This window comes from Pieris rapae, chromosome 4 (genome assembly GCF_905147795.1).
Source record: "Pieris rapae chromosome 4, ilPieRapa1.1, whole genome shotgun sequence".
NCBI lineage: Eukaryota > Metazoa > Arthropoda > Insecta > Lepidoptera > Pieridae > Pieris > Pieris rapae.
The window spans coordinates 2,759,062-2,880,816 of record NC_059512.1 but is presented as its reverse complement, the minus strand read 5'-3'; the positions used below and the strand labels follow the sequence as shown (position 1 = coordinate 2,880,816).

Sequence of the window (121,755 nt, the reverse complement as noted above, 5' to 3'; positions counted from 1 at the left end):
AGGTACGAATACGGTAGCGAATGATTGGAAGAGGCATATTGTTGAAAAGATAGATTTACATGGTCTCTTAAAAAGTTCTTATATTTCACCGTATTTTATTGTAAATACTATATATATATATATATATCGTGTAACATGATTAGCTACATAATTTACTGTTATTCGAGTGGCTTAATGATTTTATAGATTTACTAATAATTTATTCAGATTTGGATAGACATTCACTCTACGTAATAACATTTTCGTTGGGAGCAATTTGGCACTCATGAGTAATTTTTCAGAAAGTTTATTTGATTCAAGTGACGTGACATACGCAATAAAATTAAAAAGTAAATAAAACGAGATGTAATAAATAAAATATATTTTATTAAAACAAAACAATTGATTTCGTATATTCTAAGACAAATTATATAATAAATATTTACCCTTACAGAAAATTATTTAATATAATACGTATTGTCTGTCCATCCAAACACAGCATCACTGACAAGTACCGTGTCAAACATGGCGGGAAAGAAAATGGAGGTCAAACGATGCGGCGTTTCGTTTTCGATCATTGACACATAACACGATCTTTCGGTTTGACAAATTTTTGACAAATTCTTCCCGCGAATATTGACGTTTGAGCGGTCACCAGAAAAATACGTAATGCACTAGAGAATAATATATTACATTTTGTCTGTGGCACCCTGAATGTCTATAAATGTAAACTTACCTTAATAATCAGCAAAATATACAAAAACGTAAAATAATTCAATAACCACTAATAAATCAGTAATGATGCCCACAAATCACAATTGCCTATTCGTCTTTGTAGAAATAGTTCATTATCCCTTGTATTTTTAAACTATAACAAGACGCAACCTATTACATCGAAAAGGGTCCTACACTGTACTCCTTTAACACCTACTGATTTCGACCTTTATCTTATCTTATCTTTCTGTTGTGTGCGATCCCAAAGTTGAGGTCATCTTGTGTATGGAAATTGTAAAAAAATTATCACTGGATAGTGCATCTACGCTATCATAGTAAATAGGCCTGTATGTAACTGCCAGAGGCGCTTTTTGTGGCGCCAATTTTCTAACCATACTTATGCACCAGTGCCTTTCTCAGTAACTCTCCATAAAGAAAAATTGGCTTAATTCAACATCGCTCGAAAGAATCTTGGTTTATTACAAAAATTGGAAACAACGTAGATACAAATGTTTCAAGTTAGCTTATTCTAAGTATAGATGGCGCAATTAAAAGTTATATTTACAAAATATATCAAAATAATAAGAATTAGTTGTTACATAATTTAGTTGAATGAGTTTAAAAGATTTCGAACTTTCTGATATTTCTTATCTGTTCTTATCTATCTTTGGCATTAGCTAACTTAACACAAATTGGCGTCATCCATTCCCAATTATTTTAATAACGGCAATCTAATATAATATTGGTGATATGGTCCTATCGTAAAAACATTTTCAACCTGCGATTGATTTGACCTGCAATTTGCCAAAATGGCTGCAGTTATACAAAAAAAAAATATGCTGCAACATTTGCCTATAGGTAGGCATATACATTAAAATAATCTAAATCATAATCGCAAGACCCAACTATAGTAAAAATATAAAAATTACGCCCAGTAAATGGGAATCAAAATATCAAACATCACAGATATTTCTGCAATGCGTCCCACGCTTTATCGATCTGTTGCTGAGTGAATTCATAACTCCAGTTCGGACTGAACACAACATTTGCTTCGGACACCTGTTCATAGTTTGTTGGTTGTGCTTCAACCCGTTTCTTCGCCTCCTCCTCGGACAAATTATTCCTTTCTTGAAGTCTACGAATTGCCTGTAATCGACGTTGTTATAAACTATACAATATAAATTGAAAACAAAAAAAAAATACAAGGCAGTTTTGCCGCTCATCACCACTAAATGGAACCAGCTACCCACTGAAGTATTTCCAAGAAATGAGCGTAGCAATTTTTAATAGGTCGAAAACGCACTTGCGAGCCTTCTAGCAAAGTACATAAGGGGTATCACTAAACATCAGATGTCATCCGGTACGTTTGATCTGTTTTAAAAATCCCAACGTACTATGACCGTTGAATGGGATTATATCTGCGTTTAACATAAGACAAATTACTTAGAAATAATTCTATCTACCTCTTTCGGTGGTACAATAACGGCCCATAGTTGATGGCAGTACTGAAACCATTTCGCTTGTATCATAACAGCAGCTTCCATAACAACTACTTTATATCCCTGCTCTCCTAGTAATTTGATTCTGTTTTGAGCCTCCTCAATAATAAACGGCCAAACTGTTTGGTTCAATTGGTTTAGCTTTTTCTGTAATATATTCAAATTTTAACGCAATTTGAAATTGGTACACTTGCAATTTTGATTTTTGAAAATGGAATGCTTGTCAACTTGGCATTTGACATCTGTCAGATTTAGCTTCAGTGACGCAATACCGTAACGACCTTCTATTGAGAATAGATTTATAATGAAGATAATCGTAAACTTGTGCCGTTCTATATAATAATCTAATATGATATATAAAGTCTGCTGTTATTTGGATAAGGTGTCAAATAGGATCTATTAAATTGAACTTACTTCAGTGATTTTTGTTGTCAAATGCAAAATTACATTTTTATTTGTGTCGACAACACTTTACGTTCGACAGTTATCATTTTGATAGTTAATAAGAAACAAATAAAAATTTAATTCTGATAAGTTAAAATGACACGTAAGGAATAAGAATATTATCTTACCGTATCGCTAAAAACAATTTCGCCCAACTTCTTCCTATCTATCTCGCCTGCCGCTGTTATAATATCATTACCGAAAGTTTCGGCAAGGGTTCTATTTAGTGGCAATCCTGGCTTATATAACTCATGTGCTATTAAATCACAATTGACAATGGCGGCACCTTTTGACCTAAAAATTTGAGAAATGCGTACTAAAACAAATGATATCATCTTAGTTTTAATCATTGTAACCTTGTATGTATATGTGAGAGAAGAAAATAAAGATTATTATTATTATTATTATAAAGCAAAATTTTAATCTATTACTTTGCATCCTGAATAAAAGACAAACTTAAATGTATAAAGTATGATTTGGTCGCATTCTATCATATTTGGCGCCGTTTTTACATCGACAATAAATCTTGATTATAGTCTGTGAAAAATAGAGTAAATTGTAATTAAACTTACTTAAGCTTTTCTGTAATATTACTTTTTCCACTTGCAATACCTCCTGCCAAACCAATCACATACGGAGTAAGTGGGATATTTGGATTAGGCTAAAAATAATTTTAATATATATATATTTGTTGATTGTATGTATTATTCTAGGTTTATATGAAGCACGGAAGAGTATCTGACCCACAACACAGGGTATAGTATGTCGACTAGCGTGTGATTAGTACTATACAATTTTAAATAAAAAAACAAATATTAATTTATTAATAAAAACTATGTTTATGGTTTATACCCCCTAAATTACCTTTGGAGGTTTCAGCATTGTTCCCAAAAGGCGCATTCTTTGATTGCTAGAACTTAACTTGGAGTCTTCCTCTGAAGAATGCTGGTCATCATGTGCCAATTCAATCACATGCATGTCAAGCTCTTTAAGTCCATTCTCTTTTCTCTTCTCATTAATTTTAACACCACCTCTGTATGTTTCTTCACTAAGTACAATCATCTACAAATTAAATATACAGCAATACTTAATACAGCGAGTGTCAAAGACCTATATGTCAACATAAATACACACGGTTTTTTCTTTCATAGCGATGCCTTAGTCGATACGAAATGTCACTCTTTGAGATGAGACTTAGCGCTTGTCAAAACGGATTTCTATTTGAGATAACCATTTTTATCTCATATCATCATCATCTCGCATAATTAGAGAACCTACTTCATTACATAATACAACCATAATAAAAAGCTCTCAAAACTAGTTTTGTAAATTATGTAGAAAAAAATGATTATTACGTTTTTGTGATTGTACCATTAATTATTATTAATACAGATTATAGCCAGCAGTGGCGAAGGGTGAAATTTTGGCAAAGGGAAGCCGGTCCAAAAAAATGTTGAACAGCACTCTATATGAATTAAAGCCATAATAACAAACAAAATCCACAGTTTTTAACCAAATCTGCGATTAAATTACCTTACAGAATCAGTCACAGTTTAAATAACACAAATATTAAAATATAACAAACGAAATTATCACGCACCAGTGGTATAGGAACACATGTCACATACTAAAAATAATCTATTTTCAACCAAACGAAATGGAACGCGAAAATATGCCAAAATAAAAAGAATATGACTTGCGAAGGATTTCATTATAACGCTAATTCTTTTTAATTTTGTCGTGTTTTCTTTCTCCCGTGCCGTGGTTCAATAACAATAATTTCTTTGTCTCTTTCTAATAGAGGAGAGGAGAGAACTGCAAGCCGGTCGCGATCAGCCTTATCTTTCTTTAAATTTTACGTACAGTTAGCGAGCATTAGAAAGAGATGGTTTGACACGATCTGTCTCTTTTCGCCTCATAGTAAAACGTTGGCCGAGATAAGCTGTAATTCGTCGAGTTACCTTTAATGTAATTTAGGTACGAAAAATTGACGCGCTGATTAATTTACGACTATAAAATGAAATGTGATACTTAGGGTATTGCTAAGAATTACTATTGCTATTGTAAATCGCGCAGGCATTTAATTAATAATACTTTGTTAATGAAATAGAATGTAAATACTTTTGTATGAATATGGAACTGATTTTTGAAAGGTAACCCGGTGGGAATCGGCTTGTATGGACTCTTCGCCACTGATAGCCAGTCGCCACTACCCTATATGGCCATAGATTGCATACATTACTATAATTTATTTTTTTATAGACAAGTAGAAGGCTTGTATGTTTGATTTTTGGGTTTGGGACTTGCCAGTTTCCTTTATCTTTACCTATTCTGTACGAGCTGATCTTGATTACATACACGACATAGAAAGAAAATTCCACTGGTGCAGCGCCAACACCCGACCTTTGTGATGAAGGCTACGCTTAGCCACTAGGCCATCACGGTTGCTTTAACACCTTAAACTTACCTTAACTTACTTACTTACTTACCTTAACTTACGTACCTTAATCAAGAAAAAATTTTAACAGATTAAAAGTTTTTCTTGATTGAGATTAAAAGTTTAAATAATAGGTTAATTTAAAAAAAAACTTACTTCAAATCTAGGATCATCTTTTGTTGGTCCATACAAGTCCTGTATAGCAAGCACATTGTATTCCAAATCTGGATTTATATCAGTGAGGAAATCTTTTACAGCTTTGATTCTTAGTTCAACTGGTTGTATTAGTTCCCATAATATCTTTGCTGAAATATATAATTTTTTAAATCACTTTAAGTATGTAATAAGTCCTAATTGGCAGATTAGTAACATCCTCCGAGTATCTATGCCCAAACATACATACAATCTGCATAGAAAACTTTTGGGAAATAGTCTAAGGTCTTTGATTCAATTCCCTGCGATAGTCTAATGTCTAAACCATTTACGACAACATAATTTAGAACAACATACTGGTTATATTGACCAAAATTACAGGTCCCAACTGAATTCTATTGTATTAAGTTCTAAATAAATTCTAGTTCCAACTATCGGTTTTTACGACATACAGACTTGACTGTAATCGTTTTGGATCCGCCTATAAAATGTGTAATAAAAAAAAGTTTTAGTAGATTGGATTGGGGGGCTCTGTCTAATTGTATTTTACTTTCTATTTGGCATACATACACATTTAAGGTATTTAGTAAGCATTTCTATAGCCTTACATTGAATCATATTAATATCCGTGACACCAACTGTTACATGTTTTGTTGCTCTCAAGGCAGCCTGTGATAGAAGTATCTTATGGCCATGGTGAAGTCGATCAAATGTCCCGCCAAGAGCTACATATTCATAAGTCTTCACTGGCTCACCTTTAATACTTTCAATTTCATTTTCAGTCCCTACAATTAAATTATACATTAATACAGTATAAAATCGTAAATCGTAAACCTTCTGGGGTATAGAACTTCTGTGAAGATTATGCCTAAAAAGAAATGTAAATATTCATTCTTCATTGTCATAAAGAAATGTCCCAGGAATCGGGACTGCACACACTACATTTGTTATTTGTGCCTTTTAAAGTTTGGTTAATTTAATTAATAAATTATTAAGAAGCTTATATGTCTGCAAATTGCAAATTTATTACATTTTTATTTTATTCATGTGGTAAGTTTACATATATAATAGTAATTTATAAAAATAGTAAATTAAGTACATATATAACAGTATAAAGCCTATGCAAGTAATAAATAATTGCTAAGGCTGTTAAGGCTGTACTGTTAATAAACAGATATATTAAATTTACCAATAGTTTGCAGTTGGCATCCAGGTCTTATATTTGACACAAGTTCTTTAAGATTTTCATTTTCTATTCTACTATCAGTCAATATCATATCAATAGGATGATTTATTTGGAGTTTTTTTAAGCCCTCCAAAGGTTTTAATATCAATCTTATATCTATGTTTGCATTCTGTGTGGCAGTCTGAAACAATAAGTTTGATAGAATAAGATAGTTTAAAAGATTAAATACTTTGGTAAAACAATAAATAAGAATTTGACATTAATATCAATTTACATTTATATCTGTTACAGAGACTTTATTTATATGAGCTTGTAGAACTAGAATACAATTTTATTAAATAATCAATGATCAATTAATTAACAAACTACCTTTTTAATTCTTAAAGTGTTTGTTGATCATAATCAATACTTTCCATAGCTAACATAGAAAATAGATGGATAGACAACCCAGCAACAATTGTCATCAATTCATTCATTGCCTCACTAGAATGTTAATAATCTCCATGTCATACTCAATAAAACTTTAAAATAACTAAAGCTACTACTAAGCTGCTACTTTAAAAGTAAAAAATTGCACTAAATAGATCCAAATCACCAGAATATTTGCAGTTCCTTCAGCAATGCTGTATATAGCGTTTACATTGTTTATTTTCATTTGTAATCGGTATAATTATAACTATATATAATAATTTAGACTTATATTTTTTTGCAGATTTATAACATCACAAGTGTTACATAAACTCATAAATACCTTTGAATATATATCAATAATTTGTTTGTTGATTACTGATAAATTATTATCCACCCCAATATATTTGATGTAAAGTATATTGCTTACAAGTCTTGATGATTTCAAACATAGTTTCAGAGTTTTTGCAGTGTTTGAGACAAATAATAGAGCATTTGAAGCCATTAGATCTATAAAGATGAGTTAAGTTATACAACAATTTAAAGCAACAATTATTTTTCAACACTTTTTACCTACCTGTATTTGAATTCATTTTTGTAAAATAGTACGATAATGAAATAGATAGTAACACTACCGCTATGGCAACGCTAAGTAAACTGTTACACATATTTATACATACTTTATCATTATGATAACCAAAACTGACTCAAAGTTCAAACTAGTGATATGTGCAAATAGTATTGCAAAATGTACTCACTTCGTACCTTTTAACTCACTTTATTAGGGAATATTAAATATAAAAGGAGGAACAAAAATCACTTGGATGAGACTACTGATAATGAACGTTTTAAGTTTTGTACGACTATCAACGCTATACACATTATTTTATTGCTTTTAAATGATTGTTCGTGATTGGTAGCTTTTTTTAATCAACTAAGACATTCCACGTACAACTTATTTTTACCAGGGCCTAAATATATTACCTGTTTATAAAATATTACTCATTCGCTCAACAAAAAAAAATATTTAATAAAATCTTATCTCGACAATAAAGGTTATAAATATAATGTGTCGAAAGTCTTAACTGTAATTGTAACAATATTGAATAATATTGTATAATGTATTATTTGGTATTATTAAATTCATTTGAGTTTTATTGTTTAATCTAGATATTGATAGTTCATAGAATTTGTTATTAGTCTCATCACAGATTACTTTTAAATTTCAATTAATTAATTCTGGAATGTCAAAACAAAAATAAGACAAATATTAAGTATTACACTGCTCTATCACTGCTGTACTGTCTCATTAATAATTCGTTACCCTGTTATGTGCGTTACACTGAGGTGAAATACATGTAATTTACAATGATTTAAGAGGAGAAGAAAATATTTTCATGATTCATGAAGGGTAATAACTTAAATTTTAAGAAATTTATTGTCAGTATCTCCGCTCAATAAATCAAAAAAATCTAATACTCTTCCCCGATTATTTATCATTATCCATTGCCCGCATCTTAAGAAATCGATAAAATTATGAAGAGATATTATCAAATATTTTGACTACATGGAATTAGTATTTATAGAGTTTATAGATTGTGATAAATGTATAAATGCACGAATTTTATCTGTTATACATAATGTAATGTAAAATATTTTTAACTGGCAACACTGAGTTATAAAAAAGTGGAAACAAAATTTTACTTGGAATGTTTGAAAATAAATAATTTTCTTCCTTCATAAATAATTTCCAATTGGAGAACTGTAAAGATATATGTAACTCTCATTATTACACACTTTTTTTTAAGTTTAATGGGAAACCTGCATACTAAAACAGAGGAAAGAAACAAGCTATCTCTTCACACATCCCGCGACGGCCAAGCATTTACAAGTCAGGTAATCTGCGATCAAAACGAAAACTTGCTAATGTCATTCTCAGCTGTACATTCAACATACGTAATCTACAAAATGCTTTGTTGTTGATGACTATGGGGTTGCTTACTTGCAAATAATTTAATAACAAACGTTTGGGTCGATACTGACGTTTGCGTGTTGATTGTTTTGGAAAGTGTTAGCAGTTTGTTTGTTTGTGTTTAGTTCAGCTTGTCGCATTTTGTGGGCAACCTCAGCGGGCGTTCCTTCCTAAGCGTAACCAGCAACCATTCAGTGAACAGTACTTCTCGGCCTTGGTCACGAGTATCTAGACGAAGGTTAGTGTTTTATATCATTAATATTCTATTGCAAGTACATATAATCACAAATTTAGGATATGTGTTGTGAATGGTATTTTCAATACTTTTAAAGTACATTTTGTATAAATAAATAAACTTATATATCATACATTTCAAATAAATGTATTATTGAATTCATTAGCATATCCATTTAGTTAAGTTAAATTATGAAATTCCGTTTTTTATTACTGATTTTTCTTTCAAGAGAATAGACCAAACTTGGAAGTATTTTTATTTAAAATTTAAGAGATACAAGCTTTTTTTTTAATGTATTATGTATATAAAATGCTACTACTATTTTTGCGCATGCAATGACCATACTCAAATTTGCTAAATAGCAGAAGTTGAAAAATGAAATATAGGATTAGGCTAAATATTTAATCTGCACACTAAACTGTCAAAAAGTTTGATTATAATGAGACCTTCGAATTCATTGCTAGAGCATTGTTTCATGCTCGCTATTTATTGCTTCTATTTATTTATAGCATAAATTTTCAGGTGGCATGATTCTACATTAAATAATCCTCTTGAAGCTTGTAAAACTGCTTGGCCGGTTGCCCATAAAGAGTCAATATTTCTCCCAGAATTCCCCATTACAACTGATCTCTTGAAAAAAGACTTTAAAGTAGTTCAAACAATAGCTAAAGGTGCATTTGGAGAGGTATTTAAAGTGAGAAAGGTCTCTGAAAATAAGGAATATGCTTTAAAAGTTCTGAGCAAGTCACAGGTTCGTATAGTTTAAATAATTTACATAATTCATATTATACATAAAATTACTGAGAGCCATTAAACATTATTACCCACACCCTATGGTTTCATCCACATTAAGTTGGTTGTAGTGTGATGTTATATGGCATGATACTAAAGAACAAAAATACATTCCTATTTGAACCAGTAGTTCCCAGGGTTAGTACATTCTACAGTCAGTTAAGCTTTTGAAATAATTGGCATGTTAGAATTAAGAATTAACATTTTATACATTAACGAAAATCTTGTATTATGTTATGTAATATTTATATTATTAAAATCAACAATATATACAAAACTTGTTATTTAGAGTTGCTTAAACTCATTGTAACATCATTTTTATTATTATTAGTTTAAAACTTGTTAGATCAAGATTGAAAATTATCTATTTAATTTCATTATTATTTCACCATATCATTATTTATTTCATCATCATCATAATTCTATTTAAATTATTTATTATCATAATTTTGTTTCATATTATAACTATCAAATAAAGCCTTATAACAAAAGCTGCTAAAAATTTGGTTTAGTTCAATGGCACTCTAAAAAAGCCAGTTAATCTATGTTTGATAAACAAAGGTACTCCCTTGACCTATTTTTATTCATGCCCAATATTTGGCACAATGCCAGCTGTTTCCTCATTCCTACAGTTAAAACTCCTGAAATTGGTTATTTTTAACCACTCACATTAAAAAGAGAAGTGAGTATTTTCAGTATTTAAATGTTTCATAGTAAATAACAAAATTGAATGCGGAAGATATTTTTCTTTAAGAGCTACTGATTGATATTCTTGTTATTGTTATGTAAATTAAGCTTAAAGCTTGTTATCGCTACAGTGTATTCAATAATGAATTAAAATTTATTCAACAAGGTCTTACAGTGTTATCTTGATGCTATATTTAGACAAAATTAAATTAATTGTACAATGCTATTCCTTCATTGACTTTTTTAATGTCTACTATTATGATACAAAATAAGAATAAACAAGGAGTTGGAGCTCCATCTAAACATTGTGTAAAAGAAAAAACTTGGCAATTAAAAAGAGTGGCGGAGAGTTTATTGCCAGTTCTTCACTGCCAATCTACGCCCTTGATTTGAGAACTGGCAGTATATGTAAAATTAGAAGCATTTAATGTATATTTCTTTTTTGACGTTCATAAGTGTACATTATGTTACCTACGTGAATCAATGATTTTTGAATAAACATAATTTGTTGAGCTTAAAATAGTAATATATGTAGCTACACTTAAAATAATTATGTAATAAATATTAATCATATTCTATTGTAATAATTTATTGTTAATTTTAATGTAAGTTTTTAAACATTTTACATTAGTGTAGTTCTAAATGTTATTCTTTTAAAATATTTTCTTTGTTATAGTTTTATATAACCATTATTATATTAATAAAAACTGATATATTACAAATGCACATGTTACAGGTTATTAAAAAAATGTGGTATTTGTATTAATTTAATACACAAAATTAAGTAGGACACTAGGTCATGGTCAAATGACATTAAGATAATTTGACTGTATAATACATTCATTAACATTATGAGTGTTTGTATAATATCAATATACCTGTCTGTTTTAAAAACACCTTAATACATTTTGGTTCTAGAAAATTGTGAATAAAATTTTATGTAACAAAAAATGAATAACTTGACTTTAATGGAGACTTTGTACTATATGTTACATCATTTTATAATAATATTTATTTCAAGAATATGATACAAAAATGTGTAAGGTCGAATAATTGTTAGTTTGCCACACAATGGCGCGCAAATTTGTCAATAAATGAATTTTACATTTTGCATTATTAGTCTTATGAATTGGTCAATTCTTATATTGTTTGTATCATACATATCATATCATACATTATTAAATTTATATCAATTACAGTGTCGCGCAAATAATCATTTATTAATAATAATACATTTTTTCTAAAAGTAATACAATCATATAATCACCCTTTAGTTTCCAAGACAACCTGTGTCAATGTTTCAGAAATAGAAGTGAAACGTCATTCTTTAAATGCAATATTTCGGTTCAAACTATAAAAAGCTTGATCGAGATACTAGTGTTTTCCATTGTCTTATATGGCGCTAAAACTTGCATTGTGCACATTCGAATGCAGGTGGATGCAATGTGGCGTTGTATGGAGGATTCCCTGGACAGCGACAAGGACTAATTAGTGAATTCTTTGCCAACTACGAGTATCATCTTTTCTTTCTTCAGTGTGTTCAATACATCCTGTCCTTCTTTGGCTTTAGTTTCATAAGGGAGAATGGAGAAAGATATGCAAAAAAACAACAAATATAATGTGCGATCCAACACATTGTAGGCTTTAAATAATTATCAGACCACACAGTTTGTGACATTCGTGTTTATATATTATTATTATTTTCTAGAAGAAGAAGCAAGATAATGTTTGGCCCGTTCATTAAATAAAGCATCATATAAAGCATCCATTGAAAGATATATAAAGAATATTTTCTATTCCAGTTGGTTCATGACAGAGCAGTGTGCCAAGTCAAGGAAGAGGCGAAGATCCAGTCTGTTGTTGGCCATCACCAATTTATAGCTGGAGCAGTATCACGGTGGCAGACAAAGAAGAGACTCTATATTGGTAAGTGAATGCAATTCATTAGTATGTTAAAATCTCTGGTCTGCTAGAGTCTTTCACCAGTACTTTGACAGCCTTTTCACAGTTCAAGCGTCTATTTCGGAAAACAAGGTTCCATAGCAATGTTAGTAAGTACAAGTCTATGGGCGGCGGCACAACTTAACTATAACTATAACTTGAGCATACTAGGGGTCCAAAATTTTTTAACGAATATTTTACGCATCTTATTTTGTCTATGACACAAAACAGATACAACATAATAAGAGTCGCCTTTTGTCAAATTAATAATGTCACTTCTATTAATTGGCTAATTAGCCGTCCACATGAGTTAATAATCTGGTATCTTTAAAATATGGGTAGTAAATAGAATAGTTGAAAGTTCATTCTGAACACACAGGAGTACCGTGATATGCATAATTTAAATTGTTTATCGTGTCGAGATACCAAGTTTCCTTGCAATGCGATAAAAGTTATTTTAGAGTTTACTTAAATATTCTAAGATATATCTCTGCTTGAGCAACATCTTTGTCGCATTAATGAAATCAGTACAGATAACATAAAACCAAACGATTATTTAAATTGTACTGTTTTTTTTTTATTTCCACGTTTTTGCACAATTAAATAATAACATTTACAATAAACATCGTGCAAATTTTATAGTTAATCAATGATGACTCACGTGGCGCGTAAATTTTTAATACATTTAGTAATAAAAATAAATTAATATTAAATGTTGGAAATACACCGTTTATTTATACAGTTTAAATGTTTTATACATTTTTTTCTTTATTACTCGATATATTGATTCACGTGTAACGGTTTTTTTAACTTTTTCCACGTTTCCTATCCATCCATGGCTTTCTTTCAATACGAAAATTAATCCACCAAAACTATTTATTAGAATAACGTACAATCAAACAACGTACAATAACGTATTGTATAACCGTGAAAGTACTTTATTAGATATTTAGAATTTTTCCTTCGAGGGCGTCCATAAATTAAGTGAGGTGTTTTTTTTTTAATTTTCTGTACCTTCCTCCCCCCCTGGTGAGATGTCGTGAGATTTTTTTCAACTCCCTCCCCATCTCCCAATCTCACGTGAGATTTTTTCAAAATGTGGGTTTCTTACACGTGTTGGAATTTTATTGTAAAAGAAAAAACAATTGCTTCGTGATTTTCTTTACGATTAGTAATCAATATTGCTGAGAGTTTAATTATAAGTGTAGTAAATAAAAATTTAGGGCCTTTAGGCTTAACCGTTTTCCTAATTTTTTTTCAATGAGAAAAAAAATTGCGTGATATTTGCCGAGACCCCCCCTGCCCCCCTTAAACACGTAATTTATGGACGCCCTCTTATGAACACTATAGTCAGGTGATTCTTCATAATAACCTATCCAATTATTTATGATTGCAAGTTACATTGATTATAGAAATAAGCTATTTCATCATCATGAGATTGGTATTTAACCATTTAATATCAGCGTAATTATAATAGACACGATAAAATTCGTAGCGATAAATCTAACACGTTTTCTAACGAAAATAAGTTATATAACATCGAGAGTCATGTTTTCATTTCATGTTTTAATTTATAATTGAATGATAAAATATGTATTGCCTTTGTAAAAACAAAATCAATAGTAGCGCAGTTTTTAGTACGTATTTGTAGTCCCTATCAAGTTATATGTACTTTAATAATAACACATCAGTGGTAACCATAAGTTTGCCTAAGGCCTATATGCATAACACTGAGATTGTTATTTAAGAAAATACTGTAAGAGTTTAAAAAAACAAAATTGTAATTAAACAAAAACCAATAGCGTGTATTTTTTCTCGATCTCCCTGACGCACTGTGCGTGATGCGACAATCGCTCTATCTCACTTTCTCTCTCGATCTTTCTCACTTGCTTGCTCCCTAGTCTCGTTCCATGTCTATTTGCTTCATGCTACGTTTGCCCTATCTCACTCTTTTTCAATCGGTCTCAATCGCTCGCTTCCTTTTCTTCGACAAAAACGCTGCCGACATTCGTGACGCTAATATTATTATTATAATTAAGCCTAAAGTTTCACTCCAAAAAATAAACAAAGTAATTGTTATATGTAGTCACAAATATTATTATTAATTATAACTGTGACACTGACAAAGGGATTTTTTATTTAAAGGTTTTCCCAAAGCTTTGCATTGTTATAATGTTGTATTGGTGTATATTGGTGGCCAACAAACCATATAGATATTACGGTACTGATACTAATCAAACAATATAAGATCAAAATCTGTTATAACGACATCGAAAGGTCTAATAATATTTGGTCGTAAAATACGATAGTCGTAACAGCCGATGACGTCGTTAAGTACCTAATACAATAGAATTCAGTCGGGACCTTTGATTTTGGTAACCGATATATTGTTCTAAACAATGTCGTAAATGGCTGTATATAATATTTTATGTTTATGACTGTATATAATATTTTATATAAATTCTATAGTATTTATATATATATGTATAATATTTTATGTATATTGTTCGATGTAGTTGATTACTCATCGCTAAAACTATTTGATGAATTATTATCATCATTATATGAATGTTCATTGCACTGGCTAAATACACTTTAATAAGATATATATATATAAAGTGCGCATATAAAAAGGGTTTTCAGTTAAATAGTTCGCATTTATGCTAATTCGCGGCGGGCACCAGTAATACATCCGACCTACTATTAGGTAATTGCTTTATCAGTACGATTGCGACTAGACATTAATGGCAAAATGAGGTCGATTCAACATTTGTCATTAGGTCATCTGTGTATTTGTCGTCTAGAAGGCCGTTGGTTAAACGTGTTTTAAAACTAAACCAAAAGAAATATATAAGCGACTATTATATGAAGCGATATAGAACGCGGTTAAAAATTAAACATGTATGTAGTATATGTTATTTTGAATGGTTGCAGGTGCTTACAAACATTTTGTAAAAAATACTTGGCGATTTAAAAGCGCTTTGGGCAAATTTTGCCAGTTCTTCTTGTCTCTACGTCCTTGATTTGAGAAATGGCAGTTTAATTTAGAAATATTTCTTTACTGACGGTCAAAGGTTAAGTAGCTATGGTATTTATTTTTTATTTTTTTTCTGCGAAGAGGCACGTTGTGTCACACAGGAAATTGTGTCTCAAATATATTTAATTGATAAAGCTGTATTAATACCTCTTGGAACCACGAGAGAACTTATTAATTATATTAGAGGTTATATTGGAGAAATATTAACCATGTATTTTTCGTAGTTTGATAAAAAAATTCATCTTAAGAGAACCTTCTACGAATTTATATTACTATTTTTCAATTAAAACACATAATTTACATTTTCAACCTTTACTAAATAAATTCTTAGAAACGCTTTATACGTGTTAACGTTCTCAATGAAGTTTATTCAATAGGAAAAATTACTGGTAAAAACAAAAAAAATGTACTTAGAAGTATAATATTTCAATTGTATTGTTATAACGTTTTTATTTTTGTGAAATTATTAGACTGTTTTAATGCGATCATTCGAAAAAGGGTTGCATCGTGTTAGGCATAGCAGCAATGGTATCCTGAATGTGTTGATTACAAAGAACACGCATATCTTAAAGCGTTGCTTTGCTGTCTATGCAAAAACGAAATTTATTCTAACTCTACCAAAAATTAAACATGGATATAATCTGAAATAAAGAAGTTATTATAAATGCAGTTTAATCATGATTGACCAATATTATCGATTATTTGAAGTTTATCAATAATCACCTCATTTGCTAATGTTCACAAACAGTTTCAGAGTACATTCCGGGCGGTGAGTTGCTAGTGTTGTTAGACCAGTGGAGAAAGTTACCTGAGGATATCGTCAAAGTGTTTGTGGCTGAAATTGCGTTCGCTATAGGTACGTAAAAATTCTAAAACAAAACTTCCCGATAATGGACTATGATTACAAGTCTTAAGGCGCTACCTAACTGGGAGCATTAACGTGTAATGTAACATTATACCTTATATATAGCCTTTACGATACCTTCCATTTGTATTCTTATAAAAATGTTTTGATTTTTATATGTATTAAATATTACAATTTTATTTTGGGGATATTCTATTTTTATTAACCATGAAAGTTTTCGGTCTGAGAGTCTGCAGACCTCTGTTGAGTTTTTATACTTTGTGCTAATCAAAGAATTAAATATGTTTATATTTCCTTATAAAATAATCCCTTTTAATGTAGTAATAAGTAATACATTTTTTAGATTAGTAAAGCTGACAGATATTAATTTTAAGTGATTTCTTAGATGTCACTGTGTCAGTTTAATAGTAAAACAGGCGATTAGAAATTATAGTTCGTCATATGTCTTAATTTTTTAAAGTTATCCTGTGTAATTTTCAATTTCTTTGTCTCTGTAGTTTTGTTTCATTTTATAAGCACAAAATTCTATATAACTGTCTAATATATTATTTTAAGTATGTTATACTAAAAAGCTAATAATTTTGCATTTTTCGTATATAAATTAAATATTATGTTTAATTATTGCATTCCACGTATCGATCATTTAAAGCCTAGTTAATAAAAATATGTTGAAAAATATTCCAGATTTCCTACACAACGCGGGTATAATATATCGCGATCTGAAGCCAGAGAATATTCTACTCGATTCGGACTATCACATACGGTTGATTGATTTCGGCCTTTCCAAGTGGCTGTGTATTGGGTCCAGGACTACGACGCTCTGTGGGACTCTTAAATATATGGGTGAGTTATAATCTATTTGCGGGGTCCCTAAAAGATGTTTGTACTATGATACAACTCAGGAACTTAGCGATTATCACAATAAAACGCATTAAAATATTCAATGCGTTTTATAATTTTTACAATTATAGTATAGGTCCCGGCAGGAATATTTTCAAAAATATTTAAATATCAAAAAAAAAAAATTTGCTTCTTCTCGCTAGCGTGAAAAATTAAAACGGTCATTTTCCGTTTCAGTGTGGGATTTGACACGTTATACCAAAATGGCGTACACGGCTTTCGCACCTCGCACTTTATCACAAACCGTTTAGTTCGTACGCGATTCTTAACCATGACATGCCAGTGACGCCGTCACGATGAACGCGCGCGATTTCAACTTCGAAATCGCCATGGACGGTAGCCAAGTAGACGAGGTGGTTGCCAGTATCTTTCATACAGTGCTATTCCATCGATCGAGCGGCAAATTCACCTACAACAACGAGGAGAGTTACTCCATACGAACCGTTAATTACGTAGACGTTGACTGCGATTTCATTGACTTCACGTACGTCTGTTGCGCGTCTGAATCGCTCGCTCGGAAGCTCAAAAGGGAGATATCGGCCTTTTCGAAACTCCTGCGCACGATTGACGGCAAACCGTCCCCCGCTAAGGGCGAAATAAGTCTCGAGTTCTTCCAAAAACACCGGACCAGATGGTTCCTACCGACGTACGTGCCCGTTCCTTGGGAAATATGGCGCGTGAGTTGTGAATTGACCGAATCGGGCCAGGATATGCATAGACACGAGAGCGTAGTGGAAATGCTTCAGGACCAAATAGTGTTTATCACAGAGATAATAAACCGACACGAGTACGTACCCAAGATGCCTAACCGGTCGGACGCGGATCTCATATTCGACACCTCGTACCCGGATATTCAACCTTATCTCTTCGCGATAAAGTATAAGCTACCGGAAACAGAGTCGAGTACGGTCAGCAACACAGTTCGTAAACTCATCAGGGACACCCTGTATTTGTGATTATACGCTTGGTGATTTTGTATATTGACAATAATTTTGTTTCGTAGTTTGACTTGAAATGGCTAATTATTTGTCATCGATTAAATTTGTAATTGTGATATATTTTAATGATTTAGATAATCGAATTTCGGCTATAAGTGTGAGTCGAGAAATTTATTTAATGTACTTAGTTAATAGACATTGAAATAGTTATATTTTTATTTCTTTATCCGCCCCTAAGTTAATAGTGAATTAGTTAAACAATAGTCATTGAAAGCTGGTTGTTGTGTCCATTTTACGTTTATTTGATCCTAACATTTTAGGGTTATCAAATATTTTTAAGTTATATCGGCACGTATTTTGGGTAGGTTTTTTTGCGTCTTTAAGTAGTAAACATCGCGATTAATACGCGACTACTGAGGCCTATACGAACGTTTGGTTGTGATAAATTGATTATGTGGATGATGTTCATACAATTTGTATGAACGTTTAGCTCAGGTTTAGCTCCAAATTCGGCCAGGGACGCTACTCAAAATGTTCTATTTCTATATAACCTATCTTTATTATCTATGAATTGCATCTATTACAATTAGATGGACTGTATTTAACTGAGTCTTATAAACCATAACATTTTTTTCTAAACAAAAAATAGACCATAGACAAAAAAAACTTACGTATACTCCAAAAAGTGTTTCGTCCGTACTAAGGCGTATTCTTACCAAGCTACGTGCTGAACTGTAAAAGTAGAAATAAAAAAAACAAATGATATTTTATAAGTTTTATCCGTTGACATAAATAAAGATTTTCAAACCATTCAGACATTAAAATATTGTAAGCAGTTTTTGACCATTTTTTTTGACGATTACGTGGATCAATAATAAATCTTTCGGTTTCGGCAATAATTCTATAAAAAAAACTTAACAAAATCCCGAAAAAAGTTGCGGCAAATTCTCCATAACTAATGACTAACAAAATTAGGTTATAATAAGCCTCGAAGAACCACCGATTTCTAGGTGGAGATTTAACCGCAATTTTTAGCTGACCCTAGTAGGTGAAATAGAATTAATGCAGCTACATATAAAATATAGTGTATATAGAAGTGTAAATATATTTTTCTCATTCAAATTAATGGTTTAATATGAGAGCTTTATAATGCTTATATGTATATTGTAGACTTTTCTCGGTAGGCTATTTTAAAGTGTGATAATTTTAATATAAGATGGTGCATGGATAGAAAGTGTAGGAGAAAAGAGAAAATATAAAAAAAATCGTGTGTTCTACAGTGAAACTTTATTAGATTTATTACTAATTTTAAATGTATAAATAGTTATTTTCTTATGTAACGCCATGGGTTGGCCCGTATTTCAAACGTCAATGTCAATGTCAAATGACTGTGAAATTCCGATTATTTTTTAAAAATTATTTTTAAAAATTGCCTTCATTCGGATACTAGATATATTAGATAGTATTTAGTTACATTAAGTCCAAAATAAATACACGACGTCTTTCTCATATTCGCTAGTCTTCTCCACTCTCTTTTATTTCAAAATTAATCGATTAACAAAATGGCGGGTGTCTATTGGGTTAGGATGGTTCTACTAATTGTTCAGTTTGTCTAATTATGGAAAACGAATACGTACGTGAAACGAAACGTTTTGCACGACTGTGATTGGTTTAGAGCCACACTCGATCAATGATTTGTCTTTTTAAGTTAATTAATAATAAATATATTTACGTTTGAATTACAGGCTGTACCTTTTTTAATATAGAAAGTACATATATTTAATTTAACTAATTATCCGCCCTTGAGCTATATGCTATTATTTTCATCTTTAAATTTATGAGTTCTAATGGCGTCAACTAAGTGCTAAAATTGCGCTTATGGTAGTTTAAGTTAACGAACTTATAGTAGAACTACATTAAAAACGAAGATGAGATTTGTTTATAATTTTCTATAGTATTGTTCTATTGCAAAACTTTCGAATTGTTAACACTTAACTTAAAAAAAAGTTTTAAAGTATCTGTAAATACACATGTTTAATGATTTTTTTATTGAAACTTCAAATTTATCAATGAAAAAAAAAGATCATTGTAGGATTCGATATATCTTCGTCTTAAAAAAATTGGCATTTTATTGTCGCCATTTTGATTAAGGATTCAGTTGACTTACCTTGACAAAAAGTCTTTTATGCCTTCAATTTGTCTTTGTACTGACTCCATCCATGAACTGTTTTACGTATAAACGCCTCTCAGCTTAGATTTCTTATAAAGCTAAGAAGTGCTTAGCTGAGCGGCTTTATAAGTAGGCGGTTAGTTATTTACTTTCCTACCTCATTTGTAGCTCTAAATACCCTTGATTGTATCTTTTTATTAACTTTTGTCACCAAAGAAATGGCTGTATCTTGACAATCTTATGATTGGCCCCATTCACGCTATTAGTACCTAAATGTGACTTTTAATATCGTAGAGGGATAAACCAATTGAAACTATTACGAGTAGATCGATTCTCTATTACTATTTTACTTAAGTATAGAACTTTATACAATCTTTTTTTGACTCTTTCGGTCAAATCGTCAAAAAACAAATGCTATTGCTTCAGCAAGTTGTGTACTATAGTGAAGTGGTGTTGATGAAGCTTAATTAAAAAGCTTAAAAGCGTTCATCCACGTATACGTATGGTATACGCCATACGTATAAGTAGATGAACGAAGTGCCCATTCTCTGGCTTTAAAAAAAAGAATCCTCGACTAGTTTTACTACCGACTGGTTGGCTATAAATCTTATATATGAACATCAAGTCATGGGTATTGTCTTGTAATTTATAATGTACGTACCAGTGAAGCGACGTATACATTTTTAGACGTATACGATTTTGATACAATACTCCAACTCTAAGGGCCCCCCAGGTATTTTAACTAGGGTTTGAAAATATGCGAAAAAAAAAATAATTAAACTTTTATTATTATACGTAAATTTATCATTTACCTGGATTTAGACAATTTCTAATGTTTTTTTGGATGTACGTTTCGAAGTGTTTGTGGCTTACGTAGTAGTAAAGCTTGAAATTTGGATCAGCAATACTACAGAAATATATTATTTTGCATATTTATTAATTCATTTTGTGGCCCTTTGGAGACGACGAAAGAATATTTAAAAAATAAATCGGTAGCTAAAAAGCTTATCCGAAGTTCCGAACATATTATAACTTACTTAAAAAAATAAATAAAAAATTTGAATCAATTCCCTATTAGGTGTCAGCGAGCTTTGTACTTAGGTACCGCCACTTAAGTTCTATTGGTTTATGCCTTTACGATCGCATGTTTCCTTTGTAGATTATAGCGAGCCGCTTACGTCTTATAAGTTATGACCCAAAATCAAGTATTTGGTGATGAGACAATATTTTAATACAGATAAATACAAAACTTTATGGCTGCGTACATCTATACCTGTATACTTAGCGTTAGTTTAAGATAGCTATATAATTTTTTGTCTTTATCACTTGCACTTGAAAAACTTATAAAGATCACAAAACATTATGTAATTTGAGACTTATAATACTTCTTATTTGCTATTTTTGTAATGCCAAACCGTACCAATCGTTTTAGGTGTGGGAAAAATATCTGTATCGGAGGAGTCTAAAGAGGAAAATATTTGCACAGACTACTGTAGAATACTAGTAGTCTGTGCAAACGTCCCGATCCAATAATATATTTCGTTATTTAGTCTGCTTATAGAACGCTATTAATCTTAACTCAGGCTTAACGTCAAATTAAAGAGAGTTTCGTATCCAGTGAAATTAAAATTTGAATGTATTATACTTCCCAAAAGGTTATAAAGACAATTTCTTGCGTTTCTATTATAATTTATTCATCCTAAAATTAAGCTGAGCCTTAATACGCTTTGTACAAAAAACCCTTAGAGTAGTGACTCACTGTGACCTGTGTGTCAAAAACACATGGATGTGCTCATGCTCATGGGCACTCCGAATAGAAATAATTTGCTTTGTCTCGATTTTCACCAGCCATAGAGTTTGACACGTCTGTAGTGAGTAAAAATTGTGTGCCTCGTTTAAGATATCGTCGCACGTTGTATATAAGCACCTTTGCCTTACTTAAAAATGTTATGTATGGCTGTTACTTGTATGTAAAGTATATGTTGTGATGTATCAGTTCAAAAGCAGGATTTCTCTTGTGATAATTTATATAAATATGTGAATAAATGATAATGTATTAATTGTCTTTTGATTTTTCAAATACCTCTTTTTATAGAAATAAATACACCAGAATAAACATTTCAACTATTTTACTAAAGTACCTACTATTTCGCCACTTTCGTGTTTGTGATAACGCTGTGGCGCATAAAACAAATGAATACTTGTTGTTATTTTGTTCTAATTACATTTTATGACATTCTGTTCCAAAAAAGATTATTATCCTTTTTTAATTGGTATTATTTTCGTTTTTGTTAATTTAATTCTTTAATAATTATGAATATAAAAAGAAGGCTACGTTTATTAGCCAAAATATTAATTTAATTATAACATTGTTTATAATAATTTTATAGGCTTCTCTGCTTAATACCGTCATCAAGCATTGGTGACTAACGCATTTACTTGAAATCCTATCGAATCCAAAAGAAAATATGAGAAAATTACCCTAAGAATTTCTATACTTACCACTGACTTATCGATAAACCCAAGTGTTGACATGGGTATTAACATGTTTTTTTTGTTGGGTGTGAGACAATTATCGGTATATGTATTAAGTGTTTCAATTTTAAAATATAGTGAAAGTGTTGTGATATCAAGACATCAAGAAGACTTCGTGTGCTCAACGACAACAACTCCCATGTAATTATAAAACTTTATTTTATTATAATTAATAATTGTATGAATGGTGGAATGATGCGTAGAGCACAGGAAGTGTGAATGCTGTTTTGTATTGATTAAGTCGTACACAAAACACGGACATCACGAAAAATACATAAAATAGAATAGGTTTGGTAATATAATAGATACGAGACAAACTCTATGGTTTTATAGAGAATAATTTTAATAGATTTTCGAATAATAGTAATATGTATTTAGAAAAATTAAAAGCGGTCTGTGATCGTATTTAGAACTACACGGAATCATGACTACAAATCAAACGAATATAATTTTTATACAAAAGCAATTGAATGGAAAATCTGAGTATCAGACACGGAAATTATCTTATTGACGTATATGAATGTTATATTGTATTAATTTCGTGCTTTTGTCACGTGTATTTGTGTTAGATTTTCTTATAGAAGTCCAGACATCTAAATTTCAATCAAATGTCTATTAATACTAGAAGCACACAGTAAAAAAGGCATAATATTTAGTTATTTTGGCACACACACTGTCATTCATTATGCTTTTACTTGTACTGGGTTATATGTGTAAATAATCTATACGATATTATAAATCATTGATTTCAGCACCAGAGATCTTACAACGAGACGCGTATGGACATGCAGTTGATTGGTGGTCGCTGGGCGTGATCACTTGTAGAATGCTTACTGGAGAGGTATTTATATATTTACTATTTACTATGTGTATATATTCTTTCTCTGGCCATCCACCATGAAAAGCTCTTCAAGCTTTTAGATTTTTCTGAACCAGAACATTTAATCTATCAGAATGTTGAATTTCTGTGCGTCGGCGATTCACATGTAAGCTATATAAAGCGTCCATGGTATTAACGTAATATCCGATATGTTTTTTTTTAAATAAAAAATACTTATCTAATATATATTGTTTAAATTTGTTGATATTAGAATAAAGATAAAAGTAACTGGTACATGTAATGAGTACGATAATATAGTTTTATTAATTTTCACATTGTACTTTTACGATATAATGACTTTGAATATTTAGAATGTGGGATATAAATCAGAGACTATAATTTTGAATAAAAAATACAAGCTATTCTTTAAAAATCTATTATATACAAATCTATACAACAGAAATGTTGGCCTAGTGGCTTCAGCGTGCGACTCTCATACCTGAGGTCGTAGGTTCGATCCCCGGCTGTGCACCAATGGACTTTCTTTCTATGTGTGCATTTAACATTTGCTCAAACGGTGAAGGAAAACATCGTGAGAAAACCGACATGTCTTAGACCCAAAAAGTCGACGATGTGTGTCAGGCAATTGAGGCTGATCACCTACTTGCCTATTAGATTTAAAAATGATCATGAAACAGTTTCAGAAATCTGAGGCCAAGACCTAAAGAGGTTGTAGTGCCACTGATTATTATTATTTATACAACAGCAGATAGAATGTTTTAACATATATGGTCATTGTTTTTATATATTCTATAACCAAAGTGTTTTTCGGCCCATATGTCTATTGTCTATATTCCTGATAAGGACTAGTTTTTTACTGCAAATAATGTTTTGGGCAATGATTTTAATCATTTTCAAAGATAATTTATGAGTTAATTTATTAAATTATTAAGAAATATAACAGTAGAAATAAAACATGTAGTAAAAAACGTATTTATTTATTACTTAGAGTACCGGAAATTCGATAATTTATTTGCAAATAATTACAACGTAGGTAATTCTTTAGTTTCCTATTTAAATAAGTCTCTAACTAGTCTGACATTCACGCGAATACGGCTTTTGGCCGGCTTATGCGGGGGACCATCGCAAACGCACAGCGTTGAGCTCTGGGCTCCTACTCGCTTGTTGGCAAAGGGCGCGTGTCGAGAACCATTGGCTGTCGACACACGCCCACCGCCTGCACAGTTTTGTTTATCTAAGAAGAGGTAGGGCTAGATTTCTCAGCTTTCTCGCCGCTATCCTCTGATGAGTCCTTGCTCTCCCCACTTTCTCCGCTCTCCTCAGAGCTGCTCTTAGCTGGAGCGTCTCCCAACGCTAAGTCACCTTCCTTGACTTCAGCCTTGGCGTCGCCTGATTCCTTTGCGGGCTCTGCAGGTGCTTCGCCTGTCTTCTCCTCTTTAATTTCAACCTTCTCTACTTTCTCTTCGACTTTCTCGCTCTTTTCTTTTGGCTCTTCACTGGAAGCAGATTTGGCCGCGATCTCAGGAACTTCGGGTTTCTTTTCTTCTGGTTTGTCTACTTCTTCAGATTTAGTTTCTGGCTTTGGAACATCTTCTTTCTTTTCTTCGACAGCATCACGAACCACTCGTTGTGCCTCGTCAGCAACTATACCAGCAGCGCTAGATTTTGGTTCTACTGGGGTAGAAGGAGCAGATGGCTCTTCTTTTTTTTCTTCTGGTTTCGACTCAGCCGGTATGTTTTCCGCAACATCTCCACTCTTTGAAGCTGGTTCTTCAGGAGCTGGCGTCTCATCCTTTTTCTCCTCGGGTTCAGCTGTTTTGGGTAATGGGGCAATGGCTGCCTGAGATGCGGTAATAGGACTTATTGCAGCTGCATCAATAGGGTCATCGGCGACTGCAGCAGGGTTCTTTACTGCACTGACTACGTCAAAACCTTCGGCGATCGCAGATTTGAGTGCTGGCTCTTTGACTTCTTCAACCTTTGCTTGAGATTCTTCAGATTTTGATTCTAGTTCAGGTTTGGGTTCAGGGTTCTCAATTTTTTGTTCGGGCTTTCCTTCAGCGGGTTGTGCTTCTTCTACTTTCTTTTCGTCTTCTTTAGCTGGTTCCTCAGACTTGACTTCCGGTATTTCTGCCTTCTTATCTTCTTCCTTGGCATCTTCTTTCACATCGGGTTTCGATTCGATAGCAGCTTCAATAGGTGATTCTGCGTTTTTAGCTTCAGGTTCTACTGGTTTGTTTTCCTCCTTTTTGGCTGGTTCAGGATCAGCTTTTTTCTCATCTACTTTGTCTGGTTGTGCATCATTTTGTACCTTTTCTTCTACTGCCTTAGCCTCCGCCACAGCAACTGGTGTGACGGGTGTATCTTGTTTCTCCTCCGCAACGGGCATAGCGAGGCTCACAGCCGCAAAGGCTAAACAAATTATCAGCACCTTCATCCTGAAAAATAAAATAAATATAATAAGATTAATAAAAATACAAAACTAAAATAGAAACAATTGTAACGCACGTCTACAAATCGTGAATGCGGTAAGGCCAATGTTACGCGCCGCCTCCAAGCTTAACGTTCATCGCAATTTTCCAATTAAGGTTGGATAATGTAAGGGCCCGACATGCTGGGGGCGAGTGCCTAGTTCAATTGCATTAAAAGTTGACTTTGAGCCGGACGCAGGTTATTTGTGAAAGTGGGTAATAAATAGGGAAATATACCTAAATAAAAACTGTTCTAAATAAAAAGAGTTAATGCCTCTACCCATGTGAATAAGATATTAAAATGTATTGCATGTCTTATAAACTCGTTATAGGTCATAGACACGAGGTATTTATACACTGTAAGTCATTAAGTCGTATCCCAGGTCCTGTTGGAATGTGGTCCGGCGCCACGCCACAAATAGAACTTACATCCTTCGTAATTACATCGCCCTGAGGATATTGGAAAATAGCGCGGAATGTTAACGGATTCTTGAGGCAAGCCAATGAAACAAAGAAATATCTGCAAACGCTAGGGGATTTTCAAAGCATTGTGGACATTACCTAGCGTTGTCTAGTACACCGGATGGGAATTGTGCGTTTGTCATAAGGATCGGGCGAGACGTCCACACTACGGCGTATGAATTTTAAAACGCACAATGAATAGAATCAGTAATTCAGAGATGCTATCGTGAATGATTCACTAGTGGGCTAATCTGGACATAGCTAATTCGAATGGCCAATGATTTAACGCAAGTTCATTGATCGTTAAAGCGCAATTTATATAATTCATAACAATGAATCTATTATTTTGTGTGACGCAAATCCTATTTTATATGCGGGCTGCAATTTTGAATAAAGATTCGGTTGCTGAAATCTTTTATTGCGATAATATTTCGGTACTCTTGTGGTACCCAGTATGGACAGTTCAAGTATACAAATATTGTGATTAAAAGGAAGGAATGTCTAATAATCCCTACATAATATATGCCTTTCCGCTGTTTCTACGCTTGACAAGTTTTCCGCGTTGCGCGGGTAATAGTAAGCAATATTTAAGCAGATGTACTAAGTATACTACAAAACACATTTCTAGCATTTACACCGAGGACATAATTATGACATCCAACAAAGCTTAGTTTGTAACTAAAATATTCAATTTAAACATAAGCGAAGTTCAGTAGTGATTTTTTTCAGTTTTTTTGCGCAATTTTCTACCTCTAGCAATCTCGTTTTTAGAATTAAATATCTAGAATATCGTTCACTGGTGAAATTTTTTTTATTTGGACCAAAAAGTTAGGACAAACACGTGTCAACATTAACATACATACGAAAATACAAAAAAGCGGTGTCGTCCCTAAAACATGTGGACACGACCAGCGAAATCAGGTAAATACAATAGTGTTAATACAAAAACAACCATACATTTAAAAATAAAAACTATTAACTAGTGACATCAAAAATATTTGCTTATTATATTAAGATTTTAAGGCGTACCATTCAAGTTCTGGTAATGATTTCATACCTGTGCAACTTGTACCTGAGTCTTATTCGTTTCCGTGCATAATAATTATTTAACTTTCATTGAGAAGAGAAGGGTTGTTCACTTTTCAATACAGGTTCTTTATTATTTGAATTAACTTATTACATTAAATGATATGATAAATCCCGTTTATCGAATGTTTTAATAGGTATTTTATAACAATAATTAATTAACAAGTTTCGTTGTTTTAATTTTGTTTACTTTTTATTATCACTACATTGAAATTCCAATAAAAAATAGAGTTATGTTTTCCCTAGTAAGGTCAACAAAAGCATAAATATTTACTTGTTATTTAAAAAGGTACAAAAGGTGCCCTTAATATTCAAATATAAATTCCGATGGTAGTTTAAGAAAATCATGTGTTTGCTTATTAAACGATGCACGCTTTTCATGTTATTTTTGTGTGTTCCTCGATTTAAGTTATCACTGTAATGCCCGCTAGCAAACCAATAAGCGAGAAATCCTTTATGCGTATTATCTGAATCTTAGCCAAAACAACTAAATACGGTAACATTCCACTCGTAGCGGAAAACGTTTGATTTGTTTGATTGTTTCTGAGTAATTCTGGAAGGATATCCTTAGCTCGAGTCTTCCCACACATTCGAGCAATCTTTCAATTGAAGCTCAGCGCATGCTCCTCATTGCGCCAATCAAAAATATGCCGGCGATGCGGCGAATACATGCCTCGAAACGTGACAATGTATTACTACCCTTATGTGAATTGATAATGTATTTATTTATGAGTTTTAAAACAACGTGTATCCATAAAATTATATAATAAAATATGACATCACAAATTTTACACACGTCAATTGTATTAGAATATAACAAGCTAGTAAGGGAAAAAATTAAATAGGCTACGACAAAATAAAAAAACCTTTGAAGTAAAACTTAAATATCATTAGGAGTATGATAAACAAAGTAACGGTAAGGTGGTAGATTGTTGTAAAATATATCTATATTTGTTCATGCATACTGTTACCACGATACAGATCATCAATATACCCAAAAATATACAAAGATATAAGTCTCCCCTCTGCTTAATTGGTTTATGAATGTAAATATGACGTTACATTATAAACGCTAAGATTTTTATAGAAAAAACACGCCTAATACATAAAATTACCTTTGAACCTATTTTAACAACTTCGAGCATCTGTTGCTTTTCATTATTTTGACATTGATAAGTCTGACATTTGTCTATGGTAAGTAGAATTACCATCACCTGTATTGCTAAACATGTTTGAATACTGAATAGGCTTTCAAATTTGATAACCTGATTGTAGGCCTTGTTTATTTGTCCTTGCATTATTGCGACAATCAACATATTTTACTGTTCAAAGCCGTGAAATGTTTAGTAAGGGATAAAATTCTGTAGGTATTAATAGTCTGTCAAAAACTGGGAAAACTACGTACGACGAAATTTCCGTAATAAAAAAAAACTATCAACTAATGCGGGTAATAATGATTAAAAGTTAAATTAACTGTTGAAAATAATAAGGGTATATCAAATTATGAGAATCTAATTACACAAGGAAATTATATTTTTTATAATATTAGTAACCCCAAATTAAAACCAAAAAGATGATCTATGTCTACACTGTGGAAAGAGCGAACAACTTAGTCCTAAATTATTTTTATTTACTATCTAGTCTATGGCTATTTCAAGATTCACTAGTTCAAAACATATGATTTTAGAATTATTTGTTGAGTAACAAAGTAAGTGCATTGTTACTTACTCGTATTTAGCACTTATGTACTTAAGAAGTTACAACATGCATCACACACAACTTATAAGGTTTCGTAAACGACAAGGCCTCTCCTAATATAATTATAATATTAACTATCAATAGAATTGCAATAATCTTTGCGAAAGAAGCTGTAATGCCATTAATTAATGTCGTATTAACATATTTTTGGCGTTAGAACACTGGTCAATCAATCACACAAACTATAAGAATAATCTAGTATCGGGGTTAAATTGGAAATAAGGCAAGCGGGTGATCGGACCTGAGAGAGACCTGAGACTCTATATATTATATAATATATTTCTGTTTGCTCTGTTTTCCCTAACCATACGAAGAAGCGTTAATTACAAGGGAACATGCATTACTGCACAGGTTTCGGAAGCACGATCGCGATATCTCTTAATATATATATAAATTAGTCTATAAATTATATTACTTTTTCGATATATTTAAAGTCATAACTATCTAACAATACATTTTATAATGTAAAAATAACATCGCGCTTTTATCTATTCCTTATTATATCGTTATTAATTTTCTTTCCCGACAAACTCGATTCTTAACATAATTACCTCTATCATTCGCTATTTATCATGTCTAGGTAATCTTGTGTATGTCATATCTAGTCATCGTTCACGCGGGACACGTAATATGAGCCCATTTTATTATTATACGCTTTTTATTTACACGTTTATGTCAGGTACGACGCAAAAAGTACAGGATACATTGTTAAGTTATTTCTCCGCTATTGTTTATATTTTTTCTAGAGATACGCGATGCTACATACAAGTAATGATCAAATTAGTGATAACTTGTAAACTGAAGAATTGAGTACGCAAACATAAGAATAATATTTAAATAATAAATATATAATTTAAATAAATAAATAATATTTACGACCCGTTTTTAAATAAAGGGCGTAGAACAGATGAGATGAGTATTCTAAAATAAAACCAACTTATTGCCAGATGTAATATATGTGATATAATCTATAAGAGACATGATTTGATAATTACGTATGGTGATTGAGATTATACAATATAATAGGTAATTCAATACTAAACAATAAAGATTTCGAATGAGAAGTTAATAAATATGTTTTATTTGGCAAATAAAAGAGTATTTTAAAGCGAACTATAATGCAACATTATAATCAGTTCATACATATTCTTTAGTTCCGTGCATTATTATTCCAATGTACACAAGTAAAACATTAAATTGCGGTATGTCATTTAAATTTGCACGTTTACAGTACGCTCGAAGAATTTCAAAGCATTTAAGAGTAAAGCGTGACCGGCTAGATTGACCCAGACATTTTTTATCGCTATACCTACATTACAATTGAATATTACAAATCACGTCATTTTTCTCGATCTTGCGCAAGTTCAATGCAGGCCAATGTTTATTGAATGTATCGCTTTTTAATATTGATTTTACACTGTTAGATTTACATCAATACAAATTGTAATAATGTGTATTGATAGGTTACATTAATAGACGCCATTACGTCACAGTGAGATAACGTGGAAGAAAACATCTTGAGGAATATATCAAGCAGCAGCTTGACTTTTAGCTTCTTTACCCTTTACGGCTTACATTATAAATGAAACAAATTATATCTTGATATTCAAAGTTATGAAGATTTCTTCTCTAAAAAAAAGTTTATTGTTAAAAACATTGACGCGATTTTTTACGGCATTTGAATCAATAACAGAAACGCCGGACAATAAAAATCACCACTGTTTTATTTAGTTGAAAAATGGCAGTCAGTTCTCGGCCCTGGCACAAAAATAGCAGGGGAGGGAATTAGCTATGTAAGAAACATAACAGCCGCCTCTGTGTAATGCATGTTGTGCGTTTGTTGAACCTGAAGTCTTTGTTTTCGGTACATAGAATGAGACCTTTAACAAAAATTACGGGACATTACGAGAAACAAGTTTGGACATCGAATTCACGGTTAAAATCAAGTCTGTAATTATTTTAAAGCAAGATTTCATTGCCCATACAGAGCCTGTTATGTGAAACCAGTTTAAAGTGTCGATTGTGCAACGGACGAATCACGGTTCATTGTCGCTGCATTGGGGCCGATCGATGCCATTATATCATTTGGATAATAACGGGATTTTCCTACGCTCAATCAGATAAGCAGTAGCTGCGGGATTTATATATAAGGTTCGATGAATATCTGAGTAGAGATCTATTTACAATCTTTTATAACAGTGATTCTTGGACAGAAATACGAAACGGCACAGCTAGTAAATAAGCATACATATAATATATTTCAGTGTATGACTTAAATTTAAATACTTGTTGTAGATTTATCTTTAGTATGTCTCATATAGAAAGATTTACTTGTAATTTGAGTGATATTATAGAAATAGAAATTGAAACTGAAAAAATATAGAGTTTTAAACAGGCGATAAATGAAACTTAATAATATATATATATATATATATATATATATATATATATATATATATATATATATATATATATATGTATATTAGTTTCTTGTTATTTCTTTATAAGAGTTGGTAGTGATCACAGACCTCTGTGTGAGACAAGGTGCTCACGATTCGATATTTAGGTGGAATCTCAGAATGGAAATTTATAAGTGCTACTGACTGCTGTCAAAATCTTTTTGTCACAACGGGGTAGTCGAGCTAAACCTAATTTTTGAAACTAGTTCCATACTAATTCCAGGCGTAGTTTCCTGTAATATTTAGTATTCGATTCAGTTCTTGTTTTCAAACATTAATTAAACCGAGGAACGTGTAAGTGTTATTCGTAGCGAATTGATTTTCCTAGTCGCTTTGTGATATGTCCAATTTCTGTTCTCCATCTTGGATTCAATTTCATACGATTAATATACTCTTTTAAATCTAGGAGAGAGATAAACATGGATAACATGTTCTTCGTAATAAAACCTTATTTTCGCTTTTAGTTGGAACTGTACTGTGGTACTTAAATTGTAAATACCACAAAGTTGAAAGTCACGACTGGCTTTAAAAGCTTCCGCCTTTGCCAACTTTAAACCCACTGGTATTTTGAAATATCAAGTAGTCTACTGTATACAGGAGAGGATATGTGGGCGTTAAGAAAGCACTAGGACGCATCTACAAATCACGCTACATCAACTCTCTTCAATACTGAACTCGTGCTGAAATTCTAGCGACAACTTACAATTCAAATGAACACAACTAGCATGAAACCACACGAAACTTACCACCAGTGCGGATTGTGGCCCGAAGCTGGCCTATAATTAAAATGAAATCTTATATGCAACTCTAGAAAGTATAATAGTCAAACTACTGTTGAAAACTCAAGTCAGACTATTTGAAATTCGAACAAATTGTTCATGGATTAGTCGAACAACGAATATTTGAATTTTGAATATTGATCGGAAGTGTTAACGGTACCATAGAGTAAATGTTTGACTAGAAGTCTTAGGTCAATGCCAGCGGAAGAGCATTAGGCAAATAACGGGGTGACAGGTGCTTCAAAATATCAACTAAAGTGCCCATTGCGTTGTGAAATTTACTATGATTCGATAGTTTTATTATTTCACTGTCCGATATTAAAGTATATTTGTACGTTGATTTATCTTTTACGCATTAATTTTATTTTTGTATTGCTTGTTAAGAAACAATTTGCTATTGAAACGAGTCGTTTTGGAAGATATGCATGTCTAAAATTTTAAATGACCTTGTTGATTCTAGATATTGTTTTAACTACTTATGATGCGTGAAAAATATCATTATGTTAGATAATTGCATTGCCTTGAAGAGATTTGTCGGTTACTGACTTAGTCTGGGACGGACATATTGATTTTTTGAATACTATTGTATACAGTCGACCTATAAATTCAGTATTTCTTGCAATAGTTTTCACTGGTATTAAAAGGTATTATTATATGCAGCTTGATTTTGGTTATGAGATACTAACAACAATTGATTTTCGCTTAAAAATAGGTAAATATGTTGTATACAACATATTAGAAATAAATGTTTTACCTAAAATAAAATCTTGTCTTTTTCTTGTTAGAAATATGGATATGTTTATCATATAGAATTAAAAAAAACAGAACAGAGTCATTAAATTAATTATTCCTTCTGTTAAATAAAAGCTGGGTTTTATTGTGTTTTATTACCTATACTTTGCGAGACAGTTACATGAAACGGTATTAATTTTATTTATGGCATTAAGGAACTTAACGTTGTAATATGATTCCTTTAAAATTAAGTACGTAAAAGTTTATCTGCGTACCTGTATAATTCATCAATTTTATCTTACAATTTTAACTTGAGAATCTGCGAAGTAATTGATATGGAAATTGTGGATAACTACGCATTTGGCGCATAAACAGCATATGCATCAATTATTTGACTTGTGTGATTGAAAATAAAAATCAAGAACCATAGGCGAACGAAATGTAGTCTGTGGCTATTTTACGTGTTTTTTATTGCTGCTAATTATATATGTTCAAACTTACTAACTAATAATATTTTTTATATCGTCTTTAATGATGCGAGCGAGTGAGTCATGAAAATGATTCGTTTCGGTTCCCATCAAGAAGCAACGCAAACTTGATTACCGAGGTGATTGCAATGTTTTTATCGTAGTTTTGTTATGCTTCAGTCAGATTGCGGGGTCATTACTTGAAAAATTTCTTATTGCCGAGTTCATTAAAAGTTCGTATTAGTAATCTTTGTAAGTATAATAATAAGTTTCCCAAGCATTATTGAATTTTTTTAATGCATCGACATCTTGAAGAATTCATGTTTTTCTAGACTTTATCTTCTATACATAAATGATATAACAATAGAAACTTCAAGTCTTTGGCCTTAATTTGAACATAAATTATACACCATAGAGGTAATAGTACCTTTGAAGGGTAGATAGATACTTAAGATATCACTGGCCATGACCAATCATTATTCTAGACATGCTGGCTTTAAAAATAGCCCTTTAGACGTAAATTAATAATCTTGTAGGAACCATAAAGCTTTCATAATTTTTGACAAGCCGATTGGTAAGAACAAATAAATTTTTTACAAATGTATAATTTGACAGTTTAAATATTAAAATTTAAGGCTAGCCCGCGACATGTCAAAACGCGTTGAGGCTAATGAAAGTATACTATCCGACCAAAACTAACAAAGACGTAATTGACAGAAATAATAATTGTATTTTTTTGTAATTTATGGTCAGCTGTAATAGGAATTTGTATTGTGAGGCGGCCATGACCGAACAAAAACCTACAATTCCAACGATTATTGTAGCAATGCGTTTTGCATACATTTGAAAGTAGCATTACAAGATCTATGATAATTTCTGTTTCTTCACCTTATTTTAATCGTTTTTGTATCCAGTGTAATTAAAAGCAAAAGAGAGTCCCAACTCTATGTATCTTGGCTTTTACACACATAATATAGAAAACCTTAGCTTGAAAGTTTTAATATCGTTTCATAGCGGCGGTTATTTTATGTAAATTATTATTTTCAAAATTTTTGGACAGACATTTACCTTATTTTTTTTATTTATAACAGCAATTTTTTTAAACACGACGTAGTTAATCAAGATAAATAATTTAATAAAGTTTTTTTGAGATCTAAATACTTGAAATGTCTCCCGATACATTATCCGAACCGGCCCATCAGAGTAGACATGACTACATTGATTTAAGGTTTTACTACATCGGTTTAGTCTTTAGTCTGAATAAAGCGAGCTATTATAAAACTGTTATCTTATCAAGTTATGTTAACTAAATGTAACTAAAGCGGAAATTTATGCATTTTAAATTAAAAAGTGGTATTGACTTTTCAGAATGGTACGTGGGGGATTAGTTTTTTATAGTTTTTTTTAGACTGTTAAATTATACTTCTATATACTCGTATATTCAAAAGTTCTCACAAATGTTTGGAAATTAAAAAAATACTGATACGTATTGTATGGAGGTTTCATTATGACTGAGAAAGGAAAAATTTAAATTTATTTCTTTGTAAGTAGGTAGATGTTTAAGGATCGAATACACCTCTACAAAGAATTCAAAAAATGGATGTATTTCGAACACGAGAATAAAAAACTACTGAATATATTTTCTAATAATTACGGTAAAAAATATTTTTTCATAAAAAGAGGTTTTATGTTCCAAGAATTTAAATAAAGAGAGGCTTTGTATATTAGTGTAGATTCTCGATTTATCAAAAGGGTTTTTTAATTTGTTTCAATTCGATCAAGGCTTAGAAGCTCTATAACTTTGCGTAGTCTACAACCTTGACTGTTACAGGGAAAAGTAGTCTCGTATTGGGTACATAATTGGATTACATTTTACTGTAATTAGATAATGTTTTTGTTAGGGTTACGTTTTGGTAATTACAATATTAGAAAGTTTTGAAGTCGGCTTGCACAGTCTAGCTATTTATCATTTTATTAACAGATAAATAAATATATATAATTAAAATGTAATTGAAGGTTTATTATTTTTGTTGAGTTTTATTTTGATAGTTATTGGAGCGTATGTGCAAATTGGTATCAGGAACTGGGCGCGGGTGTTTTGTTACATCCTTGGCTTTGTGTCGTCTGGGTATTGTGTGGACCGATCATGCATGAATACTCTTTGAATCTGTTCCATTTTATTCGATGAATCTTAATGTTCTATTTTTGAAATCACTTTTATTTTTATGTATTTTTAACAAAAGAGGTTGTATTTTTTTCACGTAGAGAAGACTATTATTTTAAAACGATCGAAATTCGAATGCTGTTCTAATGTTCCATACGCAGAAATGATTGAAAATCTAGCAAAGCCCGATGGTTTCTACTCACCTTGCGCTATTAGATCCTTAGTCAATCAAAATGAACTTTCAAGAAGCACTGGCACAAAATAATAATTTAGGGAAACAACTATGTTCGAACGGTTTGACGACTGGCAATGTATTGGTGGTTGTTTCATAACGCTCGTGCTTATATAGGTAGGAGTTTAAGCGCGCTCGGCCTACAGGGCATGCCATCTTTATGCTTTGCGATGCATCTTTGGATGTAAATATCTAATATTGATAGCCAGCGGTCAAGTTCTTCGCTTTACTAGGGCCGTAGCCATTTCTTATTTTACGTGTCGTTGTTTAACATTTTATTTGACGTTTAAATGAACTAAGAATTAATATTTATGGGCACGATTTGATGCGAAAATGATACCTATAACAATTTGGGTTTTATTTTATGCTTAATTAAAAAATATTAATGGGTTTTTAAGAAATAAGTTTTTATAATTTGTTTTTATATTAAACACTCGAAAATATGAAGTGGCTACATTAATTAATAATTAACACTTCTAGCTACGTTACTATAAGCAATGAATCTTATTTTATAAGATGTTACTTAAGCCTAATAACTTCATTGTGTTTGCACAGACATTGCGAAAGTCGTAATCACTATTCATCATGTTAGTTAAAGTTAATCCACCGGAAATCGAACCCTAAGCAGTGAGACGCACTGAACTGAGCCACGGTGATTTTTACATCATATTGTTAATGCTCAATATTTGGTTCTTTTTTCTTTATTTTAATATTTTTAGAGCGTAACAATTCTTAAAAGGCTTCTGACAATAAGTGTCCATGGGCAGAACAGTCCGTTTTAAACAAATCAAAATATGACATTTGCATGCCTTTTTACTTATGGCTGATTGTACGGATTTTAATAGTAATCTATCTAATTGTACCTACTACTAATGATTTCATTTCATTTCAATAAACAAAACGAAAACTTTGCAATTTCAGAAAAATATTTTTTCTAAGGTTCTATATAAATAATACTAAACTATAATTCGTAAAGCATAATAAATAGTAGTTTTTTTATATTAAAAATCGAATACTCTTGCAACTTCGTAAATGATATGTTATTTTTGGGTCCAATATACCAAAATGGCGGCCCATAAGGCGTCAAAACGTAACAATAACAAATTACCGTCATGACAGACAATTATTTGTAATTATAGACAATTTTATTCAGTAGATATATTTGCATACAAATTTGATTGAACGAGCCAAAAGATTGTTTCATAATTTGGGTTTCGACTCGGTCAAATGATCCAAACTTTTTGCCCTATTAAATATTTTACATCGTTCCAAATTTATATAAACAAAGCGTTTTCGTGTTGTCGCTTCAACAATGGAAAAAAAATGTACATATTTTCGACATAATAATGTCTATATCTATCGGTCTGTCTCAGAAAAGATTTTAGAAATGAATACTTATTTGAAACTAATGGTGAAATAATTGTCGAAATAGACAGTTTTTGAGTTTATTACAACCATACATTAACATTTACCGTTTATTGTTATATATCTCAGACACGAACATAGTGCCAAAATGTTACAGAACACCAAGTCAATAAACATTATGTTAGCTATTTACTAGTATGTATTCAAGAAATGTGACCATAACATTTCTTATAATCCATAATTATTGTATAAACTAGATTGTTATTCGTGTAAGCACTCTTTCTTTTGTGAACTTTATAGTGAGAATAAAAATGGTTAAACCGCCGTTTATTTACCAAACTTATCTTCTCTCCATAAATACTGCATCCTTATCTCAGAGACTTGGACTGTTCCCGACATTGATCCTTAATTTAAGTATTAGTTTCGGTGAAATTAGTGGACAAATAAAATCCTAAAACTCATTTAAATTTTATTATTAAAGCATCAATTCAATCTTTAGATTAGTCATTAGCATTTTGTTTGAGAGCCCCTGAGGTGACTATTCTAACAAGACAATGTCACTATCTGAAAAAAATCAATTTATACTATTTATTTAAGATAAAGGCATATTTTTACTATTAAAACTATATATAACTAAAAAATAGAAAGTTTAAAAAAGGAAACATTTTCCAGAATGTTTTTTTTATACATTGTGTGTTGACATTATTCAATACGAAATATGCTTCTTGGAGGAATTCACACACTAATTGTTTATTTCATTGTTTAAAAGAATAAAATAATTGTGTCATCATTCTAAGAAAAATCATTAATGTTGAACAGCGTTGAATTTGCGTCCTGTCTTTGTATTGCCATTATAAAGTAGGCAGAAGTGTTTTTATCATCCTTACCAATAAATACGAAAGTTGGTTTGCTATGCCTAATACCAAACCTATTTTTCATAAGTATTACAAAATTTTGTAGGCTGTTGTCAGTTTTTTTACTATGCTCCAAAATTCTGGTAGCATTCCATAAAAGGTGAATGATTAACTGTTTTGGTATCAATAAACCTAAGATGCTTATTTTGTATCTCTAAGGAATCTGTCTCTAAAATTAGAAATGACAACTTGACAGCTCGTTAAATTAATTGGTCAAGGAGTGATTTCCCATACTACATATTATATTCAACTACATTATTCAAATTTGGAATACCGGAACATTATTTGAATCATAGACAAAAATTGGCACGTGCATAAATGGATGCTCTATAAGTCTATTCATTCATAATGGTATTTACATAGACTACTTATAAATATTCAAATTAATGTCTAATCTCTGTCAGGCTAGTTAGTCCACGCGCGGAACGTACATAATATTAATAAATAATCGATGACACAATTATTTTGTACCGAATAAAGAAAATATCACAACATTGTCTATGACTTATTAAATAATGTAATTAATTCACATCATTCATTCAGTTTATGTTCTATATTTTAAAATATAGTATATATAGTTTATAAAAAACAAAATATCATAAAAATGTTATGTCATATATGTAATATATCCCTGTTCAGATATAAAAGCAAGAAGTTATTATTTTATTATTATGGCAAGTAATTGTAAGTTATTTTGGATTAATTGATTAGGTTACGTACGTAAGTAAAATTATTGACCAACATTGATTACAATTGAATAAGTTTTTTTTTTCTATTTGGCTATGCTATTCACAGATAATACCCTAAAATGGGAGTATCTTTTGCAATAAACATAAACGAGTAGTTTTTTGTTTTGCTTACTCACATGGACACTGTGATTCTTCAGATAAGTGTAAGCTCAATGTTTTAAATATCTTTTACTAAAGGTATTTTTATTCAAAGTTTATATACGGTCTGTATGACATATTAATTTATAATAAATATTTTGGTTTATGGTTTTTAAAAAGGTAACCATAGGTTTTCTAAAGGTTACTTGTAAACATTCAACTGTATACTGTTAAATTACATTAACACTTTTATATAGTAGCTTATTATGATGTCATTTTGAATGTCAAACATTAACTATATAAGGGAATATGTATAATTAATCGCAAACGAACGACGGGATGTTACAGCCCTCTTGTACAGCTGATAGGTCAAGTTAGGTTCGTGACCTTTGAGAGGTCATTGACCTCAAAAATGATTCCTGAAATTGTGATCTTTTTTTGTTATATTTAACATTGGTGCGTACGTAACTGGAATATATAACATATAATAAGATAGGGTTAGTTTCTGTTAAAAAATAAAACATCAACCAATATCGCAAAAAATATTCGTTTCCATTGTTTTTGTCATACTACTTCATTTTATGTATGCTTGTCCAATTATAGCAATTGACAGCTGTGCATAAACAGTCAATTTGTTTAATGCTAAACGATTTTCCCATCTTTCCATCGCGAAAACAACAATTTTGCACGCGTTACAAATTTTTGGCTTATGACAATTGAGTTAAAAATAAATTATACAAAGTTGTTTATTAATATTATGTGCCTTGGTACAAAATTGTTTATATATATAAAAAAATTAATAATACATTAGAATCTACGTCTATAAATATATCTTACGAGATATTTAAATACTTCATTCTGAAACAAATGCATACTTTAAGAATCCCTCTTTGCTTAGTTTCATTCTTATATAAAATAAAATGCATTTTCAAGTACAATGTTAGTAATATACAATGTAAGTACAGACAGCACCAAGTTCATATGTGAATTCTAATTAGATGTCTTCTATGTATTAGACGATTGCTTTAGAACGTTATTTCACTGAAACAATCTTAGAAATGAGTTACTGAATACGGTAATGAAATCCGTGAGAATGTTTTCGATATTTGTTTTTTTTTGCGTACAGTAAAACCAACTGAAAATCAAGGGAGACGCCAAAATACTCTAGTCATAGAGATTTTGACATATGGATAATTTTAACTTAGGCGGATTATGATTCGACTTGTAGAAGTTAATAGATCTTTCAATGTTTGAGTAAATTAATATTTTTTTTGAAATAAACACATTCAAGTTACAGATACACAATCAAATGATTTATTAACTTTCAAATTATCGAGTTGCAAAATAAGACACTGATACGATTGAGATACCAATTTAATATTTTGTAGATTCTGCAAGTATGCGACGCCAGGTTTGCCTGGTATGCCTGGTCCTCTTCGTGCTCTCTTCGGAGTGTATCTATACCCTATCCATTTCCACTTGCATCGCTTTATCTGCAGCGGCAGCGCTCCCAAAGATTGCTAGAGATCTTCTCGGAGATACACAATACAGCGAAGTCAGCGGCTGACTTGACTTGTCGCTCGAGATGTCTTTAGTGACCTTCCACCTTTTACACTCATGCAACAGGTCCAAATATTTAGAGCTGGAAAAGAACAAAAATCTTTTTCAAGTTTGACTTATCGAGGTTGGATTTAAAGATTCTATCTATTATACTAACAGTTCTTTTAACACTTAGTCTTTATGTAATTAGGGGAACAGAGTATTACTCAAAGAAAGCCAAGAAATATTCCTTAGACTATTCAAAGGATCAAAAAGTTTTAGCCGCGATTGAAGAACTACATATATTTGTAATCTTTTATCTGATAGCGGCTTGTTAATTTCTTGTACCGCGCGGTCCAAAGATCCTGAAATCAGAGCGAATATGGAGAAGACTATATCGAAATTACATACAAAATAGTCTTCTTTAGGGTTTCACATTGAAAATAGCCTGCCAATATACCCTTATAACGGCTAACATCACTATATTTCAATTTTACAAGAAACCCTTGCAACGCCGATAATAACTTGCGAGGTTTCCACTTAGCTATATCTCCGTCATAGTGAAACAGGATTATGCTGGCTCCAGGTCACATATAACCTTTTGTCTACGTGTTAATGAGTTAATTTGGCATCATTTAAATTTGTTTACAATACTCTTGACAAGTTAACAATGTCTGAATGAATGTCTTATTCAACGCAAAGGCAACGCAACATTTCGGTGTGTTAAATATAGGTATGTGTGCGTTATTGTAATTGTCTGTGTTTGATAGATTTTTGGAAGACATTTTTATTTTTATTCACTGTAACTGTCGTGCACTTAAACGCTCTAATCTAAGGGTGCTATTTAGAAACAAAATCCAACTTGCCAATCCGAAACTGAGAGTTTTGATGTGAAACATCTATAGCCGCACGTAAAACCGATTTCTGGCGTGGCGACGCATCGCCACGCTATAAGATATACAGTCTAGATGCAGTAGTAAATTTCACATTAAAAATATTTAATGAAAATAATGTTTATTCAACAAATAGTCATCGTTATCTGGAAAAAATCTGTTCTTTTTTGCATATTACTTTTACAAAATAATGTCGATGCTTCACATCTGCCAGGCGTCCCGTGACAGCTCTAATTTTTTTAAGACGGTTTCTGCGGCACACCTCAACCAATTCGATTTCAGGTCTTTCAATAAAGACCGTACCAATTCTCAAATTAGTTGGCAACGCATTTGCGAGCCTTCTAGCATTGAGACTGTCTATGGACGGTGGTAAGAAGGTAAGAATCCTGCCCGTTTGTTCTTAATAAGAACGTTACAAACAACTCTTACTGCCTATCGTCAAAAATGTATTGGATTTTGACATTTCAAATTAGTTAGTACTAGCCAAAGTTAACCGCACGATCTCATAGAATCATATATTAAATAAAAAAATAGCTATTCCTGAAATAACATCATTTTACATAATTTATTATCCCCATTATCAATAAGGTATCTGTTCGGAATAGAATCATATTTAGTTGATAAAATAAATTGAGGGCCATGAGGGTGGTCCCAAAAATATTTTTAACTCGGCTGATCCGCGCATTCGCATTGTAAATGAGTCGTGGTTGAACATTCGTTGCGTACAGTTAGATGCAATTTTATAGTGTTTTTTTGTGAATTTCTTGTCAATAGTTACGTCCTCCATTTAGACTATTATAGTGAGTGTTTTTGTGCGTATTCGTGAACTATTATTGTAAGGCAAGGTACAGCATCAGTCCTAACATTTCTTGTTCCCAAAACTAACAATCTATCCATCCTTACGGCTGACGTGTTTTTTTGTGCCTTTCGCCCTAACAAGGAGCAACCTTGAGGTATGTACTCAGGACTTATTTTAGTATAAGATTACGTATCAACGGCCACCGAACCGTTCTTTGTGATACATAATTTTTTGGTAGCAGAGCGTGGTTTCATTTTAGTTAATGATTTTTCGGTATATAAGTCCTGGGTTCATAACTTATTAATGCATATATCTTGTTATGTTTGTAGGGATTATAGTGTTTTGATAGTGTTATAAATCGTTTTTTGTAGTAAATTATTAGCCGCGTATTATAATTTGCTTTTTATTTGATTTTTGTGCTATTGTTTGTACTTTTATACTTTTATATAATGGCGGTTTCGCACAAGGCACAAATAGCTGGTGTATTGCGGTGGCTAGGATCGGCCGTTTTAAATATTTCGCGAAAAGATCGCGTACAGGCCCTTCTATCAAGAAGTGACGCGTTAGAGGATAGGATGAAAGATTTATATAAATCGTATCAGGCATTGCTTGAATTGGGTTTGGAACCGGAGGTGATGGACAAGGTTTGTGGAGACATGGATCAGGCTGAGGATTTGGCTGATCAAATCAGGGAAGCCGTTGGTATTATTAAATTAAATTCGGCTACTCAGTCAAATAACCTTCAATCGAAGGATAGTTTAACTTCAAGTGGTATTATAGGTAGGTTACCCAAATTAGATTTGCCCCATTTTAGTGGCGACTTAAGCCAATGGGTGGCGTTTATACATTTATTCGATAGTTTAGTGCACTCAAGGGGTGATTTAACATCTGCGCAAAAGTTGGCATATTTGTTGGCTAGTCTCACCGGGGAGGCTAAAGGGTTAGTCCAACATTTAGCACTTGTGGACAACAATTATGATATAGCCAGAGATTTACTAATGAGGCGTTATCAAAATATACGTAGGCTAGCGGATAGCCACGTAAATGTCATTTTAAATTTACATAGTAATGTGCAGAGCCACAACTTAAGAATTCAAGTTTTAAATCCTTTATTAGTGGCAATTAATGGCTTAAGGGGTTTAAATTTGCCTGTAGATAGTTGGTCTTTTATTTTGTTGCATATTACATTACAAAAACTAAATTTAGATATGCGCACCCGATTTGAACAGGCGTATGGTGGAGATTCAACCACTCATCTTCCCACGTTTGATGAATTGATCTTGTTTTTAGAGGATGAGTGTCGCAGACAGGATAATGTTCCAGCGCCGTCCACGACGCCGGCCCCAATTTCTACTAGGCCGCGACAACAGCATATGCGCTTAATGCGACGCCCTGACCAGCGAGTTTATAACGTGGCAACTCAACATCCAGGCAAATGTTGTGTTTATTGTCGAGTCCCTGATCACACCGTAGTGTCATGTCAAAAGTTTTTAGCATTACGTTTTCAAGCACGGCGAAATATTGCCCGACAGCGGAAGTGGTGTTATGGTTGTTTAGGTAAGCACCTGGCATCACAATGCCAAGTGTCACGACCATGCAAACAATGTAATGGCAATCATCACATTATACTTTGTGGTAATATGAATGGTTCACCCCAATCAGCTGCACCGGCACGGGAGTTTGTTGAAGATATGCAAAATACAGGTGATCAGTGGAACGGTGGTGTGAAGGTTAGACACTGTAGTTTTGGTCATGCTTCCAGGCACCGTACAGGATCAGGTTATTATGATTATCATCGGAGGCAGCCACCACCCTGCAGGGGCGGGGGGAACTTAAGGTCTCATGACAGGACTCGTGTCACCTCTGATCAGCAACAACTTCCTAAGAGCAAAGATAATTATGACTCTTGTGCATCACCTGTTATTAAACAGCAACGTCGTGATTTTGTTAGGCCTTTGCCCTTTTCTGAGTGGCCTCGTTTAGGCCAGCGGGTCCCTGAACCAGAAGGATATTGACTAGGTCACGTCCCTACTAGAACTCCTACATCTCCTATTACTGTTTTGTTACCCACCGCACAGATTTGTGTTGGTTCTCCATCAGGTGAGCAGGTAACCACGCGTGCGATTTTGGATTCTGGAGCACAGGGAAGTTTGGTGTCAATGGATTTGGTGGATAGGTTACAGTTGCGTATTTTCCCTGCTAGCGGGAGTATATTTGGTGTAGGTGGCTCTAAGGTTGCTGGTTTGCGGGGACAAGTTACACTTACTTTTTCTCCTGTTCAATGCTCTCAGCCACAGATTACAATTTCTGCCATAATTTTAGATAATGTTATGGGCAGACACCCACTTGTTAAATTACCATCGGAGATATTAGATTTTACACGTAGTCTAAACTTAGCGGATTGTACATTTCATATTCCAGGTCAAATCGATTTGCTACTCGGAGCAGAAGTTTTGGGAATGCTGCGGCTAAGTAAAAGCACACTTTTACAACCAGCGGGTTTAGTAGCAGTCACAACTGATTTTGGTGATGTCATTATGGGTCCTGTGTTTCCAATAGAATCTCTTAGCGTTGAAGATGGTAACTTGTGTGTGGGACTCTCACTTGCTGAAGCCATTCAACGGTTTTGGGAAGTCGAAGAGCCTCCCACAGCGGCTCGTGAAAATCCGGAGCACCAAGAATGTGAATTGTTTTTTCAGAATAACACTGGTCGTCTCCGCTCGGGTAGGTTTGTCACGAGGTTACCTTTTTTACCATCCCGACCACCTTTGGGTCACTCCAGGTCTTTAGCTGAGAAAAGGTTAACATCCATGGAGAGACGAATGAAGAGAGATTCTACTTTTCGTGCTAAGTATATAGAGTTTATGGACGAGTACTTTAAGCTCGGACATATGTCAGTTTCTGATTATGATTGGCGCACACAGGAGCACTACTTCATTCCACATCATGCTGTGTTTAAAAGTGGTAAAATAAGAGTGGTTTTTGATGGCTCAGCGCCTACTTCCAATGGAGTTTCTTTAAATCAATGTTTGCATTCGGGCCCAAAGTTACATCGTGACATTGGTGATATTTTAACAAATTTTAGAAGACATCAGATTATATTTGTTGCAGATATTAAAATGATGTTTAGGCAAACTGTAATTCATACTGATGACCGTTGCTATCAACTTATCTTGTGGCGTGAGAAGGAATCCGATCCAGTTACAGTATTTGAATTAAATACCAATACATACGGACTCAGATCAAGTCCTTATATTGCTATTCGTACATTGTTAGAATTGGCTGAGCGAGAACGTTTGCAATTTCCAAGAGCAGCTGATGTTTTGAATAGTGATGTTTTCGTTGATGACATTTGCACTGGAGCTGCAAATGAGAAAGAAGCCTTGATACTACGCGATGAGCTAATTGGGATTCTTAAGGCTGGTGGATATGAGTTAAGGAAATGGGTGTCTAACTCACAAGCTGTTCTTGCTGGTTTACCCGAGGATCATCAACAACATCCTTATATTTTTCAGAACGTGGACAACCCTGACGCTGTTGCAGTATTAGGTATTCAGTATCAACCGTTAGGTGATATATTTACCTTTCGAGTGCAAGACATAGATGTAATTAAATCTTGGACAAAGCGTGTAGTACTTTCAACTGTAGCCAGGATATACGATCCTAATGGATGGTTAGCTCCAGTTGTTTTTTGGGCAAAATGTTTTATACAAAAGCTTTGGTTACAAGGATTAACATGGGATGCCCCTTTAGTTGGTGAATTGTTAAGTGTTTGGGTTAGGTTTGTTTCGTCGCTTCCTGAAATTCAATTGATTAAAATTGATAGGTCTTTATTGCCACCAGGGAAATGCATAGTGGATATTCATGGTTTTTGTGATGCATCGGAAAGTGGTTATGCTGCTGCAGTTTATATTCGTTCTGTCAATCAATCTGGTGTTGTAACGGTTAAACTAGTTATGGCAAAGAGTAAGGTTGCACCGGTAAGAACACGCTTAACAATTCCTAAATTAGAGTTATCAGGTGCTGTTCTATTGACACGTTTGATAAACCATGTTAAATCCATTTTTGGCCAAAAAATGAATATTCAGAAGTGTTTTGCTTGGACTGATAGTCAGATAGTTCTTGCATGGCTGCAAGCGTCAGTTCATGTGTTGGAAGTATTTGTGGCCAATAGGGTTTGTCAAATTCAGCAATCTGTCGTGACCTTGGATTGGAGGCATGTACCTGGAGAATTTAATCCGGCAGACTGTGCATCTCGAGGTTGTGAGGCTCCAGTAATATTAGACCATCCCTTATGGTGGGCTCCAGGTTGGCTGTACCAACCCGAAAATTGTTGGCCTCGCACTAAAACGGAACTTGTTGAGCCTCTTCCGGGTTTAAGAGTTATTTCTCTTGTCGTTCAGGAATCGATAGAAAACTTAGACCCGTTACTCGCAAGGTTTAGTTCATTAGACAAATTGATTGGAGTGACCGCCTGGATTAGGAGGTTTATTTATAATTCAAGGAATCCAACAATTAAGAATATGTCAAATGTATTATCACCAGATGAAAGAAATGAATCCTTATTATTCTGGGTTCGTTATATCCAAGCTAAGCATTTTGAAACAGTCTTTGCTACTCTAAAAGGACAAGGTAAATTAAAGGGATCTGTTGCTCGGCTGAATCCATTTATTGATGATAAGGGTTTGTTACGCGTAGGTGGGAGATTACGCCATTCAGAACTACCTTATAATCATAAACATCCGCTTCTCCTTCCTAATCGAACTCCATTGGGAGATTTGATAATTACTGACAGACACGAAAAGAATGCACATGTTGGCTTAAATACACTTTTGGCTATTATTCATCAACAATTTTGGATTTTGTCAGCCAGGAGGGCTATTCGAAATGTTATTTTTAAGTGTATTCCTTGTTATCGACTTAAAGCATCCTTGACTCAACCACAAATGGGAGATTTGCCTCCAGATCGCATTACTGCTGCTAGACCCTTCTCTGGTGTAGGCACCGATTTTGCTGGGCCATTTTCCATCAAGGTTTCATCATTGCGAAACGCCAAGATCGTAAAAGGGTACCTCTGTGTCTTTGTCTGTCTTGCTACAAAATCCGTACACCTGGAGGTGGTGTCATCACTTAGTACTGAAGCTTTTATCGCTTGTTTGTCTCGTTTTGTTAGTCGTCGAGGATTACCAAACTTGATTCGCTCCGACTGTGGGACAAATTTTAAGGGCAGTGAACGTTACCTCGGAGAAGTTTATAAGTTTTTGACTGAAAACCAACTGCCTATCGAAAGTTCACTTTCTCGTCGTGGAATTAAATGGAAATTTAGTCCGGCTGGATATCCATCTTGGGGTGGAATATTTGAGGCTGTAGTGAAGGTGGCCAAAACACATATACGACGAATTATAGGAGAATCAGTTCTTACATATGAAGAACTAGCCACAGTCTTTTGTAACATTGAATCTGTTTTGAACTCACGACCACTTTGTCCTATATCTTCGGACCCAAATGATCTAGAAGCTTTAACTCCTGGACATTTTTTGATTGGGGCTCCTCTCAATGCGTTACCTGAATATCCATTTGTGGACACACCAATAAATCGGCTCTCACGTTTCCAACTGCTACAACAATTATCTCAGAGTTTTTGGAAACGTTTTAATATAGAATATCTCCATTTATTGCAGCAACGAGTTCGTTGGATAGATAAAACAGATCCGCCTAAGGTTGGGGACTTGGTTCTTATCAAAGAACCAAATATGCCACCATTATCTTGGAGACGCGGTCGCATTATTAAACTATTCCCGGGTGCAGATGGTACCCCACGAGTCGCCGAGGTCCGCGTTGGGGAATCGGTTTTAAAAAGAGCCGTGGCCTGCTTGTCACGTCTTCCAGTGGCATAACCTTTGCTACCAGCCTCCGGTTTTAGACTCAGTCATGTTAAGCCTGACTGGGACGGGGGACTGTTCGGAATAGAATCATATTTAGTTGATAAAATAAATTGAGGGCCATGAGGGTGGTCCCAAAAATATTTTTAACTCGGCTGATCCGCGCATTCGCATTGTAAATGAGTCGTGGTTGAACATTCGTTGCGTACAGTTAGATGCAATTTTATAGTGTTTTTTTGTGAATTTCTTGTCAATAGTTACGTCCTCCATTTAGACTATTATAGTGAGTGTTTTTGTGCGTATTCGTGAACTATTATTGTAAGGCAAGGTACAGCATCAGTCCTAACATTTCTTGTTCCCAAAACTAACAATCTATCCATCCTTACGGCTGACGTGTTTTTTTGTGCCTTTCGCCCTAACAAGGAGCAACCTTGAGGTATGTACTCAGGACTTATTTTAGTATAAGATTACGTATCAACGGCCACCGAACCGTTCTTTGTTATGTCTCGTACATAAAACGTATATAATATTTTGTTATGTAATTTAGCTTAGCTTAGCATCCATCTAAATATAGGACCCGACTGAATGTTTATTTTTACATACTTTGAAAATAAATATGTATAACTTTTGACATTCAGAGATTTTGGAGCACTCTAATATTGAGCGAGCTTCGAAACTGTAGTTTGAGTTTATTCGTTACATATTTTGACACTGAAAAAGAAGTAAGAGCGGGATATATTTTCTCTATTGTACTGTATGATTTATAAACAAAACCACATTCATTTGTTTTTGAACACATGACAGTCGAACGAATATTGACAGTTGAATATGCTTTCTTTATTTGTTTAGCTAGCAGGAGTTAAACACCAATTTCAATAACATAAAAAACACTACATACATACAACATAGACGCGCTGTGATTTCCAATAGTAATAATAATAATTCAAAATCGATAAAATACTTAAACAATTTTAAATTTTATTTATGTAGGTTAAGAATATATATTGTAAATACTAATAATAGTTATTTTCAATGTATGTAACCACACAAATGTAAACATTGCAAAAATTACAAAAGTATTCGAGATTAGTTATCAGTTCTATTGTTATATATATGGTTAAGAATAACAATTTAAAACTATATAAAAAAAGTCATAAAATCAAATGGCCGTCTCATTTGTCAAATTAAAACGGAAATCCTCGGAAATAAAGGATTACGCGTTCGTGACTAACCTGCAGGCTTTTGAATTATCTGATAAGTGTAGCAGGAAATATTTTTTTCATTTTTCATATTCTTAGATCTTTACGAGAAATATTTGCATTTACCAAGTACGACCTACTTGTATAATACATCAGACATGCGCGGATTTAGAAAAGGAAGGTTGTGGTCATGGTCGTACAAGTACATGTAAGCTTTACAATAGACATAAAACAAAATCATTTTTTAAATTATAATTAGCAGTCTTTTGATTCCGAAGATTATTTATGTTCATAAATGACTAATTCTATAAATGATTGGGACCTGGATTACACTAATATGATTAAGTTTACATTGGATTTGCGCCAAAACTACTGGACCGATTTGAAAATTCTTGCACCGTTAGAATCCTACATTATGCCTCAGTATGGATAATCATTATACTTTACCTACCCGAGCACCAAGGGTCTTTGGCAAGTGGCAGCGCGATATCAGCAAAGGTGGCGTTCTCTAGTTTCGGAAATCCGCTGCGTCAGCGATGTAAATACAGCATAGACATCCACACCCAGCCATGCGAAGCCGAGATATTGTATGAAATAAACCACAAGGAATACACAGTTTTGATTAAACTACTTAATATCATTACAGGAATGTAATATGATACTTCACCTTGCGAGAGATAATCTTTTCATTATTTCTCGCTATGTTCCTACATTGAGTATTAATTTCATTACAATTAATCTTGATATAAAACACCGCGGTCATTGAGAAATGACGACGATACATCTTATTCATTAGCTTAATATACTTTGTCTTGTTTATATATTTGGAACAGTTTCCACTACGTGAGAGAGATAGGGACGAATAATTTTATTGGTATTCTTGATTTTAAAACTTCTTTGAGCAAAAATATAAAAGTCTTTGCTCCTACTTTGCTTTTGTGCCATTTGGAGCAGGACTTTTGTTTGAAATTTATTTTAGTTGAGTAAAAATAATTTAAGTTCTCTATATTTGTGTTATATAAGATTATATATCATGCTTAATAGGGTGCCCATATTTTATCTACGAACGAGGCAGTATTGATTTAATTAATTTGTATGTTTTAATTACTTTTGTGTTAAGAATAGGGGCAAACGGACAGGAAGTTTATGTGATGTGAAGTGGCCAACGCCCACGGACACTCATACTGCCTTATTTAACGTGAGTGATAAGTAAATGACTTTATACAAGCATTATTTTAATAGCTCAAAACAGTAATTAAATAAACGAACCTAAAGGTCGCAGGTGAATAAATTATTATCTATGTTATCTATGCGTGTATCATGACAATACAAAAATCAATAAAAGTGATTTCACTTTCTGAATATATTACGACTGATTACTGTCAATTGTCATCGATTTGACAATGACTACTATCAAATGATACTTATTAAAAATAATTTTATTTAAATTTTCATAAATGTTTATTTTCGTCTTCTAATAAGTCTTAAATACAAACGTCAATTTTCTTAACAGACAGCAATTATTATATAATTACACGCTTTAATATATAAGATATCAAATTGGTTACGCTTTTAAAATATCAAAGCCGTAAGTGTTGACCTAGTGGTATGACCGTGCGACTCTCATCTCTGACGTCGTAGGTTCGAACCCCCGCTGTGCATCAATGGTATTTCGGCCGTATTTAATACACGTTCGTACGGTGAAGGAAAACGTCGTGTGGATTAGACCCAAAAAGTAGGTGGTATGTCTTACAGATGGCCGATTTCCTACTTATCTATTAGGAAAATCAAAAGATGAAGAAACGGATCATAAATCTGAGGCGTACACCTAGTAGGATGTAGCATCTCTGTTTTGTTTATTATATAGAGATTACAATTGTTTTTTTCTTTATTGTATGTCAAAAGACTAAAGCATAAAACGGAACTATGGCGTTTACAGTTACACTAAAGTAAGGTAAATTACTAGACAGAACATTGGTATTCCGAAAGATTAGGTAAGAGAAGAAAGAAGAAAAGGTATAATTAGAGCCCGCCGCGCGATGGTATTATTGGCACTTAATGTGAACCGTCTCGTTTTCCTGCTACCCCATAAAACATAATAGCTGAATCTTTTTCTTATTTTATAATAGTGTACCTTAAAGTTATTAAAAATAAGCTTTATCTTTTCCATTCAGCGCAATGAATAACAACGCAAACTAATACAACCTATCTTTTATCTGATAAAACACTCCACTCTAAGTAATTTATGTTAGATATGGCTGGTAAACGTATATCTCTAGAATAATATTTCACTTAATAATGAAGTAATAAATATGTTAAAACTTAAATAAGATATTCAATAAAGTTTGTTGTTGTTTTAATTTTGTTTAAATACAATTTTTAAAGAAGGCTATTTATGATATTATTTATTTAGTCTTGAGATTGGGGCACGTTGGATGTGTAATAATCGGATTTAGTCAAATTTGTAAAAAATCAATCAAATCAGAAATTCCTTTATTAAGTCTTAAATCTATCTATATTTTAGTACTTCCCTTTTAAGTTCGAGAACCTGTGTTAGGATTTGTAGTTGCGTTTAATAAATTTTTGATGTCATTGAACCACACATTCTGTCCACACAAACAGGAGTTTCTGCTAATGCATATTTTTGCGATCGTTTATTTAATTATCTGCCATCCTTCTAATCGATCATTGCTGTCATTTCATGACTTAGTCTATTATAGCTTGGCTACTCGGTCTTTGTTCCCTCTGCGCGCTAAATTGTCTATACCTTATTTCATAGTTTTTGCATAAACATTGTTTTGTGCCACTCAACCACACAATAATAGAATCGTCTTCATATACCATATAGAAGATGTCCATATAAAGGCATCAAGCCAAAACCGGTGAGAAGCCGCGGCTGGAACCTAGTCTACTTATTCGATTAAAAGCAAAAAGCTGTATAATAAGCCCCGAGAAAATTACGATAAACCCGAGCTATCTTGGTAATGACTACTTTATTTTTAGACAGAGATTAATAAATTATAGATAGACGGAGTACGTTATAAAATCAAGTTATGCGAGATCCCGGCGTCATAGGGAGTAGTAATCAATTCTGCGTTAATGGCCTGGCCGCTACTAATGTTGCCAGTATTTCTAGAAAAAAGCTAGTTGTGTCAACTTGTACCTTAAGTTATTTCAAATGTAGAATACAATTTTTGCATCCTGCCAGTGACTGTAAAAAGTTCTTATTGCGTTTGAATTTTGATGTGGACATTATTGAAAGCATCTCGAAATAAAGAAAATTGAGAAACTCGGAAATCCAAAAGTTACAATACGACGAGCTTTTGGCGCGTTAGGGAAAATTATGAGAGTATATTTTTACGATGCGCGCGTACACCGTCAGAGAAAAAACCACCCTAAAGTTAGGTGTAAGTAGGTAGGTATAAGTAGTCAACATTTTAGTTTTTTTTTCTATTATTAGTATCGTTTTTTCTACAAACGTAGAATAAGGCAAAAGATTTTTACCTTTTTACGCCAAAAAAGTATAACTTCTAACGCGTGTGTATAAGTAAGACACACGTTTTTTTTTATTTAGTCCACGCTTTTAAACGGTGACATATATACCGAAATGAAAATCTGTCCCAGTCATTTTATAAACCTATGTTGATAATTTATTTAAAAAATAATTATTTGCCGAAATATAAAATAAAATCTTGTTTTTAGAACAAGCAAAAATAACATTAAAAGCAAATTGCATGATTTATATTAAATACATTATGACCTAAAAAGTAAAAAACTATAATAACTGAAAGCGAGAAATATAAATAATAGTATATATATTATTTATTTTAGTGTATTTAGTTAGATTAATGAAACTATGTATTGGCAACCCTATCTGCAACCTGCAATATTATAGTCATTTATTTACTTGGAAGCTGAATTAATCCTGGATTAGGTCCTGTCGTGTTACTGGAATGTGTGCATTAAAATGGATCACCTCATAATTATTATTAATCTACAGTCACTTCTCATAATTTATTACAATTAACAGTTAGATTGGCATTATATCTAGTTTTTAATAGACTACATCAACTCTGTGTAGCACGCACACAACCCGAAGTTCAAGGATTGCATTCCCAACAAAATAATAGTCTTCGAATTGATTAGAAAAGACTAGACTAGTGGGGTTAGATGTTAATTTTAATTAACGTATTAAATGTTATAAAAAATATCATGTTATACAAAGCGTTCATTGTTAACTGTTAAATTTTGTCAAGGATACATTCTGGTTATATACTAACGTTTGTAAATTTAACATTACTGTTATGTTATGTTATCTGTTTAGGATTTTGCTATGTTAAAGAATAACATGTTATGTAAAGCGTTAAATGTTAGCGTTAAATTTTGTTATAATAGTTTTGAAAAACATTTGTTAATTTAGCATTGCTGTTGTAAATAATACAATAACACTGTTATAAAAAATATTATTTAAGTTAATATATTTTTAGCAGTGTTATTGGTAATTTGCATTTAACACAATAAATAAATTGTTAGAATTTTTTATACACTTCTCTAATAGAGACCGCGTAGTAACTGGCAACACGTCCCGGGTTATCACTGCCATCATGACCCGTAAACTCTGAAAAATTATATACGTGAATCCCGTAAATCATTATAGGTATTGGTGTAGTATATATGGTAAGTTAGGCATATGCCGTCTATGACTTTTTATAGTAGATGATCTACCTGTACATATATCATCTAGATCTCAATTTTATATCTCTCATAGTTGATAGGTTTTCGTGTGGCCTTCTTTCTCATACTAGCTTTGCTACCACGCTGCTTTAGGTACCACGAAAATTTCTTAAAATTAATATGATTGTCGGTTCTATTGGAGAAATAATTTTCAAATTAGGTTATTACAAAGATTACTCTCTACAACCTCAGTAATTTACCGCTTTATTATGTCCTAAATATTATTTAAAAATCATGAAAACGGTAAGACCGATTTGACTAGCCCGTATTTTTAGCAGGATTTTAAGCCATACTCAGTTAAAATGACTCCCTGGCCTATATAAAAATTAATATGCTATAATATATGTTAAAAGCGAATTAAGATTTTAGTTTTTGTGAATGGCTTGAACGAAAATGACTATTTTTTATTAACGAATAAAAATGAGTAAATACTAAATAGTTAATGCAGTTTATTGTTTATAGGACGCTTAAAAGTTAAAAGCAAGAAGGTTCGTTGTCAGAAACTGAGTACTGTAATTATTATTGTAACTTTTAAAGTCTTATTAAAATGTGTAGTAGTTGCGTAAAAGACAAGTTATTTTTTTAATTAAGGATTTCACTAACGATGTTATCATTACAGACTGTTTCCGCATTACTGTTTGCGGAAAGACGGAGAAAATAACAATTCAAGTTTACGAGTAATTGTTGAGGCCTAACTGTATGCACAGACCTATTAATATGCCAAGTTCAAATAGATAATTAGTTTTGTTTATTACCTGTGGCTTCGGTAATTGAAGATGGACTGTATGTTAACTGTATACTTTAAGTAGGTGTCACGTCATAACTTACCGGTTTTACTAGCATAACAACTTAAACGTATGCATCTGTTTGAAGCTTCTCAGGATTCAGAAACGAGAAAAAGTTTGACTCCCGTACGACAAAAATTTATTACATTATGAGGGAGGCATATTTCCCTCTTAATTTATATATTAAATATAATTGCAGTTAATTGGTACATTGAACAATTCAAAGACAAGTTTACAGCTTCAGTATCAATCCAATACAATTATGTTTTCGCTAAGATTAAGTTTGCGACCGCTAGTTTTGTTTTCTGTTTTGAATGCAATTGTAGCATATTGATTTTAATTAATAACATAATATATTAAAAAAGCTCTGCATCTCATGTACCGTGCCCGGATTTATTATATGCATATAGGAGTCAAAACTTTTAAATATATGAAACTTTCTCGCTGCCACAGCTTATGAAGCAGGTGTTTAAATTAAGTGAGTGGGATCTTTATTCAACATAATAATTTCTGTTACTTCCCCTAACAGGAAATAATTCGAAAAAAAGATACACGATGAAGCATTAAATTGAAATTAATATCAAATAGTAAGGTCATCGCGTCATCTTGCATTGGAAACTCTAGATGGTCGTTCAATGTGGTGGAAAATAATTAATACCTAGTTACATTAATTACTTGTTTCTTTGCCTAGAAGAATTGTTACAAAGTTTTTACTAACGGTAGTAATTCCATGTTAAATACGAGCCAAATGACAGCCTGAATTAGTTGAAGTAGTATTCAATTTCGTAACTCAACCCAAACTGAATCGCTTTAAATTTTAACGTAGGCCTCATTAGACAATTGACTGCAAAAACTGAATATAAAAAAATATTTGATAAAATCACTGACTTTGGTTTTTTAATTCTTATCTTTAATCTAACGAAGGTTATATTTATTTGAGGAATGCAATTTATCAAAATTTCTATTACAACTAAGTTGATTGAGAGTCCGAAGGATTTATACAATAAGAATTAAAATCGTTGAACTAAATGAATATATGTTTGATACGTCTCCAAAGTCCAAGTATAGAGCTGGATTATTTGGTTAAATTTGAATGATATTAGAAAATAATATGTCGTTTGATTTATAGTAGTCGTTCATGACCATTTCAATATTTTATCGAAACATCGATAGTATGTTAACTGGTTACTTAATAGTTAATAAAGAAAGCCTTTATTCACAACCACTAAATACATGTATATATTTAAACATATAATAACACACAATTAAACTATATTTCTTTAGCTCAATAGTTATCAGCAGCTAGTTGGTCAGGTTGTCTTCCAACTGTATTGTGCTCGTTGTTTCCACTCATCTCATTCACGAGCTGTACTTCTCTATCATTCCAGCAGATCGTCTTACTATATCCAGCCTTGGTGGCCTCTTTTTCTTCTCCCATGACCATTCTATGACGTATTTCGTCCATTAAAGTTTTTTTTAGTTTTTGTTACTACTTCGTATATTTTCGTGCTTTTCATTATTTTTGTGTCACTTTTGTGGCTACGAATCAGATACAAATATTTATAAGTGAGATCTCTCCTATATGTCAAAATCCTATGATATATTTCTTTCTTCTATTATCAAGACAGCAATAAGGTTATAAACACACCATTCCATGACCTTGTTACGTAAAATGTGTACAATCCAAATGAATACAAAATTGGTAAATAATTTAGATTATCTGTATTAATAGGCGCAGAAGAAATAATGGACCAGTATTTTGCAAGTGATTGATGCAACAAATTTTATGGCACTTTTAACACACACATAACGCTTTGAGAAATCTTACCAAATATAAAATATCGATACAGTTTTGTATATACAGATGTATTCTCGTATATACGAGATTCACATTATACTTAGCGCTAAAGTCGGGCTACGTGGTAAGTCTCTATAACAACATATCTTTGTCCCTGGGCGACAGAGAGTTTCTGGTATCAGTCACCCACGTATTCCTGGTTGTGGCTTCCCAAGGAACAGAAATCTTTGGTCAGTGAGGTCGCTCCGTAAAACCTGCGAAGTGCTTAGGAAACTTCTGAGCTTCTAGAAGGAGCGAGGCTGACTTAATTAGCCACGACTTTATGCACAACGGACCAAATGGGCTAATTGCGGACTAAGTTTGAAAACTGAGTCCACGAGACTTTGAATCTGAAAAAAGATTCAGAAGCGAAACTTAGCGCTAAGTAGAACTCCCAAATGTCAGTAAATTTGAGGGTCAAACTAATATGCGATGTTCACCTTCATCTTTTGGATTTTACGTAATGTTTGTTTTAATACTAATCCCAACACTATACACTGTCTTCAATAATAGGTTTTGATTTCAGACAAGGTGAGCGTACTTAGTATTCCTATGCTGGATACCTAAAATACTATTCCAATGCGGCGGATCGCATTTGACTAGACGTCGTATTAAAAATAAATAATAATAATCATAAAACTTTATTCATGACAGAAATATGTGACAAATCTAGCGCTTAAGAGTTCCCTTGTTATATACCTTACTTACTTGGTCTGGGTAACTAGATAAAAATTGTATATGATGCACGTTTAAAACAAATGTTTTATCGTCGCTAAAGTTTGAACGCCTTCACACAAAACTTCATGTTATTATAGTATGATGCATACTAACTACATAGGTTATATCTTTAAAATATTATAGTGTTAGGTAACATTTAGTTTTTACAAACTGTGTATTATAATATATTATTTCGGATTTCAGAAGAGCTTTCGACCGGATCTCCACTGGATTCCGGGATGTATTATCACACAGGCTCCTCTTATAGAGAATAATAAAATTAAATGAACCCTCGCTGCAGGCAGCTGAGCCGTGGGTCATTCGCCTCCACTTACCAGTTTTGTGTTTACCAATCAATTTTTATACACATTCCTGACGATAGCGCATTTAAACTGTAATTTACATAATTTCTTAATTTCTTAGACGAAATTCCTTAAACGAAACGGTTTTTAGATGACATCTATTATGGTTACAGTTAGACATCCTTCGTTTAGGTTACTTTTTGGGTACAGTTTAAATGTTAACGGTTTAATTGTGTTTCCGAAATATTCTCAAATAAAACCTCTTTATTGCGTACGATAGGTCACTTAGTAATCTGTGTCTTTCAGAAAGGCTTACTATTAAGTAATTAAACCGATAAAAAAAAATATTCTACAAGTTCACAATATAAATTCAACGAGTACAAAAACGTTTGGCATACCTAATTAGATTCTGAGATTTTTTTGTAAATTGTTTTAAATGAATAAAAGACAGAACAACTTAAAAGGGTTCCGAAATCTTACACAATATAATGAGAAAACAATGCTTAAAATGTATTTCGTCGTCGTACGTTTTGATTGATAGATTATTACAATTGCACACATTATTATATATTAGACACATTATTTGAATAGGATAAATTTCTATGTTAATTATGTTCAAGGATGATTTGTATTATTAATTATGTAATTGTTACAGTACGATCATCTAACAATCTTATAAGATTTAAGAAATAACGCTTTATTATAAACTGAAACTGTCCCACGGGAATGGAATTTTAAAAAACAAGAAACCTACAAGTCTGTAAAGACGAACGACTTTAGTCTGGCCAGAAACGAATAATTATATATATATATATAAGGTTCTTGTATGTATATGAAATGGGCGTTTTGTATGTAAGGAACAAAATGTCGGTATTCTATATAATATATTTAATTAATCAAAGTGCATATGCACCATATGCTATCTATGCACTTTTGCAGTTTTAAAGTTCATTGAACCCTTTACTAAAAAAACATTCAGACGGGAATCAATAAAATCTTTGAAAGCGGTTTCGACTGTATATTGATAAGAAATAACAAGATTTGTGAAGTTTATATTATTATGCCCATTGATTGCTTGCATTTATGATCACTATAAGTTCCTGATGGCACTGGCATCGGCAGTCAGTAGCTTCCAATAGCGATAGCGATGCCGACTTCAGCTGAGTTTTCGTACCGCGTATGCTCAATTGTTACAAAAATTCGCTACGGATATTAAAAGAACTCCATAAAAACATTTGCTCAATGTTGAATGTGCTTCTGGAAGTTACAGAGTACCTGCGCAACTATCATGAAACAGCAGATACTTTCTTAGAACTGATATTTCCAACTATACATAATACTTGTTTGTAAAGACGCCATAAAATTATGATTTTGTGACGTTAAATTTATATTTCATCAAAACCCAGAATAGGTTTTTCGATCTGGAAAAGAAATAAGTTAATTTCCTAACGTGATATTTATTATTATCATGTTTAAAGGACATGCTTAAAATGCCACACCCAATGTAAAGAAGTTCTGATGTTATCTATGGCATCTCTACGTTCTTGCGATGTTGCCAGTATTATAAACCTTTGATCTTTGTTAAACCTTTACTATTCGTATAAATATAAGGTTCAACTTTCTAAATCTTATTGTAAAATCTTGTTTATTTGAATCATTATGTTAAATTAATGTACTATATAGTATTTGTAATTCCATAGAGAATGTCAAAGCTTCCTATTAGATGTTTAGCTATTTCGGTACTGAATTAGGGAGCGTTCGAGTACGTCACGCAATTTTTGGAGATTCTTGACTCTCCCCCCATGTAACGCGCCGTAAAGTTCTTCTGTACCAAATAGTAAAATGTTTCGTTACCTACTGGTAGGTACTAGGTACTTATTACTCCTTAAAGTTGCCATTTATGTGGTGTAAAGTATCGGAAAGTCGAAAATAATATTAACAATAACGCAAAATTCCATCCCCGCATCCCCATACCCCTTACGTAACGTTTTATCCTAACCGAGGGGGGGTGGGGCCGTCAAATTCATTACATAATACTTGGATGCTTCCTTACTACTGGTATTAAACTAATGTAAAAAAAACAATTTACATACTTTCATAATTAAGCGGAAAATAAATTTACAATAGAATATAATATCGTAAAAAATGTAAACACGACGACCTTAACCATTCACGACTACAATTAGTATTTTAGATAAAATAAATGTAAATGTCTTTTTGCTTATTACATTAACCTTGTAGCATTAGAGGTAAAACATATCTAAAAATGTTGAAGCGGCCATCCTGTGTGCAATTTACTTGAAGATTCGACCGGAAATTGAATGAATGGTAATGAAGTTAAGGGCAGATGTCTGACAGTCGTATTACTAATGGCTTTTTTATCTGTCAGCGGGAATTGTTTGCCAAGTGTCATATAAAAATGATAAATTAAGGCGCGGATTTTTTGTTCTTTATTTCAAATTTAATAAGTAATTTCGTCTAAGAACAGTTATAATATTTTTATCCAGCGTATTGATTTTCTTATTCAATCGACTTCGATTAGACAGAACGTTATTGTAAAATTCATAGACGTTAGGGCGTTCATTTGACTCCCGTAAAGTGTGATGCCCGTATGTCAAATGCCAAGCGTTATTGACATACGGGAGTCACACTTAGCTCTTATTTTTAATTTTGAATCTGAGGGCAATTTAATTAATAATAAAAACTAAGACGACCAACATTCAACTATCCATTAACTAAAAATATGCTACACACGAATTTTTGCATTAATTATAATTCCATTTAGTTATTGAGTATTATAAGATCAAATCAAGATCAGAACCCAATCGAATGAAACAAATACAAAGTCTCGAATCAGCCCTCCCGACTTCCGTTTCATTTATAATTACGGATGACTTTTAGAATTGAAACTTATTCCCAGATCGCAAAACCTGTCTAACAGTGTTCTTGTTGCCAATATTATGCCCCTAACGGTTTCCTAATTTATCAGCAGATCGCATTCAAGTTTAAAATCTTAATTTCAAGCATAAAAATCGTATAAAAACGATTTTTTACTGTTTTCGAAACTTTAAAAATTACTAATGAGCAAAAGCTAATGTGGGACATTAAATCTTGATATGCTAACAGTGTTTCGTATTAAAGGCATTTTATACACCTTAAAATTTAATTAGATTTTTTGTCTCTGGCACTGCCAAAAAGGCAACACGAAACACCATTATCTGGTACTGGCTGTTAGCTACTCGTTATTTTATTTTTATTTAGATTTTTACATTTCACGTACGTATTCATTGGAATCGCATCGGGAAAAGAAACGAATCAGATAAACTCCTATAAGTAAGTTTAAAAAAGTTAAAATTATAACTTGTGTATAATCTACTTGTTATTATATTAAAAACAACACTATCTATTGTATAGTTATATCGAAATGAGATTATTAAAGTTGAATTGAAGCCTCTGTTTAGCTTTAAATATAGCATACAAATGTGGAGTTTGCTTTTATTCATAAAGAGAGAAAAAGCTAATGATTGCTTCAATGGTACTGGTAGGTGGTGTCAAAGACCGCATTGCTATCTTAGTGGATGATATGGCTGATACTCTCGGTACTCTTTGCCATGCTGCTGAGAAGTTGATTGAGGCTGGTGCTATTAAAGTGTATGCAATTTTTTAGCATACATACATGAACGCCATTACTGTAGCATTGTACTGAAATTTGTACCAGTAACATGTTTTTATACCTAAAAACCTTGACATCTACTTTGAAATAGGGCCTAACCGTGCGTGTGTAACCGTACTTACATCTTCGTACACCTGCACATCATCAGCTGTCTGATGCCACTTAATATTCCCGCAAAATTCAAATGTTATCCTTTTAAAATTCACTATAGCTAGGTGCACGGTCGTCGGACGTGATCTGGTTTCATTTCTTTAACTCTTGCCGATGTGTTTAAAGATATAACTGATAAGCTACTGTCTAATTACAGTCAGTTTATAAGTAGATTTGATGAAAAAAACCAGGAAAATTTCAAATTCAGTAGGACCTCAACCTTTACAGATATTTGAATTTTGAAACTTAAACGAAACTATATAATTTAGATAAATGCTATATGGGATGAAATATAATTGACGCCGCTTCTGTCTGGACTAGAAATAGCCACAAATATGTAAAAAAAATGTAAATTTAAGAAATTTGCGATTATAGCATTCCTAGCTTTGCACATTTTCTTTTGTATAAACTAAAAACAGGAGTTGATCAAATTCATATCAAATTGTTCATAAACTAGTTTTAAAAGTGTGTTAAACCTAGAAATAATTCAACACATAAGTGCGGGGTTAATACTCCAACCCTCAAAGTTCATTGACAGAGAACTAGAATAGATTTTTCACGTTAGAATACCTAAATGTAAAGCACTAATCGGCAATGCAGAAAGCTTGTCGTGTTTGCGTCGTACCTAAGATGCATTTATCTTGATAAACTCAAACGTTAAACGTGTAGCACATTCCAAGTGTGCAATTAAGGGGCAGGCAGCCTATTTTTAGCCGGTCGGGAGAGCTTTTTTTCTTTGATAAAAAAGCAGACGCTCCAACGCCGGCCTCCATAGAATATAGCGCATGCAAAAAACGTACAATTTTAACGCCCATGCAAGTGTGCTGAATTATTAGATTCGTGGAATTTCTTGAATGACAATTACCTTTTTTTGAGTCTATACTTTGAATCGCTGATAAGATTGCTTCCTGACGATTTTAAGGCGGCAAAGTTGTATAATTTTTCGGACATTGTTAGGCTTTAATTTGACTTTACAATTTACTTTTTTTAATGTACTAGAAATCCAAGACGTTTCCTTAAAATTTTTAGATAGTCCATTTTGATAAATTCATGTTATTAAAGAAGCTACGTATAATTAAGTATTAGACAGCAATATTGAACTAACTAACTCTTAAGTTATGATGCAAATCATTGGTACATATAAACAATATATAAAACAGCTAATGATCAGCTGATATATGAAGTTATGAGTTCATAAGTGGTGAATGACCCCATGTAAGATGAACTCAACCTGTGCACAGCCTATAAATATGATAAAATTGTTTCTTTTGGGTAGAATAGGAGCGTGTCCTTTAAATTTTCAAAGAAAATAATTTAAAACTTTTAACAAATGCCACAATATAAAAATATAAAGCAACTAATATTGTACAAAATTAAAAGACTCTTGGCTATAGGTATGTATTGTAGAAGTGTATCACGCGTACGTATTGAGTTCGATCCTTTTGGAAACTCAAATTTATTTTGTTTTTTTGAACCTGATTAGTATTGACCCGGCTGAATGGTCAAAACTCAAACCTCTCAAGGTGCACAGCCTATAAATATGATAAAATTGTTTCTTTTAGGTAGAATAGGAGCGTGTCTTTTTAAATTTTCAAAGAAAATAATTTAAAACTTTTAATAAATGCTACAATATAAAAATATAAATCAACTAATATTGTACAAAATTAAAAGACTCTTGGCTATAGGTATGTATTGTAGAAGTGTATCACGCGTACGTATCGAGTTCGATCCTTTTGGAACTCAATTTTATTTTGTTTTTATGAATCTGATTAGTATTGACCCGGCTGAATGGTCAAACCCCTCAAGGTTTACGTGAGTATATATACGACGTGAGCGTCGTACATATTGTGTTCCATGTTGGAGATCCGAAGGTAGCAGAAATTTTCATAGAAATCCTGCAGCTAAAAGTTGCTAAGTAGGGTTGTTGTATATCAAAAATATATCATATCTTGACTACTTTGAATATTACTGCAGTACTGCAGGGCAATATTATTATTACTTCCCTACCTTTTTTTTGTGCCGTGCTCCAAGTTTCTAAAATGGCGAGGTCCCCCTACGAAACAATAATTTTTAATATTTAAACATTGAATTGTTCTTATAAGAAACTTAAATGATAGGTTTTAGGAATAAATTCAATGAAATTGAATGAGCAGCCCAACTTGACAATCAAATTGTCCTTCGTGGGGCGTGGGCCACTTGTTTGGAAACTCTGCTCTTGAGTCGCGCGCGCAATTTTTCTAACAACGAATGCGTTTAGTCTTAATTTATCCTATACAAGGATATAATAATAGTAGATTGTTATGATATTTTACAGTTTCCAGAACCAGCAGTTCATTTTGAAGATAAAAAGGACAAAGACGTTGAAGAAAACAATAGGTACTTTATATTTTCACTTGATTTGATTTCGTTTACATTTTAGGTAAGTTCAATTAACAGGCTTTTATCGGCGAAACGAACCATATAACTTTGCGTCATATACCAATGCCGCAAAGGCAAAAATTGAATAAAGGTAGACCATGGTATATGTTTGTACAATAAATTAAAGCTTTCTGTATAAAAAAATTTTCTTTAGATACAATGATTTAATTACAGTATAAATAGTTCGAATAATAAAGATTAAATTTTTAGTTACGATGTCAAGCCAACACCAATACCTGGTGCTTTACCAAACGCCGAATTATCGAAAGCAGCCCGAGGTCTACTTATAAAGTTGTTGGAAGTAAACCCTCAATATCGAGTCAAGTCATTACGGCAGTTACAGCAGACGGCGTTTTTTATGGGATTCAATTTTGACGATATAAAAATAAAGAAGGTATAAAAAAAGAACGCCTATTAAAAATGTAATGCAATACAGTATTATACCGCTGATTTACTATTATTATGATTATATTAAAGATTTATTATTTATTCATTTTAGATTTCTAGTTTAGTTTCTAGTAATAAGTGTAAGTTAGCTAAATTTTCGTTTAACATTCGCAGGGTTTTCCCAGGTCCATATTGGCATATAAATCTGTATTTTTTTAAGGTTCTACTTTCTATATTTTTAGAATACACATCAAGTGTAAAAATATGTCTAAAAAAGTATTTTATATGTAAAAAAAGATACCATTACATATAATCTCGTAACAAATAAAAATATTTTTTTACAGAATTCTCCAAAAACCATGCTACAGCAGTACGGAGAGCAAAATGCATTTCCCGAAATTTTCGAAGATGTGCCTTTTACTAATTTTAATCAAAATCTTCATATAACTGAATAGTTAAGTTTTATTTCAATATAGTTGTTCTATAACATTAATTATTTTTATTTCACACGAACCCATTTGGCCACATTCAAATAAGAATAGTTGCCGGGTTGTGGGCAGAGACACAGATGCCCTCTCTATTCCTTATCCTTATCTCTAATATTGTACTTCCAGGACCGTTTTGCGTTGTAAAACGGGGGGCGTACTAACACCGCTAATTTAGCTTTTTAATACAGCAATACAAATCTCTTGCTGTTTTTTGTATAAAATAATGTTTAAATTATATATAAATAACTATTCCCTGTATGTTCACAACCTTACAGTAACATTGACAAATGACAATAACAAGTATTTTAATCGATTGACGGTTAGGTTAGACAGATTGGAGTCAGTTGTCATTTCTTGTTAAACTAGAAAATCAAAAGATTGTGATTGTCGCATTCGGGTATTCAGTGATCAGTCATTTCTATTTTCGATTAATATTGAAATAATGGCTACTTATTTACAACGAGCTGCTGTTTCATACTTTAGAAATAACGCACGTCTTGCTTCTCACGCTGCTACAGCTGGTGGACATGGAGGTAAGTTTATTTATTAATTGTTAGAATTATGTAACGATCTAACCTAGGTGTTCCTTATCTACATAAGCTTTTCTTTATTGTATAGGTGGCTGGAAGTTCTGGAGAGGCATTTCCTTTTTCGTTGGCTTCCCGGCAGTTGCTTTGGGAATGCTGAACGCTTACCTCGCTCATCAAGAAGAGCACCATGAAAGGGTCCCATTCGTCCCGTATGAATACATGCGTATACGTACTAAGGTAAGCAAGTTTAATTTAAAAAATCATCTTTCCATTAATCAAGAAGAATCATGAAATTTATGTAGCTTAAAAAGAGTTTTATTTTGGTCTTCTTTCTATGAATAAACATCAATCTGAACTTACTATTGTCATTGGAACAAAATTTTGTTCTAAATCTATATCGTCACCTCAATTTCCATCCATCCATTTATTCTTCTCTATGGGCGAGCCTTGACTTAAGCAAATATAAAATATGTATTGATAAAAATAATGTTTGTAAAAATATTCCTTTAATAAGTAATGTTTTGTTTTAAGGATACTTTTCTTTTGAAGAACTTTGCAAAAAAAATAAATTTCAAAATGCTTAGTATTTACATAGTATTGTAGCCTAAAATAAAATGAATAAATATTTTTATAGCATTTTGGTTCATCCATTTATATTTGAGTTAAATTTGGTTTCAAACTGACACATAACAATGCTATTCTTTATATTTCAGCGTTTTCCATGGGGTGACGGCCAGAAGACTCTTTTCCACAACCCCCATGTTAATGCACTGCCTTCAGGTTATGAAGATGAACATTAACTATTGTTTAACTAGCAAAACTGTATTAGAATATATATAATAACATACCATTTTGTTTATATTGTTACCTGAGGTGGTGATTAGTCAAACATTTGATAATTTGGACTGAATATAAATTTAAACTATTCATGGTATTTATTTAAAGTTTATGTCGTAGCGAACTAGCTAAATAAGCAGACCAATTAACAGCCTGCTCTCATTACGAAACAGCCCCATTAAACAACTAGAGGCCTGAATGATATTCAGCATTTGATCAGATGGCTACGCAAATGACTTGAATTGATGATCTTACATTACTTACCTATCCATTTCATTTCAATATATGTTTGCTTTTTGCCAGTCCAAACTGTTAATAAAGCATTGGCAAATAACAAATTTGATTATATTTCCCAAAGTTAAATAAAAAATTGAAACAGTGTAGTGAAGCTCTAGCTATGAGTAAACATAAAAACACTAATAAGTTCTATTATAAAGAATTTATTCTTGTTTGCATTGTAATTGCATTGCACATACCTTAAATATTAATGATAAATAGAATATTACAAATTCACATAACAAAAATGTCAAAATATACATAAAGGCATATAATTTAATTATATAAATCTTATTTAAAAACAATTAAATATTTATATTACTTAATAACACTTAAGTACATAAATACTTATTTAGCCAAATACCACAATTATACATTAACAAAGCATAATATGGTAAAAAACAATAGGATACAATATAAATAACACTTATTTTAAAGTTCATACATTCAAGACAAAAACTATGTATATATAATTAACTAATATATCAACATAATCTTTATGTATATACATCTTCTGTGCATGTGTTTGTAATTAAACTCCTAAACAGCGCAATTTTAATGCATATTTTGTGTTTTAGAGAATGATTTAAATTTACATTTATATTATTTTTTGTATTAAAGACCTATACAGGACAACTATATGACTGAATATAAGGGGTCGGCTTATTTACTAATAATTTATATGGACTTAAACTATCATATGGAATATCATTATTCATACTATCTTGAAGAATGTCTTAAATATATCCGATTAGTAGTTTATAGGTGAGTTCTTCACCATTTGGGTCGTTTTTTAAAGACACGCCAAGTTTTCACCAAGCTGCCTTGATCCTGCAACCGCTATAACATCAGGACATCCTGCATTGCATCAACTGGGTTCACAAATTTAGTTGATCCGATCAAAACATTATTGTCAATACCACTTGTGATCACACTACGGTGGAGTTGCTTGCACTCATCTGCTGTAATACCTCCAATGACAAAGATTATTACTGTCTGATTGTCCATTGGGTGCTTAATTTTTGATTTCTTGCTGGTTAAGATGCTGAAAAAAGGATAAATAGTTTGATTGGTAAAAGTCTAATATAAATTATCACATTTTTTATAAAATATTTTTTAGTGGGATAGCAATGAGCCAATCATGTTACCCCATCGGGCAGACATGTTTTAGTAATTATTTTTATTTAGGCAGGTGATTAACCTTCACAAGTAGAGTTTTCCTTCTCCTTTATAAAGGTTAAGAGGTTTACGTACATAGAAATGGAAAACTATTTGTGTCTAATTGATTACACAGCACAAGTTAGCAGAGAAATTAAGTCTGGCTATAAACACTTTAAACTTCAATATATTTTCAAGAGATGTCAAACTATTTTTTTATGTATGAACCAGCAGTAGCAGGCAGTACTCATGTTGAGATTAACTTGAGCTACAAATAAGATTATGGTCCTAATACTGCCCCTTGAAGCACCAAAGTACAATTATATGATAAAAAAAGAAATATGTTTACAAATTAGATATTAATTGCATGCTTGGAATTGAAAATATCACTTACTTGAGTCCAGTACGTAGAAAATCCTTGATACCCTCATTTCTATGACGTAGATCAGGAATATCTGGTCGCTCAGTATTGACTAAATCATCAACCAGCTGTTGGAGAACCCCGCGGTATTCATGCCCAATGCCACTTTCACGTGGCTTAAGTACTGAGTTGTATCTATTACAGTTAAAATAAACTTAGTTATAGAAAAACATATTTTTCTTTATAAATGATTTTGACTAATATTAATACAGTCATAGCATAGCATAGCTTTTTTGTCCATTTAAAAGTTATTGATATCTATACTAATATTATAAGGAGGAATCATTTGTGTGTATGCTTGTAATATTTTCACACAAAAACTACTCGATTGATTTCAAAAATGATTCACCATTAATAGTAAGCTACATCTTTACCGACTGACATAGGCTATATTCATTAAAAAAAGGGATCCGTAATAAATATCCAATAATTTAGTCTAAGGTGTGAAAAAATTAATAATAATAATCTGAAAGGAAGTATGTAATAAAACTAAGTAAAATATAAGTTTTATGATAGCAAAAATAATTCTATAGTCCGACTTAGTAGACTTTCTCCTACCATGAGATCGCTATCTACGCGAGTGAAACCGGGTTTCTAGTATTTGATATATTGTGAATGATTCATATATAAGATCCCCACCCCCGCATATTTTTTTTTCAACTGGAGAAATAAGCTTTGTTTTTATAAGAGGTGTTATTTTACAGATTTGGTCAACAATATAGCAATTTTATTAAATTTTAGACCTTATTCAGAAAATGGGAAATTTTATAAAAATTTGACAGTAAGTACATATCCTGCCAGTAATATTAACTAATATTAGTTTTAAGATTACAATAAAATGTTATTAAAAATCAATTCAAAACTAACCTTTGTAAATTCTTTCTCATTAGCGAAACTTGTTTTAACAAATCCATAACATTTGAAGAAATCCGTTCACACTCCTCCGGTGTGACCATATGACCATCTGAATCGCTGAATAGATCTTTATGGTCCTCAAACATGGCAACACTGAGGGTTTGATGGAGTTGCTCTTCGTGCTGGGATGTAAATACCACCTCAGTCCCAGCAAGTGAATATACATGAACTAATAGGGCGAGTAGGTTTTTTATGTGCAAGTTTCGATCTTTGCGTGTTTTTATAAGGTAGCTTAGCTGAAAAAAATGAACAAAAGTCAAAACTCTGTTAGTATATTAATCCTAATTAGCATACTGATTCTCATGTAATTATTAAATACTAATAGATAGTAGTAATGGGTAAAATCCAGGGTAAAAGGCGTGTTGGTTGAAGGAAGAAGTCATGGCTTCGAGTGGCTACATCTGTCGCAGGACGAGACGCGTTTCAGGAAACTGACAGCCAACCTCCAGTAATGAAGAGGCATTTCTAGAAGAAGGATAGATAGTCATTCGAGAATTAGTGAAATGAATTTGACGTTATGTGAAAATGTTAGACGACTTCTTGGTGCCTGAACTTCTAAACATGAACATGGTCTCTTTCTCAGGCAAATTGATCTCCAGAAGAGGTGACATGAATTGGCGTTTACGGTGATAATTTAACCACAATGGATTTTTTAATGGGGTTATCTTAAATCTAAAGTCTACGCCTACAATCCCACTTTTCTGGCACAATTGAAAGAAAATATTTTTCTCGAAATGGCGGCCATCACTGAGTCCAACCGCCGAGCCGAGTCAGTAATTTTATTATTCGATTAAATGAATGTGGCCAACGCGAGAGTCTACCTTTAAGACGGTATTATTTTTAAGAAATAAATTCCCAAAATGTGTGCTTTAATAATGAATTAACACTTTTTGGTTTCAAATTTATTTTTTAGAACATCCTGTAACAAATAGTTTAATACATAAACAAGAATTACGGAGACGACTCAACAAATCTTGTGCGTTTAAACTCCGGTTGTGCACCAATAGATTTTTCTATAAGCGCTATTCATAATGGTTCGTAAGATAATTAAAAAATTGTGAGTAATCTGCATGCGGCCAAAAAATCCAGTATCAAATTTAATAATAGTAGCTTGTTAAAGAGCACACCAATTATTTGAAGAATTATTTTCTTCATAATCGGCTTTCGTTTTTTAAGTAATTTTTGCGACATTGGATATTGTGTTGCGTTTGACGAAACTTTTCATTTTAATAATTAAAACGTTAATCATTTTACAAGTTTAGATTCTTACTTATAACCGGACCATTCATTTAGCTAATTTAGTTTGTTTTTAGCATTAGAAGCAATTATTTTTGGGTCTAGCCCTGTTTTTGATATATGGGAGTCATTATCAATCAACTTTACACTAGCCTTTGTTATGAGCTTAACCATATGACCGAAAACTCTATGATTTTTCAATAAATAACGTTAATACTAACTTGATGCAAAACACTAGTTGATTCTCTACTGGCAGCAAGGTTTTCTTGCACTTGCTTCTCCAAACTCATCAGCAGTTCCATTTGGCTTCTTCTCGGGGACTTGAGCATTTGAACCACTCCCAATGCTTGTTGTAATATGCCAATGTGTTTGCTTATTATGTCATAGTTACCTGAAACGAGAATATATAACTTAGGGTCTGTTTCACAATGTCCGGATAAGTTCCAAATAAGCTATTTATTACTTATCGGTAGGATAAACAGTATTGTTGCGTTTCACGACTGTCAGATGGCGTTATTCGTCATGAACGCAAAGGTTCTTATTCGGAATGTTTATCTTCCGAATAATTTGTGTTGCATAGCTATTTGGTACTTTATCCATACATTGTGAAACAGACCCATAGATTGATTATCTTTTTAACTGTCACCATAAAAAGATGTAAGCTATTCCATACATTTATGGCGTTATTAAAAATTTTCTAGTCTTGGTGTTGGTTTACATAATTACCACATATTTAAACCAACTTATATATACATAAACATTATTAAGATGATGAATCATATGTTTTATTGCAGTCAGTGACACTCATGGTATAATCATAAAAGTTTCAATGACATATGTATATATATTATGTGAGACAGAACTCTTCCGGAATAATTAAAAGTAAATTTTTAAAGAAAAGGGTTAGTCCTCAGACATTAATATTCCTAATTATACTTGATGGCATCCAATAGGGATATATAATTTTTTTAAAGTATTCTCCTACCTTTTGAAGCTGAAATAATTTTTTCAACACTTTGAGGTGTCACTTTCAAAAGCATTTTTGGACCGGGTGACTTTTGTACATCAATCTTTGACAGCTTATTATAGAGATCAAACATGACTTCCTTTTGTGATTTATTTATCATATAGTCATATGTCTGGAGGCAAGAGTCGTCATCAGCATGGTAGAGACAGCCTGGACTGAGTTGAACATCATCGGGATGGAACAAACTGTCAAAGAAAATTTTATTTAAATAAACTTTTATAAAGAACTTATGTCTACTATGCTATCTTCTGATTTGACAAAAGATTTAAATTTCTCTTAGTTTGTAATAATTATAATATCTTTAAGTATTTTTCATTAGGCTACTACACAAAAACAAACCAAATTTCCACAATTAATTTCAGCTTAATTCAAACAATATTTCTTTTAATTTGTAAAAATATAATATGAATGTTCACTATGATGTGTTTGGTATGATAATTTATATGTAAGATATAAGTTTTTCAATTTTGAAGAAATACTTAATATTATACTGTGTAAATTTCAGACAGATACACAAACAGGTATGGCAAACAAGTGATGAATATTAAAAAAAACTTACGCATTAGCTGCACATAATGGTGACATATCCACAGCGATTTCATTACATTGTCCTGGGAACTTTGGTAAAACTCCCATCATTTTATCCAGGACAGACTCAACAGAATGACTAGTCACACCACAGAGATCAAATGTTCTGTCAATAATGACTAATGACACTGGAGTAGAACAATTCTGTAAAAAAATAGTAATAATTATTAATAATAAAAATAAGTTTTCTTTTTGTGATGCAGTACATTTTATTACAGCCAATTTACAAAACTTGTAAGTGTTGGCCTAGTGGATTCAGTGTGCAACTCTCATCACTTAAGATGTTGTTTCAATATCTAGCTGCATTTATTACTATACTTTCACATTTAACACTTGCTTGTACAGTGCTTGCAAGACAAAAGGCCTGTCTTGAGAAAACTGATAACCTACTTGCCCATTAGAAAAAATATATAATAAAACAGGTGTAAAAGGTTGTAATGCCAGTATCTTTTTAATTTAACTAAACATAAATAAATCTTTACTAGCTTAATAGTATAGAATAAGAATAATATAAAAATATTTTTACCTTCTTTCTGGCCACACAAACAGGCGAATTCTCTAAAACTCCAGCAAGAAGTGAACTAAATTGACCAATGTAATAAATGTCTTCTTTAAAATTCATGGAATCCAACATAGTGTTAAGACTACCAGCTAATCTCCGTAGCAAAGATCTTTCATCATCATTTAAAGTATAGAGATCAATTGAAGTGGAATCTGGGATCAACTTGCCATTATATTGTGGTATTACATTTTGATAGGGAGGAGTCAGGAATAACACATTTGTAGGTGATATAGTAAATATTGGAATGTAAACAACCTCTACTGCACATGTCTGTAAAAAGAAGAACACTTTATGTTAACAGACTTTCTTATAACTGACAAAGTAAATTTTCCGTTTCTTGTGAATTTTTGAAATTTATTGAATATTATTTTTCTGTATAGGTGTAATTAGTATTTAATTATGTAATGTGGTGGTATTATGGTATGTGGTAAATAGGGTATTGTTTATCAGTTGACAAGATATTTTTTATATCAAAATATTTAAAAAGGATATGAGGTTTCCTTATTTTTGGAATATATAATGTATTAAGTTCTTATAAAACTATCTTAGTAATTTAAAAAAATCCTTCATTTAAATGTATTAAAAGGTTAAAAAGTCTAAGAAATATTATATGATTAGGAATATTGATTTAGGTTTAGAAAAGTTCATCATGGCATCAGTTTTTCAGTCAAATGACTTAATAATTATGTATATTTAGTTACCTGTTTATCAATCCACCCTGTTAGCATCCGTTCTAGCTGCTTGGTAGCTTCCGAAGCAGCTTTTCCAGATGTCACTACATCTGTGACATCTTTATCCTTATTCAACTCCAAGTATAACACATCTAAACTAATGCAGGATATGAATATGCAATGAGTTAAGTCGCTATTATGGATTATATCTTTTATGGTTTGTAGTTGAGTGCTGGTTGACTGTGTTATGAAAACAGCTTTACGTTGGTCTCTATTGCAAATCTGTGAAATATTAAAGTATATGTAGACACAACCAAGTGTCATTTAGGAATTCATGGAAGACTTGCATGGGCTATCCCATGATGATTACCTCAAATGGAGATAAACTTTTAACCGCTACTGCACCGCCGTCCAATAGATTAAATAGCCCTCCGTCCCAGTGTAAGCATTCTGAGCTATAATCGTCAATAAATACTACTGCGCCAATTATACGATTATACACTTCAGCCCACCAGGCTTTACCAAATTCTTTGACTGAAGTGGCCATTTTTATAAAGTTCTAAATATTCAGTTGATTAGAAATTACATCGTTTAAATGGATTCTTTTAAATTCAATTTTTACGAAAACTTAAATATATTAATATAAATACATCATTTTACAAGACTACGTTCTACGTTCTTGAAATACCATAGAGTGCCGTAGTAATTTGTATTAATAAGAACTGATAGACTATATATAACAGATCATGAAATTTGTTATAACTTGCTAATATTATTTGTATATTTTTATAAATTTGTTGAATAAATGAAAAAGTAATGATTAATATACAACTACGGAAACTCTGCTGCTTTGCTAATTATATTAGTATTAACGCCATCTATCAGGCAATAGAAATATTTTTTTTTCTGTTTACTCAGTTCCGCTACTGGCCACAGACCAGTACAAATTCGGATTTCGGACTAGCATTCATTCCCTCATTAGTCATTACTCATTAGCATAGTAACAGATCTTTTGTCCTGCAAGGAACACTTTTCTTACCGACCGATGATAATAAAACCATTGTCAACATAATATAAAATTTATTTTGTACTATTAAGAGATTGATTTTCCATAATGTCTATATTAATAAATATCTAGTTTATCTAATGTAGGAAATATTTATGAGAGAGGTATAGGAGAGATGTTTTTAATTTTGCATACAATTATTATTAATTAAATACAGTAGTGTAATATTATATACTATGTTTATAACATTTACATACACCTAATATCAAGAATACATTTATTTACTTATCACACAGGGAATGTTCTCACGATACTTATAACTACTTAATAAATTATCTTTATTAACAAAGCTGATACGGAAAACATGTTTAGTCAGTAGGTATATACCTTCTCTGTACCATCTTCTTTTCACCCGTTTCAGGAAATAATTAAAATATGGTTTTCTGATTTTAAAATAAAGAGTATATTTTAACGCTTTTTAATCTAGAGAATAATTTTTTTTAAATCTTTGTGGCTTTGTTATTATTCTCAGATCCTATTTTTTACATACCGTTTTTAAATTTGTCTTTCATAACTTAAATGTTATAATAAAAATAAATATTTTGTTTATTATTCTCTTGATGACATTGAATTGATTAATGTGTCATGACAATACCTGCTTGTTAATTCTTCTAGACTTAAACTGGACTAAATAATACATAAACGTTTATAATTTAATTGTTTTAGATATACGAACTGTTTCAAATTTCCAGATTTTCGATGGTGTAAAAATTACGATGGTATCTGGCTGTTTCATCATTATTTTCCTAATATTTCTCTTATCCGCATATATTACGAAATCCACTTGAAGAAAAAAATAAAACGTAAGACTAACAAAGTCGCAAACGGAATAATTATAATACTATTAGGTAATTAAGGGCATTTTGACAAGATGCGACAAATATTAGTTTAGATTTATAAGTTTATACAGGAAATTATTTTATTTTCACTGCACTCTCGAAACAAATATTTCAAGACTGTCAACACAAACACTTTAAGCTTAACAACAGTAAATGCAATGTTGGAACAAAAATACTAAATTAATCCATGCCAGCAACGTTCCCGCCTTTTCTATAGTCTGCATTACCATAGATAGCAGTTTTGTTTCTGTAGAGGCCGCATACAATGGACCCTCTACCCGCGTATCTTTTTAAAGCGTGACCTTTATGTCTCAGGCCGTTTAGAATATCCTGTAAAAAAATGCTTAAATTACTCTAAATATTTATTCTGTATCTTTATTAGATGAAGATCACATAAAAATAATTAAAAGTAGGGAAACAATAAATTGTGCAGTATCAACACTTGGTGTATGGGGCACACCAACTGGACTGTTTGATCCCAAGAAAACTATTTTATCGCCGGGAATCTTAACTGGGGAGAATTTAATCTGGGACCTACTGAATATATTCCTTGTCCCAAACAAGCTTAAGACTTAACAAAGGGCAAAGAAAACACTAGAAAAACTTGACATTGATTCTGTCATTTGATACTTTATTTAAATTAAACACGAAATAATTAATATATATAATTATTGCTTAATATACTTACCACCGTAACACCATATTGATATGCCACCTCCATAGGGAAAATCTGATGGTGAATTCGAGGTGCATCTACCGCTTCTTTTATCGTTTGGCCCAGCCAAAGTGTGCGGATCGCAACCTATTATTGTAGGAAAAATATATCGATACATATATTTGTAGGAACATAACAAGATGCATTAGAAGAATACAATTTAGAAGTTTAACATGTGCCTACGTTTAGGAATAATGTATAATATTTTAGACTTTAAAGTTTTCCTATTATTTAAACTAATCAACATATTCTTGTCTAAGATAGCCAATATTAAACTTTCAAATATTTTTGGATCTGCACTTTCCCAAATATAACAGAGCACAAACAATTACTTTGTCTTTGGACTTATTCAGGATCCAGAGACAAAGAAGCTTGCGAGTAAAGTTTTACTTACCAAAGCAACAGAGGTGGTAATCTTAGTTCCACCTGAGGCGCCAATCACTATTTTTGCGTTCCCACCTTGGTCTACAATAATACTTGGACACATGGAAGACAGAGGTCGCTTTCCAGGTTTTATAAAGTTGGCTGGTGATGGCTTAATGCCGAAGTAGTTGGTGATTCCTGGTGATGAGAAATCATCCATGACGTTGTTCATCAGTATACCTGTTCTGTTAGTTGTGAAGCCAGCACCATAACTGTGAAACGATTTCAGTAGTAAACTATGTGGGCATCATGTCTTCAGAGTATTTTATGTATATACTAATATTATAAAGAGGAAATATTTGTATGTTTGAACGAATTAGCTCAAAAAGTACTGGACCGATTTTAAATATTCTTTCACTATTTGAATGGTACATTATCTCTGATTAATAAAGATTATTTTAATTGTAAGATCTATAGTAATGTTATCCAAAATGTAAAAAAATGCGCACGCTATTCCAACATTCCTCATTGACAGGATGTTAACGTAATGTTAAACATAAGATATAATTATAAGTTGTCTATAGCAAAGAATAGAGCAATTTCCTAGAATATAGATTAAGGAAGGTCCTTTGAAAGTAGCAAATCCATTGTGATATGTGAGAGAAAATTCCGACTTATGACGCAGCCTCAACGGTTTAATAAAACAATTATCTATGAAAATTTAGGCAAAGAACTTATTAAAGGTATTAGGCATTTCTCCTTCGCCCACAATGCTGGATGACATATGGATGGATACAGAGACGGAGAACAAAAGGAAACATTTTCAAAGGAATGTGTACATATTTTCTAGCCTCATAGAGTTCGGATGGACCTAAATATATTATATATGATCCCAAAGTATGAAAATTCATTAAAAATTTTTAAAGTATGAAGTCATGAAAATATATTTCACGGCAATAAACAAGTGTGTCAGGGTCTAGTAGAAAAATCGTTTATACGAACATAAAAATAATTTGCTGCTAAATATCTTGACTTGGTTAGAGAATGTAATAAGAACAGTCTTTTACAAGTCTTTTTAAACCCATATTTCTGGTACTGGATATTCCCGTTACTAAACTACTACTTACAAGTAATTTATGGAGCTTGTTAATGATACAGCGTCGCCATTATAACCAATGACGGAAATGTGAGCTGTTCCGGCATCATTTTTCTGGTATTCCTCAGCGCCATAATGGGCTGTGCTGTTGCTGGTTAAAGTATCGTTTACTAAGTTGCGGATTTCAGCCCCATATTCCGGAGACGTCACATTAGCTATAAGCTGGAAGTAAGATTTGCAGCTTATAACGATAAACCACTAGAATCTTTGCGGAAAGAGAGAGAAGTTATGCAAACTCGTATAATTACATATTTCTAATTTTTTCATATTATAAGATATTAAGTTGATTATCTACTGTCGAACTATTATGACGTAACTGTGTACTTAACAAAAAAGTACTGCTGGAACTACAAATCCTTTTTGAGGTTTCCTTAGGTCCTTGGCCCTATTAATAACTTATCTTCTTATCATAGTTTCATCTTATGTAATTAAAAACTATAACGATATATAAAAAATAATTACCTCTTCCAAATTCAAAAAATCCATGTCCCCTAGCTTCGTTCTCGTTGAATATGCGTATTTGAAAGCTTCTATTATTCTATGATATGTAAGCACTGTATTATCTGTGCCATTAATACTTTCTGAGGTAAAATTGTATCCGCTCAAGATGTTCAGAATATTGACTAGAATCACACCACTGCTTGGTGGTGGTGGAGTGAAGAGGGTGTCTCCTTGACTGAGTGGTACAGCAAGTGGTTCAATTATTTTTGCTCTGAAATAACATGTTATAGCTTCTTGTCATAAAGGTTTTTTTTATTATTATTTAGGATTTCTATGTGAAAAGACACGGCGAATGTAAACATTTTAAATACATTAGTTTGAAAACCTGCTTTTTGGAATTAATTATGTTATTGAAAATGTGTACTGCGTATTATATTTTTAATGTGTTGTTTGTTTGAGATACCAATAGGTTAGGTTTTAATACGACGTATTTAATGACGTTTTTGATACCATTATCACAAAAACTAATTACGGTGTATCGAGTTCAATTTAAATGAATAATTTTTAATGCATATAGAATGAATAATTTCCGTTCTGACATGATATATTAACACAAAGAAAATAAATATAATCATATGTTCTAAGTGTCCATAGATACAATGTAACAAATATTTGATAACATTTAATCTGGTATAAGAAACTGTGTCAATATATGACATTGACCAAAGACAATCATAGTCATAATGTGGTACTGAAAATTAAAACAAAAAAAAATTGATTGATTAATCATTTGTTTTGTAATAAAAAAATGGCCGTTGAATTTTGACATTATCTGCAAGATACTGCTTGCTTACTAGTACTTATAAAAAGTTTACGTCAGTCAAAAGTAATTAAACTTTAAAAATACAATTAAGAATAAAGTTTAATCTAGAAAAGTCTGAGAAAAATTAAATAAAAATTTCATCATCAATGAGTCATACTGTTTTTATGACATTACGCTTATTCAGCTGCAAATTCCTATGTTTGTAAATATGACAATGTTGTGAAATCAATATGTCTATAATGAATTATTCATCCGTTATACGTAACATTCCTTTGCGTATTTGTATCATTGGTGTATTCCTTCACCAAGCATGAGAGCCCGGGTTTTATGTCAGCCATCAATTGGTCTTTCGTTTGATTGTGATTGTGAACAGTATTTCTAGCGTCAGGGTATTACAAAGATTTTTAATATATTCGCATGTTTCTATTAATATTATGCACTAATGTAATATACTGATTTGGAATGTTATTTGAAGTATCCCTAAATATCAAGCCCTATAATATGACCCCTTAACATCCCTTCGTATTATTTCCGTATTTCCACGTATTTATCGCAGAACGCCAGTTATATTCATCTTCATGGTTTTGTCTTTCGTTGTCATGATTAGGTACTACTCATGTCGCGTATATGTGATTAGATAATATTTCAATTAAATCAAACGTAACTCGCCATTATCTTTACATTCTTACCCCCAAGTTATCTATAGTAAATAGTGATCACTAATAAGTAGTAAAAAATAATTTTTCGTTTATGGTTAATTTTAATAGAAAACTTTGGTGTTTATGGTAACTTAAAATGTAGGTTAAATTCTTTTAACATTACGAATGCGTTCATAATGTTAACATTCTTTTGCGATAAAATATATTGCGATATTAAATATACCTATTAAAATCGCTTATAAAGACCTACAATACTAAAAATATTTTAAAGAATTTTCTAGATTATTGCTATTTTCCACGTAATGCACGTTTCATGCTATTTCACAGCCAGCTTAATTTATACTTTACAGTCTTTACAGTTTAGTGGCCAAAACCCCAAATCGTCAAAGAACAATAAAAATCTCACTCATAGTTCTGAAGGTCCTCAGCTGTGATGATACTGCCAGCTTCCTTCAGATCCTCAAGGAAGTCAACAGAGAGGCTGCCATTGTATAGCTCATCCCCACCTTTCTCAGCGATGACTTCCAAAGTTCTGCACCAGGCTTCGCTTGGCTTTACCACTGTGCCCGGCTTGTGGAACTGATTATTTTTGTTCACATATGTCTTTCTGAAAATATATTCAATTGAAAGTACATAATTTAAATAATCCTTTAATTAAAATCATGGTTATGCTAGCAGCTATGCGAAAGACAGTATTCTACTTATTTAAAAAAAAATAATTACACCCGATTGAATCTGGAAAATCATATTTTTAATTAATAATTATAAGGCCACAAAATTTTGAATTTTACGTATAAATAAATATTAATGCAATATTGTATTTCCTTCGATATTAATTTTATTTGATCTTTTGTTAAGCAGACATTTGATTTACTTCCGCCTGATCGAGTTATCAAGGTTTTCCTGTTTCCTGATGTGTAAAAACAAGTTTATGTAGATGTTTCAGGAACTCATATTTATACTTTTATACCATTCTCTCAACAAACAAAAATAATTTTAAATTCCTCTTTAAAAATCTTGTTTTAATTCGATCTTCCTATAATTCTATATTCTTATTTTAACCTAAGAATTTGTTTTTTTTTTAAAAGAGATCCCTTTTTAGCTTAGTTCCCTCGCTTAACGTCTTCGTCGCGTTATATGATGGGTATCGAGGTAAATTAAATTCCCGAACCCATCAGACATTTAAGTCTGTATACCAATACCAGAAATCCAACATGATGAATGGCTAAAGAAAACCTAATCGAAGTTGGTGTGGATTTAGTACAAAAACATAGTATTGATATTGTAGCCCCACTGTTCTATTTTAAACCCCACCCACTGCGTTTCTAACTATAAAAAGACAATAATGTTAAAACCCTAAATCAAAATGTAGTTTAAAAACGCTACAATTATTATGTAACACCCGGTCATTGACCTCAAATTAAAACTTGTATGGACTTATCTGTTTCAATCAATTTTTTGTCGTCACATTTCTTTAGCGAGAGGTAATTGATCAATTCTACATGTTCATTAACCTCTAATACTATACTGCGAAAGTAATTTAAGTATGGACTTCAGATGGGTTAGAAATGCTATTTTATGCAAGAATAGAGTACAGAAACGGCTTTAGTCGCGTTCTCCATCTTGTGTTATGAACGCGAAATTATATTTGTACACACATCAGAATGCACATCGTGTGCAACGGTCCCTTATGTTACGAAAGTAGTTTTGCTATTTTAAAGCAGGGAATAGAGAACAGAACGGATCTATAGCTTTAATTGCTTTCTCCAAATTGAATTAGCAACAGCACGATATAATTTTACTTTAATATTTTTTTATAAGCCCTATCTTCTATCATTACTGTTTTTGAAGTGAAACATCCTTAGGCGCATGGGGACAAAATGTTTACAGATGAAACGTCACGAAGATGTGCAGCGTTTTTGTCGATGAAAAGGGAGAGAGCAATAGAGATTGATTGAGACAGCATGAGAATCGGATATCGAAAATAATACAACTATTGGTTGACATCAACAACGAATACATATTCGTTTAGTAGTTACATATTAGAAGTTTAGAAGACAATTCTGCAGCTTAACGTCTGGTGCAGTAAACGCGGGTTTTTTAATAAATAATATACATATTATTATTAAAATAAAAATAAAATACGTTTATTTTGGAACATAATATCATCAAGGTATCACTTATTCCACGTCATTAAATTCGAAGTACAAGACTAGGCTGGAAAATCATCCTAACCACCTAGCTGTTCAACTCACCCTACCCGAGTGTATAAGCCGTCTCAAAAGACGAAGAACCCTTGAGCTCGGCAACATTGTCTGAGCTAATATTATTATGGTAGATATTCCTATTGAGGAATGTCTCCACCCGTCAGTCTTCCTACAACTCATCTGCTCATAGTCAGAAGACTGATTGCACGATGCGCTCTTGAAAAAAAAAAAAAAAATTCGAACCTCTATGGATCCCTACTCATCGGCAAAGAAGACAGAGGGTGTAGGCTGACAGAAAAAGCCGGCGTCAAAAACTCTCGGTACTCTTTTAACACGAATGCAGTGTGTAAACAGTGTGAATTTAGATGTACAAATACATGGAGTGATCATATACTAGTACATGCTCATCTATTGGGGATAGGATTTAGTTTTGCTTGCCTTAAATGACGATCGTGTTTAACGTAAGGAGCACTTTCGAGGCCTTCATAATTAGGACCGGTTATTTCGAAGCCGTATTTGCAGAACTCCAGTGTGGGTTTGATTAGGTCTTTCCAAGGCAGATTTCCCCACCGCTGGTGCGCAACCCACATTCCACGTAACTCTCCCGGGACTCCAACTGCAAGGCCTCCTGTAACATAAGTTTTCTTTGGTTAATTTAATAACTAAATATATAAAATAAACGCATTTATTTATTATGCGAGTCTTCCTAAACACGACAAAACCACCTATTTTAAATATAATCTTATATTTTTGAGTTGGACGATGAGGAAGTATACCTAATGTATGTATCATCTATACATATATTATATTACCTTTGATCATTCATTTGTTTTTTTTAAGACCAAATGTTTACGAGTATGATATTTCATACATCCACGTCATTTGGCCAGATTTAGCGAAAGCTTGCGCAAATACTTTAGGAAGAAAAACACCAAAACGTCACCTTCTACATTTTTAAATACTTAATATTTATTCGAAACTATATAAACGAAAGCATCAATTTAAGTCTCATAAATATATATCTTTTGTTTATGTTTCTCGGAATAACTTATCCTGAACTAGAATAAACTACAAATATTAATGGTTTTAAACGTTTGACGTTGGCATTGACAATTTATGAGTTCTGTGACCTTTTTTATATAATAGGGGGGGGGGGGGGGGGGGCGCCTGCAGGACACCCAAAAAGGGCAGCCATTGCACCCCATAGACACCCATTTTTAGTGGGTGCATTGCGTTCGTATCTCTCAGGGAAGACCCCCACCGGGAGTCGATTCCACAGTTCGGTAGTTCGCAAAAAAAATATCATATTTAGAACACAATTTTATTCATGTCTTCATCTTGTAACACCTTTCCAGGTGTGAACAATCCGTAATGATTCTACATATTCGAGGCAATGTCGTGGGCGCAAGCTTTAACCTGGAATAAAATCGAGAACATAAAAGCTGCAATAATATCGCCCTGTGTTGCAAAATTTCTCTTATGCTTTCTCTTCAAACTGGTTCACTCGTGACTTTTATTAGCATTTAATTTTTCATTGAATCTTAATATTGTATTATTGTGACAATCTACACAACAATCAAATCTACTTTTTACTATTTATTACGTTTGGTTAGTCAAACTCCATACGTTTTTTTAGAGGCATCTAATCGTTAGGATTAGGTTCAGAAAGGAGACATAGCGCCAACTCCCGTGTGTTTAACCAAATACATTTTTTGACATATAGGAGCCATACTTAGAGCTGAGTTTTCAATGTCAATATTGACCCATGAAAAAAAAATTAATAATCATGGTGATCATGATCGGGTGCAATCGGTGCGACGCTTACGACGGTTATGTTTTTGCACAGCAAACCGATCCACAGGGATAAATGGGTAATTCTTTCTATGACCGAAATCAATTCAAAGGCTGGCAACGTAGTCGCGAGCCCTCTCATTCAGAGTATGAGTAGCGGTATAACACCAGGCGATTAGGAGGAATTAACACCAGGAGAGTCATCCTGCCCGTAAGTCAGGTAAAGTGTAATAAAATACATTTAATTAAGTGATCTGCCTACATAATGATGGGTAAACAGATGCAGAAGCACAATTTTCACATAAGTATAAAATAAATGTACAATTGAAACAATATAGACGATCAATTTTAATTATAAACGGATATGAGGTAGCCTAAATCTCGGTCAACGCACTGTATTATTGTTTCAATACATTTTTCTATTGTAAAGTGATTATTTATACAATTGTTGGGTGAACAATAAAATAATTTATATCTAACCTACTTAGATTATTTCGCAATGACAAAGATAATGTTCATGCCTACAATGTAATATCGTAGGTTATTTGTTATTTATGGTACCATTTGCCAGGTGTAATAACACTACCATGCCGATAACAGAAATCGTCAAAAACGGTGTCTCATACGTCGTAATATAAGACACGTTGGAAAACAAATTTATATATCATGGTGTAACTTAAACATTTTTAATAATAATAATCTTTATTTATTTTCTTACAAAAACCTCACAAAACTTCATACATGATAAGTTACAACTATTTATTAATGTATGTAAATAATTGTCATTCTTCTTTTGAGGGATAATTTCAATTTACTTTTTTTTTATTTCCTAAGATTAGTTACAACTTAGGTTCGGTTAAATGTTGTGGTATGAATTGATTCATATGATTTTGTCAACTTTTGAACTTTTTACTTCGAAATAATGTAAAAGTACCCAGAATTTTAGTGCTAGGAAACCTCCTACCCTCCTACTGTTTTACGACGGTGACCTACTAAGCTACTCCACATTATTGTACTGCATGCAATTTGCAATTGTTTAAATGTAGAACAAGAGAAAAAATAATTGCTACTGACTGGTAAAAAATATTGGATAACTATTAATCTAGTGAAAAAATATAGAAATTCGTGTCACAGACTAGTTTAATTACTGTACCCAATGTATAAGTATGTTACCTCGTGCGATAGGTTATTTTGATAATGTATTGGCCTCGTTCCCGCGTGGCAACAGAAATAGAAATACTATCGTTGTTCAAATAGAGGAAAGGAAAAATCGTCTTATTAAAGTTTTGCTTCATTCCATGGCAAAAATCTCAAGTTCCTTTATGACATAGACGAAACGAAAGTTTTATTTTGAATCATTACTTCTTGTATTAAATGCTTAAAGTTTGGATTCAAAGTTTTAACCAGGAACCAAAACTTTATATGGCGCCATATAAAGTTAAGATTAACATGTATGAATATATATTATTATTAAAAAAAACCTTATTCGGATTCGATGGTATGTATGATGGATGGTATAGTCGTATATACATTACGCATTGGAATCCGAATACTTGGATCCGAGAACTAGGGATGGCAATGGATTAAAAAAAAAATGTAAGGGATGCTCGCACGTATCCCAGTGGGCGGCACCGCTACTATGCTCCACTCGCAGCACTTGTTATGAGTTAATATTCAGTAACAATACCTTTCTTAGCCTTATCAGCATTTCCATGAAACATGTCCACTGTCGCAGCCGCTGGAGCCGTCTCTCTGCCGATCACAGTGTATGCCTTTTCCTCTTCCTTTATGTACACTGTCATGAAGAAACCTCCGCCCAGGCCCATACTTTGCTGGTTTTGTAGACCATTGCAGAACATCGCTGCGATGGTTGCATCGACCGCTGAGCCATTTATGGATAGGATGTGTCTGAAAGTTATTTTATACTAAGTTTCAGGAAAAATACCGGTTGTGTATGTAAAAATGATCAAATATATAAAAATATTTGGATCTAAATCAGTCAAATGTTCGTTTTAACTAGTCTATAACTGGAGTTTTCATAGTTTAAATTCACATGAGATGTAATGAGACCTCATTCTAACACTTAACACAAAGCCTGTTATTACCACTAAGTAAAATTGTTTCATTATTAATTGGGTCACGAGTGCCTTTTCCTGAAGGGATCTTTCCTTAATCGAATGGGTTCGGAAATATTACAATGGGTAGCTTATTCTTCTCGGCAAAAGCTGCGTTAAAAAAGCTGTGAAAAGATTTTTTACTGTATCGCTATTATTATAAGATGTGTATGGTTCCTAGGTTATCGGGGCTCTTTAAATAATAGAAGATTTTTGTTTTACTCTGTATTGACCACTCGCCTTACACAACAATAGTGTATAAGCGAAATAATGAAATGTTAATTACTATGTAACGAATAAATGCAATGTAACAGTTGAAGAGAGCGCCTACGTCTGGATATACTTTTGGGGCGTAACTCTAACGATTTAGGAAACTAAAAACTAAGCAAAATAATTATAAGACTAAGAAAGCCTGAGTGAGCAAAATGCCTTGGCTTGTAAAATATTTAAATAATATTTCATTTTATTCAGCCTACTTACATTTCTTTATATGTTAATAATATTGATAAATAATATTCTAATCGCCTTGTTTATAAAAAAGGGTAAAGTTAGCTATAAAAACGATAAATTGTGAATTATTTGTATTTATCTAAATGCACCTATTTATAAGTAGTCTGGAGATAGCAACACTAAACAATAACAATGATAACGTTTGTTTTGTTTGTAGAAATGTAATTTGTGATAAATATTTTTTTTTTAATTACCATACAGCTATTTTGCTAAAAAACAAATCGTAAATGAATATACATATTTTGATTATGTATAATTAAGTTATGAGCAGGTCGTATCGGCTGTGCACCAACAGACTTTCTATGTGCGTGTTTAACATTCACTCGAACGGTGAAGGAAAACATCGTGAGGAAAGCGGCTTGCGTCAGGTCTAAAATACGCGTGTCAGGCACAGGTGGCTGATCCCGTACTTGCCTATTAGATTGACAAACGATCATGAAAACGATTCAGAAATCTGAGGGCCAAACCCTAAGAACGTTGTAAAGCCATACATTTATTAATTATCATTTAATAATTGTAAAAATAATAATATATACAATTGAATTGAAAAAAAAACAAACTGTCATAAAATACCTGTCAACATTATTACGTAGGTACGTGTTAGATATGTCCCTAAGATTCCTAGATAGTCTTTTCTCTAAATTGGTACCTGATATAAATCGGAAGTTGAATATAATTTCTAATTTAATGTTATTCAACAACATCACGTGACAGACTGATAACCACTTTTTTGGAGTCGTTTAAAAGTATATATATTATATTTGTATTACATATTATATTATAATAGTTTCTAAAGCGTACCTAGTACAGGTAGGAATTAAAAACTTAAGTAGGTTTAAGTGAAGAACTACATCCTTATAAGTACTGTAACGTTTTGTATAAGGTTTCATCATCACGTGTACTAAAGACAATTACTTATTATTTAACGACACTCTGTGATATGGGTTTACTCCACAGATCACCATAGGTATACTTTGATACAGATCAAAGCACACAAAGCTAGACACGGGCCCAGCTATAAAACTATTCTAAGCCCGCGTTCCTTCTTATGTTATTCTCAATCTGTTATTTCCTAATTCGTCTCGTACATAATATGTGCTTATTGAAAATTAATTAATTGGAAAAATATGCTTAGATTACAAACGCTAATCTATTTTTCGATACAAAGGAATTATTTATATTTGTTAAAGAACTAACACAAGGTTTATGAAACAAAACTCTTAAGCTCACTGGCTCTGGCGTAGAATGATACTTAAAGGTTTTTGTAATAATAATGATTTTTTTTTAAATTAAAATATAATTACTGTAACATTTATTTAAAACAAGATGTGATGAACTATCCAACTAAACATTTAAATCGTTACAATTTTTCTCTTAAGCCTTTCAAGCGGAATACTAAACCCCGAGATATGTTTAAAAATTGGACGTAATTTTTTTTTGTAGTCCACTGCTCTCGTAACTTCTGATATCACGTGATTACAGTCCCCTTTTTATTAGGGACTTCTTTTATAGTTCCCACTGAGGCAACTTATAAAGTGACACGGGTCGGACGGGAGGTCCAATAGATCCCTATTCACTAAAATCCTTTGGGTTTCATCTACTCTTTAGGCGGAACAGAATAGTCTTAATTTAAATGAGTCACAATATTTATTCATGGTTGAAATAACTTAGGTTTCTTTAAATATAATAAATACCGCAATTTCTACAGGGTAATATTTTTTTCATAAAAAATAATCAATTTTGTAAATAATTTTCTGAATAGAAAAATGTGTTATTTAACACGGCTTTTGTGTATTCATATAAACTTGGTTTGAATTAATCTTACCTGTCAATGGTCAATATTGTTACAATAAACCGAGTTAGAGTCCCGTAGTACGTGAAGTAGAACATGGGACAAAAGCATTCTTGAACGGTACATTAATGTAGGTAAGTAATGCATTATTTTCCTTCCCAGGCTATACGGTTATACCTCTAAAAATGTGTAGTTAGAACGGACGTAGACCCTTTGGTAAAATTGATATATTACCAATAACAATATTAACGAATTAAATAATATTACCTATTTATATATTTACGTAATAATTTACTTAGATTTAGAAACCATACCCAGAAACAATTAGGTACTCTACATAACGATAGAAATGTATTGACAAGTTTTTAATAGTCGCAATTATAAGATAAAATGCGCGAGGTCGTCGTGTATACTTCAAGGTTATTTTTGTATATAAACAGCTAGTGCGTACTGCGTAGGCCGATCGACCTCGCGTCACGTCCCAAACAAAAACAAAGGTAATAATACAACAGAATAAATTAAAACGTTTATTAGACTTACATTACAGTCGGTTTTGCTTCTAAACGAATTAATAACATTATCTAGCTAGAAATAATAACACAGCAAATTTGAGCTCTATAACAAGCTCAGGAGATCAGTCATTGGAACGATGTTGTGTGCCGTTAAGGCCGCCATCTTACGGCTGCATTATAATATGCAAAATAAATGTATTGAGAAAGCATTGTCCTCCAAGAGTGTCCAACTGATCCCGTCGACGAGCCCCCTGACCCAGGGAATCGTCGTAATATCAATCTCCTATCGTTCGGCAGTTCTGTATACCTTTTCCAAGCCATAGTCGTTGATCAAATCTTGTTAACATCTAGTGTTTGTTCGTTGACTTTTTATTGTTTTCTGTGTTAATGAGTTTCGTCACGATCTTTCTAGAATGGCCTGACGGATCGAAGTGGTTCGTGTGCTCGCTCACCTCCTTCTTTGTCCTTTGTTTGCCGCTGTGTCCAGAGAAAATGTGCTTGTCGTGATCAAAGTTGTAGTAGTCGTACTCATCAAAGAATGCTTCCGACATATTTTAAAATTATTTTTCACTTAATTCACAAGGTATCGCCGCTGACAATGTCACTGTAGATTTTGCTTCACAAAATGTCTGACTTAGAGACCTGCGCGTCGCTTATATACACGGTACTGAAGACACGTCACTGACCGCATGCGCGTCGGTAAATCTCGAAAGCTATTGGTTGGACTAATACGCCGGTTCCACACAAGCGCAATAATCGCACTTGTGTTTGTAAGCCGGTTAATAATACCACAAAAAAATTACGTTTTACCATTATGTTTGAATTACAGTAACTCCAATTATCCGAATTAATGGGGACCGGGACCCATTCGGATGATCAAATATTCGGATAATCGGATTTAAAAAAAAATTGCCATTGGAGAGAATAAAAGCTACGTTTTGATATTACACTATTTTTTTATTGAATTAAATGAAAGAAACATGAAATTTTCACATGTTTGAAATATAAATAAAATGTACTTATGTACAAGTTTAGAAATAAAAATCATTGTTTTTTAAACATCTCCGTCAATGTAAGCTGTTTTGCGGTCTTTTTTGTGATTCGGATAATCGGCGATTCGGATAGTCGGAGTTCGGATAATTGGAGTTCTACTGTATAATATTAGTTCTCGATACACAGTTTTATCATGTTATACCGGTTTAATTATTGATTTAAATTTAACGGGATGAACATTTGCAATACAATTATACTGACATTAGTCAATTTATTACCAAAATAAAAAAAAAATACACACACACACAGTACACACTCCTTTTAACGAGAATTTAGGAATTCGTTTGTAGGTGGCAATACTATTAGTGACGTTACCATGCTGCTGTTATGTATAATATAATACGCAGTTGTGTGCGTGTGTGTTGCACAACAAAGTCAAAACAATAATATTTAGAAACGTGACTTTTAATTTAATTAGTCATACTTTTTAAAATCCTGAATTGGATTTAATTTGATAAGGTTTATGAGAATAAAATGAGTCAGGTACACGAGAAATTCAATAATTTAACAGATTCCTGTATTGAAGATAAGGTCATTACCTAATTTGAGTTACACTGGCCGATTGGCACTAGGTAACCCTCTTATGTGATGGTGCCAGTTTACAGTTATTATCGTTTAGTATCAAGGCGAACACTTTTTTATTACATAATATCGAAAGATATATAACATGGATAACTATTATTAATTTTGTTAATACAAAAGCGACATCTTGTGGTAAGTAGATTTTACATTGTCACAAAGGTTTATAAATGCATTTCTGGTAATTTCTAAGCCATTCATAAAAAACCGGTTATTTAAAATAACTAAGATATGACATTTATTTTACCTTTTTCAAACTTTAATATATCCACTTAAAGTCTTTTCGATTTCAAGTTGCAAGTGAATCCTCTTTTGCTGTGGCATTAAATAGGTTATAATACTTACCGCCCAATATCGGAACAAGTTGGAGAATCTGTGCAGACAGCAGCTCTTTTGAATGTATGAAGCCATGATGATGAAGGCGGCAAGGGCTCAACAGGATCCACAAGTTCGGGTATAGTAGCTCGTTTGTAATCAAATTTAGCGACGAAATAACCACCCAAAGCAGATAAAATGACAAGAACTAGTAAACCAGCGATGGTCAGTTTAGTCCTCAGTTTGGCCGATCTGAAAAGAAAAATTTCATTAGCGCTATCTAGTGTTATGTTTTGTACTGAGTGATACTAACTAAGTTTCATTTGAATGCTATTCATTGACAGATGGCGCTGCAATACGTAAAATTACTGAGTACAATTTTAAAAATAGCCCTGGCGAAACACTTATTTATCGTAAAAGCCTCTAAATGTAAGAATTTAGATGACTTTTCAATGACATTGTAAAAATATTTATTCAAAAAAGACTAAAACAAGTTCACAATTCATAACATGTTACGGTTAAGTTAAATAGTTAAAATTGTCTTACTATTTCAAATAAAAACCTGGATTGGAGTTTGCAAATTATCCTAGACTTATCCTAATTATTTAAACTAAAATTTTCCCAATTCGCAGTATTTATATCCGTAATAAAGAACGCAGAAAAATCAGCTAGTTGGTAAATACCAAATTGTTGAGGTGGAATACATACATGGAAAAGTGCAAATTGTTGTTGCTAAAATGCCCTTGCAATATAGCAAATCTATTAACAGGTGAAACGAGTCGAATGGTATCAATCGCTATGTCATCAATAGGAGCACTTAAGAAATTTCGTCTATAAAGCCCACTCCGAAATGTTTGCTCCATTTTTATTTATTAAACACAATCACCAAAAATGTTCCACTCTAACACCATGATGAAACATTAATAATGAAGAAATTATGTCCATTTGATATGTAATCAAAAGGTAACAGGATGTTATGATGTAGTGAATGCCGTGAACTTGTTCCTATTTTTGCTAATCAATAGTAAAAAACAGCTGATCATACTGGTTAAAAGCTGCATATTTATTATAATAGATGGCGCCATTCGTTGAGCAATAAATCTGGATAAAAATTTTACTAATATATTTTTTAATTTAGTAAATAGCTTTATAAAGATTCAAGTGCTATTTCATATAAAGCGCCTGATATACACTATGTTTTTCTACATTGAAGTACCACTTGCTATTATTTCTCATAAGGCGTTTTAATTGTTTCTCTTCATAATAGATGTCAGAATTTAGAAAAAAACGAAAAAGAGATGAATTCAACGCTTCATACAACTATTTATTACTAATTTTACGAGCTTTACGAGCTTGAATTTTAATTATGTTCTTCGTTTATTTTACTGAATTCGTATAGTAAAGATATATGAAAAAATTTGGTATCTATAATATTGTGGAGGTGAGTAGTTCCTCCAGCCTAAAGGGAACCTGCCATTGATTAAAAATAAAAATAAAATACGTTTATTTTGGAACATAACATCATCAAGATATCACTTATTTCACGTCATTAAATTTGAACCTGTAGGCATCCCTATTCATCGGCAAAGAAGACAGAGGGCCGAGGCCGAGAGAAAAAGCCGGCGTAAAAATCCGATTGATCTAATCTCTGTCTGTCCAGTCCGAAGGCTCTTGTCCCAATATATAGTAGCCGGAATAACTTTGTAAACGCATTTCAGGGTAGTTAATTGTAGCCGTAGAGGGTAAATGATGAAGAGCTCCTTGCAACACAAACACTTTATTTACCTTCAAAACTACACAAAAAAGTACAGGAATACATACCTACAACTATCCAGGCTTGACTCACTATAACATTTTGCATCGTAACCAAATTTGATTTATTTTAACACCATAGCTGTTTTGTAAATATAATTGATTATCAGAAATATGTAAATTTAAATAAAATTGCTCCTTACAGCATTTGATTGCAAAATATCTGCCGGACAAAGTCATGGGCAAGTACGACGCCCGCATTAATTACATTCTTATTCTAGAATCAATCAAACTAAAATCTAGTTTTCAGAGCTGTCAAACCTTTTATTGGCATATTTAAAAGCGCTCAATACGAGGACAAGACTACTTAAACTTTAATTAATAAATAAACAGTTAGTAACTGCCTCAATCTATTATGCCAACATGAACGCCCATCAAACTCATTAGACATTTGATTATGCCGACCTAAATTACGGGATATCTACGATCGTTTAACAATTCGCTACACAAGACCTTCATTGTTTTATTAATCAACTGTTCAATATTATAGGAGAGCTAAATCAAAGGGTTATTTAGAACGCGCTCGGGCCGTCATAAATTAAAGTTATATCCAGAATAAAAATGTGAAGTCGCCTTTATTGTGTTATACAAATTATACTAGTGTTCTTTCGAATACATTCGTGTGTAAATAATATCCAATGAAAATTAATGTATTGGCTGAGAGTTATATTGCTGATGACAGTAACTAAATGGGTGAGACCACTTTTTTTTGGATTTTTGTGTGTAATCAAAAAAAAAGTACTCATTAAAGTAGTTAAATTAGAGAGTTAATTGAATCTCTAGACAGTTAATTAAAGATCGATATTTAATCAAGTCGCTATCATTTTGATTTAAATAAAGCAGCGTCGAAAACGTTTAGGTACCTAGGTCACACTGAAAATGTTTAGAAAATGAAAAACGGCTTAATATAGATACTTGCCAATACTTTTATTGTTTTTCGAAGTAATCTCTTTTCCTCTCTACACATCGTCGCATTCGATGGAATCACTGAGAAAAGCAGTAATCCCATTATTCATTAGGGTCTCTGCTATTTGCATTTTCATAAGCTTTCACCGCATCTTCAGAGCTCGTAAAGCGAATACCTTGTATGGGGAATCCATTTGGTACAAAGCTTCCTTACGCCTAAATGTTTGTGTGGCGTTCCTGTATCTGCTGATAGGTCACTCTCTCTCGGTTATCTTACTCTTTCATACGTCGCACAGCACTGACGCTATCTTCAGTAGGCGCTGTTAAAAGACGTCCCGTCACGCGGATCATCATTGAGATTGAAGCTCGTTAAAACAATCGTAGTAAGTTGCACGAGATGGGGCTTCATTAAAATCCGAAGCCTATCATAGCTTTGTTGGTGACTAAGTCCATAACGAAAGTCATAATAAATCATTGACCGTAATTTTTCTCGCGTTAGGTTCATTTTAACATGTATCAAGAGTTTTAGATTTGCCGCCAATTCACAAAAACAAATGACAAATGAATGCAATATACTACATTAGGTTACCAAAAAGTTTTAAAATTAAAACAAAAAGTTTTCATCAGCAATATTTCTAACTGACCAGTGCTAAACATTGGGGATTTTTTTATGGGAGTGTAGGTAGTGTAAACACGCTTTGGTGTATCTCTGTGTTTTGTGTAAACTAAAAATAGTTTCTTAACTCAAATTATTTTACTTACACTGTTAGTGATGTACTAGTGTTGTTTTACTTATGAATCGCTAATTTTTCCTCAATTATATCCTTCAGATACTAATAATTATCCCATTGTTGAATTTTATTTGTTGAAAACTACCCTCATCTTTTATTTCTCAATCAACATACATTATTATTATGGAAGAGCTAAAAAAGTCATTGACTGATGTGTCAGTAATGGTATCCACCAAGATGGATGAGTTCCAGCAGCGGCTTCTAGCAGCACAGGAAAGGTCTCCATCCCTGGAGCAAACACCGCTCACTAGGGAGTTTAAAGCTTTCAAAAGTTCTGTTCTATTCTGCCTTAAGAATCTTCAGGGACAAATGGAAATTCTTTTCAAGGTGCAAGAGGAGCAGGAAATGCGCAGCAGACGTAAGTGCTTGTTGTTACATGGCATCAATGAAACAAAGGATGAGAACCCAGGTACAATAGCTAACATGTTATCCGTGCTGCTCAAATGCCCAAACATAAATAAGGCTAGTTTTAGTAGATGTCACAGAATGGGCATAAGACGTGACGGCAAGCCTCGCCCAGTACTAATTAAGCTACGGGAACATTGTGACAAGGACAAGATTTGGTTGGCTAAAACTGAATTAAAGGGGACCGGTATCACCTTATCTGAGTTTCTGACCAAAACCAGGCATAATTTGTTTATGGCAGCAAGAAGGCGGTTCGGAGTAAGCAAGTGTTGGACCAGGAATGGCCACATTTTTGTTATTGATGCTAATGGTGAGCGACGCCGTGTCAATTCAATTAAAGATGTTGATGCGGCTCCTGCAAGCACCCCACCCTCTACTACCGATACTAAGGCAGCATCCCCCAACTTAAAATCTAGAAACAGGAAGATTACAAAGAACTGATTTAAAGTGGGTTAGCTCAACTTCAAATTATGTTTCTGTTGCTAGCTGCACACTTAGCATATCTTTAAATTTGTGTCACATTAAGCAATCACCAACAACATTTAGTTTTAATAACTTGTATGGGTTATATTTGTATGTGATTTTCTTGTACTTCTATGTTCAATTATGTGTATATATGCTAGCTGCACACTTAGCATATCTTTAAATTTGTGTCACATTAAGCAATCACCAACAACATTTAGTTTTAATAACTTGTATGGGTTATATTTGTATGTGATTTTCTTGTACTTCTATGTTCAATTATGTGTATATATGCTAGCTGCACACTTTGCATATCTTTAAATTTGTGTCACATTAAGCAATCACCAACAACATTTAGTTTTAATAACTTGTATGGGTTATATTTGTATGTGATTTTCTTGTACTTCTATGTTCAAGTTTGTTTTTTGTTTAGGCGATGATTGTTTGATTCTTTGACACTGTCACATTGGGATGTGTTCGTGGTACATGTAGTGAGTTTTATGTGTTAAACAGTTCTTTCTTTTAGTTTTCATTTTGTATTAATTTTTAAACTGATCATTGGTACATTGTAACCTTCAACTTTGTTTGCTTTTTTTTTTTTTTTTTTTTTCCTCTTTCTTGGCCTGCACGGTTTGTGCGTCAGCCATGTACAAAAGTTAGGAAGTGCATTATTAGGTTTATTGGATAGGAAATTAGTACGGAATTTGGAAAAGGATCAGATAATTTTTTTTATAAGTACGTATATACATAAAACATAGGTTATAATTTTATATTGTTATGAAAAATGAAACTAGCTAAAATTTTATATACATCAATATTTATATTAGATAAAAGGACAGAAATAGAAGTAGGAAAAGGAATATTTATGGATAAAAGCGAGGATATAAAAGCGGAACGGTCATGTCTATTACAGGCAAAAAATATATGGTTAAAATCCCCAACGTCATTGCCACACTCACATGTGTCGTCAGGCAAAAGGTTAAGCCTTGCCAAATGCAAGGGTATGCATGCATGGCCCAGCCTCATACGTATAAGGGTCGAAGTAATATCTTTACCAAGCGTCAAAGTAGAAAACCATGGTTTAGGAGGTATATCCCCCTGAATCATGTTGTAATACCGTCCTTTCGTCTGACTTGAAGAACGCCAAATGTTTATCCAAGATTTTATTAACTGGGATTTAGGAAGGAGAGTTAAATCACAAGAAAATTTTTTGTATGGAACCAGGTCTCCGTCATTGACCGCAGCTTTGGCAAGCCTATCAGCCTTGGTATTGCCAAAGATACCTGAGTGACCCGGAATCCAAGCAAAAGATACAGTGTACTTTTTGATGAAGCATTGATATAATAAATCGCGACATGCAATAATTACTGGGTGATTATTTATATTACGGCTAAAAGGAAATCTTTTCAACGCTTGGAGGACACTTTTAGCGTCAGTTAAAATTATTGACTTTTTAAGCTTCATTATTAAAATGTACTCCAGAGACCTCAGCAGACCAAAGCATTCTCCAGTAAATACTGAAGTCTCTGGAGGTAATTTTATTTTCTGTACAATGTCAAACTGTTGATGGAAAACGCCAATTCCCACACACTCCTCGGGACCGGGTTTGGAAGCATCACAAAAAATTAAATGGTAATGTTTCCATTGGCTGTCACTGTCAATAATATCAGTAAATTTGGCATTTGCAGAAAGATCTTGTTTACTTATACCGAAGTCAAACAAAATAGTAGGATCTAATGTTAATGCATCATAGTTAACACAAAATATAGGAAGGAATTGTGATCTGTGTGTTGGAGCTTGAAGAGCTAAGTATTTTTGGAGACTAATAATAAGGCATGGCGGCGATTTATGAGCCCAGTACGGGTAATTCATACATTCCAACAGAGACCGTAACTTAGAATAAAGAGGATGATTATAGACTTGTAATGCCCTAAACAGGAACCTGTCACAAAGAAATTGTCGTCTGAGGTGCAGGGGAGCTTCAGAACATTCGACCTGCAAAGCGTTAATAGGGCTCGATCTCATAGCCCCAGTAATTATTCTCAGAGCCTTAGACTGGATAATGTTTAACTTATGGAGAGCTACTGCACTACAGGGTTCAAGTATAAATGTTCCATAGTCTAAAATACTCCTTATTAGTGCATTATATAGAAGCTTTAAAGAGAAAGGGTGGGCTCCCCACCAAACTCCAGAGAGACAACGCAGTATATTTAGGATCTTCTCACATTTGGCACTTATATATTTGCAATGAGAGCTTCCTGTAAGTTTCGAGTCTAAAATTACCCCAAGAAATGTTGCTTCACTTTTAACAGGAACTCTAATATTATTATAAAATACAGTTACTGATGGAGGAAGTCTCATACGTGAAAATAAGACTATTATACTTTTATGAACTGAAAGGCTTAGAGAGTTATTGTCCAGCCAGACTTTTAGCAACTGAAGGGAATATGTCATAGTATCAGATATGTTGTCAATAGAATTACCTGAGATATATAAGAGTAAATCATCTGCATATTGGAGTGAGTTAACTTTACCCTTAAGGGAGGCTTCCAGATCATGAGAATATATATTGTAAAGTAAGGGACTCAAAACTGATCCCTGTGGTAAACCTTTCCAGGCAATACGGGATTGGTAGGAATCTTCTGACATTACTTTAAGCATTCTACCAGAGAGAAGATTTATTATGAAACTTATAAAAATTTGTGGGATATTCAAATTAATCATTTTTTGTTTCAGAATTATAAGGTTGACATTATCATAGGCTGCAGACACATCTAAGAATGCTGCTATCACAGGCTTGTTGTATGAAAATGCCAATCTTAAGTCTGTCATAAATATACTGAGACTATCCATAGTACCCCTGCCTTTCCTAAATCCAAACTGGTTTGGAGATAATAACCCGTTACTCTCAATAAACCATTCTAACCTATTTTTAACTAAATGTTCAGAAATTTTGGATATAACTGAAGCTAATGCAATCGGTCTGTATGATGACGGATCATTAATCGGTTTGTTAGGCTTATGTATTAGGATAACTTCGTGGATTTTCCATGATGGAGGAATATTACCTGATGTTAAAATTGAATTAATTAAACTGAGAAAATAAGAAAGGCTGGAGTCATTTAGGTTTTGAAGAAAAGAATATGGAATTCCATCACAACCTGGGGCTGAGTCCCTAAGTTTTGAAAGAACCCCTTTGAGTTCTGAAAGGCTAAACGAAATGAGTGAATCACTACTTCTGTGCTGGGAGAGGAAAGAAGGCTGTGAGTGAAAAGAAATATTATCTATAAATGGCACATATGGTGGAGCTAATTTGTCTAGAAACAAATCAACTGTACTGCTATCCATAAAATGAGATCTAGGAGGTTTAAAGGCAGATCTGAATCTCCGAATATTTTGCCAAACTTCCGATGGAGAAATGTCTGGTGAAACTGAGGCACAAAAAGATTTCCAGCCTTTGAATTTTTTTTGCTTTAATAATTTACGTGTTTTAGTTATAAGATTACTAAGAATATTAAAATTTTGTGTTGTAGAATTTTCTCTGTAATTCCTTTCAGATTTCTTTCTCTCCGCTACAGCCGCAGAACACTCACTGTCCCACCAAGGTGGTGATGGAATATACCCATTGCCACTTTTATTTTTAATTGGAAAAACTTCCTCAGCAGCCTGTAATAGGGCTTGTGTTAAAGCTTCAGCACAAAAATGATTATTGCTGTCATTTACTGGAGGTATGGTTGTTAAATTTTGTTGAACTTTATCTTTAAATAATGACCAGTTGACTTCCTTAAGTTTATATTTAAGACGGGGAGGAGCCTTTGTCTGTTCTCTAATTTTTTGAGGAAATGATACAATTACTGGAAAGTGATCGCTTCCGTATGAAGACGATAGAGTCCACCAGTTTAATGTAGGAGCAAGGGAAGGGCTACACAGGGTAAGATCTGGTGCACTAATACCCTCATGGGGCTGTGTCCTTCTAGTAGGACAACCGGTGTTTAGAAGGCATAAATTATAATCATCTAAGATGTCCAAGATTCTAGCCCCATAATGATCAGACTTAAAACTTCCCCACATAGTATGTTGTGCATTGAAATCTCCCGTGACCAAAATAGGGCGCGGGAGGGAAGATAGAATGCTACAAATATTGTCAAAGACTTCAGTGGAAGGGTGAGGTATATATATATTTACAATACAAATATTATTTACACTAGCAGCAATAATAGAAAATTTATCACTGTGATTGGGGATGGGTATGTGAACAAATGGCACACCTCCTCTAAGAATAAGTGCAACTCCACCATACCCATCTGTTCTGTCTTCTCTAAGACAGATATGTCCTTGAATTCTAAAATTGAATCCGGGACGAAGCCAAGTCTCTTGAAGAGAGACGGCAAATGGTTTGTAATTATTTAATAAAAAAATTAGGTCACTTTTTTTACTATTAATGCTCCGGCAATTCCATTGAATCACCAGAGACTGGTTTTGAGGATGGTCTTGACTGTCCATTAGTTAAAAAACTTTTTGTAGAAGGGGCATCGTTGGACGGTATTTTAATTATGTCAGATTGTGAAAGGTACTGTATTATAGAAATGATGAGATCCTTTGTTATTATTTCTGACAAATCATTATAGTTGTTGAGACAACCTTTAGAAAAGGAAGGAATGTTGCTGTAATCTTGGATAAGCTCTGCATGCGTTTTTTGATCATATCCCTTACTTACATTTTTAGGACGAGCTTTGGGTTTCATGAATACTGTTTTCCTAAATGACTGTGTGGAAGTCTTAGTAGGGCTTGTTAAATTATAGGGACTGGAATAAGAAATATTCGGACCAGAATGGGCCGATGACGCAGAAGCAACAACGTCTGCATAAGATTTAGAAATTGGTGGATGGACTTTACTGGCTTCTGAATATGATATTGACTTTTTAGCCATTGTTTCTTTAATAGCTTTTTGCCTAGCATACTCTGGGCACTTTTTATCCGTTGCAAAATGAGAACCAGAGCATAAGATACACACAGCATCATCCCTTTCAGTCTTGCAACTAATACTTGAATGGTTGTCACCACATTTGTAACACCTTGGAGTGCCTCTGCATTGCATTTTGGTGTGACCAAAACGGCAGCAATTGAAACATTGCAGTGTGGGGTAAATATAAAGGTCTACAGGTAGGGAGTTGTAGCATATAAAGACCTTGGGAGGTAAGATCTTCCCATCAAAGGTTAAGACTACAGTCTCAGTTGGAATGAACTTGGAATTCTCTCCTTCAAAGATTTTCCTGTTTAACCTCCGAACTTTCAAAAGACTTCCACAATTCTGCGGAAGCTCAATGTTTTCTAAAATTTCTTTTTCATCCCATTCACACGGAACACCTCTCACAATTCCCATGCGGGTGATTGTGAAAGCCGGAATAAAGGCTTTGTATTTATTTGTGTTGAGAGATTTATGATTTAAAAATAAGTTAGCATCTTTAAATGTCTCAAATTGCAATGACAACATATTCCTCCCTATTTTTTTTATACTTCCCTCTACAATGCTTTTTACATAATTTTTTTAAGGAAAAATCCAAATTGTATGGGGTGAACAGATCCGGTTTGATTTGTTTCCATGATTTTTTGAACATGGACAACATAAGGCGCAGGGTCTGACGCCTGGTAAAGCGACCTAGCAACGCGAGGATTAATTGAAATATTGTTAGAGTGGGCAGCCTCATTTGGGGGTATTTCTGTTGTTTTAACATCAGACTCGATGACTTTAGGAGTTATATTGTCTTTTAAATCATTAGGGAAATTTTGGGAACTTTTTCTCTTTTTTTCATTTCTCACAGATACTCTTTTTCTTTTAACAGACTTCGTGCTATCCGAACAGTCTGTATCGATAATGGAACCTTCCGTTTCCATTCCAGACGCATCGATTGTAACTACATGAGACACCTGGAGGGATGTCCCTCCAGGGTCTTCGGGCTCCATCATGGACGACAAGAGAAAAATTCTTATCTACATATAATAAAATAAAATAACTTACCAGGCTATTAAGACAAACTAAAAATATAAATAATCAACAATAACTACTACTATATACACCTTATAACTTAACTGATCCTGTATTTTTTATTTTAATTTAATTTTCAATAGTTAAGCCAAAAAAAAGACGCCCGCCTATTTTTACACTTCCCGCGCTTTTTCCTTTGTTTGCTTATTGTAATCCTTATCCCATTGACAGACTACAAGTATTAACATGAAACGTGACGTGACACTGTCAAAGGTTGTGATTGTCAGTTTAATGGCCGATTATGTGTGTTTCCACAGATCATAAAATTATTTTTGTGATCTGTGAAAGTACATGTTAGGAGATGTCATAAGCTTTTACAATAACTTTCCACTATAAACGATATCTAAATTCGCTTGTTAAATTGTTTTTTTAGATATAGTTAAAATTAGTTTATTTAACCCTTTTAAGTTAAGTTAAGTTTGTTATTATTATTATTATTTTATTTTTTTTTTAAAGTGTGTGTCTATATTATCTTTTACACTACTAATATTAGCGGTTTATATAAGTTAAAAATTTATAAACTTAGTACACCTATAGATAAATATCATTGTTAACACATGAATCACGATAGTGAAGCTACTGAATTTGCATCGGTCTCTTCGTCAGATTACGATTCTTTCCATAGCGCTGAAACATCTCCCCCTCCCTTGCATTGTATCCTCACGGCTTTATTCAAAGACCAATCCAGACACTTTAATGCCGTTCATATCAATGCACAAAGCGTTCCTGCTCACCATTTGGACTTGTTGACAACCTTTGTATCCAACGAAATTCATGCTATCCTCATATCAGAGTCTTGGCTGTCTCCAGCCCTCTCCTCCATCAGCTATTCTATCCCCGGTTTTAACCTAATAAGAAATGACCGAGTTGGTATGCGTGGAGGTGGCGTCGCTATTTACCTACGATCGCACATCCCTTACACTATTGTCAATATGTCTCCACAACCACCACCACCTAATGCATGCGAGCATCTTCTGATCGAGGTTATGCTCAGTAAAACAAAAATTCTCCTTGGAGTGTTCTACTCTCCTTCTCTCTTAGTCGACTATTTTTCAGGCTTTGATGATACTCTTGAAAGGTTTGCGCCTCTCTATAAAAACATAATAGTTATGGGTGATTTCAATACCTGCTTAATAAAAGACGACTGTCGATCGAAAAAGTTGCTCTCCATCACTGACTCTTATAATCTTCATAACCTGCCACTTAGCGCCACGCACAAAGTCCCAGGCTCCACTCCTTCCCTATTGGACCTTATATTTACCTCTTCTCCTGACCTAGTCACTAGTCATGGCCAACTTCCTGCTGTTGCCTTTTCTCATCACGATCTCCTTTATTTGTCCCTCAATCTTAAACCTCCCAAACTAAAACCCACCGTAGTTCTTAGGCGTAATTTTGCTGCGATCGACTCCGAGCGTCTGCTTACTGATGCAGCTAAAATCGACTTTAGCACGATTTACGAGTGTCCCACCCTCAATGGTAAAGTTGATCTACTAAATTCCTCCATTACTAATCTTTTCGATATTCATGCCCCTTTGAGGCCAGTTAAACTCAAGCATTTACCTGCTCCTTGGCTCAATGATGAAATCAAAACTTTGATTAAACAAAAAAACCGTGCTAAAGCCAAGATGAGAACAGCCAAAACGGACAAGGATCGTGTATTTTACAAATCCTTGCGCAACCGTTGCAACACGCGTTGTCGGGATGCGCAGAGAAGACACATTCACGACTCAGTGTCAAGTGGGGATCCCTCAAAAACATGGAATTTTTTAAAATCTCTGGGTGTCGGTAAGCCGCCACGTGCTTCCATATCTCCCGATATCGAGGTAAACAGCCTAAACGCCCATTTTACCTCTCACTCTACTCTAAGTAATATCGATCTGGATTTAACACTTGAGAATATATCATCTCTCCCTCGTCCTAGTTTTCCATCTTTCTCATTCGCTGAATTTTCTTGCCAGAACGTTGAATCTGGTATTTCGTCTATTCATTCCAATGCTGTTGGTTCTGACCTGATTGGTCGCGCTATGATCATACCTATTCTCTCTCTTATACTTCCTGTAATCACACATATTTTTAATTTTTCCATTTCTACAGGTGAATTTCCTTCTTGCTGGAAGGATGGACTTATCATCCCTATCCCCAAAAAGGCTAATCCTAGTACTTTTTCTGATTTTCGACCCATCTCAATTCTGCCTTTTCTATCCAAGGTACTTGAACGCCTTATACATGATCAATTAAATGATTTCCTTAACAAAAATTCCATACTGAGTCCACTTCAGTCCGGGTTTCGATCTGGACATAGCACGACTACTGCTCTGGTCAGGGTAGCCGATGATATTCGCGAAGGCATGGACCACAAACAACTCACAATTCTCACACTACTAGATTTCAGCAACGCTTTTAATACTATTAATTTTGAAATTTTAATGGAGTTGCTTAGGTCTATAAATATTTCTTCACATGCTGTTAACTGGTTCTCTAACTATCTTAATGGGCGCCGCCAGTGCATTAAGACAAGCGATTGCGTATCTCAATGGAGTTTCATTGAATCTGGCGTACCGCAAGGTGGCGTACTTTCTCCTCTTCTTTTCGCTATTTATATTAACTCTTTAACGTCCCGTCTTTCTACTAATTTTCATTTATACGCTGACGATCTCCAAATCTACGTTCAATCAAGTCTCGATGATCTCCCGCAGGCCATACATTCCACAAACTATGAGCTGGCAAAGATAGTTGACTGGAGCAAAAATTTTGGTCTTCTAATCAATCCCAACAAGAGTAAAGTCATAATCATTGGCAGCCCCTATTTCACGACGAGAATTGATTGGGCCACTGTACCACCTATACATATCAACGGCGTAACTTTAAATATAAGCCGTGCAGTTAAAAATTTGGGGGTCTTATTTGATCAAAACTTATCCTGGGAGCAGCATGTCAAAGAAGTTAGCCGCAAATTGTATGGTGCCTCTAGTATCCTCCGACGTCTCAGTAATTTCCTTCCCTTTAGTACTAAAACCTCACTGGCACAATCTCTCCTCCTGCCTTTACTGCACTACGGCGATTCTTGCTCCTCCGATATGAGCGAGGAATTGCTAAACAAACTGGATCGTCTCCAAAACTTCTGTATCCGATTTATTTTCGGTCTAAGAAAGTATGATCATATCTCTGCGTTCCGTAAGCGGCTAGGTTGGTTACCCATTCGACAGCGACGTGATGCTCATATTCTCCATCTCCTATATTCCATCCTGTTCAATCCTAAAACTCCTTCTTATCTCAAAAATGATTTCAAATTTTTGGGTTCACTTAACTATAGTTTACGCTCTTCCGAAAACTATACCCTTGAAATCCCATCTCATAACTCCTCTTTTCTTGGCGATTCCTTTAAGGTTTCAGCAGTTCGGCTATGGAATTCACTTCCCGTCACTATTCGCTTAGCTCCTTCTCTATCTTCCTTTAAATTTCTGCTTTATAAACATTACCTGTCCATGTCATACCACTAACTACTTACTGACGTGAGAGCGATCTTTTTCATCTTAGATTGTCCTGATTCATGTGCACTGTTTACTTTTTGTTTTGTTTTATGTAACTTGTATCAGTTTAGTTTATTTTTATTTCTTTTTGTTTCTGTTAAGTATGTTTTGTTTTTTTTTATTTCCCTTTTTATTTTTGCACTTCTTGCCTACCTTATCTAATATACTCATAGTGGTTTTTTTCCTTTACTAACAGTGGTTGTCTGGAAGAAATCGCTCTAAAGCGATAAGGCCGCCAGTTGCTTGTCATTAAATTATGTTTAATATTTTCCTTTTATGTAATGCAACAAAGTGTAAATAAATAAATAAATAAATAAACATTTTCAGTGATACCAACGTATCCGTCTGACCGAAAGCCAGCGTGTTTATTTATAATGTAAAACAAGATGGCGGTCACAACATCAGCTGATTACTTTTTCTTTTGGCAAAGTGTTTTTTTTTTCAAATTGTGTTGTCGACAACATGACAATAACTAAAATATTTAAAATAATCATGGCTTATTAACTCTCTGATGTAACTACTATACTGCGACATATTATATATATATTATACCATACATATATACATATTATTGGTTAAATAAAGATCAATCAAGAAAATCTTTCTTTCATTATTTTAATGAAATGACGCAGTTCATGGGGGCAGTATCCAATGAAAATGATATGATGATGATGGGGAAAACTCGGCGTTGCTGGAAACTAAATGCTATGCTGAGACTATATTTTTTGTTTCTTGAAACATTGCTTCTTTTTAAATATACATCGGAATTTGGCAAAAAACATTAAACATCTTACCCGCCGAGTTACAATTAGTACCATTAGCAAAATATGCTTTCTTCGTAAATTTTTATTTAGGAATTTCTAAAAAAATTATGAAAAACGTATATTATTTTATCTTACCTTTGTTATAATATGTAGAATTAGTATAATTATAGGGTTTTAATGGCAATTTATTGTATCGTGCTAAACGCACAATCATTTCAGAATTTACAAAACAAACAATTTAAAATGATAATATTATTAAACTAAAAATCCCTAAAACCAAAAACCCTTTGTCTTTGTAAAAGGAAATTGTATTGATAAAAAGCCTTTAAAGTACAATAAATAATTCTGATAATTCAGTGCAATGTCAAACGAAATATTATCCCTATGATATGGTATAACATATAATGTGACCGACCGACTATGTAATTAAGTAAGGAAATATTATCTACTTCTATGTAATTAAGGTTATTGTAATAATCTCGCAATGCACGATGATTTTGTCCATAATGGTTAACTCTCATTAAAAACATCGTACAGTATAATTTCCTTGATACAAAAAAAAGAACGTCACCTCTGACTTTTGCCTAATTTCCTTTTTATTCAATCATGGCGAGGATAATGGTGCATACGGAGGAAGAAGCACCGGTGAAATCATGAACTTTTTTAGCCTTATGTGTGGGTAAGTGGTAGTATTTACTACATTTTAGTTATTTTTTTCTATACGCCAGAGAAGTATAACTTCTAACGCGTGTACATAATTACACACACACTTTTTTTTAATCGATCAACTAAATATGAACTTTCATCTGAGAGAACTTTTATAAATAACTCACCTGTGTCTATGCGATTCAGGCAACTGTATCAAAACATGTCCAGTCTTCCTCTTAACACCATTAGGTTTATGTAAAGCAGATTGTTTAATTAATTGTTTGTCACACATTTTTCACTTGTCACTGCGTCACCGAATTTACTTATGCTATGGCCTGGCAATGGTCAAATAAAATGAATACTGTATGGAATTTAAACTAAGATTATTCTTTTAATACATACAAATTTTGTTTGTAGACAATATTTAATTTTGTCAGATAAAAGTCGATAAATACGCGCGAAACATTTAAGTTTTTATTCGTATTCTTAAATTAATATGTTAGAACCATATAATTTTTTTTTAAATTTAATATTTTAATTTAACAGGGGGCAAACGGGCAGGAGGCTCACCTGATGTTAAGTGATACCGGCACCCATGGACACTCTCAATGTCAGAGGGCTCGCGAATGCGTTGTCGACCTTTTAAGAATTGGTACGCTCTTTTCTTGAAGGACCCTAAGTCGAATTGGTTCGGAAATACTTCAGTGGGCAGCTGGTTCCACAAAGTGGTGCGCGGCGAAACTACCTTGAGAAACGCGCAGTTGTGAATCGGCGGACGTCGAGGTGATACGGGTGGAATTTCCTATTCTGCCTCGACGTCCGATGATGAAACTCAGCTATTAATCCGTTATTAAGCAGATATTAATCCGAACAACTCCTTTGAACATTCTCCCTAGTAAATGTTATTATTTTATCAACAATATAGTAGTTATTTTTAAGTCCTCGATTTGTGAAAAGATATTATAGATAAATGATTATTAGAATATGTAAAATACATATTTAATACGTTCATAAGTGTGCCTTATTAAAATGAATTAAATCTTTCTTGTCAAATGCCGTTAATGTTTTTACGTGATATAACATGGAAATAATTGATTACCTACGTTGACAGTACATATATAACCTTGAATGTTTAAGATTACACTCATTATATATGTATGTTTATATATAACGTTATAAATTTTATAAAGATACTCTATCAGAACCTAAGCTAAAGTAAGGCCGAGATTAATTTATATTTAATTGTCCCGATTTGTACTCATATTTTATGCAACAGCATATTTTCCAAACAAATGTTTAGTTGTAACGTGACTTTGTTGACTTCTACTACTACTACTTTTATATTTGTGGTTTTTTTCTAAGAGCCAAGGATCAGCCTTGTCAGACACACGCCGTCGACTTTGTGCCTAAGACATGCTGGTGACATCACGATGTTTTCCATCGCTCTCCGAGGGAGTATTTAATGTGCATAAGTCCATTTGTATACAGCTGAGGATCAAACACCACATCAAGAATGAGAGTCGTAGGTTAAGGTCACTAGGCTAAGACTTCTCTGTTGTTTTGAGTATATAACATATTTTACGATTCGTTGTTATTTATATGTATAGATAAAAACGACAATTCAATTAGATGTAAGTACTTTTATGAAAAATACAAAACGTAGGTATGAATAAAATAATTGACCTAACAACAAAAGCTGTGTTTCCCGTAAAGATAATCATATTTTTAATAAATGTTTTGTACGATTTCGCTTATTATTGACATAAACAATAGAACAACATAACGAGAACATTTTACGGTCAAAAATGTACAATATAATAAACTTTAATTACGCGAAATATGGAGTTACAAAAATCAATAGGGAATTTTGCATTTCGGTCCGAAGGTGTTGAATGTAAGACATCGAAAATTGTCATCTGCAGACGAACTTGTTAACGAAAATTACACTATAAATAAAATTTATAATGCCCCTATGGCCTAAAATAAATTCCCTTCAAAACAACTGTTACAAGACACTAAAACTTAGTATAGTTATAAGGATTTGTTCCGAATTGGAAATTTGTAAAAGTAGCTAGTATGCGGATGCCATAGGCAGCAAAACATAATTTTTTGAAGCGAAAGGTTCGAAGTACATCACTCGACTAGAATTTTAAAATTTGTAACTGTTACGATAATACATTTTTTTGGAAAATGTTATAAATTCATTATTTTTTTATTATTACATTTCAAATTGAACGAATAATAACAAAAGAAGGCGTTTCGCGCGCTTTTACATATGACACTTTTGACATCCAGTATCGTTTTTTATATAATATTCTGTTTATGAGTCTACATTGGTAATTAAAATATTTAAAAAATACACATTTCTAATTCAAATCACGTTCAGTTCTTAAAAGTTAATTTCAGTCCCTGTGTACAGACGATAGATAGATGAGTTAATAATATTTTTTCTTTGTCATTGTTAATATAATACAGATTTCACAGAAACAGCCTGACGCAACAAGAATGTTCTGTTTCTTTGATGCCGGGGATGTTATCATATGATAACAAGAACATGTTTTTAATAGGTACTTGACTGGTTTTTTTAGAAGTACAATTAAGTATACTATACAAAAACGACTTTAATGATTTTTGCAAATTAAAAATGTGTTTTTTTTAAATTTGGAATTCATTGACATTGACATATCTATTATCACTTAATGGAATTAAAGAATTTTTCTGCATATCTTTTTGCTTATTTATTTATTAGATTTAGAGGTTTGTGAATTCCACCTGGATCAACACGATGCTCACACAGATACTTTGATCTCGTCTACAAACATTGTCCTAGGTTTGAAAAATAAAGTTCAGGTTACCCAAGGACGCCTATAATCGATTACGCAAATGATAACTTCTATGAGACATTATTTCAAGTGACTTGCATTATTGGTAGAAAAAATATAATTCTATAATTGTGCAATTGTTTTATCATTCTAATATGACAGTCATAGTTATATTTATCTTTTTTTATGTTATTGGAGGCAAACGGCCGGAGGCTGACCTGATGTCAAGAGATAGCGCCGCCAAATTTTCATTCACTCACATTGCCAGTTCGCTAGTGCGTTGCCGGCTCGATAAAAAAAATCGTTGCTATAACACTCTAACAGGGAATTTTAACCAATAATTTCATATTAATTATTTTTTTTGACATACTTATATGCACTTACACGCACAAATGACAGTGAAAACTTATTTTTAAGATGTAACTTTTTAGAGTTTCGTAATCAGATACGAAGATATCTGTGGTTTAATGTTGCTGCCAAATTGTCTTTGGTTTACGTTCAGTAAGAAAGTATATATAATAAATTGTATAAATATAATAATAATTATATAAACATAATAGTTAAAAGGAAAATTTGGTTATTTTATTTTTTAAGTTTTTTTTAGTTTCAAAATTCTTTAAGTCATAAATATATGTATTTTTTTTTACCGGGGCCTATTAAACACTACACAAGCACAAAATTCAAACACGTTTTAACATGTATTTGACGTAAGGAAACGTCACACCACACCGGAATATAGATCGTAACTGATTTATTACGCTAACGAGAAATTACTACAAGGCTTTTCTGACCATACTAAGGCGTTTATACACGACCGGAAGTGGTTGTTTCCTTAAGTGACTTAGCCAAGCGTAATTAATAATAAATTGTTTATTTGCAAAAAAAGGGGTACAAAATATGTATGAATTAGGTCCAGAGTATGAGTATCGTAATGGTAAAGCCCTGAACATAAAAATAAGCGACACGCTTGGAATCTTTTTATATAAATTATATGCCTGCAAAATTATAACTGTCTATTTTATAAACATTTATTTTCATTAAAAACAAATATTAATTTCAAATAATCACAACTCAAAGACAGAGTCTAACGCGTTGGGGAAAGTACTGTATTTCTAATACCATATAAAGAAAGGAATCTGGAAGCCATCATCGGTCGTGAATTCCATTTTAAACGTCCCGATAGACTACAACTACGTCCACTTCATGGAACGTTAGACGATAAAAGCCTCGTATTCTGAAAATCACAATTAAATCTAGTTTCAGAAGCTGTTTACATAATAAAAACTCTAAAAAGTCTATGTACTTTGTTAATTATAATCTAGGGCTGTCTTTCCCAATCTTTTTTGTACCATGCCTAACCTTAAGAAACTTTTCTTACACTCTCTTGTTAAAACATAGGCACATAGATTACAGGTAATCAATTTTTCGAAACAAAAACTGAAATTCAGATTCCTAATAATTTTAGGAAATTTTCGAATAGCCCCCTTTAACAAATAAAATGCTTTCGTGTGGGACGTAGGCCCCACGTTGGCCAATCACTGATCTAGGGTTTAATAGGTGTACAGTTTTCACTAAACCTCTGCGCAACCTAGTGTGTAATAAGCCTATATACAAACTTGTATTCGCGACTTCCTCAAAAGCCATGTGTCATGGTGAATTTCTCAAGAGGCAAGGTGAGTTAAGCTAATAAGAAAATACAATTAAACTGGATTCATTCGCGTAACTACGTGGAGGACTACTCAGATATCGAAAAGAGCAGAAGAGATAAGATCAACGACCTAAGTAGAGGACACGAAAATAGAGGTAGCAGGTTGAAATGGGCAACAATTATTACAGAATGGCAACCACGCGATGGAAAAAGCGACACAGTAAGAGATGAATAGAAGAAACAACTTGGAAAAGAAGACTCAAAATCAGATAAGAATGGAAGCAGCTGGAAGAGGCCTCCATTGCCACAGGACACGCTGATGACCAATAACGGTTTAAATGATGTATTAGATTAGGTTATGCAACTTAAATAAGTGTTAATATACACATACAGCAATAAAGGCTTGATAATAATAAAATGACTGGAGCCATAGTATTTTCTACTGGAAGGGCTATCTCAAAAACTCTTTAACAAGCAAATTAATTTCGGCGTCGGGACGTGACGACCCCATCGCTCACTGGTGAAATTATTTCTGGGAAAGGTTATTTCACCAATGTAATCAGTCAACCCTCTTCCTAATAGAAGTGCCATGCTGTTGCTTTTGGGCTTAAGCCAAATGGGCAGGCATGACCGGGGCGGTACCACTGTCTCACAGAAACCGGTGTAATGTGATGCAATAGGTTAATCTTAGTGGACTTGCGTTTTGTGCATCAAGGTCGTCAATGACCAAGAATGTTCCAAAGATAAACCTGTAAATACTAAGTATCCCACAGGGCTGTATCCTATCCTTGACCCTATTTCTTCTGCATATCAATGATATATTGCAACTTAGGACGATTTTTTATTTTATTTTATTTATTTTTATTCTTTTCACTGGCCGGGCTGGTATTTCTCGGGTAGTAGTCCATTTGTGCTAGAACCAATTTTCCAACCAATTCGACTTAGGATAATTCCAGAAAAGAGCGTACCAATTCCTGAAATACCGGCAACGCGATCGGCAGCCTTCTAGCATTGAGATTGTCCATGGGCACTGTCCCTTAAGATCAGGTGAAATTCGAAGCGGTTATCTCCCTGTTATATAAAAAAAAATATAAAATTCAGATAGAATATTGATTTTGATATATTAAAACATTAATATTTTATTCTCAAATAACTTTAAAACTTGTAAAGGTCAATTAATTTATTCACGCAACGTGTTTTTTATTAGTATTAACTATTGAAGGACACAAAATACAACTTGTTAAACGTCTAACATTTTTACAAATAAAAACCATTAATGTATTATCTAAAATAAATATTTCAGAACTACGGAGACGTTCAATAATGTTTGAAATCAATTAAAAAAACGCCATTGCGATTATTGACAAAAGGTCGTTAAGGAAAATAAAGGTGTTTAAATAATTCCCTACCTCGGAGGACATCGACCTCCTCCATCTACTCCGACCTCTCGTTATGCTCTTATCGTGTTGAAATCTGAGAGTATGTAAATGCAATATTTTATTTATTTATTTATTCCACTACATTTTTCTATCTTAACAGTTACTACTAATTCGGTAGAATACCAAAATAATTCCAATAAATAGAGTAGATACATAGCAATATGGTGTGGTGGCCGAATCAGTATGAAATAACTTAGGCTTATGACTCCCGTATGTCCAAATCCAAGACATTTTACGTATATGAGATTCATTATTATTATGACTTACGTCTTATCTGAGGTAAGTTAATTATATTTAATATCACTAAGGAAATCGGTCAAGCGTTAAAATTCGTGAGGCTCTTTCATTCCCTAACTGTCTTAGTACAAAACTGTAGACACGAGCAATTGTCAGTTCATGCTACGAGAAAGCGTTATCGGGGATATTTTTTGAATCGTCACCGATACGACTTGTTGCAGCTCATAATGATGGGCGGAATATATGACAAGAAACGGGCTATCTACTGCAAGTTCGTTGTTTGCGATTGGATTGTAATCGAACTGAAACCTTCGAAACGGCTTTTCAAGAGTTGTCATTATTAAAATTTCCCTCCAACCATCATTTATATTAGTATTTATATAAGTAGCGATATTAGTACTGTAATAATCTATAACAGTGATGATTTACCCCGACAGACAATACGTTAGTAATTTTCATTTTCATAATAATCGTACTCTTGCACGCGTTCAATCCGATTACGTCAATAAAAATGTAATGATGAAATGAAGTGTAAAATTAATTTTATGTGGTCGTCATTCAGCTGTGGTAGAAACCACAATCTCCACTTGTATTCAATGTGCCAAGTATGGTGTGGTTTTAATCACGTTCCAGTAAAAATGGACAAAAGATAACAAAAATCTAAACGTGGATGTGAAGAGGAACCATAATTAATATACACAGATGTCATGCCCAATAAACATCATATCTATATCAAAATAATATCACATCTAATAATCTTATCTATATCTTTATATCATTTCTAATAATGATATCAATAAATGGGTGTCAACTTCTATAGACCAACTATCGAAGCGTTTTACGGCCAAAATTGATATGCAATCTTAATCCAATTTTAGATTGACAATTCAATCAATTTTTAATCCATGGATTGAGTTATCAATCTAATTATTCAACTAATCGTTCAGAGGACGAATCAGAGATTGAAGATTGCCCTCTCTAAGAAAATCAATGAGAACTCAGGACAAATTCAGGTTTTAAAAACTTGTTTTGAAATTAAAGCAAAACGTCGTTGGACTCGTCTCTAGATTTCTTTGTTTTCCTCAGATTTTTGTTTGGTGATTTTCCATTAGGCAAGTAGGTTTTCGGCTTTTTTCTAAAGCAGTGAGCAATCAAAATCAGCTGGTTATAATAGAAGTGGAGATTTGAGACTGAAGCTAACCAAGCAGCAAGTATCAAACGCAAGGATAACATTGCATTAATATTAAAAGTCTTTATTACAATTTAATTATGTTTTGTATATTTTCTTATTGTTTTACAATTTTCTAGTGATATTCTTCTTTTATCTTCCGAATAATTTATGTGTTGCATTTGGTAACCCATAAATTTTGAAATAGACCTTAATATTAATATAAAATATGATATATAATATAATACATATGTTTAATAATAAATATGTTTTTTTACATATATATATATATTAAAATAATATAAAATATGTAAAAAAACTACAATGTCGAAGCACACTGTCAGATAATTACAATGATTAGATGTTACATGACAATTAACGCACAAAATACTTGGTGGCTTAGTCAAGATGCCTTAACAGTAGTGTACGTAGAAAGTAGAAAAAAAATTATGAAAATTTGTCATTTTGTTTTTTTATGTGAAGCAAGGGTCTGGTGCGAATCATCTTGAACAGAGGCGCGTATTGGCTGGTTTTATAATAAATTATGAACACAGTCTCTACAACTCGATAAGTCGAAATCCTCTGTAAGTCGGGAAAAATTGCCAATTCCTTCCGCTTAACTCCTTAATACGCGGTATCTCGAATTATTAAGATTTTGTAACTCGAACTTCGTATCTTAAAACTGTTATTTCCCTACGAAATATTGATAATACATATTTATACTCCATAACACGAATTTCAAAACTGTATGCAATTTGCAAAAATCTAATTTTTTTATTTTTTCACCTTCAATAAAATTTCAATGTTCCGGATCGCGTATGAGGTTGCAAATTTGTAAATGCATCAGAATAGATGTTTTCGAAGATTGCAACCAAGTTTCAAAACTTTTGTAATTATTCCGAGACCACCTTACTTGAAAAAATGACCACGAATTAAAATGAATTATAAATAAACATGTTCCGGTCAACGTAAAAGGTTGCAAATTTATACAATCGTTCGGTATATTTTTCCGATATATGTGTCAAGTTTGCAGAACTTTTGGAACGTTTTCATTCAGTTTAATAAAAAAAAACATTAATTTTCAATAACAAAAAATGTTCCGTACACTTAGATTGGTTGCAAATTTAATACGTGATATGAAATATTATATCGAAAACTTCCCCAAGTTTGCAGAACTTTTGGATTTTTTTTTACGACCGTACAGCAAATATTAATTTAATTGCAATTTTAACAATGTTCCGGACCGCAGAACAGGTTGCAAAATGTTATATTTTGTTTTAATACCATTCCCGACTTTACATCAAAATTTTGGAATTATTATGAATTAATTGTCTAGTCTGACTGGACTAAATACAACAGGGATTGTGTGACTAATTAATATGTAGTAATAATTTCTTAGAATTTCGTTCACAGATAAGTAAGAAAGAAAAAATAAAAAGAAAGAAATGCTAGGATTGATTATTTTGTTATTGTGTATATAAATTGTATTTTAAACAAAGGTATTTAATTATAATCTATATAAATAATGTGTATAAAGTAATTCTACAGCTAAAACAAGTCAATGTAACAAAAAACATTCACTATCTTTAAAAAATGATTACTAAAGTATATCATTATAAGGGAGGGAGTCCCTTTAGGCAAAGTTTTGATTTTTTTTGATTTTTTTATTGCATTAAGATACTGGCAGCGTTCCCCCTTTGAATAGCTAAATTATTTTTTTTCCGAGGTAGCTGCCAGCTCTTCGATCTCCTGTGATGTACTGCGATGCCGCTACTATCCTTTTTACTATTTCCTTTAAAAAATACAATAATTTGCTTTTGTAAATGTTTGTATGTAAAATGTATGAAAAAAATAAAATACGTTTATTTTGGAACATAAGATCATCTAGGTATCACTTATTCCACGTCAATCAATTCGAACCTGTAGGCATCCCTACTCATCGGCGAAGAAGACAGAGGGTGTAGGCCGAGAGAAAAAGCCGGCGTAAAAAACTCTTGGTACTCTTTTAAAAAAGCAAATCATCAAACAATATTTAAAACAAATATAACAAATTAATTAGAGGTAGCCTGCCCAGCACTAGTCCCAGGCCCTTTTATCAACTAGATAATATTTACATTGTCCGCAGTAAGTTATAACTTTTTTTTGTACAACTCATACTTTAATCAAGCAATTGGCTGACGCATGGTTATCGTTAATAACAAAGCCATAAACTAATCGAAAACTGCAAATTATTGCCGTGTTATAAAAATAAAATTTATTATGATTTGTCGTAAACCAGTGAGGCGATATTAAACAAAACATAATTTAAAATTGTTACGTCGTTGCAGACCACGATATTTATTAATATACAATGCCCATAAACGCCGAATTTAAGCCAAATAAAAGTACACTTAAATAATATATAAAAAAAATTAAGATATACTTTATTAATTTCGGTGGAAGCTATAAGATTTCATTGGAAATCCTTGTTAAGCAGCAATTTGAACAATTCTTTGATGCAAAATGGTTAGCCCTACCCCTCTTTCTTAGCGGAGTGGGCCTTAAGAAGATGGACGAGCTTGGTTATTTGCGAGCGGAAGATTCGGGGCAGAATTATTTGCCCTACCTGCGACAACGGTGTTGGCGAATTCGCTTCAATGACGCACTTTATAATATCCTTGACGACGCCATCATAGTCCAATTCATAAAATTTTACAGAAACTTACAACTCGGTGACAAGGACCTTGAAACTATAGGTTTTCGAAATAAAACGCCAAAAGCACCAGATAGAATGCGATGGCTAAGGCCAATAAAGGGCTGTGTCATTGATGCTACATAATATTGTAGATCATCAAATGAGTTTTCTTTTCTTTATACCATGGTTATTTCAGGCGTTGGTATTTACTAATAAGGTCACATTTAATTATGTAAAATACACTAATAAATACCATAAATATATCATGCCACTGACCTTGCGCAACAATTTCTGGCGGTAACATTCCTTCCTTCCGTTATCGTCATTCTTTGAATTGTCATTTTGAGCCTCCTGAAATACAAACGTTTTGCTTTATAAATATAAATCAAATGGTAGTGTGAAAGAAATGAAAGAATTAAAAATTTTATAGCTCGACATATTTAGCTTTAGAAGATTTTTAATTTATTGTTGGTATATCTAATGTACATTCTCAAACCTGCTGAATATGCATAATAAATTTTATAAGAATCGGTCGAGTCGTTTCGGAGGAGTATGGGAACTAACATTCTGACACGAGAATTTGATATATATAGAGTTATTATTATTATAGCCCATTTATTTCCATAAAGAATAATATATTTTTAACAAATACATCATAATTATTTTACATACATGATTATTATTTGTACATGCATTAAAAATTAATTATTACTATTTTATTTATCCTTAAATTTAAAATCGCATAAAAATTAAAATTGGAAGAGATAAATGTATATTGTATGTATTGCAGACTACGTTCTGTAATAATTGTAACTAAGCGCCATCTCTGGGAATATAGCGGAATTACACAGTATCCATCCGCTATAAAATACCATACTTAATTGTTTTAACATAATATATAACCCGTTATGGAATTTATTGCCTTAAAAACATTTTCATTTAAACAAATACATCAAATTAGTAAAAAGTTTAACAACTTATTTAAGCGCCATCTGTTCTTTGTAATAACAACAATTGTTTTTGGAATGTTTAATGGTTCAGTGAATATCGTAACATATTTGTAGTCACAAGCTCACAATACATTGATTATGTAGGACTAGGTGGAGCTGGGTGGAACAAAGGTGAGTAATTGATGTACCAATAATGGTCAAGGTAAAACTACGCCCTGTGCTGCAGTCATCGCTGCCTATAAAGCGCAAACTGGCGCTCTACAAGCAATACCTCAGACCGCACCTTACGTACGCGGCGCCCGCGTGGTATGCGCTTGCGGCCGAGACGCACCGACGTCGGTTGCGGGCCGTGCAGAGTACCACACTGCGGCGTATAGTCGACGCGCCGCGCTACGTAAGGAATTCCACCATTCAACGAGACCTCAAACAGGAGAGCCTGGATGACTTTATCAGCGCGCTGGCGAGACGCATGTTCGAGCGTGCGGACGCCTCCGGCTTCCAGCACCTCCAGAATCTCGCCCCGCTCCACACCAGGCCTCCCGACCACCGCCGATCCTTCCCGCGCGAGCTAGTGCGCGCGGAGGACTCCGATGACTGAAGAAGTCCCTACGCATTCTCCACCCCGCTGACACACAACAACATTGCAGCCAACACGCTACATAGCAACTAAAAGACCCAGGGCCGCTCCAGGCCCGCCACAACGACCACCCCGCCCTTGAGCGGGGCGCGAAACTGATACCCCCCGCAAGCCCACGGGCGTAACGGGGCTCCCGGCGCCACCCACGGGTGCCGCGCGGAAGACAGCAATAGGTCAAGGTAAATCTCACTTTCGAGAAACATTGGGTGAGGTCAGTGCAGTTAACTCAATAAATTACATAACAATCGCTTGTAGTTCAACTGTCTGCTGTTTGGTTATAATATATTCATAGACAAATACTATGATGGCATTTAGTAGTTTCAATAGTTTAAAGAAAAACACTTTTTTAACGGATTATAGATATGTATTATTATATTTAAACTTATAATTATTTGTACATAATTTAAATATAATAGTACATATCTATAATCCGTTAAAAAAGTGTTTTTCTTTAAATGTGTAAAAGTTATGTAAATAAAAGACAATACTAAGTTTCAATAGTTATTTAAAAAATCGCTGCAAATTTTAACAACTTAAATTAACAAATTTAACAAATTTTAAGGCCGGCATCGTACTCACGAGCCCTCTAGTATCGAGAGTGTCCATGGGCGGCGGTATCACTTAACATCAGGTGAGCCTCCTGCCCGTTTGCCCCTGTTCTATAAAAAAAAACTTTATAATATACGAGTATATTTTGCTCAGACAAAAGAAGGCTTCGCTGCTTGACCAACCTTATTTTCATATATTTTTTTCAATAAATTGTCAAGTTGGTTTTAAATGCGAATTGGTAGTCTCCAAGAAATTATCATACTTAAAGGTAGTTATAAATTCTATGCAATACTTTCGCTGAAGCACAACCAACGCATGCTATGTAAAAAAAAAACTATTCAATATGTTAATAGTTCAACACTAAATGAATGAATGTTAATTGATGATGATTATACGTTATTCGCTAAAACATATTCCGGCAACACTGCCTTCAAGAAAAAAGTGTACTTAAAAGACCGGCAACGCACTCGCGAGCATGGCATTGAAAATCCATAGGAGGTGGGATTATCATCAGATGAGCCTATTTGCACCATGATCAATAAAAAAAGAAAAACAAAAGAAAGAAAGAATTTAGATTAATAGTTAAGTGAGTTGATTTTTTTATACGCTTTTGTAATGTATTTATACGATAAACATTTTATTGCATTTGACATATTCATCGATATTTCACAATATTTTATGCCTTTACAGAGTTATTTTTAATTATTGCTTTGAAGTCACAAAGGGAAAATATTAAAAACAAATGAAAACTATAACAATAAATTTTCCATTGTCCATGTCTTCGATGAATCAATTATCGTATTGTAGCCTCGGATTTTACAAGAACATGCTATTATTTTCCGTGCTGATATAAGTTTCTGTGAACTAGATATAATCAAAACAAACTGCTCGTTATATATATATATATATATATATATATATATATAAAAATAAGTTAATGGGTATTTTATGGTGACAATACTGACTATACTCAAATAAATCTAAGTAGAAACTTCTGACATTTGCTATTAATATCATTTAAAAACATAAAATACTAAGCTAACTACATATATGTTGTAATATTTATTAAAACATTTGTTACAAATACATATATTTAATTAATTTACAGGTTATATACTAAATTAATATAAGACATCATATTTGCCAATCAAATTGTTTTACGGAGGTTTAACATGTATAAAGTAATAAAATTTTAATTGAAATTAAAATCGATCGTAATAAAAAGGATAAGAAATATTGAGTCTTATCACACAAGGTAACACAATCAACGACAAAACTACTCACTTATCAAGTTTTCACTGTTTCCAAATACACTTTCACTACACTGTTCAATTTTAAAATTCGAATATCCACTTAATTTAAATTTCGAATTGTAGAATTCACGATTTGCGGTACGCGCGCGCCCGCCGGAGACGCGATGAGACGTGAGCATGTATTTTTTGTTACAAGGGTTCACGATTGTTGCCCGACTGGAATCTGGATTGACCGACTCGCTGAGCTGTTATTCAATTAAAATTTTATTTGCTTAACTGTTCACTATTTGATAAGTGTATGATGAACTAAAATTTCTTAAATGTAAGTTAAGGTATCCATATAAAATATCAATCAATATATTCCAACGTATTTTGAGACTGTCTTAAGATTCAAATCAAGTTGTGCGATCTATGATTTTGAATATCGAAATCAAAGACGTTTTTGAAACGTTCGACGGTTATAACCATCGATTCTGATTACCCTCATATACAAAATGTATTTCCGTTATATAGTTACTATATCTATACCTCTAATTAATTTACTTATTGAAATTGTATAATTGACAGGAAGTAATAGAAAAAATAATATAATTATAGCAGTGTTTTGATTTGTGTTTTTTTTATTAAATACGTGTAATTATAGTGTGGTTTGGGGTTCAAATTAAAGATTAATTAAAACCGTCCTTCTTTTATTACTGTAGGCTTTTTAAAAATTACTAAATATAATATAAATCTAAAACAGATAATACCATATATACATGCTGAGTAATTTGAGTGTGTGTCGAAATGTTCAATGAGTGGATAGTGTGTAAGTGTGTGTACATTTTTTATGGCTCTAAAATCCATTCGTATTGCTTATTTATTTGGAAAATCCGCTTTTGGTAATGTAGAAATAGTCGAACTTCGCGTTCTTATTCTACAGTTTTACAATACGTGTAAGTATATTGTTTTGAACATAATTTGTACTAATACTAATATATCCTGTATAAAACAGTTGACGTATGACGAAGTATGACGAGTTCTACGATCGGGTGATCTAAGTTTAATATTTTAAGCAATTCGGGGAAATCACGATGATTTAACTCAATTATACCTAACATTGTAAATAATTAATTCTTATTAAACGAAACAATATCTTATTAAAGTTTCCACAATTTATCAACACCAAGAATTTCTAATTTACATAGTACTTACCGCTGATGGCCTTCCGAACAAGTGAAAATTGAGATATTTAACTTAGTGTTTAGTGAATTTCAATTAAGTCAAAACTATTTGTAATCTATAATAATATATGCTGAAATAATAAATAGCGTTTCATTATCGTTAAATATTTTGTTAAAGCTTATATTATTTTTAATTAAACTAATAATGGCACCGAAATGGTCATAAAAGGGTATTTTTAATCCTACATATTGAAGATAATGTATGGCAAATAAACTAAAGATATGAATGAACGCAGCTGAGGAAGGTTGTACTAAATTTTAAACCAAATATGTATGGCATCAGATTCTTTCTTGTAACTATTTCAGATCGTCATCATTATGTCAGCGATAAATTGCGGTATTTATAGAACAATAAACCTTTCATACTTAGAACGTAAAGTGCTAATAATATTAAAACGAAATCAATATAATAACTGGCCTAGCCTAACCGAGATTTTAAAGTTTCGTTATATTAGTAGATGATTTATTTAAATTCTGGTGATTTGTAGTCTACATCTTGTTATATATCTACGGGTATTTTTAAAAAGTATTGCTGGTATTGAATTTAAATAAATTAAAATAACATTCATATGATATATGACTAGTTTGTTTTCATTAATTTGGCAATCGGGCAGAAGGCTCAATTGAAACCGCCCATGGACAATTTCAATATCAGAGGGCTGTGCGAGTGCTTTATTGTATTTGATAATTTATTATAAACATCCCAATTTCAGAGTTTTTTTTTATTTACTTTTTATTTTTTTTTTCTACTCTCAGTTTTATACTCTCACCATTGATATCGTCTGAATCTTTTTCTAATGCGTCGTGTTTAAAACCCTTTACTAGTAACAGCGTGTTCACTTTTTTTGGTTCGGTTTATATTTAATGTTGTCTTCTAAAGTGAATTTAATTTTCTTCTAACCTTCCATTACTGGCTTTTGCCACATTGTGGTTCTACAAATCAAGTTGTGGTCTGAAGATCTGAGTCTATAATGAGTATCCATTTCACATAACGTACCTCTTTCGTCTTAGTTGCCGTCACGAATAACGCCCGAACCCAATAATTAATCCACAATTGTATAGATATAAGATCAGACCGTGACAGTCGATCGATCTCCTGCCTGCATCTCAATAACCAAACCCTACGAAGACAATCCATTTTTGGCGACGGATAGAATGCAATCTCTTCGGTCTTTACACTGATATTTGAAAATCAATATAAACCAAATAAAGTAAATAAAACCTTACACAAGCTCCCACATCCCGCCAAAAGACTTAAAATAACTTACAAAAAACTCTTACTTAGACGACCCGTCAGAAATGAATAACTATACTATGACAAAAATATTTACAGACGGGAGCAAAACGGTCGCGGGAGTGGGAGCGGCATGGACGGAGTGGCAA

At 32.8% G+C, this 121,755-nt stretch overlaps 7 protein-coding genes and 1 long non-coding RNA gene across 19 annotated transcripts; 3 read left to right on the top strand and 5 right to left on the bottom strand.

Annotated features, from left to right (window-relative positions):
• Nucleotides 1-344: 344 nt before the first annotated feature.
• On the bottom strand, nt 345-7,860 carry LOC110997005 (bifunctional coenzyme A synthase). Of its 4 annotated transcripts, none has more exons than XM_022264935.2 (10): nt 7,805-7,860; nt 7,164-7,330; nt 6,416-6,593; nt 5,835-6,011; nt 5,230-5,378; nt 3,501-3,698; nt 3,209-3,297; nt 2,765-2,930; nt 2,157-2,339; nt 345-1,839 (listed from the first exon to the last, which is right to left on the bottom strand). In XM_022264935.2, exons 2-10 carry the CDS (start codon nt 7,323-7,325, stop codon nt 1,654-1,656), a joined length of 1,488 nt encoding a protein of 495 aa, XP_022120627.2. In that variant the 5' UTR covers nt 7,326-7,330; nt 7,805-7,860; the 3' UTR covers nt 345-1,653. The 4 variants fall into 4 exon arrangements, with proteins under 4 accessions (XP_022120627.2, XP_022120623.2, XP_022120625.2 ...); XM_022264931.2 differs by lacking the exon at nt 7,805-7,860 and adding an exon at nt 7,398-7,798; XM_022264933.2 differs by lacking the exon at nt 7,805-7,860 and adding an exon at nt 7,579-7,798.
• Nucleotides 7,861-8,495: 635 nt separating this feature from the next.
• Nucleotides 8,496-65,267, top strand: LOC110994578 (autophagy-related protein 101). 3 transcript variants are annotated; one of them, XM_045628091.1, is made up of 10 exons: nt 8,496-8,716; nt 8,918-9,030; nt 9,550-9,778; nt 12,309-12,432; nt 16,233-16,340; nt 17,034-17,192; nt 23,645-23,733; nt 64,274-64,335; nt 64,588-64,771; nt 65,109-65,267. In XM_045628091.1, the coding sequence occupies exons 1-10, from the start codon at nt 8,633-8,635 to the stop codon at nt 65,217-65,219; spliced, it is 1,263 nt and encodes a 420-aa protein (XP_045484047.1). In that variant the 5' UTR covers nt 8,496-8,632; the 3' UTR covers nt 65,220-65,267. The 3 variants fall into 3 exon arrangements, with proteins under 3 accessions (XP_045484047.1, XP_045484048.1, XP_045484049.1); XM_045628092.1 differs by lacking the exons at nt 23,645-23,733; nt 64,274-64,335; nt 64,588-64,771; nt 65,109-65,267 and adding an exon at nt 17,427-17,561; XM_045628093.1 differs by lacking the exons at nt 8,496-8,716; nt 8,918-9,030; nt 9,550-9,778; ... (4 more) ...; nt 64,588-64,771; nt 65,109-65,267 and adding an exon at nt 17,427-20,384 and having other exon boundaries at nt 17,056-17,192.
• On the bottom strand, nt 24,695-36,449 carry LOC110994577 (fibrous sheath CABYR-binding protein). 2 transcript variants are annotated; one of them, XM_045628094.1, is made up of 3 exons: nt 36,315-36,439; nt 32,716-32,745; nt 24,695-26,171 (listed from the first exon to the last, which is right to left on the bottom strand). In XM_045628094.1, exon 3 carries the CDS (start codon nt 26,168-26,170, stop codon nt 24,968-24,970), a length of 1,203 nt encoding a protein of 400 aa, XP_045484050.1. In that variant the 5' UTR covers nt 26,171; nt 32,716-32,745; nt 36,315-36,439; the 3' UTR covers nt 24,695-24,967. The 2 variants fall into 2 exon arrangements, with proteins under 2 accessions (XP_045484050.1, XP_022116973.2); XM_022261281.2 differs by lacking the exon at nt 32,716-32,745 and having other exon boundaries at nt 36,315-36,449.
• A 349-nt stretch (nt 65,268-65,616) lies between the features above and the next one.
• LOC110994536 (cytochrome c oxidase subunit 6A1, mitochondrial) lies at nt 65,617-66,709 on the top strand. The gene is made up of 3 exons (XM_022261229.2): nt 65,617-65,785; nt 65,871-66,019; nt 66,496-66,709. Exons 1-3 carry the CDS (start codon nt 65,695-65,697, stop codon nt 66,580-66,582), a joined length of 327 nt encoding a protein of 108 aa, XP_022116921.2. The 5' UTR covers nt 65,617-65,694; the 3' UTR covers nt 66,583-66,709.
• Nucleotides 66,710-67,671: 962 nt separating this feature from the next.
• Nucleotides 67,672-74,168, bottom strand: LOC110994535 (sec1 family domain-containing protein 2). The gene is made up of 9 exons (XM_022261228.2): nt 73,844-74,168; nt 73,504-73,755; nt 72,767-73,072; nt 72,212-72,384; nt 71,611-71,837; nt 70,847-71,016; nt 69,342-69,625; nt 68,448-68,609; nt 67,672-67,940 (listed from the first exon to the last, which is right to left on the bottom strand). The coding sequence occupies exons 1-9, from the start codon at nt 74,018-74,020 to the stop codon at nt 67,736-67,738; spliced, it is 1,956 nt and encodes a 651-aa protein (XP_022116920.2). The 5' UTR covers nt 74,021-74,168; the 3' UTR covers nt 67,672-67,735.
• A 370-nt stretch (nt 74,169-74,538) lies between these two features.
• Nucleotides 74,539-119,342, bottom strand: LOC110994541 (glutathione hydrolase 1 proenzyme). Of its 6 annotated transcripts, none has more exons than XM_045628063.1 (11): nt 119,181-119,342; nt 116,037-116,111; nt 90,439-90,660; nt 85,221-85,441; nt 82,181-82,370; nt 79,942-80,142; nt 78,075-78,324; nt 77,584-77,774; nt 76,488-76,728; nt 76,067-76,180; nt 74,539-75,708 (listed from the first exon to the last, which is right to left on the bottom strand). In XM_045628063.1, the coding sequence occupies exons 2-11, from the start codon at nt 116,099-116,101 to the stop codon at nt 75,559-75,561; spliced, it is 1,845 nt and encodes a 614-aa protein (XP_045484019.1). In that variant the 5' UTR covers nt 116,102-116,111; nt 119,181-119,342; the 3' UTR covers nt 74,539-75,558. The 6 variants fall into 6 exon arrangements, with proteins under 6 accessions (XP_045484019.1, XP_045484017.1, XP_022116928.2 ...); XM_045628061.1 differs by lacking the exons at nt 116,037-116,111; nt 119,181-119,342 and adding exons at nt 105,958-106,133; nt 109,242-109,333; XM_022261236.2 differs by lacking the exons at nt 116,037-116,111; nt 119,181-119,342 and adding exons at nt 105,958-106,107; nt 109,242-109,327.
• LOC110994540 (nuclear protein 1) lies at nt 88,464-89,113 on the bottom strand. Its single transcript, XM_022261235.2, has one exon. The coding sequence runs from the start codon at nt 89,010-89,012 to the stop codon at nt 88,809-88,811; it is 204 nt and encodes a 67-aa protein (XP_022116927.1). The 5' UTR covers nt 89,013-89,113; the 3' UTR covers nt 88,464-88,808.
• Nucleotides 95,532-97,641, top strand: LOC123689148. Its single transcript, XR_006750187.1, has 2 exons — nt 95,532-97,415; nt 97,521-97,641. It is a non-coding gene; the product is annotated as an uncharacterized LOC123689148 (long non-coding RNA).
• Nucleotides 119,343-121,755: the final 2,413 nt, after the last annotated feature.

Excerpts from the sequence above, each read along its gene's own strand:
- LOC110997005 (XM_022264931.2), bottom strand. The coding sequence starts at position 7,488 with ATGTGTAACAGTTTACTTAGCGTTGCCATAGCGGTAGTGTTACTATCT. Across the intron at positions 6,012-6,415 it reads ATGCCAACTGCAAACTATTG|GGACTGAAAATGAAATTGAA; the intron begins GTAAATTTAATA and ends ATTTAATTGTAG. Across the intron at positions 3,298-3,500 it reads CAATGCTGAAACCTCCAAAG|CCTAATCCAAATATCCCACT; the intron begins GTAATTTAGGGG and ends AATTATTTTTAG.
- LOC110994578 (XM_045628091.1), top strand. The coding sequence starts at position 8,633 with ATGGGAAACCTGCATACTAAAACAGAGGAAAGAAACAAGCTATCTCTT. Across the intron at positions 23,734-64,273 it reads GTAGAATGCTTACTGGAGAG|TTTCCAGAACCAGCAGTTCA; the intron begins GTATTTATATAT and ends GATATTTTACAG. Across the intron at positions 64,772-65,108 it reads ACGATATAAAAATAAAGAAG|AATTCTCCAAAAACCATGCT; the intron begins GTATAAAAAAAG and ends ATTTTTTTACAG.
- LOC110994577 (XM_022261281.2), bottom strand. The coding sequence starts at position 26,170 with ATGAAGGTGCTGATAATTTGTTTAGCCTTTGCGGCTGTGAGCCTCGCT.
- LOC110994536 (XM_022261229.2), top strand. The coding sequence starts at position 65,695 with ATGGCTACTTATTTACAACGAGCTGCTGTTTCATACTTTAGAAATAAC. Across the intron at positions 65,786-65,870 it reads TACAGCTGGTGGACATGGAG|GTGGCTGGAAGTTCTGGAGA; the intron begins GTAAGTTTATTT and ends TTTATTGTATAG. Across the intron at positions 66,020-66,495 it reads ACATGCGTATACGTACTAAG|CGTTTTCCATGGGGTGACGG; the intron begins GTAAGCAAGTTT and ends TTTATATTTCAG.
- LOC110994535 (XM_022261228.2), bottom strand. The coding sequence starts at position 74,020 with ATGGCCACTTCAGTCAAAGAATTTGGTAAAGCCTGGTGGGCTGAAGTG. Across the intron at positions 72,385-72,766 it reads TTTGTGTGGCCAGAAAGAAG|AATTGTTCTACTCCAGTGTC; the intron begins GTAAAAATATTT and ends ATTTTTTTACAG. Across the intron at positions 68,610-69,341 it reads ATGAGAAAGAATTTACAAAG|ATACAACTCAGTACTTAAGC; the intron begins GTTAGTTTTGAA and ends TAACTGTAATAG.
- LOC110994540 (XM_022261235.2), bottom strand. The coding sequence starts at position 89,012 with ATGTCGGAAGCATTCTTTGATGAGTACGACTACTACAACTTTGATCAC.
- LOC110994541 (XM_045628060.1), bottom strand. The coding sequence starts at position 91,271 with ATGGAGCAAACATTTCGGAGTGGGCTTTATAGACGAAATTTCTTAAGT. Across the intron at positions 82,371-85,220 it reads TGCTGATAAGGCTAAGAAAG|GAGGCCTTGCAGTTGGAGTC; the intron begins GTATTGTTACTG and ends CTTATGTTACAG. Across the intron at positions 76,729-77,583 it reads ACAAGCTCCATAAATTACTT|TTATGGTGCTGGCTTCACAA; the intron begins GTAAGTAGTAGT and ends ATCGTTTCACAG.